General features: G+C 38.8%; 1 protein-coding gene across 1 annotated transcript; it reads right to left on the minus strand.

Moving 5' to 3' along the window:
- Positions 1-13,753: 13,753 nt before the first annotated feature.
- Positions 13,754-101,853, minus strand: galnt9 (polypeptide N-acetylgalactosaminyltransferase 9). The gene is made up of 11 exons (XM_072388435.1): positions 100,785-101,853; positions 85,173-85,353; positions 72,285-72,451; positions 60,598-60,772; positions 49,282-49,479; positions 43,157-43,274; positions 24,677-24,862; positions 22,999-23,136; positions 20,785-20,880; positions 14,863-15,030; positions 13,754-14,713 (listed from the first exon to the last, which is right to left on the minus strand). Exons 1-11 carry the CDS (start codon positions 101,023-101,025, stop codon positions 14,567-14,569), a joined length of 1,815 nt encoding a protein of 604 aa, XP_072244536.1. The 5' UTR covers positions 101,026-101,853; the 3' UTR covers positions 13,754-14,566.
- Positions 101,854-144,179: the final 42,326 nt, after the last annotated feature.

The following is a 144,179-nucleotide window of genomic DNA, read 5'->3' on the forward strand; positions in this document are numbered from 1 at the left end:
AAGTGTATTTATTATTTTTTAATAATGTTCCAGGAAATTACAAACTCTAAAACAATTTAAAGATGACCTAAAAAACTACTTTATCTTTTAAAATGTTGATAGGTATATACTGGTGTTCATGTGGACTGCAAGACATAAAACTGCTTTAACATCTAATTTTGTTCATAGAGACTTCAAACTGTAACACTGGTTACCACCAAATTAGTAAAACAACTTAAAAAAGCAGCATGACAAATCTACATATAAGAAAGATGCATAATTAAGTCACCAAATTAAAAAAAGTCCATCTAAAGTACAGTAACATAGAGTAATATGCATTCAGGATGAAGATAGGAGCTACGTAGCTAAAGTACGTTTGAAGTTAAATACTAAAATCTGTTTAGTTAATGATAACATACTAAAATGGAAGGCATTACTGAACCACCTTCCTCTTCTTAGACAAAGGTCTGAATGAGAAGTAACTTGCATGTAAACAAGGAATATGTGCAGCTTCGAACTAGTTTCCAAAAACAACACACTGCAGCAACAGTACCCTTTATGGCACTTCAGACGTGTCCTCATTGGCTATCACAGTGCTTACAGTCTGTACATAAGGAAAATTATGTGTGCTCACTTAAAACCCTCCTTAGAAAGAAGAATATTTCAGGTACCAAAAGGAAGAACTACTCAAAGTTCTACATCAAACTCCTGCTCTCCTCCTCTGTACTGACTGGTGCGGTGCAGAGTAGGAGAGCCATCAGAGAGAATATGGAGGTGGTCTGACCTCAAGGTGAATCAGGCAGAGAACATTACTTTGAGCCTCTCAGAGAGATGGGGCTTTACATTGTTGAAAAGATTGTTGAAAAGCAACAAAGAAGTCAGGGAACATGCTTCTTATCATGTTTCCATAACTCTCTGGATGGGTTGAAACCCTGTGGACAGGTACAATAAAGTGTTTGATAACATCGCCTTTATCTGTGAGGGTTGACAGCGATAAGTTGAGGAGATAAGGCCCTAACCAGGAATGTACAGCAAAACAAATTCAAGGTGAGAATACAAGATTTCAAAAATAAAAACAACTTCAGTTTTTTGGTTGAGAAGGTAATACATGATCGGTCAACTCCCTGGGTCAGTGGCATCCACTCTACTGGAATACTTTTTAACTCCTATCAGCTCACCGTACGCTGTTGTGCATGAATGTTTGAATGTCCCATTACTACATCACTGCATGGTAAGACTGATTCCATCCATCCGTGTTATTAGAGGCCTGGAGGGCAGCCAGTGAATAGGCAGTGCAGTATGGCACAGCAGAGCTCTAGTGACAATTCAATTAGCTGCCTCCTTTTTTGCACCACCTCCAGATGACCTGCATCAGTAGGTTTTGCTGATCATCAAACTACATAAAGAGATGACATCCTCTGGTTGTGCAGTGAAGGCAGCGAACAGGCTGATTGGCTAGGATTTCAGGTTAATGGGATGGGGGTGGGGTGGGGTGGGGGGTGTCTGTTATTTCCAGTTCTATGATTGGTTTTGGCAAAAAAATGCCTGAAAATCAGTCATGGTTCCATTTCAGAAAACACAAAGCAAATTCAAATTACAGCTCGCTCCTCTGTTCTTTCAGACAGCGACGAGCATGCCATCAATGAATGTATTCATTTATCTTACAGCTGCACCGCTACACTTCCAACTTGTATTTGTTCTTTTTTAAGGGTTTCTGTTACAAGATTAGCTGGAAGATCCTTTCTTCTGAACACTGTCAGCTAACTCACTGTGTTGTGGATTCAGACTTGCTGACTGACCTTGACTCATTAGTGCACATATAGTGACTTACATTTACTCTGTCACTTACCATATTCATAGGAAAAAATACCAGTCCATGAAATGTTTACAATTCTCTGGTTGTTGAATAAGTAATTCTTACCTTTTAATGGCTCCCATTTTCCCAATAAATCTTTAGTAGCTTTAGGGTAATCCAGGTTGCAACTGATGTTTCCCACCAAACAGAGGGGGATGTAAAACTCAATAAGCAATGGAATTCAATGGGAAAAATGAAAGAAACTAATTTGCATAAAGCAATTGTTTTCAGGACAATAATGATAATTTCACACTTGCTGATCACTCTTGTAGATATTTCTGAATAACAGAAATTATACCATTTTGTAACTGAGCTCACAGTTAAGTCCACACTGCGTTATCTTTTTTTCAAGACTATTGAAATTATATACTCTCACACTCACTGTGAACTTATAGATTCTAAAAATAACAACCTGTATGCTTTGCCATGAGAGTTTATAACCCAGTTTAACAAAGAAACATATGTACATTGGTCCAAATGTCTAAAAAGTAGTTTTGTCATAAATCATGTTTGAAAATCAAGAGATGGCAATGTATGCAAAGGTTGTTTTTTGAGAAGGTCCATGTCACATTACTGTAACAGCGACCCCTGACTACTTAAACATATAAGCTCCAAACATGTGTATTTATCTAATGATAACCATCCTTTTAACTCCTAAACCTAACCATTCATTAGTGAAAGCGAAGTAGAAAAGTACAAGGAATCCACAGTTGATGTTTTTTACAGCTCGATTTGGCCAGTTGATTGGACCACTGTCCTTGTTCCTGTATATATGGAAGGAAATGAGTTATTGACTAAAACATATCCAAAATATGCTGTGGACTGTTTAAGAAAACATTCAAGATATTCTTCATACTTCAGGTTGTCTTAAAGTTAATTGTATGATGTTTTTTGTCAGACAGATATAAAATTACAGATGACAGTTATAAAATTCAGAACAGAGTGTCTGGATTCTAATCGCACTTTCTGGTGTGTTCAGCAGGCTAATTCTAATGTAATGATATACACATGCACTTAAACGTTTTCACTAAAAGATGGAAACAAGATGGAACTTTGGAGGATGTGCACCACTTTTCACCCAATGACAACTTGGATACCCTCCAGCTCTCTCGCAGCCCTGAATTAGATTAAGTGGGTATAGAAATGGATTGATGTTAACATGCATTTTAAAAGTCTGTTTTTTGTCTGGCTAACACAATGATTTCTTTTTTCTCGTGTCATGTTAATGATCTTTGCATGTTGTCATACTGCAAGGTATTACAGGTAAGCAACGTCTTAACGCAGTGACAGTTGAACCTGATCATATTGAGAGAACAATTAATAGACCATTGACACCTCGAAAAGCATTTTTGGAAAAGAAATAAAGATGATGGAACCATTCATCTGTAACGTCTATTTCAATGAAAATCAACCTTTTTTTTTAACAAGCCCTAATGTGGCTTTAACCAAGACCAGTTATTACAATCTCATAAAGCTCTAAAGTTGACAAACCTTGAATACATACAGATTCAAAACCAATTTATACTGCTTAACAAATGTTTGACAAACAGTAAATATTTTCAGACTTTACTATGTATTTCATGTCATTGTATATACATCAAGAGCAAGGTTTTTGTGAACAAATTATGGGCTATGTAATGGCAACTGCGGACTAAATTATCAAGTTGAATAGGGAACAAGATGTGAGATGATAGCTGATGAAGCTAGCCCATTAATGTAAAACAGTGAACACTATGATACTATGACACTATGATAGTTTTCCTGTGAGAACCATTACTGGACAATCCAAATCAGAATTGTTTATACATCCATAAAAAAGTTCTTCTACTCACAGTGAAAATTTAAACTGGCCCAAGAGCCAAGCCAGTCTCTGTTTCTATCAAAGGTTAATTAGTCTGAATAATTAGAGTATTTGGGGAGAAACTCCACTAAGACTGAAAACATCTAAAATGCGCCGATGGCCAGCTGATCGTTCACATAATTCCATCAGTTACATTTTAGTCAGGTTAAAGTTTTCCACCTTCTTTTCACTAATTTGAAAAAAATCTTTAACATAATTCAATTATAAAGATATTTAAATTTGCTCTTTCCCTTTTCAGTCACAGTCATCGATAAAGTGTCACTACCTAAAAATCAAAGCTTATTAAACAAACACCACAACCTTTTAACATACAATTTACTTGGCTCTAATGAGCCTAAAGTCTGAATGCCTTTTCAGCTGGATGCCTAATATTCTAAAGTCTGCACAGTATCCTTATTTCTGTTTTTTAAAACTTACGGCAAACTTTGACAGATTTCTTTCTAATTCAATTATCACATTTGCTGCAGGGTTAGACTGAGCAGACCATATTTGAACCGAATGTCAGATCATCCATCATCATTCTCAGCCCTACAGATCTGTGAAAGTTCTGCATTCTAAAAAGTAAAGTCCAAAGTCACTTGAGGGGTAGAAGTCACATGAGTTGCAATGGCAGCATAAAAGATCCAAACTAGCTACTAGTTTAGTGATGCTGTAATTGGCAAAGAGCCCCATAAGGTAGCAGGAATCCATCGCTCAGAAGGTTTCAGATATCCTCAGAGGTTATGTCTGCCTGTACAATGTCCTTTGTGGTTCTATTTTGGATGTCAGACTCATATATGTAGAGACTCATATATGTAGCTGCCTGCATGTATACTGCAGTTGCAAGGACATGTTGACATTCACTTCTCTTTGCTAGAGGGAATTAAGTCAAACTGCGCAGCATCCAGTGGAAGGGTTGTTAAGCCTTTGGTCTCTTTTGTTCTTTTGTGTTTACATTATTTGCTAAAACCACAGAAACGGCACTCTGTTTCGCACTATGTGTCACTGAAAGGATTTTTAGGCCCAAAACATAAAAACAACAATCCCAATAATCCCTCCTGGCAAAATCGGACTGCATTTTTTGATCATTACTCTTATTGTGCTTCCCCTATCACCACAGTTAGAAAAAAAAGAACACCAGAACACTGAATTTATCACCCAGTATGCTACTTCAAACTGTCCTGAACTTATTTTAATCCCAAACAGTATTTCAGCATGTATCACTTTGCAGCATGCAGAACTCATAACCTTGAAAAGCTTTTGTCCTTGCCAGAAACCAGAGCAGGAAACCCATATTGAGAGTTTTTTGCTCAAATGAAGTTCAGAGAGAACCTTGTTGTGGCAAATAACCTCAAATGCTGTTATGGGTAATACATGCCCCCTCAAGTCATTGCGCCGTTCTGGAAAATAGTGCCATTAAAGTCATCATTGTCTACAGCGTGGAAAGAACATGCCGATGTGGAAGCAGCAAAAAAGACTGACTGACCTTGATGGAGTTTATTAGCATAAAGCAGCCCTGTGGGCCCCACATACCGGGTGGTGGCGATAGTGCATGTGTGTGTAAATGTGGTCAGCTGTGCAAGCTGTTCCCATAACCTTGCATTGCACAAACCCAAATAATAGAGGAGGATTATATAAGAGTCGTGTTCACTCCACATTTAATGTGCTGCTTTGAGAAAAAGAGAAATGAATTCTGTAAAACAAGATTTCTGTTATCTTGTGGCAACATTTTTTGTACTTTTTTCAACACTTAAAGTTGCTGTCAATCACTTGCCTTTGTCAAGGGATTTTAGACCTATCAAAGTTGGAAATTGTTATTGTGATCATTTTACGTTATGGTCATTGTACTTTGTGTTGTGGTTATTTTACTTTTGTCCTCCACTTGTCCAGTTTCTTTGAAAATACAAAGACATACTGCACACCACTCTGAGAAATGCCAAAATTTCAGCTAATGTTTCTTTGTGAATCCTTTTGTGGGTTTCATTGCGTTATCTTTGACATTTTTCATAGATGCAATGTAAGAAATGGGAACCATGGGTGTGTCTTTGAACCAGGCTGCTATTAACAAAGTTCCAAAAGATACAATTTAAAATTCTTTGCTAAGTTGTCTGTTATGTGTAGAAACAACACTGGTTCATCCCTTGAGTTAGTTGTCTTTTTTATGCTTAAATAATTCACTAGTCAGTGTTAAGCCAAACAAAGAAAAAAACACATTCTGAAAATGGTACATGGTATGAGGACTGGACTGAAAAAGCAGCCAAAGTCCAAGGAAAATTTTGAAAGACCTCCAAACAGCCCGTGAACTATTACTCTAAATCATTTTAAAAGGTTACACAAAAGCCTGACTCCTTGAAAGAAAATTATAATGAAATGCGAGGTGGCTTAAGACTTTTGCATGATACTGTACTCTGTTCATAAAGTGGCAAAGTAAAAAGGCAACAACATTGACTTTGGGATTTAAAACTGCAATCATTGGTAGATTTTGTCCGGACATTTTGAATGGAAAATGACAAGGAAGGCAAGTGAAAAATATCCAGTTTCTGTACACCCATTTTCTAAAGCATTTTCTCCTCTGTGTAGATGAGTTGCAGGTGCACATAAAAGGGAAAAAGAAAAAATAAGGCTTTGCCAGGAATGAATATGTTTACAGCCACTTTGAGTGAGTGCATTTTGTCCTCATCTTTTTTTAGTCAGGTCTAACCCTTAAACGTCAGTTCTGGCTCTGAAAAGCCAAGATCGTGACAACCAAATGACAAACTGCAGGCCTTAGAAATGTTTTTCTCAAAGCAGTGAGTGATTTTTGGTGGCTACATCCAATCTTTCATACACAGTCTATATGCAATAGTTTCTATAAGCAATCCCATTTGTTTGGTTATTTCGTCAGTTGTTTTGTCAGATTTTTCTACAGTTTTGGGTAAGCAATGCTGCAAAATGAAATTCACAATGCTTTTTAGAAACTAATCAGCATTTTAAAAAATTTTCAGAAACAGGGCTTACACTCTCTGTATATACATTATGTTAAATGCTGACAGTTTAAAGGAACAGTAGGCATTATTTGGAAAGTTTGTCTCTCTTTGCATCTCTCCTCCTGCTCAGGCTGAAAATGTACAAAACTGTGAGCATTTTTGTGTTGACTTGAGAATTAGGGAAGGCTGCAGATCGATAAAGTATGTTTCGTTTGCCAAGTTGCTTCTGTTTTTTTTTAGCCTGAGCTTGTGGTGGTATATCCACAGGTAAAGCTTTCTTACCAGGTACTTCTTCAGGGGAAGACACGGTTTATTAATATTGATGGAATTTCTGCTGGTGTTTAAAAGGTCATACATTGCTTGGCACACTCTGTTGCCACTTAATGCAACTTATTCTCTTTTTTTTAACCTGTTAATGGTTGGAACAATACTATAATGGTTGTTCCTCCCCTAATTTCTTTTAATAACTATCCCTTTAACTTCTATCATATTAACTGTAGTAGTCACACTACACAGATTGAACATGTTTTTCAATGATTTTTGTTTTTTAGATCAAGGCCTAAAGGCATCTGTTGATGTTTATATGGGAGAGGAGTGATTTTTGCACCCTGGAGCAGTTTCTTTCTCAGCTGAATTTGTTTGAGCAGTAGGGACCACTGCAGTCCAAACCATTGGACCAGAGACCCTGCTGAAAAGCTGCTTCCTCTCCACGCTTACAAACCAGCCTGGTGCTTTGAAACAGGGTTTGACCTAACAGAGAAAATCACCCATGAAATCACCCACGACACTATACAGTTCAATCAGACAAGGCAGGTTATTACTTGGGGATACAAAAGTGTTCTTTCCAAAAACAGTCCATTATTTGGTGAAATGCTCGCATATGTAAAGAAAAGAAAAAAAAATCAAACATGCCAGAAGGTGATTCCACAACATGCATACACACATTTAGCCCTTCATGTACACATAACACCTCAATGCTGAATATACCATTCTAACTGGAAGGTAGAGCAACACTGGGTCTAATTGTGTCTTGGAGATACTTTGCTGCTAATCTCTGGAGATCTCATTATAAGATCCACAAGCTGTTCAAGCACGTACCCTCTCTCCTTTCTCTCTCACTCCAACAGCTTGTACAGCATAAATGTCTGAGGTCTACATCGCCTCTTTCCACTATTGACAGAATAAAGCAATTATTGTTGATTAGGAAACTGCACCTACTACCCAAAAGCAAGACTCCTGAAGACAAAGACATAAACTTCTCTGCAAGAAGTTTGATCTTGCTTTTGGCCGTCAATAATATCCCAGAAGTCAAACATGAAAGTGGTGGGTTTAGAAAAAGTTTTGTTCAGTGAACTGCTGATAGCGCTGTGGAAGTGACGGAAGCACAACTTCTTTCCTGTTACTCTTTGGATGACTTTTTTTTAGCCTCTTTGGCCCTTGCTACTGTGTTCTCTATGGTACACATGAAAGTTGCTTTTTAAAAGGATGGTTCTCTCATCCTGATTCCACAAGAAAATGGTTGGAATCTATATACATACTGGTTGTAAGCCTTTTCCAAATCCATAAAATATAGATCGGATACTCCAACTCTCATCAGCCCCTCAGTAACTCTGCAAGGGTAAAGATCTGCTCCACTGTTCCAAGACCTGGGCGAAAACCACACTGCTCCTCCTGAATCCCCCTCCGTAGAATCACCACCTTAATGTGGAAGATTGGTTTGAGTACACCCATGATCCAAAGAGCTGTGTTGACAGGGGCATTAGCCCTTGATAGGGTCTCCCATGGCAAATTGGTCTCAGGGGTGTCACGGTTTTGGGCGGTGGAGGCGAAGGAGCAGGACCCAGATGCAGACACGGACAGGAGCCAGAGGTAAAGTCAAAGGTTTATTGTAGAAAATAAAAATCACAGCAATGCTGGAAAAAACTTGAAAATGCCCTAGAGAACTAACAAAACTAAACTATACAAAACTCGGAAGGAAAACCATGGTCAGTGAAGACAGCGAGGATCTGACAAAGACAGAAGAAACCTGGAGACTAAATACTGTGGAGAGGATGATTGGTGATATACAACACCTGAGGTGAATTAGCATGGGCGATGGGAGTAGAACTGGTGACTGACAGGGAACTGAGGGAAACAGGAAATGACAAGAGAAAAGTCATAAACAGACTAGAAACAAGAAAACCAGGATACAAAACTAAACCAGAACCTGGTGGCCAAGCCTTTCCCCTGAGAAATTTCCAGTAAATCCACCAAAACTAAATTAAGTTACCAAAGTTGCCTGACTGTTTGTGACATTGTTATCACACACAATTCACATAGTACATGCATAGTGAATGAATCAGCTGGCTGCTTTTCTGTTGGTGACACCACTTAAGCTCCTGTGCTCTGCGACACAGTCCACGCACAGTCTACTTGTATAGCGCTTTTCTAGTCTAACTGACCCCTCAAAGCGCTTCACTACATGCCGCATTCACCGCATTCACCCCACTCACACACATTCATACAGGACGTCTTAAGATACTTAACTACGTGCTTTTTCTAATCATTCATACACACATTCATACCCCAGTGATACACTGGGAGGCAACGTGGGGTTCAGTGTCTTGCCCAAGGACATGTAGCCCGGGGAAGCCAGAGTTGAACCACCGACCTTCCGATTGATGGGCGACAGCCGCCACCTACTATATATATATATATATAATACAAATGAAATAGAACAAGATATAGTAGTATAGAAATAAGGTAAATTGAATTAAAACAGTTCTGAAATCTAAATGTTGTCAGGTATGGTGAAGAGTTTTTTTTTTAAAGCTAGTCTGAATGGTTGATAGTTTAAGGTTTGTCAAGAAAAACTACATTGTAACTACTCTTGTCACTTATACATATTAACTCTTGACTATTCAGCTCTAGTTCAGAGGGACTTGCCTTGCCTTGCAAATCTTCTGACAAAAGTAAAATAAAACCTTTTTTAATGTTCACTGCAAAAGTAAAAAAGCTAACGCTGGTGTTAATTACTGATTGTAGCCAAAGGTTCCCCTTCTGCTAAAGTCACAAGCTTAAGCTGAAGCTTATAGCTATGTCAAAATATTTCAAAACAGCTTAAGCTATTTTTATGGCTTGAGTTGAGACTGGTATTCATATCCAACACTTGATTTAATATGACAGTTATAGCAATGCTCAAAACAACTGTTCAGTGACTACATCAGCTGCTATACATCAACACACAGCTCTCCACCTTGAAGGAACCAAATAGCCTAAAAGGTAATTGGATTCTGTGTGTGCAAGACATATACTGATAATAACTGAAAAAGAGAAAAGCACCTTTTCTGTGTGGTTTCCTTCCTGTCCCTATAGTAATGATAACGGGCAGCCCAGTTTCTCTGCAACAAAGTCACATAAATGAATGAAATTAAATCCACAGAAACAAATGACACGATTTTGGCTGCTTTTTTAATGTCACTGAACAAGAAAATAACCCCGTAGAGCAATACACTGTTGCAGCAATCTGTCAAATAGCCAGATTTTAACTGTTGTATAGCATTTATGAGGTGAAAAAGTCAGAAGTCAAAGGGATGGGGATGATACTAATCATCTGTCTGCCAAGTAGGAGAGTCAAGATCAAGTTGTGTCCTGACCACTGAAGCCTTTCCTTGTGCTTTCACTGATTTTTTCATTGTTGATTTTACATGTTGACATTGTTAATGTTAGGTACTTAAAAAGAGATGGTTATGGTGAGGAAAATGTTTTGGCTTGCAATAAAACTGACCTTCTAATGATGTTTGGTATCAAAATATCTTTTTCCTGGATTACTGGCTGCCGAATCCCACCCACTGTGCTACACAAACACACAAAAAAACACAAGAGACAATTTAAAACACACACACACACACACACACACACACACACACACACACGCACACACACACACACACACACACCCACACCCACACACACACACACACACACACCACACATTCTTCTGAAATGAATTATTTTGAAAGTCAAGCTGGATTTCTTCTTCATGAGCATAAATCTATATTTTTCATACATGTTACTATTTCACATTTATCTATCAGACTGGGCTGTGATAGGTGAAAATATTGCTGTTATTTCTTGTTATAGTTCTTGCTCTATGACTCCCCACTCGTGTTGTCATCTGCAGTTGTCAGGCAGCTATCAGATATTCTGTGAGATACAGTAAATGAGATACAGTAGCGTCTGTTTCATCATCTTACTCCTCTGAGAGAGAAAAGGAAGTATTTGTATTTTGCAAAAAAAAACAACAGAATTTTGTTGAAATTATAGGTTGAAAAATTCTTTTAAAATCTTTTCAGCATCAAAAGTTATTTTTCAGTAGAATAATTAGCGTCCAAAGCTGCTCTCACACATGTAGAGTTAGTTGAAGTGTTCATTTCTATTCTAATTTTGTATCTATTTAAATACTTCGTAATCAAATAGGTATTACATTGAGAAGGAGTTTAATATGACAAGTCCTTCCTGTTATGTAAGCCCAGAATAGAGCGAAGATTGGCTGCCTCTGATGAGGACTAATAAAGGAGCTGAATTACTGTAAAGAAAAATTATCATCTCATCTTAAGAAGGTCTCATAAACTGCATGACATTAAATTATGCTGGAATGACCCACTGGCAGTTACCATAAAGTTGGCTGTTATCCAGACAGCAGGGAAATATGAGTTTTTTTTCTTTTTTTCTTAATTATCCTTCGAGATTGATTTAAGAGGACAAAGGCGAAAAGGTCATACTGATGCTAATAAAAAGTTTTTGAAAGAACTTAATGATTACCTGCAAAGAAAACATCTGCAATGCAGGCCCATGATATCTAAGACAAATCTAACAGATGATTACACAGGAGTGTTCATCTGCTACTCAACCTTTGCACCTTTGCACTCTGTCCAGATTCTTAGCTTTCCAAACAGTAGCACACTAGCAGTAACTGCAGGCAGTTTCAACGCAGATGGATTAACTTCTCCTGGCTCTCTCATAGTTATGCATATATATATGTAAACATTGTTAATTAATGGGGATTCAGGGAAGTATCGGGTGGTTCCGCAATAGAAATATTGCGTTTTGGAGCACTTTTTTTCAGGTTGCCTACTGCTGATCCAGGGAAGCAGTATCTGCCGAGAGGAAACTCACCAGCTCCTCACCCCCAGTTTACAGCTGTCTGAATACTGGAGTCACCTATCCCTCTTGGCAGCAGCCCAGGCATAAAAAAAGGATTGTCAGCATCATAATGAAAAAGAATGAGAGTCTGGGCTCAGGAAACAGATCTGGTGTCCTTGTTCATCCAACCCCATCCAACTCCCAACAACACAGCCCCCCTCCAGCCCAATGACACACACACACATGCACCCCAGCCATACCATCCCATCCTCCACCAGCTAATCACTCACTGTCTCTTTCTGTCATCCACTCGGAGGGGAAAATGAAACCCCTAATCTAGCCTAACACTCTCCCTTTCACCTGCTGCGACAAACCCACTACTGCCTCAGTGTCCTGTTCTGTTATGTATACACACAAAGGAAGTGCAAGTGCAATTATGCTACTGTACCTGTGACAAGACAATTGTTTTTTGCACAACAGCGTTAATCTTTCCTAACTTTCTTTTGTGGCCCTAATTAGAAATTATAATCCACCCAAACTTTAATCTTTAAGAATGAAAACTTGTCACTCATGTTGACTTCTTCATGCAAAACAGAGGCTTGTATTACAAGAATGACTGTTATCGTGCAAGGTTATTCTTCATCAGTATGGATCCATATTTTCCATATTTAGTAAAGGTTATCGTGCAGAACACTTAATCTGCAAAAATAGTTTTCTGATATTTAAAAGATTCTATTTGTAAACCACAATCCTAGCGCCTATATAAAGCGTATTATCATTTTTGCATGAAGACATTTGTTTCTTTGGCCATGTACAGTCATGCATACAAAGCAGTTGAAAAACCCAGCCCCATACAATACCGTATCTCTCAATTTCTGCTGTCTTTACCGCAGTTCACAGCATGTTGTAAATGGACTCAGCAGGTGAGCCTGTGGGACACAGAGCTGTAACCTTCTGAATCCACTCATTCTGACAGGTATTGTAACATTATTGTCCAGGTGTTAAGTCCAGAGAAACCCATTTTGTTGGAATAATTTCCCGGTTCATGCTTTTTCCTTACAAAAGGGCTGTGAGACATTGCCCTGTCAGTGTGTTTGTAAACCTTGTCGGAGACCAGAATAAGATATTACTTTGAGAGGGCAGGAGCAGTCTTTGTTTAGAGGACACATAGATGATGCATTGCTCATATGAAATGATTAGAGCTGAAGAAGCATGACGCGATGGCAAGAGCAGGCAATCTCTCAGGGTAAACCAGCTGGAAACCAAATTAAAAAGGGCCTTTGGAACAGGCAGGTTGAAAAGCATGGCTAACCCCAGTAAAAGGGAATTTTCACTTTCCATTGCAGCCTAAAATGTATATCCATGCTGAAGGATAGTGGAGAACAAGACTGGACACACACGGAATCCAAGTCCAACAAATGTGTTTGATTCGTAGCACTTTATGGCTTTTGTCTTGCGGTCCATAATAACAAGTCTATTTAAAAGCAGAGAGGTTTTGTCAGTAGAACTGTGAAAAGAATATTTCAAACACAGTAGATGGCAGACCTTTTCTCCACAGCATACACTGATACTTTCATTGAAATAGATTCAAAGCAGGTTTAAAAGGAGCATGCTTTGATATTTAGAGGTAAACACAAATAGATTCTTTAAAAGCATGTAAAGACTAAGTCAATCACAATTTTGCTTTTACTTGGAGTAAAAAAAAAGGAAAAAAGCTTTGCGAGCACAATCATTGCTAAACTTTCTTTCTGCAAACCCGTTTTCCAGTTGGTGGGTTGGAACAATTACAGTTCACAGGGCCAGAAACCTGATGGAGGCTGGAGTTTTTTGTAAGAACAGGCACATCAAAAGACAAGTAACTGTTCTAGCGTTATTAGCAGCTGGCTGAACAATTGTGTGTTTTTATGTAACAGCAAAGGAGCGAATGCTGACAACAGATTTGCAGATCTGATTAAGAAAAGAAAGAGAAAGACAGACAGGCACCTCATAAAAATTATTTTAATATCCTAAACGTTATCAGAGGACAGATATCAATTTTCCACTTTTTCAATATATTACTATAGTCAGACTGTTTTGTACATTGTTTATAATTTATTTTCAAATATCTTTATACATGCTTGGGGCTGACATTCCCTGGTCAGATGAAGCAGAAAATTAAGGAAAAAAAAGGCACATGATTGCTCTTGTCCACATTGAGCAATACAGTCCAAAGAAAATAATAAACGTGGTGATTTGAGTGAGTGTGTGTGAAATGCCTCAAATCCAGAGGATGGGGAGCCCCTTTAAAGCCTATTACACATTTTACCAGGGCAGCACATAATGCCCCAAGTTATTTCCTCACATCGCCGTCAGAAAGAATAACTTTGATGTGGCCATTGACAACAATTATCTCTCCTTATTTGCTTAAATCCAAGAAAAGTCAATAGACACATATGTACCCATACGCCACTTTATCTCAAGTGATCTGAGACTTTTTTTTATAGTGGAAACACTGCATTCAGGTGAAGTGTTCTGTACATGTAGTTGAAAGTCAGAAATGTAGGGCATGTCAAACAGTGCAGCTCGCCTTAAGGTCCAGTGTAAACGCGTTGCTCAGTGGAACAAATTAATTGATCATATTTTTCTTTAAGACTGAGTGTTGGCAAAGCTCTAAGGCTTGAGGGGAGCTCAGTGTGCTTTGCAGTCTCTATTGTGAGTTACCACACACAAACGCACCACCAATTCTTGCTCCTCTCTGAACTGCCCACAGTCTGAAAGCCAATTACAACTTGAAATGCTACCAAAACTTCCTTTGAGGTTTCCTCAGTGCCTGAGATGCTTAATCCAGTTTCGTATCATCCACTTCTGACCGGAGCATCTCTGGACCACCAGGCGAAGGCCAAAGTTGGCATCTTTAGACATTTCTACCTCCAAGCAACGGCCTGTGTCTCTGTTGATGATCGGCCCATTCTGCAACAAAAATCCATAAAAATAAGACCAAATGCAAACAGGAATGCTGAGGAAAAATATATTCTGATGTCAGCTTTGGCATTCACTCTGTAACATTTTGCCATTGTTTAAAGATGATCAGTGAGATAGCACCAGAACTTTATTCTCACCTGTGTAAAGTCCCAAAGCCTTTGCGAAATCCTTGTCACAACATCACATTTTTTCAGACTGGGAGTACGTCCTCTGCCATCATCAATGAGGCATTTTGTGTCAGGCAGGAAGGTGGTTGACCCCAAGGGTCCAAGCTGGAGAAGGCCTTCAGTTGAATAGCGGGCGAGCTGCAACACAAAGTTAAAAAGTGTGTTACACTGCTGGGCTCAGGCAATGTTGTAGGAAACATAGCTTCAAGGCATAAACACTGCAACATTTGAAGAACATCAGTGGGAACCAAATGTGGGAAATGTGCTTTAGTGGGCAAACAAGGTTCTGAAACATGAGCTCAGAGAGCATGTGTCTACTGCTCCTCAATTCAATATTTATTTGACATACATCAAACCTGATGTTGTTGTCTATCCAACACCATAACCCCTCAAAACTCCTCCTTGCATCCACACACAACCCTAACTCACATCCTCCACCAGTTCATCACTATGTCTCAGGGTAAATCTGAACAATTTCAAGCTTATGTATATTGTAATTACTCTCTTTTGATTTAATAAATGCCTCAAAACAGATTGGACTGTAATTGTTATCCCTAGTGCTAGAACAAGGGAACATGGAGGACCCATTATAATGAAGGGAACATCATGCCAAGAAAGTTCATCCATCATTCCATTTGAGCTTCAGGTGATGCAATCCCAGGCCATCTCACTTACTGGACTTCTCTTTACAGTGTATATATATGAAATATATTTCTTAGTTAACCTTACAAATAATAGAGAATTTAAAAAGTTTATAAAAAGACAAAAACAAAAAAATAGTGTTCAGTTGTTTGAAGGATTTCTATAAAAGTGCCAGAAAATATAATTTAGATCCAGTTTTTAAAATTGAAATTAGAAACAATTTCTAGGTAAAATTTCTAGGTAATTTTGTTCTAGTTCTCAAGGTTTACTCAAGCTAATGGGCTGCTCACAAGGGTGCAGAACAAATTAAATATCTTGTGTAAGGATAGATATTTACATAAACAGATTACGAACTCATTTTGATGCGCAACTCACAAGGCGACAATCTAAAGGTCATAATGGGCAGTTTCACTAGGAATTCTTGATGTCTTGTGTCTCTTGAGGTTGAAATGCTCCAAGTAGATTTTACCAAGGTGTTAACTATTGTTGGCCAAATGCACACCCTACTAATCCACACTAATACCCATTTACAGCTCAGTATGGCAAGTATTTTATATGCCAATAGATTTAAAATGAGAACATAACAAATAATTAGCACAAGGAAATGATTGTGCCAAGTCAATTAACATTAGACGGTCCATTACCTTAAAGCTGTTATAAAAGTTTTGCCATCACTTTTTGGAGGTCAAACCAATCACAAGTTTCAAATGCAACTCTTGTTTTCATGGCAACATTGTGAATATAAGATGGAGGGTTTGTACACTGGATTTGGTAGTGACTTTTCTTCTACCTCCCACCTGAACTTATGCAATGTATTCCAGAGAATGTCTTATAAGGAGCTTGGCATTGCCTCAGCGTTGAACTGAGCACATTTGATCAGAGCAGAGCAGCATGAGAATTCGAGTGAAATTCCTTCAGATGCTTACAAGTATAGAGATTTATGAGCTCCCTTACAGTCTCAGGGACATTTTGTTATGGCCAAACTAAATGCATGAAGCAATCACACAGCAAAAGAGACAATGAGTCCAGTGTTCAGCTAAAGCATTTTTCAAAAAAAGGCAACACTGAAATACTGGAAAAGGTTCAAAAAGATAGGCAAAATGATCCAAAGCTTTAAATGTAAGCAGAAACATTTTAAATTAATATGAAAACCAGTGAAGAAATGCGAGCTCAGGGTGGTGTGTTCATGCCTCCTAGCCCCAGTAATGAGTCTAACAGCAGCATTTAGGACAAATGGGTGATGGTGGAGGGAGCTCTGACTGGCATCTGAATAGGGTGCATTAGCATACTTTTTGCTAGTCTGCTGCTGAAAGACAAAACCAATTTTTTTTAATTCTCTTAAACTTAAAAAAAATAACTAAACATGTTTAACTGCAGCTTCAAAAATTGAAGCTGGAATCTAATATTACTCCTTACAGACAGGTATTTTCTAACAGACTAGTAACAGAGCTGTTAGATTTAGGAGGACCAAACAAAAATACCTCCAAGTTACTGTCTTGAATTTAAGGAAATTTTGGGCCATTCAGGGTTCTTACAGAGAGACAAGTGTGAGATTTCCAAGACTACTTGGATCTGTGAGGGCTAAAGGTAAAACTAGATTTATTCCAAAAACTGACAAAAGCACAGGTGAAAAGAGTGGAGCTGATGACCAGGCAGGAGGGAACTGAGGAAGAAGGTGAGGAAATGGCAAGACTGAGACTAGACAAAACACAAAATACAGATTGTGACGCACTAAGTGTCATCAGCATAAAAATGGTAATTTACATTATGATCTTGAATAAGATGGCCAAAAGTCAACATACACAGAGAGAACAGAAGGGAGCCCAGGACTGACCCTTGGGGAACAAATACAACTCAGCAGAGCCATTGAGAAAGTACGATTATTTACAGTAATGGAAAACGTTCTGTTGGAGAGATATATGGGTAAAGTAAGAGACCAAATCAGGTCTCTATATAATGTTAGAGACGTAAGAGAAATGATATTTAAGGTTGCACTTATTTCTAAAAGGACAAAAATTTGTGGTCAGCAATAGGCCATCTATGACTCTGGTAATGGCTGTACAAGGGGTGTTATGAACACTGAAAAATCAATATTGTGTTAATAGTGATCTCAGCTGATAGAGTCAAAACATAATTAATGTGAATTGTTTTCTGTGCACGTTTTAAGGTTCTTTACTTTCCATTTTGATATAATTAATTTTTTCTGCTGAAAGGTGATTCTCTGTGGTTACTTTAATTAAACTGCATACAAATGACGCTGGAGTCTTGCAAAATCAAAATACCCAAAACACCTCTGCCTGTATATATTATGACTCAACATTTAGCTGTTCTGTAGGATAATAAGACCTAAACTCAAACCATGACTACAAGAAATCCCAGAGAAAAATTCACAATTTGCTTGAACAGACAATTGCTAAGTGTGCATAATGTTCAATAATTTTTCAAGCTTCATGCAGGCTCTTCCACAGGCTTTCATCACAACGTACTACTGGACAAAGGTGAGCTGTGATCTTGATCTCTAAAGGGTGAGCTGGCAGATGTTCTCATTGCTCAGGAGAAGGAAGATTTATTCTCCACATTTTTTTCATAAATAAATGGAACAAAAGCAAAAAGGAATACAAAATCACACTGTTCCACAAATTGAATTTGGCCCACTCTCAGTAATGTCGGTCATCACTGTAATCTAATGATACAAAGACAAAGAAAGTTCATCTCCATTTGTTTATATCCTCCGGGGATGCAGATAAAAAGGGCACACAGAACTGTCTAAAAAGGAGGTGCTGGCATCCTTATAATACTCCATCAAATAACAGATAATGAACATGTCACTCACAAGCGAATACAGTAGTTAGGAAAGTTGGGAACATAAAAGAAAAACGATGCATGAATTGCATTTGCATGACTGTTTCCAGTACTGGCTTTGATTTCACAAAAAAACAAGTACAAATCACAACAATGGCCTCCCTCCCACAGTGCCATTTGCTCAGGTATCTGTTGAAGAGGAGGTTGTGCTTAGCAAATACATTCATTTTTCAGCAGCATCCCACTGTATACTCATAATTACATGCTCTATCATCTCGGTGGATTTCAGTTTTTAGCCTGTCCTTCACATCCTCACCATATTTAAAATGATCATGATTCATTTTGGGATTTAGTATAACAGTAAGTGTCATGGAGCCTTTCATTCTGCTCTTTCTTAATGATAAAGAAAAGAGAAGCAAATCACTAAGACTCCTTCTGCTAAACATACTGACTAACTTCGGCACTACATTTTCAATAGTAAGAAAAGAAGATTATTAAATAAACATTTTTGCTGCACCTTTTTTGATCATGTGAGCCCAACACTATATATCCAACTGCATTCTGCAATCTGTCATTTTATACTTTAATTTTAAATGCACATGTACTGTCAGCAGTGCAGATGTTTAAAATAAAACATATCTGACATATCATCAATGTGCGTTTCAACCTCATTTCATACCCTACAATTTTGCTTGCATGCATTTGTTTGCTTCTCCTCCCCTGCATATGTCAAGCAGGACAAACACTAGACCTATTTGCCTAAGCGATATTAGTAATAATACTCCTGCACACAGATTGTCAGCGTGACAAATTTTGGCTCTCAAGACGTTCTGAATCTCATTCATCATGCTGTACCATTAGGGAGGTTTCTGTTTGGCTCTAAATTCATTAATTCTGCCGTGTGACAATGACCCAAAATATTCAGCAGCGATTTCAAGAACCATGCTCAGCAAAAAGATGAAAGAAATGCTCTGTAACAGATGGGCTTACAGGGGTCTGATTTCAATACTATGGTCTCTGTTTGGGACAATGTGAAGAGACAGGAGAAGCACATACAGGCTCAATACACAGATGAACTGTGGCAAGTTCTCCAGGAACTCTGAAAAAATCTAATTACCAAGTTCTGTGTTGGGATTAATAAATAATTATTCAAAGTAGAATCAATTTTCACTGACGATCACGAGGTGCGTGCTCCAACAAATGCCTATTTGAAAAGTATCCTATTCTCTCACGAAACATAATGTCTGGACTGACAGCGTGGGAACTTAGCCATCTTCAAAGATGTGTGTTGAGTGTTGTTGATGTTCGGACTCAAACGCTACAAAAAATGTTTTTGAGAGGTACTCCTATAAACCCTACAGATTTGTCTGGGCTTCTAGTTTTCAAACCCTAACTTTTGCAAATAAGCCAGTTTGACATTAGTTTAAGAACCTGGCCTTTCCTCACTCATGCAGAACAGGCAATAAATGCAAAAGGCACTGATCCATCTTCTATACCGACAGTCCGTTAATCGGGTAGCGGGTGGGAGACAAACGAGACAAACAACCATGCACGCTCACACTCACTCCTAAGGACAATTTGGAGTCACTAATTAACCTGACATGCATGTTTTTGGATGGTGGGAGGAAGCCGGAGTACCCGGAGAGAACCTACGCATACACGGGGAGAACAGGCAAACTCCACACAGAAAGGCCCCAGGCAGGGATTGAACCTGGAACCCTCTTGCTGTGAGGTGACGGTGCTAACCACCACACCACCGTGCAGCCTCCATCAGCATCAAAAGGGAAATTTTCAGAAAAATGTCTTAAAACAAATCTTTTCAAGAATTTTCTGTGTTTGTTGACAAAAGGTTAAAACATCATTTAGCATCAATACTGTGCTTTTAGAGGCTCCTCTCCTATCCCCTGGCAAACTTAAGCACACACAATTTGGTGACCATTATGACTTCTACACAGTTCAGCGCAACGTCAACTTAAAAAATAAATTGTCATGGAAGTGTTTGTATTCCTTTAAAACTAATGAGCAAACTCATCTTAAGTTTTGTTATATTTCCCTCCAGCATTCTTGTTAAAATTAGATCCACCTCCTTCATCAGTTAATAGCTCCAACAGATCTGTGTGGTAGTCTTTAGCTCTGCAAAAACAAAAATCCTCTTTCCACCATTCTTTCTGTGAATTTTGATTAAACTTGTATGAAGAATAAAGAGGAGAGTTGTACTTTATCATCTTGAGGGGAGTCCTGCAGTGTTATAATTCAAATAATAATTCTTAAATCTGATACTAAGTATTCAAATTTGTTAATTGATTTTGTATTAAAAGAATACAACTTTTATAAGGGACATTTTGTCAGATGCACTAACTGGTTAACTAAATCCATTATGGATTTAATTGCTGCTTAATGAACAGCAGTCAATGTGGACACACTAAGAGCTGATAAGTTTGGTCTGACCTGGGAGGACATGCCGTGACAGGGATAGAGAATGGCTTTGTCGTCATCTTCCGAGCCCTGGTCCAGGCAGTAACCACTGGCCTTGCTGTTTCTCACCTGAAAGAAAGGCATGAGGGTGCTGTGATTTCAAAGGTGCTGTACATCCAATTAAGGCTCAATTGACTGAATATGTGAAGGACTCGCTTCGCTTAAACATTATGATTCACTCTCACCACTCTGAACAGCTTTATCTCCAGAAGCAGGTCTTAGGCAAAAAGACTTCATTAAAACCACTTGAGCCATCTACCTCAGCACAGCAGGTGGAGTTAGCAGCTAGCGTGTGCAGAAATGTTCAGAATTTGTAAGGGTAAACATTTCCATCAGGAGAACTTACATCAGAGGCAAATGGAATTTGGGACAGAAACTAAAATCAATTAATATTGTTTTGTAGTTGCTGGATGTAGAAATGTGGAAGGCTTTGAATGCATTGTTAGCCTGTTTCTAATTCCCAGCAAGTGGCCTTTCCCCTTTTATTGAGGGCTTTATTTGAGGCTATTTTATAAGCAGAGAAAGCAGACGTTTCAACAAGGTTATAGAGGATGGCAGAATAGTACACATTCATGAGGAAAATGGTATTTGTGATCAAGGGCGCATTTTAATTTGACCATTGGGGAGTTATTGTCAAACTACTTTATGTTGACATTCCAAGGAAGAACTATTCTTTAATGTTGCTTTGGATGAAAGAAGAAGCCCAAAAGCTGACCTGAAAAAATTCATATTGAAAATACATTTTTATACAATAAGAATGTTTCATGTGCATTTGTTCATGACAACGGTCAAATGTAATTAAGCCAGACTAAATTTAGTTTGCATTATTTTTTAAAGTTTTAGTTTACCACAAACATGTAAACCATCAGAGATATTAGTCTGTTGTACATATGAATAAGTTGGTGGTGGCAAATCAATGACTTGTTCCTAATAACAGATTTCTCTTGCCCCTTGATTTTGGTAATATCTATTTTCCTCAGTGCAAGTTGCATTATGTCCTGTTGATCCATTATGGTTTGTTCACCTAACAGAGGTTTTTTTTCATTATCTAAAAGTGACCTTGGCCTTGATAGGATATCCTCATGCAGTGACCAGTCACTGTTCTGTTTCTACCTCTCCTCTAGGCCAGAGGATAGTGTGCATAGAACATGAGCTTCAGTTCTGTGTGATTTGAATGCATATGGCTTCATTTCCAGGTTGTGACATATCTATCATGTGCTGTTGTCAGGGATGGTTCCACTTGGCCGGTCTGGTCAGCATGGCTGAGCGAAGCGCTGATGCTCAGTGACAGATGAGTCTCACTTCTGCTGCAGTAGCTGTGTGGCAACACAAGGCAACCGCTTCCCAGCTTGTCAACCAATCTCAAATAGTACTACTTAAGTGGATGCCACTCTGAGGAATCCATTAGCTGCATACGAGAGCCAAAACATTCAGCAGGGTAAATCTAAATGTGTAAATTTACACATCTTTACACATCTTTTATGAATTCAATTCTGAGGTCAATTCTGATGTTGCTGACATGCAAGGCTTTCTAAATTTCCTGTTTTTTTTCCATTATTTAAATTGATATGAGGAAAAAATGGTGCATTTCAGCAAGTCTCCAAATAGTGTATGACTCAGGAGTGTGCTCAGCTGAAGAACTGCCTTGAGCCTGTTTTTCCTCCCCCACTGTGCAGAGTGTACAGCCAAGCCCAAAGCAATCAAGTTGGAATGGAAAACAAATAAGTGTTTATATGAATCTCATTAAAAGGAAATTACATCTAATACTGTGTGGTGATGTTGCAATGCTGTAACAAAGTTATACATTTACCCCAGACCAGCTACAGTGAAGTCATTTTCTCTTCATTCATGTGTAAGGGTGTTTGATAGAGAGGGTCACAGTGATAGTCTCTGGCACTTTATCTGCACAAATCATGCATGATTAGATCTCTCCTTTCTTTAAAAGAAATGCTATTCAAACTAAAGATGATAACTTTTTCAGAGAGATGTGACTTGTAGGCAAAATGTTCAAATAATTCACCCCTTCAAAAAAATGTTCTCTATTTTTACATTCATGATTTGGGAATCGAATTACCTGCCTCAGCATTTGCATACTCTTTAAACACAGCTCAACTCTGCTGTAGCAAAAGAATGATGGTGTCTAAATTAATGTGCAGTGTATTTCCTTTCATAAAGTACTTCTCTCACCTCGCCATATGTGATGGTGTTGTTGTAGATCCGCATTTCTGGGTAGACGTGTTCAAGGTACCAGCGAAAACTCCGACACTGCAGCCTTTTCCTTAAGGCCAAGCGCTCCGAGACATCCCCAAAATCAACCCCCGGATTCTGTCAACAAATGATACAAAACAAAGATGAGAGAAAAAAAAAACAGAGAAATGACAGCAGGCACTTCACTTTCTGGAGTGCAAGCTTCTGGAGAAATAGAAGATGCAAGAGTGTTCAGGTGCTGAGAGGACGCAATTAGCATTTAGTTAAGAGATGGATAGATGCACCTGTCATGTGGGACCTTCATTGTTCCTTCATTAGACATGATCTGTGCTGAGCAAATTCTAATCAGCTGCTTAATTATGAGCCCTCACAGCCATGCCTGCATTATGGAGGACGTTTCCCAGATTGATTGGGGGAATGCCTAATAGCTGTGGTGCCTAAAGCCTTACTCTGATGCTCACACACACATATACGCACACAATATTTGTATGTGCATATACAGTGCACTAATGTACACAAATAAACTAATTATGTATAGTCACAGCTAATAGCCACTATATGCATATCAAAAGAATCTGTATAAAAAAGTTTGTGTAGATGTGTCTGTGTCTGTAGACCTTTGGATTCATTACCAGACACTGTTTCCAGGCAAAATCTTTTCCATCATCAGCTGTTTAACTTGAATCCCAAATGTTTCAAAAACTAATTCAAACCAGAATTCTCCACTTCTCTTGGTCCGATCACAAAGTAACACTAACAAATGCATTCAATTTTAGCGTGAGGTTGTTTGGCATTTGGACTTGGGGCTGCCCACTGTGAAGAATCACAAAACCTCCCCCATCCAAAGTAATTTTGTTCTCAGCAGGCACCTTAGACAATAGCAAGAATCTGTGAGTGTGTATGGGTGGGTTTAGAGGGGATTAAGTCTTTACTGTACACAAAATAACTCTGCACCACTGGACAGTTGGGGTAATAACATGTCATTGTGTTTGTAATAACACTCAAGGAATGGTCACTTTCTCACCTTCCACCACCTCATCATGGCACCCCTCCTCCATGCTGCACACATGCAGCATTTAGCCGGCTGGCACAGAGTTCTCTGATAACGGTCTTTTAGGCATTATTTACGATGGCATGCAGGTATCAGCAGCATATCAGAACTGTGTGTGGCTACCACATTGGTTATTATTTTGTTGGCAACATCAGTGTGTTGTTTCTTACAGCATCAAGAGGCCTTCGCTGATGTCCTTCATTGACAGTCATCTCATTCTGAGTGACTAAGGAGGAAATTAGCATTCAATATTAAGCTATTTAATGATAAAAGCAGCTGTTTACTATTTTGCAACTCATCTCAAAAGACCCTTGAAAGCAATTAAGCTAAAGTGATGTGCATGAAAATTTTGATTAAACACAAGGCACGTCTCCTTCGCGTGGTGTACCGCTCTCTGATTGGACTGAGATTCAAATGCTTCCTCGCTCTGCCTATTGCCAGTGTGAAGGTCAAGTGGGATGAAATCTGAATTTCGAGTTTCTATTGACTACTGTCTCTGGAGACATGGGCTGCAAGTCTGAATGAGAAAGTGAGATGTGAGGAAAGGGGGCAAAAGGAGCTCAAGGGATTGAGAGAGGGAGTGATCTAAGACAGAGAAATTCTTACATTCATGGGAATATTCCAGGCCATGTAGACGTGAGATTTGTATTCATCCATCCACACCTCGGCTGCCCGCAGGGCATTGCGCTTAGCATAATAATCTATGTCATTGTTGTAGGGTTTCTTGGTACGCTCAATATGGGCCACTCTGGCACATGGCAAGACTTCCATGCTTCCTCCACACTGCCACACCTAGAGAGCAGAAAGAAGGAAAGTTAGTTTAAATCAAAGGGCTTTGCGCTGGAGTTCAATGGCCTTTTTGAATACAGATAAACCTATGGGGAATACAAGTGGAGTCAAATCATACAAGAAATATAAGAATTAATAGATAATTCTGGTTTCATTAAAAAAAAACTACGATGTAGGGGAACCACAGGTTTGTGGGTTACTCTTTTGAAGCCTCAATCTCCTTGTTAAGCTAAAGAAAGGCCCGCCCGAAATCACACCTTTCTATCTATTTCCTGTTTGATGATACTTTTCTCTGATTTATTTTCTTTCAAAATGTCATATCTCACGTTTCTTGCAATTTACCTAGTCAGTAAACTACTTCAGAAATCTATTTGATAAATTTGAAAAAATTAGCAAAAATAGCTGCCGGTAAGCCAATCGGTCAATGATCAGCCATATCTGTGAAATTGTTTGACTTCATTGTGTAAATCTTTTCAACAAATAAAAGGAGTGACAAAACCATTTACTAAAAGTAAATACATTCATTTTTTGACTTTGTTAATACAGTGACGCAATCTCGCACAAAATTGTAGCAAGTGGACAAATTTGATATTTTAGATTTTATATTCATATGTTCTCACAACTAAGAGCAAATCTTAACACTGCAGGAAAAAGGTCAAACAAGCATATTCAGTATATATATGTGTGTATATATATATATATATATATATATATACACAAGGCACGTCTATATATATGTATATATATATATATATATAAGATGGAGAGAAAAGAGCTACAGCAAATACACATGAACGCCAAACTGATCCAATCTGCACAAAGTGCAGTGGTTACAAATGGTAAGCAGGAAGCCCTGATACCTTGAGTGCTGTGCCTGTAGCACAGGGACTTATGTATGAAAACCAAGCACTAAATAAATGTCATCTTTAACAACATCAGTCACAGCAGTAAGTAGTGACTGACTGCAGAGATTTTGCGAACCCAACTACACAAAATAGTCAGGCAGTTGCATTGGAATGAAAAGGGAATTTCTCAAAACATTGTAAAAAAAAAAAAAAAAAGGAAGAAAAAATAAAGAAAAAAAACATCCATCAGCAAAAATAATGACTGCCTTTGTAAAAACAATCTGGATATCTGCAAATGTATGCCATGCTGTGGGAAGGTGGCCCAGCAGTCACATTCTGACATGAAACCAGGATGCCACAGCATATGGTAATGTCCCTCCTACCGTACAAACTGCCGCCGCCACCACCACCCACCGTCTCCTAATGATGATCACCACAATGTGTGACAGATGTTCTCATCCATTAGCTTTTTCCTCACCCCAAAATGATACCTACTTAATGGCGTTTGAGGAGAGTACTGCTGGAGAACCATTTTTTCAATTAAATGCAGAAAAAAAAGAAAATAAATATGCCTGTGTTACAATTGCTGTGTTGATTTAAGGACCTGGAAGTAAAAACAGCCTCTGGTATAAGGCATGCCCACAATAGTCATGTTTGGAGCTTTCTTTCCTTCAAAAGGCTAAAACAGAACTACAGGACTTTGCTCTGTTCACTGCCCCACATTACAACCTTAAAAAAACTCAATCAGCAGATGTTGGCACTGTGAGAATGCCACTGTCTCCAATTTATCACTGAAACACTAACCAGGCACTTTTAGGTTTTATGAGGTCAAAAATTGTAAGGGTAAATGGACTGTATTTAGAGCGTTTCTTGTCTCGCTGATCACTTAAAACATCACTTAGAACAAGCAGTACATTTTAGCCAACTTCAACATGGGGAGTAGGAAGCATGGGATCAAATCACTGACCTTATGATTGTAAGAGGACCACCCTTTCATGCTGAGCTATGGATGTATCAGGTGACCAAGGCTAGGCAATTGTCATATAATCAGGGTTCAAAAAATGAATAGTTCATTAGTATATAATGACTGTGCTACTCACTGTGCAAATCTAAGGTTAATTACAATATTAATCTTAAATAATAAGACTGGCTGTTAAATCTGTGCTGTACTTTTGTATTTGACAAATATTCTTATCAAATTTCTAATAAAAAATGCTGTTAAAAGAGCTTTTTTCCATTTTGGAAAAGAAAAGTAATTCAAAACTAGTCTAAATCTTTTGGGGATTATTGGAAGTAGTGAATTATTACAATTTTTGGTAGTTCTCTACACATATTTGGTGAGTATTTCTGGCTAAAAGGCAGGATGTGGAACTGACTACGCCATGATCTGAATTTAACTTAGAACCCAAATGCAAGACTGTAAAGAGAGGTGAAAACTGGCAGATGGTCTTTTAATAAGAAAAACTGAAAGCGCTGCTGGAGCACTGAACTGAACAAAGAGGAATGACTTATTGACAGACTGACCAAAAAAAGCGGCAGACCACTGACAAAACATGACAAAAACAATGGCCTAGCACAGAACAAAGGAAAACCTGGAGGATATATACTCTGGAGGTGAGAACAAATGAGGATCAGGTGTGGCAATCAGACACTGAAAATCTGGTGTGAAACAAGAGTGGAAGTAAACTCAACAGAATGCTCAAGGGGGAAGCTCAACAAAATGAAACAGGAAGTAAGGAACCTGATATACAAGAAGATGTATAAGAAGACTGACAGAAATGAACTAGAGTACAGAACATAACATAGGAACTAATAAACCAAAATACAAAAACATACAGACTCAGAATAAACTGCTATAAAGTTCCCACTTTCATTTTAACAAGGGAACATGTAAAACAGGGAAACTAGGACTAATTAATATGTTTTCTTAAAGCTACAACAGCTGGGCTATATGGCACAGAAGAACAAGATACATCAGGTGTAGTACCTTTTTGTAATTTCAGTTATAGTGTTGAAGTAATGAGAATCCTTGAGTGAGGAAGGTGTCTTTTCAATTCACAAACAATATGTCCAGTGATTGATCATCAAATATTGTTTCATTATCTGTATTTCCAAGTCTGTGCATAATTATCTTCCATATTTGAGTATGTTATGAACAGGTTGAGATCAAAGGACGTCAGAAACATAATTCGACTTTAATACGGTTTTACTGTCAACACTGTTCAGATAAGACACACAAAAAAGACAAAAAAATAAAAAATCAATTCGCCAAAGTAAATTTCATCAATTTATGAGCAGATGAGATTTTTGAAACTGTGGGCCTTGAGCCATCAGTGTGCAGCATAAATGAGCCACACTCTCTAACAAGTCCCACTTAATTTACATGTTTCTGTAAAGCTCAAGGGGCGTATGAAAGCTTGTCTAATTGTGCGTTAATAAACGCGTCCGACTGTTACTCTGTCCCTGAAAGCCCCTGTTGCTTCATTTGTATCAGTGGTGAAGCAGTCTGCTGGCTCCAACCTTAGCTCAAAAAACTCTTGACTGGCTAACCTCTCATCTTCACTGCTGATCAACCGCAATGACCTTAGCCTTAAAAAAAAATCCTCTGTGATTTAGAGTCGGCTTTACCTGCCTTGCCGTTGCCCCATGACAAGTAGTTTTTAACCCACCAGCCTTCATGATTGGTGTCTTTGTGTGGGTGTATGTGCAACACACATTTATTGGCTTTTAGTCCCTACAGATCCCACTCATCACCTCGAGAAACTCTTTATATATGCTGATTTTCTCCGGTTCCTTTATCCATGTTTCCTGTGTAAAATCAATAGATTGTGTGTGTGAGAGAAAATGTGAAGATATCTATGTGTGTTAACACAATGTGTGCTTACGCATGTGTGTGTGTGGAGCACTTATAGATAACTGTATATGCGTAATTGTGGTTAGCAGTTGGCACTAACAGCGAATTGCAGATCAATATTTCCTCAACCATTTCCAGAAGGGCAGAAACCTGTCAGCTAACTGGGCTTGTGAAACCGACAGCAGTTTCTCTGCTTCACAATAAACTTTGTGGAGTGTTACTGGATACAGTATCATACTTTTAGAAGTACACAATAAGGCTTTACAGAGTAGCAGTTATGGATTCCGTAAACTACATCTAATCTCCTGAAGCATAGTTTTATCTTGTGTACAGCTCTGTGTCATAACACTAAGGGGTTATTAGGGGCATGAGTTGGCTATTTTTAAAAAAAGTAAAAAATTAAACAGCCCCCTGTTAGTACTTATCAATCTAATGGTGTTTTTTAGACCATATGTCCTTTTTTTGCTTCTTTTTATTGAAATAACTGAGGAAGATGTATATTTTGATTTAGTTGTTTTGGATTTGACTTCTGTTCTGAACATAATTGAAAGGACTTCTCTGTTCACTTGAACATGTAACAGAGCTAATGGACTGTGTCAATGCAACAGATATCTGGTTACGATGTGACATTCATTCTTCACATTTAAAGACCGTCTAGTGATGTGGAAGGCTAATCATCCATTGCTGACTATAGAACCAGGGGAGAGATTAGGGGAGGCAAAGGTACATTTGTTACTTAATTTAACAGGAAATAACCTGGTAAAGACATCTGCAGGGAGTCACCTCTGCTCTCGAGGATCATCAGTGCTGATTAAACCTTTCCTCACACATGACAGAATAACTGGTCAGATGATGTGGAGGAAAAGCAGGTGGTACTCAACAGACTGGCTAGAACTGTTTGTTACATTTCAAAACCGCTTTCCTAATGAAAAAACATAACCCAGTCCCTTCAAATCTTTTGTTTTTCACAGGACAGGTGATGTCTGGCATTTTGTATGAACAGACAATGGATCTTACAGAGGACCTAGATCTTCAAGAGGTGGATGAAATGTTACAGTTAAGAGACTGTGCTTATAAATGTTCTAAAATGATGAAAATTCAACAAAATCTAAATATCAAATAAAATAGCTTTTATCTAACGCCTCATATATCATCCCACTCACTGGTCCTCAGGACTGTATTTGTGTCCATTTGGAGGTGACCTTTCATGAAATTGCAGCCTGCATCATTAAGTGGAAGCACTTAACATAGAGATCTTTGATGTAGGGCTAATGTAATAGCTAATCTAATTTAATTGTCTCTGTACATGCAGTTAGTTAATTGCACCTGGACCATTTGCCTAATAAGCAGCACGAGGCTACAGAAAACATCAGCATAAAAGCTATTACCAGCAGTAAACAGGCTTCAATCGGCACCATTACACAGCCGATAAACGGGGAAAATATAGCATGTACAGGCTCATGATGAGGGCGCAGACTGGTGCTGGATTCAACTACTTACATTAACTACATTTTTGTGACAAAATATTCTCATGCAGGTAGAAATCGCAACTGTTTGAAAATAGTACAGAAGGGGTATGATCAGTTTGCTTTGGTTGGAATTCCTCAAGGACTTGATAAACTTTTCAGTAGTGACACATGCAAACTAGTCAAAGCTGTTCAAACCACCTGCTGCCTGAGGCTTCAAACTACCAGGCTCAATTGGTTCTCAGCAGGTGTTTGGCAGACAAACATGTCATGCATATTCTGCAAGGCTGGGCCGCTGGGCATGCTGTAACACAGCATGATATATGAACACTCGATATGCCTGCTGTTACTGCCACTGTCATCTGCTGCTAAAACTAACTACAGTTAAAGGTAAAAATGTAAAGGTATTAATTCACAAATATGTAAGTGCAAGAGCAAGGTTCAAAAACACTTGATCAAGGCTGCTCATTTTCAGTGCCAGCAGTGCAAACCTTTTCGGTAACTGCAGGGAAGACATTACCCATTTGAATCTTAATGGTCAAAAAGGAAAGTAGAAAAGGGCCGAAGGAACCAGTGAGCACATAAGAACATGGAATACGATGATGAAAGGTTGCACGGAGCTCATGCAGACTTCATGCGATGCCTCATCTAACAAGACAGCTGACACGTTTGACAGGCAGGGAGAAAAGCTATCGTCCAGTGATGAACAGAGACTTCGCAGATAGCCCAGATGAGTGTCGCAGCAGCAGTCACGGGTCAGTCGGAGTTCATCTCTACTTGCCTCGGCCATTTACTGCCCATGACTGATGCCGCTCAGCTACAAACAGATACTGGCAGGTGTCAAGAAATGTGCGAATGTAATGAGATTTTGAACATAACTGAGATTATCTATTAGCTACTAACTGTCCCACTGGGTGTATTGATGTTTTTACAAAGAGGACACAGCTTTGTGCCACTTTCAGCAACACAAACATAGACATCTGTGTCTCTAGTTTAGGTTTCCTCTTCTTGGGTGACATTTTTAGGCTTAAAAACCTCTTCATATTATAGTGCTTTTGATATTCTAGATGAACATACATTTTTATTGAGAAATGTATTGAAAGTTCAGGTTTGTTGTGTTCCTCAATGTAATATTACCATATATCTCTTTACAAGGGTACAGCTCTTACCAAACGGTTGTGTGCTATAGCGACTCACATTTACTGGCATTTAAATTATGTGGCATATAACCTACTGATATTAGAAAAACAAAAAAGAAAATGTAAGAGTTAAGATTTTTTTTCTGTGTTCACTTGTCCCATCAGCTGGACAGTCTACCTGCTACTTGCTATTACTTCACAAAACAAACTGAAAATGCTTCAGTTTCTCTAGTGAAAGTTAATTACTGCTGTGTAATAATTATTGTACAGACACTAGGACTTCATTCAATATAAATGATCATTTTAATTTCAAAACAGCCTTAATTATTCAATATTTTGCTCAGCTAGATGGAATAATGGCAACTTAGAGCAACTCCATAAAATCTGTTTTCCATGTATTTAAGAAAAAAAATCACCATAACTACTTAAAACTCAACAGCTATACATTTTCATTTTGTAAATATTCAATACTAGATTTGGTTTGCAGACAAATAACATTTCAAATACTGGACACACTGTCATATTGAAGTGTAACTAATGCATTCGGAAAGGACTGTGCACTTGCATTAATCAAGAAGCTCCACATGAGTACACAGTCAAAATAAGTACCCTATTCAGCTTCTAAAAACCAAAAATATTTGCGTACCATCCCAGTTTTCTCCTAATCACAAGGTTGCTTATTCAATCCCTGGCTCCTCTTGCCAGCATACCATGTAATTATCATTTATTAACTTTGACTGCTAAGTGGATTACAATGTAGACCTGTGTGCAGAACTTTACTGAAGTTAAAATGGAAATTTTTCCAATTAACCTGGGAAGAACATCAGCCGCACATTTACTGTATCCTCTTGATATAAATTGTGTGCCCTCAGTTGCATCTGGGGAATTCTACACACCCCATTTTTAATTGAAAGCTCCCCTCTCTGCATTTTCTAAAGTCAAGAGATGACATTTTGCAGGATGATATTGCAAGGTTTCAAAGACATGTCATAAAATGCTGATTGGGGTGTAAGCTAACCAGAGTGTGCATTTATATCTTCTCATTAAGAAATTATTTTGCTCTTTCTAGCTCGGGACCTCTACCTTAGCTTAGCTGTTCCTGGGACTGCTGGAGATCTCTGATGTTTTTGGATCACAGCCCTCAGTGACACTGAGTTGCCTTCACTTCCTACATCTTCATAATTTCCTGTTTCAGCCCAAAGTATTTTTCAAGCATCTCATATGATGTTGCAGTCACTTGTGATTGCTACATATATCACTGCTGCTTTGTCCAGATTGAGAGACACCACAATGTTCAGTTAGCCACTAGTTAATCTGGATCTGGAAGTCTCACAGGACCTTATATGTCAGATGTTGAGTTATCAGGACATACTGATGAGAAGTGAAGAACTGGCCCAAGGCATTCATGGACACCCTGTGTTCAGTTAACATATTAAACTTATCAGTCAGCACAGAACCACTACTCTTACATTACATAACTCTTGCATTATCAACAGTTCTTCTCAGGTAATTATGTTTGGTAGCTATGTGTTTCTATCTTATTACATAGCATCTCAGTATTAAATTCTATGTCTACTTCAGGTAATATACTGACACCGATAAATACTTTACACAACCCACACTTAAAAAAAAAAAAAATCATACTTTTCAATGTTTTGCTTATCAGACTAAGACTCTTTGTTCCTATCTTCACCTGCTCATAAACTGCTGACGATTTGCGTTAGAGTAATCTTTTTGGACAGAAACGCCAACATGCTCATATAATCCTTTCTTGTCCTCTAAAATCTGGTGTCAAGATGAGTGATGCTTCAAAGTGTTGGGAACTGAGGGCTCCCTCCTCTGTTGGCTGGAAAAGAGCCTGAGTCCCTAAGGTCCATCACTTCATTTCATTCTTCTTACTTCTTTTGACATACCTCTTTCATACATTTTTCCTTCCTTTTCAGTACATACATCTATAGTATAGAGTGTGTTGATGGAGAGAGTGATGGATGTAGAGGCCCTTTTAACTGTGTGAGTCAAAAGCTAATTCCACCCAGTCGCTGCCCTCCGTCTTTGATATTCCTGCCAATATGCTGGTGCAACCTAATCATTGCAAGCTAGTACTCTTCAAATACTTTGGCCTTGTCAGATCATTTTAAGTTTTCAGCCAGAGTCCTGGACATCCAACAGATGCAACTGCGTGGACAGATTAACTAATGCTCTGAGAATGACTGGGCTGGTCTATTTGTGAAGTGTTAGTATATTACACGATACAGTCTACAAAGAGAGTATGTCTCTCTAAGTGTCAGTTGTCTCGAATGGTGGAAGTATGTGAAATGCATGTCATGTGAAGTGCTTTTAACATGAATTCTTCAAATTTAAGAGGGAGTATCTGCAGTCACTCTTGAAAGAGGTTTTTGATCAAGTTTATGATTCTCATCAATAACAGTTAAAATGACAAGCCTTGTCTAATTATCTTCTCCTCTGGCCCTGATCACCAAAATGGCACCAAACTCTCTGGGGTACACTTATGCTCTGGAAGTTCCAGACGGTGCAGTATGTTACATGCCTTAATCAAATAGCAAAGAACGCTTCTCAAATCCAATATGTTGTGATGTAAATCATGCATATTGCCTGGATCAGCAGAACGTGACGAGACAACAAGCTAATATATGTTGTCATTTTTGCATACATAGCACACACTGATGCATAAATGCAAATCATTAGCATGTTTGTAATGTGATGTAACGGATTTGATGCAAACCCTGAGATAAATTTCACCACGCCGCAAAGCATATGCAGTGCAGTTTCAATTTGCCATATGTTGGCAGTAATGCCTTCGGCAGCTGCAGTAATTCTTCAAACAATACTGAGTCTTTTACAGTTGCATCTATTCTCGTTTGTCTTTGTCTGCAACACAGATTCACATTGAAACTACATTAATGAACAATGGAGTAAGTAAACCTGAGTCCATTAAGCTTGAACACATTGATTCAGCCGCTAAATAATGCAGGCATTGAAAGAGACAAACCCTGGATCAATATTCAATGCTATTGTTACTGTTCTGTTGACTGTATTGATGTAGAACAGAAGGATGTTCACATGTTATAGCTCTTCAAGTCCTGTAATTGGGATGCTACAGTCTGTGCAAAAAGAGAAGTGTTGACAACAACTTCCAACATTCCCAAACGAAATCAAGATCAAGACTGCCAAATGTAAACTAGCATCCACTCACAACTCCTAAATTTACCTTCTTTATTTTGAGAAGAAAGTAGCTGCACCATATGGAAGCACCAGATCGGTTGGTATATTGGGTCTTGCCCAACTTTCCTCATTGTGGCATTTATCCAGTAATTCTTCACATTTATCATCTTCCATTTGCTAAAGTGTAACATTAGCCTCCCTCAGAGGTTTTAAATAGGTTCTCAGCTTTGGAATGACTCAGTTTGTTGAAAAAGGCTCCCATATGGTGAGTGCCCACTGTCATTTGCAGTTTGATAGACATGAACACGCTGTTGATTTTGAAAGTGCCAGAATGGCTGCTGTCCACAGATGGCTGCCACTCATAACGATGCTCATGTCCTTTTCAAGGTGACTGCTTTCGCTGCAGAGGGCTGCAGCTTGGAGGTGGAGTCTAATTCAAGCACAACTGAGATTCATCCTGTCCGTGGTATGGAACACACGTTCAAGCTACTATCTGTGTGATCTAAATATCCCAGCATGTTGAAAATATTGACCAACGGTCTGATAAAAAAAAAATTTTTCAAAAAATAATTTTACAAAATAACTCTATTGATATATGTTATGGGCTGCACGGTGGTGTGGTGGTTAGCACCGTCACCTCACAGCAAGAGGGTTCCAGGTTTAATCCCTGCCTGGGGCCTTTCTGTGTGGAGTCTGCATGTTCTCTCCATGTATGCGTGGGTTCTCTCCGGGTACTCCGGCTTCCTCCCACCATCCAAAAACATGCATGTCAGGTTAATTGGTGACTCCAAATTGTCCGTAGGAGTGAGTGTGAGCGTGCATGGTTTGTCTCGTTTGTCTCTATGTGGCCCTGTGATGGACTGGCGACCTGTCCAGGGTGCACCCCGCCTTTCGCCCGATGACTGCTGGGATAGGCTCCAGCCCACCCGCTACCTGATTAACGGACTGTCGGTATAGAAAATGGATGGATGGATATATGTTATGAATTGAGATAGAGTTGCTGTTTTCAAAAGAGCTGGGCTTTCTTAGAGCATAACTGTCTTTGACTTGCTTACCAGCACGTGACCTTTTTTCAACAATACCTCCTTCCAGAGAAAGTTCATGAGTAGATTATTTTAGAATAGTAAAGAAATGAATATAGAGAGATAAACATTTTAATTTCTAGTAGAGAGCTCTCTGCATTTATACCAATGGACCAGACCAAAATAAAAAACTTGGCGTTAAATCAAAGTTGTATCGTAAAATCAGATACGTAGTGGTTAATATCATAATACGCGTTTCATCATCCTACATTTAACAAACTAACACATCTGGAGAGTTTCAGCTCCTTTTAAAACCATTTGTATCTACAAATCCAGATGGCTTGTGAGGCAGTCAGCTGTGTTAAAATGTCCATGTTCTGTTTTTATATCAGAGTTACAGCTGTTCAGAATAAAACAAAAGTGACATGTGACTCAATCTACCAACTGTTTTGAAGCTGCACCTGTCATCATGTCCCTTGAAATAATGATTACCAGCTCATCTTGACTGTATTCATTAATTATCATCCTACTTTGTCTACGCAAACTGGCTATTAAAAAACAAGGATTGTGATATGAGAGGAAGAGGCAACTTTATTAAGAAAAGTTTATTTGGAACAACCTGTGGCATGTATAGCATAAGTTGTAATACAAGTAGTTACGACTGGTGAATAGAAGGGAGTCATTTCAACATCTTTTCTTTTGGAATACCAAAATCAAAAGCTGGCACTAACAGAAGAAACACAGGACCTGAATGAGTATATAACAGTGCATTATTTAGATTAGATATAGTTTTGAACAGTGTGGAAAAGGTCTAAATCACAAAGCAGAGATTAGCACTTTCTCTGCTGTCACTCAAAAGCCACAGTGTTCTAAATGTTTTGCAACTTTCCGAATGGAGCAGACCACGCATTGTTTAAATTTTGTAAAATGTCTACTGGGACTAAAAATACAAATGCAAAGCAAAGCCCCAAAAGCAAAAGCATGCACTGGAATAGGAACAATGTTTCTTTAGCTGCTTAATTTCCTGGCATCACTTCATTTGACAAGCCAGGGTACCAGTGAAAGGACAATATGCTGGGATTTTATTTCAGGATGGAGAAGGTAAGCTCAGCCTGTTAGGATGAGAAAAGCAATTGTTCGATGACTGAACATATAGGCTACAAATGTTTCGTGGAGTGAATATTGCCACTTTCATTTTATGCAGCAAATATTGATTTTCAATGTGGCATAAGGGCGTTACTCCATTTTCTTGTGAGTATATTTCTTTAGTGATTGCTTATTAGTGGTACAATGCATTTCAATCTTAATTTTACATAACAGAAATTTTAAAGTCTTAGCAATTTTTGGTTTTAAAAAGAGGGTTCCTGGTTCAAATCCCAGCTGGGGCTTTTCTGTGTGGAGTTTGCATGTTCTCCCCTTGGGTTCTCTCCAGATACACCGGTTTCCCCCCACCATCCAAAAAACATGACCCAAGGAATGTGTGCATGGTTGTGTATCTGTTTGTGGCCTTGTGAGAGACTGGAGACCTGTCCAGAATGTACCCTGCCCAGTGGCAGCTGGGATAGGCTCCATCCTCCCATTTGACCCTGAATTAGACCAAGCAGGTATAGAAAGTGGATGGATGGATGTGCCAGTAAGCAGGAACAGATTTTATTATGGTGCTCATGCTTTCTGTAATAGATTGAAAGAATATTTTTTCTTTTACCTCCAAGCCTAATCCTAAAGGACTTTAAACTAGCATAAATAGGGCGAGCGATTTGGGGGCTGTTCAGAGGTTAAATTAATTTGACACTTCAGGAACAGATGTAGCAGCCCAGCATAACTGTAAAGATCTACAGCATTGAAGCAGCACAGAAATCTGACTGAAGAGCATATGCAATCTCATTTGCCCGCCTTGCTCTTTTTCTACATCTATTGCCTCACAGTGATTATTATTTGACTCTGCACAATTTTAAATATCAGCAGATCTTCCTTTTAGCATTTTGTGAGATTTTCTATTATTTTTATCAAATCTTTTTGCCTTTAGAACATGAGCATAAGAGAAAAGGATTTTTTTCTTTAAAGTTAGATTAGTTTATGCTGTTATATATCTTATATAATGTTGGCTGTCATCTCACAGTTAGCCTTTGTATTAAAATAGAGAACTATGGATTTGATCCTCCCAAAACACACAGCGCTGATAGGTCTTAATAAAGGGGGTTAAGTTAGTAATGATTTAATCTATCAATAAAAGCATATGCCCATGTCTGATGGAGTTTTAATCAACTAGGGGCCTTGATAAATATGAGGCACTGTGAACTTTATTCCACTTGCTGCACGTATCAAACAGAAATACAAAATAATTAAGGTTACATCGACTTCATTGGAATTTTGAAATTAAAAATGTTTCATATTGTAAGATGAAGTATCAATTCATTTATACTGTCTAATCTTGTCCTTTTTTTGGAACGCTAATTTTGCACTGTTAGTATATTTGAATGTTTTCTCAATAAAGATGACTTTTATCTAAAGATAGATGTCCACATCACGCAGATCTCTGAGTGTCTTGTTTAGGTAAGCTTTTGAAGTGGCCATGGCTGTATATATGCACACAGTGGTGGTGATGTATTTCCTGTAAAATGAAAGCCAACCAAGTCACTTCTGAAGCTCTACACCTTTTGTGATTGTGTTTTTTCAAGTTTGCGAGTATGTCTACAAAAAAGAAGTTTAGATTTAAACAAACAGAGCACCACACACAGTGGAATATTGCTTGTTTCAACCTTTTTTGTAAGTACTTTAATGATCTGTAGCATTCAGCCTTCATAGTTTCCTTCCTTGTCATCAAATTGTTTTTTAAAATCGAGATTTGAATATGATGTAAGGAATATCACATATGGGACTCTAAATGTGGATGTAGCTTCAAACAAAATCTGAAGTCTTTTTCCCTTTTTGTCACCAGCTTATGACATGATTCTTCATAATGAGACTAAAAAGGCTCTTGGGTACCCTTGGAAGTGATTGAACTGGTCTGGAATGAGGAAAAGAGAGTGGATAACGGCTATTGTATGGCCAGCCGTCAATCTTCACAGTGGAATTTTTCCACAGTCTAGCACAAAATGAGCGACAAGTGCTTATAGTGCTTATCACTGCTTTATGCAGAAACAAGAGAGCTTTCTGGTTATTTATAAGACTCACTGAAAAAGAATGTAACTCTGGTTTGATGAAAGGACCTTTCATTGGCATTGGCATGTCTTTTCTCTGAGTTATGAAAAACCTGCAGTTTCTTTGTTACCTCCAGTTCCCCTTGAATATCCAACCTGGATGCATTTTGTCTCGTGGAATCAGTAGCATATTAACTTGACAAGTTATTCACAGCTATTAATTATTCTGAGCTCAGTTTTATACTGTAGATATTGTGTATTATTTGTTATGCATCAATATTCCTCAGCTTGATTTGTCAGCTACATCATAACTCTTTTACTCTCCTTTTTTAAGAGTCCTATCAATCCATTTTCTGTACCTGCTTCGTCCTTTTAAAGGTTATAGGGGGACTGGAGCTTGTCCCAACTGTCACAGAGCAAGAGGATGAATTGTCAATCCATCACAGGGCTCAGAATCAAATAACTCAGAAAACAAGCAAGACAAACAACCACACAAGCTGACAATCACACCTAGAGTTAATACAAAATCACAGATTCATCTAACATGCACGCTCTGAACAGCGGGAGGAAGCCAGAGAAACCAGAGAAAATGGATGGAAAGACACAAGGAGAACATGTAAAACATGTTCTAAAACTGTTTTTTCTTGTATTCTCTTTCTGTCATTGCCAATTTTGTTTTTGCATTAATTAATAAGAAATGGAGAAATACATTTGTATGATCATTTCTGCACTTAGTGAGGAATAGAGAAAATCTTATATTCAACTAGTTTTTAATTTGCTACTTTGGATTTATTCCAATAACAAACCGACAAATCATCCAAGGACCCAATAGTGTGGCAGGTTTTACTTTTGATATCAATGTAAATGAACTAACAACCATAGAATGGAACATTCCCCCCCTCGTGTATATTACAAAGAATTTAAGAAAAAGCCAACCTACATTAAAGATCATAAATATATATAAGTATTTAAGTGTAAACTGCCATCACACTGTAATAGCTCTGTCTGGGATGATGTAAGGCCCAAGTGAAGTGGAAGTATGTCCTACTCCTGCTTAGCTGCTGTTTCTGCTAGACTTTAATTAGCTTCATTCTCCTCACTACAGGGAGATTATGACCAGATGCCTGAAGGCCCGGCCCAGGTGGTTATGGAGACAGGGCTTCAAAGGGAAAAGAAAAATACTTCATTACCTCTGAAAAGAGTTCCAGGAGAGTTGATTAAATGTTATCAAGAGAGACCCCGTAAGATCACACTTGGAATGATTCATCAGACTTTTGTAAAAGTGAGAGAGACTTTGTAAAACAGCTTGGATGGTTTCGTGATGGCTATATTAGCTTCTGTGTGAACTGATCCAAACTCAGATTAGTTCTTTTGGTGGGGAAATGATAACCATTGTAATTTGGTTAAACAGCAAGAATGTTTGAGTGAAATGTGTGCAAGCCATAAAAAGTTGTGTCAGAATTGCATTAAATTAGGATGTGAGAGAAAAGCCAAGACTTTAATTAGAGGTATTTCATACAGCGGTTATTTAAAATGGAATGACAGTGTTCGGAGTTGTGCTGCACTTTAACATAAATACTTTAATATTGTCCAATACATTTTTCTTGCTATCCATAAGACATCCTAATTAGTAGATTTGTATCTGCTAACACATCTACTTCTATTCAATACCAGCCCATGCTGTTATTACGCTCAGAACTTTTGTCAGCAACAAACAGCTTGAAAAATTGCTCTATTTAGAGATCTATTTCAATTGTATATCATAAATAGGAACATACAAAGGTGAGGTGAGAACTTCCAAACACAAAGATAATCATGCAGTGTTGGACTGACGTACTACCTGTCTAAATTTTGCCTTTAGGCCAATGTTGCTGTAGTTTAGTTCATTTCATGTTGCATGCATCACTCTTTCACCTTACTTTTTATGACATTCCTAAAATGCTTTCGAAGGTCTGTGAATTTGTGTAATGTAGACCTGAAATGAAACTGAGGTGTTATCCAATATCACAACCTTGATTAAAATAAAACAATATGATTGCCCAAAAAGCATTGATGGTTTGCAAACACAATAATTCTCTTTGGCCAATGTGCTCACTTTTAAATCTAAAAAAGCCTGAAACCGTATTCTACATGTATGTAGACACGTTTCACAATTTGCTTTAGTGGTTCTAGCAACTGCAGGTGTGACCCAGTGGCACATTTGATGTAGTAATATATTTGCAGACAGATGTATCACAGTATTACAGAGAAACTTTGAAATGAAAGGCAATGCTATAGTCTCCTGAGATGCTCTATCAGCAAAGAGTCCACAAGGCAGGAGGGGTGGGAGACACATTACAAGATAAACTCATATTGACACTTCTGGCAGAATTCATCATTTCTGTCCCAAGACATTTTCTCTGTTTGCAAATCGACCCTCGCAGTAAGAAGCATTTGTAGACAAGCCGTTTACAACACTATACAAAGGTAACCAGTTTCTTTGTTGCTTGTAAAGGCTGGTAATGAAGATTCTTCTACATGTTAAGCAACATCAGTTGGTCATCACATGTCCTTTCTTTAATGATAACAAAGCTTGAAATCTATCCAGATGTCACAGTGTGGGTGTACATGTATCTATCCCTTACTTCATGATGCAGGGAGCGTCTTTTGGCAGTCGCTACATATTTAGTCCCATTTCTATTCATCTAAGATCTGCTTTATGAACTACTTAATGCTGGTCCAAAAGAAAAATTCAGTCAGATCTTTGATCAATTATTCCATCCACTAGCTTTATTCTATTCTTTTCCTCACTGAAATAACATTACATGAAGTGCTAGGCACTGCATAATCAGCTGCTGCACATCTGGGCCTCCTTGCTTACACAAGAGGCCAGTTCTTTGCATCCTGGAAGCCTTTTTACGCAGATCGAGCCAGCAGGGTCCACAACTCACAAATAAACATGCAATAACCTTTCATGTGAACCTTGCCTTTCGTTTACTCGCTTCAGTCAAATTATACTGGGCAGACTCGGGTATTGTGAGTTGCCCTGGCTAATTGTTAAACATGTTCATGTCAATCAAACCTATCCCAAATGGCAACTCTTCAGCTCACTACAATGAGCTGCCTGAGTAGTCTTGGAGGAGTAATTGCAGTCCACTCGCCAGAAGCCTGACTCCATTCCATTAGCGCTTGTATATTGTGAATGGTTGAAGCTGGTTGTTGATGGTATTGTATTCAGGCTTGTGCATGTGCTGAATGGCTCCCTTTTTTAAATGTAGCATGTATTTAATTTCCGGACAGACATGCCAAACAGGAGTAGGGATAATTGCATTGTGTTTGCAGAGAGAGTGGGATATTGTCTTCAATTCATGACTCAAAACACTGCAAATAAATAATCTTTTGAAAGAAAAGATATTCAATCAGGAGCTTGTATGTGTGAGAGCCAAAATCAGCTCACTGTTACACTATTTCACACAGTTCAATAGACTTGTCCCAGGTTTATTTAGCTGCTGTAGCTGAATTGATCTCGGCTACAAACCTCATCCAACACAGCAGCATGGTTTGTTAGGTCCCTATAAGCAACTTCAATGAATGACAAAACACTGTGTAACCTTAGGGGAGGCCACTGGTTGTTGAGACGTAATAGAGTTTGCTGAGTTATCACTCTATGGTAACAGAGGATGATTGTCTCATTACTGTACCTGGCAGTAAAAAAAAAAAACACGCTATTTATATAGGTAGGAAAGCTACTCAATGTGGAATAATAGGAGGCTTTGAAATGGTCATCAACAACCATAAATGTCTCTGGCTTCAATAAAGCACTGCAGCAATTTGTAAACCAAGATCCATTCTCCAGCCTCCGCTCAAGTGCTTTCTGCAAAGGGAGCCAAAGTGTTGTTGAAGATATTTCAAGATTTCAAAATGAACGTGGGGACGACGTTAAATGAAGAGTGGGATCTTTCAAGCATTTCTCATTCCAATAAGCTCAAGGAGTGCGTTTAGATTCAGAATGGTTCCACACGGCTGGAGAGAAACATTTTCTGAATTTAAACGCTAACCAATTCTTCAGCAAGCCCTTCGGTCGCATGAAGCGTTAAATTCAACTCAAAGCAGCAGTAAAAGAAATTTACATTTTCCGTATACAGGCTTAAGAGCCTTCGGGTTGGCTGAAGATTTGCATTGGGGGAGGTTTTTTTTCTCTACTTCAATCTAAGAAAACTGCAAAGTTTAATCATGGCTTCTGTTGACGCCCCTGGGTTTTGTATCTTAAGCTTATCCCACCAGCTGGGGAACATAAAAAAACTCCATCATGAGCCGTGCAAAAGTCTGAAAATAGATTTTGCCAATCAGTCTAAACAAGACTGTTCATCTAAGCATTACCCTCCAAAAGTCTGAATTTGTAATTATTGCATTTTCAGTGGCCTGGCATACAAGCTCTCAAACAAAAATCATGCAGCATTGAATGAAAGTCGCGTTAAAATTAAATTTCTCTACCATGCAGTTCTCTGAATGATTTCTTTTTTTTAATCTCTGAACACAGTGACAATACACGGTGTATCATTGTCTACAGAAGAAAAGAGTAGACGTTCTCAAATTCTTTATCAAAATCTCATTCTATTCAATATGTATTTTAGCAGCTGAGAATTTACTGACTATATTGTGGCCTTACCCGCATGCCCAGCTCGATGTTCTCTCCTCCATAGACCTCCATGCCAGGATCCAGTAGACCAATCTCACCAAAATATTCCCGATCTACCACAAAGGAGCACCCAATCATTGCTGGAGTTCTGGATAAGCAGAGAAACAGATTTTTTTTTTCAATTTAGCCAAAAAATAGATACATATAAGCCAACACATGTATATATGTATGCACCACGGAGACTCTGTTTCCATATATTTAGTATAGAGTTTAGTTTTACTTTAGTATACATTAAGAAAAACAGACAGTGACTGCAGGAAAAAATTCAAGTAAAGTCTTTTTCTTATGCATAGTTAACACAGAAAAACAAGTTAATTCAGAGAAAAGTTTATTTTAAAGCGCAAAGAAGATAACTATTTACATTTAGCCTTCTGTATCTCTTAAACTGGGAGGGAAAAATGATTCATGCTAATTTGCAAGAAATGTCCGCTTTGCTCGTGTATACATAAGTGCTCTTTGATTTGGGTTAACTTCCCACAAGTAAAAACAGGTTTTAGGTTTTGAGCTGGACAGTTCAAGCAAGGCCACGACTCTTCTTCAGGCTGAGATTTGGGACGTTTACTCATGATGACGTGTGCGCCCACACTGAAAAAAAAAGGCTGTTATTTGTCACATGCACATCACAAAGGTCAAGTGTCCTTCGTTTAGCTGCTGTCTAACAAATGTGTTCCTTCACAGCAGTAAAGAGGAAAAGATGGTGCATTGGTGGTAAAAGAGGATTTCCTTACAGTTGAATCACTAAAAAAACTATGTGCTTGAACAACGAACAAGCTCTTTTTCTGTTTGGTCTCGGCCAGGTAGTGTACTGTGTGTTTATTCGCTTCTTTTCTTCTGGAAAATGACTGTTAACTAATGAAGGAATTAAGGATTTGTGTAACTTTCAAGCAACAAGGCCAAAATAATGAGCTGAAGCTGAGCTTTTCTTCTGTTCATTGCTGTCATCTAGTCAGGTCTTAAGTGCTTAGGATGCAACCCTTATACTTGGTCCAGAGCAGGATTATTTTTGTGCATCAAGCAATGAGCAGCTTAATTCATCTTTCTAGCCTAAAGCCTGTAGTACATTCACCATACATGTTATTACACACACAAAAACCTCCCATACACAAAAGGCAAATGCCCTGCAGCTTCTTTTTGAGAAACACAGCAGCAGTTCGTACTTTTAAGTGCTCTGGAGCTACGTTGTGATTTATTGACTTTGTATTAAAACTCTGAGGCATACAGTGTACGAGGAAAAGAGAAAGGTGATTTTAGGTTTAAACCTCATAAAACACCATGCGGACCATTACTTTTGAGTGGTATTTTGAAAAGTCTCGATCAGTAGATAAATGAAGCTGACGCAGGGCTGCAAACCTCCCTGAACCATTACGTGGGAAAGCTTTTTCAGGCATTTTTCTCAGAAGCTGTAGATGGCTTTAAAGCTTGACATTAGTTTTACATGTTAAATGTGCTGTGTTAAGGACCTCAAATTTATACACTTTAAAGAAATTATGATGCAAAGGCATAAGAAAAACTTTGAACACTCTTCTCTTTGCTTCATTGTGATTACTTACTTATAGATGTAGTTACAGACAGCTTACTTCAAAATTGAGAAGGCGCTATAATTATTCATGCTTGGTGAAATATACTTTTACTTCCTGACATACTGTAGCTACACATAGTCTTGTTTAAATCATAAGTGGGTGACAGGAAGGCTTTCAAGTGCCATTATGTGCACTGGCTGTGTAGATAAAACAGAGCGGCAGAGCACATATTCTGCCTTGTTCGTTTCATCTCTTCTCTTCTCTTGACAAGTGACTTACCTTGGCTTTCTGTACAACACAAAGTTTGTGCAAATCTTTTTGTGAGTTTGCTTGGGAAAAAGCTTCCTGGTGTTGTAAGTACTGTTTCTGTGTTCTAGCACAGACTCAGGTCGGAGGCATGTGACAATGAGACTAAAACCTCAAAACCTCTGTGTGTTGCCACACTTCCACCGCAGGAACATTTTTCAGAAACCAGTGTCTATTAGGGGGTTCTTTCCTCAGCCCTTTCCCTTTTATTTCTGCCCCAAAATGAGCCCTGGTAGGGGGTAGAACTTTTGAGTCTTCCTTAAATCTTTGCAGTGGAGTTGTGGAGTTGATTATTTCTGATTGGTCTAATAATTCCAGCATTCTGTTTCCATTTTACTTCCTTTGTGTCTCAGTCATCTCTGTTTTAACATCCACAATTAGTTATAAAATCTGTTCACGTTAGGTTTTACTGCAGGAATAGTTGTAACTGTAAAACCAACATTCAAACTCAGAGATTTATTTTGGGAGCTACAGAGTGAGCAAGGAGCAATAAAACATTAATTTCTCCTTGATTGACAGTGGTTTTGCTCCAAGGCAGAAATAAAACACCTAAAGCTCTGTAGAAATGTGTTACACTAACAGAATTCAAGTGGAGCTGACGAGCACGTTCTTGTGTTTCTACCTTGGAGTGAAAGACAGCTGAGAAGACACAGCATGGTTTGCAACCTGTGGTGGTTGAGTAGCTCCAGATTTAGAGGTTGCTCTGATTGTGACAAGAAAACCATGAAATCAGACTAATAGGATATTAATCTCTTTCACAGCAGTTATTTTCTAAGACATAAATAAAAACATCCAAAACTGTACAGAAATTTGTAAATCTTCATAAAAGTGTGTAACATGGAGAGATTTAATCCGCAGAGAGGCAGTGGACAACAGAGGCAGCCATGCTTGTGACAGCAAATGGTGATTTTGCTTTGTTATTGTTCTTTTCCTCACGGCCCAACACCCAAATCCCCACAACCGTGTGCAACATGGACAGATTTTGAACTAAGGCAGCCGAAGCACTCCTCCTGGTTTTGCTGCTTAGTCTGGCAGTACCGACATTACGATTGTTCGGATTGGAACTGAGCGGACTTAATTGCTTAATCTATCCTGAACCTTAGAGCTCAGTGGGAATGCAACAGACCCAGGGGTGAAGTAATCTTTTAGCTCCTGGAAAAAAGCCCTGGGCCATTAAGTTTTGGGGGCTGTTGGTCAAAATGCACTTCATGCCAGTTTTGTGTGTGATTTATTTTTGCCACAACATGTGTGGTATGTATGCATGAAAGAAATGTCCTAACAATGATTAGGGTCTGTTCTAGATGCTTATATAACGGCATATTTAAGTGGGGGGAGGGTGTAATTTATGGCAAACTTTAGAGCTAGTCTAATTTGTCTGGTGTGCATCAAACAATATTAAAGTAATTCCCCAACTAAAGCCAATTAACTAAGGCCAATTACGTGATTAATTAGAGCCAGCTGTTCCTGCTAAAATGCTGAAAATAAAGCTTAATATCATACATCTAAATTTACTTTAAAAATCACCTCGCGTCTTTTCCTTTTTCTGCAGAGGTGTTATGATACCTGCATAAAGGCAATACAGAGATCTCACTTTTAAGATTAATCAAAAGCAAAAATAACTAAATATCATATGACAGATTAATGGTGAAATTTCTCTCTGGTTTTCTCATATAATGTTACAAGGTTCAGTTATTTTCAGAGTGCAGATGGTCATCCCGCAGGGCTCATCTGCCTCTTTCACCCCTTGTCTTCTGTATCCTTTGCAGTATGAACATTTAATACATACAAAATAAGCAAGATAAATACTTGAAGATGCTCACTCGTCTCGCAAATAAAGAAACTGCTCTTGTTACGAAAAGCACAAGGTGATATCATAATACATTAATACATTTGTAGTTAAGTATCCATTTATTGTGTATCTCTTAATTATTCATGTTTTCAAGACTGATTTTAACCAAATTCTTTAGTCATCTTTAGGTTAGTAATGTTCCAGATACACAACTTTCTACTTTTAAAATGCTCTTCATTTGATTAGGCCGAAGAGTTCACATTTCTCCATACCAGCTGGTGGCCATTTCCACTTTATCTCTCTATTCTGTCCTGTCAATAATGATACTAGTTGCCTCAGAAACCTATATTTGCTACATTTCCAAAATAACTGGAATCCTCTCTACGTTAAGAATGCGACAGTTTTCTGCAGTCGTGTACCCTTTCACTATCTTTGTTTTTGAATCTATCCAAACAGCTGCAAAAGGCTTTGAGACACAGCTCTGAGGGTGTCAGTGCCTCAGCTGTTGATGGTGACAAGCCTTGAGGAAACAAGCTGGGCAATGATTTCCAATAGAAATCCACACAACCGACACACTTCAGCCGGCCCCTCAGGCGATCTGCACATTGGCAGCATAATGTCAATGGGAAAAAAGGAACAGACTATGCAATATCTGTCACTCTTCTTTTGTTGTTCTCCTGTCACAGGTGTAGCAGCTGTTACTCTGTAATAAATTATTTTCAAAGACCTTTCAGAAGACATCCTATATTTATGGCCACAGTAAAAACTGTCACCATATTCTTTGTATGTGACACCTTGTATCAAATGAAAGTATTACTGCAAAGTGATGAAACTGGTTAGGAATTCAATTTCTGTTGCCCATGGTCAAAATGCAAAAGTATGCAAGACTGTTGAAGTGTTTAAAATGATAGAGGCCCTTCAGGAAGTAGTTGCTGATCAGTTTTAAAGCATGACCCAAAATACATTTCATGCTTGCTCTTGACTTTTGGTGTAGCAGGCCTTTGAAGCTCACATTAACCATCAAACGCCCTCAAATCTTAAAGCAAATCATTTAAATCCTTACTGACCAGATTTTTGGCTTGGCTGAATTTATATACTTTAAATACTTCAATTCTTACCTTATTGATTCTTTACATAATTTTTTAGATCACTTTTGACTTTGGACCGCAATTGTCTGTAGTTGTTACAATCAGTTCTGAAAATGTAAGTCTGTGTTTTTTAAGCTTGAGTTTAAAAACTAGATTAAGAGGATTGAACAGTAAAGTTCAATTCCACATCTGTTTTTTTCAGCTGAATTGATAAAATGCATTAAATCAAATTCACTTAATCTAGTTTATTATTTGCCTCATACATAGAAAACAACTTCTGCTAATTTCCCAGTTAAAAATTTGATCTGTGTTAAATAAGTATTAAAACCTACATCAGACAGGATCGAGCCCAATTGAATCTAAACAAAAAAATTTGTTCTCTTGAAATGTTAATCATCCCTGAATCATATCATACCATGTACAACAATTGTAATGTGGACTCATGCAACACAACAGAAAAGTCGTGTTGAATACCTGAAATGCATTAGTGCATTAGTGGTCCTCGAGGGCCGCTGTCCTGTAGGTTTTAGATGTTTCTCTGCTTCAACACAACTGATTCAGATTAAGTAGATCTATTCAAAAGATTGCTAAATTCTGCATAAGCCTGCTAATGATGCCCTGATTTGAATCAGGTGTGTCGAAGCAGGGAAATATCTAAAACCTGCAGGACAGTGACCCTCGATGACTGGAGTTTGACAGCCCTGCCTTAGACCTTTCAGGAGGAGAACCTCAAGTAGACAGAAGCTACTGATTATTTTGGACAGTAGGCAGTAGGCCACATGAGGTGCTACTGCAACATACAGCATGAAAAAACGTTAGTTTATCAAATCAAGTAACCAAGAACAACTTGTAAATGAGTATAATATGAGCTCTTTAATTCAAAATGAATCTTTAGAAAGTTACTGTATGTGTCAAAGTGTTACAGGCAAAGCAAAACATTGTCAGCTCATGCTCCCATAATAAGTTGGACTTTTTAGTTAGTGACACAATAGTGTGCCTAGCCTGGAACATAAAGACCATTTAATATCAACCTCAACACTTTTTCATTTCAGTCTTATTTTTTACCAGTTCTCTGTTATTTAGAAACATAATACAAGCTTGTGCCATCATCCAATCAGAGGGGGTGTAATGAAATAACCTGCTCATATTCAACACACAATTATACTAATCACACCACATCGCCATGGCCTTGTGATTCTGCATTGAAATGAAGATATTCATCATGTTAATTAGACAGTTTACCACAGGCAGGTTTTATTTGTGTGCGCACCACATTATAGAGCACCTGAGTTTGATGGCTCCATACATGAATAAGTCATATCCAAAAGCCATCCATATTTCATCAAACATCCTAATCTATAATGGATGCTGGTCACCAGCTGATACACTCACCTGATAGGGGCTGTCTCATCCCCCTTGTCCAGCCACTCCTGTGGAGGGATGATGTACATACACCACAAACCCCAGTTGTATCCGTGGGCAGCGTTGGCATACTGCTGCACCTCAAAGTTGTTGTATTTGATGTTGTCTATGGCAGGTAGGATAATGCGGGTGTGGTCCTCCTTCATTCTGGTCAGAATAGGTTCAGCCCTTTAGAAAAGAAAAAAAAACAGAGTAGAGAGCTGACTTTCTGAATTACATATGCAGGTGCTTCATTACACATGTCCAGAAGATGATTAAAGAGAGTGAGAGTCAAGAAGTACGCTACTAGGCAAATAATAAAACCATGGCAATTTTCATTCTGCCCTGTAGCGTTTTGGACTATGAATATTGCAACAATATTGGTCAAGACAGGCTCAATGATTAATGTAGCTGTTAATTTAAAGTGAAAGCTGTGAATGTGTATTTACAGGAAATCAACTAAAATATTTCCTAAACATACTGAACAGAAAGTTATTTAGTCAAGGACCAGAAAGTAATGTCAGGAGCAGCTACGGATAACTGGAACTTTCACTACCTCTGAATTTGGATGTGTTTTCAGCGGCAGTGCAGTCTGTCAAATCAGCATTTATTCAACATTCAAAACAATTTCCAGGATTCACTTTCCTTGACTGTTCATGATGCAAAGGTTTTTGCAAAATGAATTTTCCGAGGAACAACAAATTAAAATACATTTTATATCCCCTGCTCGTGAAAACAAAATGTCAAAAAGTGACACTTTTCCCCTGAGGAGACTTGATAAGAAATTTAATCTGATGAGGCAAAACACACCCGGTGAAAAAGACAGACTTACAGTGCTCCTGGGAAGACTGTTCATCGTAAAACTAAGTGCGAGAAGTTGTAACTTTAGTGGTGTGAGAAGTTTTGCTTGTCAGACTGGCTTACACCAAAAAGAAAACGCCTACTCACACAAAATTCTGGAGTTTAAGAGTAAGTTTAAGAATGGCTCTTATTTGGCCAAAGGTACAACTATTTAAAACCAAGGGGTTTTATGGCAAGATAAAATGCCAAATCTTGGACTACAGGAAGTCACTTATTAATGTGTAAGGCAATTGGATCCTCGAGAGATGTGCAAGATGATAAGACAATCCAGTTTTTTCAGGCTTGATGTTAAATGTTTGTGACCAATCAGCTTTCTATATTGAGAAGTATTACTTTGTTGAAGAGTAAAGGAAAAAAGAAGGCATTTCTCTGTGGAAAAGATATTTTTGTTCTCCCAAATGACTAGAGCAAGTTCATTTTAAAAACTCGCTCCACTGAGTTGATCTGATTGAAGCTAAAATGGTAACAGACAAACGGATCATCCAGCATTCTTCCAGGCATTCCTATTTCTATTTGTTGAAAGGGCCTTCCCTGCTCCTGCTCTTTCCAGCTATAACTTCTCCGGCGGGTTGTCAGATTAAATAACTGACTAAAATGCATTCAAACCTACAAGTTGTGTTTTTTCCTATTAAAACAAGAATTTTAAGCAAATAAATCAGTTTCTATCAGTGTTCTCTCCTCATTTTAACCGAAACCCACTGCCTCTCAGCTCCATTAAACACAAGGGCAGGATTGTGTTAGGCTATATTCTCTTCCTTGCCTGAGGAGAGTAAATTATTTCCTGAAAAGCCAATGTTTACAATTATCAAGGGGTGTATAGATTTACCCTCATCTCTAACGACAGACACCTTCACAAACCAAAGCTCTGAACCACTCAGTAGATTTGACACCCTTAAAGATAATCACCAACCTATCTTTTAACTTAAAAAGTTTCCCTTGTGCTGCTTCAAATGATTGCTTATATTAACTGCCTGCATCTTGTTTTTTCACCAATCCCAGAATGACACAAATGCTCCTGGCACCAACGACATTTGCAAAATCTTCAAACATGCAAATCCTCACATGATATATTTCTACATCTATAAAAAAAATTAAAAAAATAGGCTGCAATCATAGCATAATAAATGCATCTCTCAAGAAAACTCCTACAGCCCAACTTTTTTTTTTTAATCTCCCCACCCACTGACTAATTTCTCTGTCTTTGCCCTGATTCTTGTCCTACTCCCACTGTCCCCCATCTACTTCGCTTCAAAAAGCGAAAAGCATTTATCTCCCAAAAGCAAAATGACTTCTTATCATATGAAGGTAGAGGACAGAGACTACAAAGGAAATCTAAATTTAACTGTATGGGGGGGACATCAGTTAAAAATGAGGTGCTACTTAGAGTAAGCCATGATTTAATAACTTAAGAGAGATTAGTAAAAGTAGTGCAGACACTATTCTGAGAGGCTGACCAATGAGGCTCTCTATATTTACTCTAAGGTCATTAACTGCTATAAAGATGAGTTATTTCTATAATTTGGTCATAATAAGGCAAACAAACATTACAGACGAGTAGGTTTTCATGTGTCTTTTGTGCTTGCTTGGAAACTGACATACTCAGGCTTTGGGATGTGCAGCTGAACACAGGTGACCTTCATGAAACTCTATGCCTCTTTTCTTTAGGTGTTGGGTCATTTTTGTTGGTGTTTAAATGTAGTTTGCTCTGTGCAAGGAAGTGTTTCACTTCCTCCTGGAAGTAGTTCAGTGCTTTTGATGCGTCACATTCTTATAATTCCCACCACTGAGACACTGTGTGGACAGGGGTTCCATCTAAGATAAGTTTTCATCTGTTAAAGAATCAAAGACTTGTTTTCCAGTAACTGAATAGTAACTTGTGAACTAAAAAGTTCTGACAGCTTTCTGGCTGTAAATAAAAACTAGTGCTTAGTGCCCATATATAGAGAGAATGAGCTGCCTGAGGGGAGAACTAGATGCATTACATCCTGTGTGGGAAAGATAACCACAGCAGAAATGGATCTGAAGACACAGCAGTAAAAATGTATCACATGGGGCACATATCAGTGAAGGTTTCAGCCAATCATGGCAGAGTTGTCTTGTCACTGAGCAGGATCCCGGCTGGTGCAGTCAGAGGAGAGCAGCTTCAGCATGTTTTAATGTTATGTAGCATGGCTATATTCTGCAGTGCAGGCATAAGTCAGACAAGATTTCTAACAAGCACAAATTGCTTAAAGACCATCATGTATCAAGTTAAGTCAGTGCTGTACCAAAGCAACTGCAGTTACGCATAAGTACTAGTGTGGGATGGTAGATGGGGAACCAAACTAATGAGGGAGGAGTCTTGAGACATCAAAATTTGAAAAATGCTTTGTTTTGCGTCTATTATGTTATTTACTTTAATTTGGTTGGGGTAATAATTAGATAGAGGGGAACAGCTTTGTTTTCTCTGGAAGGAATAACTGTACCTCCCTAAATATGTGCATCCAAATATATATGTTTCTTATTGTTTCCATTGCTTGATCCATTCACATGGTCCCACTCAGATTACACTATATACACAAGAAATAGTTCACTAAGTTTCTCATATCAAATATTTACTGATACTAAATGCTGTTGGGAAGTTTTAAATTCATAAAACCATTACAGAATGTATGAATGACATGCTGTCAGCAGTTTCATGGATGACCTCAGTTGATTAGGTTGGACAAAAATACCATTCGAGCTATATATATATATATATACATGAAATGTGCTATGTAAATAAAATTTACTTGACTTGATATATATTATTCCCTTTATTTATCTTGGTAACTTGAGTGGCCAATTTGCCAAAGTGGCAGCAAGGCTAACAGGCATTGGACTCTTTAGTGTTTAACAGCATGCACTATAACATTATGCTTCCCCAGAAAGCCTGTGTAATAACAGATTTTGGTTTTTGAGGTTGACCTGCTTTACGATGACACTTATTTTATAGTAATGTCGGTGTTTTGGAAACTAAAACCAAATAAATCTAGTCTGTGAGAATAAAAACTAAACATGGTGAACAAAACAAACTAGATCTCTGCACATTTAGTTAAATCTTGATGCTGTAATAATATCAACTGGATAATCTAAACCAAAGCAATGAAAAACACCTGACAGTTTGACTAACAGCCATCTGTTAAATAGCCATTTAACTCAATTTGTTTTCTAACTGAAGACAGTATGAGTACACCTTGCTGACCAAAGGCCATCATGCAGTATGTAGAACGCAACAAAGGGTTTCATGTAGCTTTAAAAACTGAATAGCAAAGGGAGCAGTGTCCCTGACTGGGTTAGTGTGACATGCTAAGGTGTTGCTGCTTCGTGAACTTTCCCTAAACTCCCTAACCTTGAGCAGATCACCCTGTCATCACACCTGTTCTATTCATCTCCCAGTGTCTGGGAACACTCATAAACCCCATCACAACTAGCAGTCTCTGTGTCCTGTGTCATCTCTCTTCCTGCTTGTGCAATTTCATCTCCATGATAATGAACAGACCATATTCTCTCTCTCTCTCTCTCTCTCTCTCTCTCTCTCTCTCTCTCTCTATATATATATATATATATATATATATATATATATATATATGTACATACAAAATTTGATATTAAACAGAGAGGTTTGTTGCGATGACTAATATTTTCTACAATCTTCATTTGCAGCTACCTGATTTGACACAACCTCAGAAGATTCCTCAGTATCGGTTCTCCCTGTGTGCAGAGATGACTCTGAAGCTCTGTCATTTCAGAATTAATTTTTTAATCAAAATTTTCCAGATGAATTAATCAATAAGTTGGGAATCATCATATAATTTGATCTATCTGCACTCAGAATTATGCCTCAAGAGCAGCAGTGCCTTCAGTGCCTAAAATAAGATCGTCTTTAGTTCTGCACTGGACTTAATGCTGCAAAACAAATGAACTACCGATACAGGAAGAATGGAATTTTGGTGCAAAGAATTTGATGTGAGAGAAAGTACAAGAATAGCAAAGCAAATTGAGTTATACTGATGTATACTGTATGGGAGAACTTTAACAGAGCACTGTATGGAGAGTTCGATGAGCTGTGCTTTGATCGAAGACTATTCATGTAAAGCATTAACAAATATCTGCTAATATATATATGCAGTAAGTTCATCTCACATATATCAAAACATATTAATAAAAGGAGAGTTTGTTTTATCCAATACTATTGCGTTATTCATGAAGTCTCGAACGCACGGTGTAGATAAATAATTTGGTTACATTCCATCTTTGGACTAAGTTACGAGCAGTATTTTTTTTTAAAACACACCAGGCAATTTACACTCACTGGCAGGCATATACTGCAAAAATATATGCAGCATCAGGTGTTGGCAGGAGAGAAGGATGGAGGCTGTGGAGGGAGAATATTTGTTCAGCTCTGTTTGCCAATTACAACAGTTTAATCCCTGCTGTCGCCAGTCAATGTTTTGCAAAACTACCAGTTAGAAAATGTTCACTTCAAAGGCAGGTGCTGGTGATGGAAATCATCAGCTGTCAGTGTTGCTTTTCATAAAATCAATTAATTAAGCATAACTCAAGTATCTCAATTCTGTATGTGTGTAGTCTCACGAAGCAGAACTCCAGCTCACTGAGTGAGTGCTTTGAGTTAGCTACTCACATGCTAATGCTTCAGCTAATTAGATCACTGAAGCATAAGCCAGGAATCTTGAATGTATGGTTATCAAGTCATGATTTCTGACATGCCTTAAAAATGTTGACAGCAAAAATTTTGTAATTTTCCAACTCCGTAATTCAACACAAATTCCTGTAAGTCTTTTCGAATATTTTCAGCAGTTACTTTCCCTCAAATTAAGTGTTTTGAAAGCTTTGGATTTATTTCGCACAAACTTTAACTCTACATCAATGTACAAAAAAAATATTTACATGAGACTAAAAAGAGAAATGTATTATTGTTTTAGTCCCACTAAAATAGTGGGACTTTTAAGATGTGAAATGTGAAAATTTAAGTTTGAAACTAACACATCAAATCAGATTACTTCTGCACAAATACATCTAACTTGCCTGAAATGGGCCCAGGCACTTCTTTGAATATTTTTGTCTATTAAAACCATGTGTCAACTCAGTCTCAGTTTTAATCTCAGCGTCATCTGACAAACTTTTCAAGTAACTTAATGGCAATGTCTGTTCAGTAAATTCAGCCATACTTCTGTGTATAGTGATCAGAGAAAGTAAGAAGCAACAGAATGTCTTTACTCATACAGTCCACAGCGTCAGACACGCTTCAGTCAATAACTCGATTCCTAACGACTGACTGAAATGTTATCTGACATTAGATAGCTGTATGTGTTGAAAAAGCACATTCATAAATCGTTTACTTGTCAAACTGAGAGGAAAAACGTGTTCCTCTAGCTTTCTTTCTTCCTTTTTAAAACCTTATTTTTTCCAGTCTTTTGTTGCCCAGTCCCAAATTTTGTGGCACATATTGCTGCCATGAGATTTAAGATAAACTGTCATTTTGGATGAAATGAAAAAAATTAATATTTTTTACATTTAGCTTGTTTTCCACATTGTACTGTGTAAAAAACATTGATTTATGAGATTGGAAAATCACTGTAGTCTGTTTACATTTATATCTTGCACAGCTTCCCAACTTTTTTGGAATTGGGGTTATAATATTTTTAATATGTATTATATGCATGATATTGTTTGAAATGTATGTAAAACAACTGGTTCGTTAATACAGAGGCAACACCTTAGCTGACACTGACTAGTTTAGACAGTTTATATTGAAATTAAATCTTACCGTGATCATTTGCATTTGTTGGACATGCACGGTGAGGCGTCTGGTCCTGAAAGTGCCTTTAACCATTTTTAAGTACATTAAATGATTACAAGTATGCCCACCCACTGTCCTTTTGCCTGGAAGTTTCACAGAGCAGCTCAGACATGCACATAGCACATATCAATGGTTGCCAGTCTTTTGTCTCCAATAGATGATTCAGAATTTCAAGAAGGTAAAGGTAGTCTTAGAGAATTTCCATTCATTAAGGCCTCTGATCTTACTTGATATACATGGTACGCAGCAGTGGCATAAACTGGAACGGTATCTAATGGCATAATGTGAGATTCCCCTCTACTTTTAAACTAATTTGCTCAGGGTGTGGTTGATATAATATAAATGTAAAAGGAGCATAAATCCATGTATATTCTATGATTTTGGAGGTCTGCCTGGTTGGTGCTCTGAAGCTTTCAGTGTGACCACAGCCTTCCTAAATTACATCTATTATGTCACTGCCAGATGCTGTGAGAGATGAAAAAACAACAAATACATTTATGATAATACTACTGTGCCTTGTGATAATAAGGAGACAGAGTTAGGGATAGAATTCTATGATATTAACAAAGATGCAATATATATCATTAATATGACAAATATTACATATTCAGTAATGACAGGAGGACTGTTTAATCAGTTTCTCAGTTTTATGAATACCAGTGGGTTTTATTCTCAGATATCCACTGCAGGTCACATAGCAATAGAGCATTCAACATTCATGAAAGAGCTGAAGCAAGTCTTTCATTAAAAACTCCCTGCAAACACAATCTTATCTTCATCATGCACTCAGCATGGAGCAACTGTTACTCTGATAATCATTAATTGCTAACAACCCACGACTGAGACCAAAAAATTCTGTTAATTTCCCAGTACCTCCTCTCTGCAACTGTGTGTTTGGGTTTAGCATGCAGCCAGCCCAAATTACAACACACCCCTATTCCCAGCTATCAGTCCTGTTTATTTACAGCATGCAGAAATAAATGGGTGTTGTTGGGATCACAATGGACAACCACTTCCCACTGCATTTGGGTGGTTAAAGTCTTAGCGGGGATGGACTGAACATATAGTTGACGAAATACCACATTACTGATAAGCAGCAATTTAATTTCTTCAAATTAAACTAAAGAAAAGGCATGGAAATCAGACTCTATCACTCATCTTGCCTCTTACATTCTCATAAACCAACGTGGTGTGAGAGGAATGGAATACTGCTTTCAAGTGCACTGTACAGCATGATACAATTATGTTTGCTTTAACAATAATGTGAACTAGCAAAGCATTTCAGTTGCAAATGTATAGCCCCTCAGGGGGAAGACCATGCCAATGAATCACAGTGCTGCAGCAGAGAGCTGGCAGTGCTGGCTCCAGCTCAGTATGCACAGGCGGTGTGTGCAAGGTCATTGAGGGAGATTCACCACAGCATCTACAGCAACCATCCATCTCACTTATCACTGTATACGCCATGGTGAATAATCATATCATGATGAATTGGTATTCTTTCCATTCTAACAAATAGAAAGTGTGGATAACACAAGTAAATTTATCGGAATACTGGGGAGCAGAATGTTTGAAGGCAGGAATTAGATAATAAATGTGCACGCACACACACATATGCACACATAGATACCTAAGAAGCTTGAACAAGCTTTGAGATGTCTATCATCTTCTCCATCACTATATACCTCTACTCAGCAACTACTTGAAGAAAAATCACAGCAGTACTACTCTACTTTTTATTGACTACTGTAAATCCCACCTCACACCAAAGAGGATCTGAAGGGAAAAAAAAAAAAACTATGGATGAACGTTGTCAAAAGCAGATAAGAATGATATGTGAGCGTGTGAGGCATAGAGTGTGTGTGTTGGACAGCAGGTGAGCTAAAGCCCCAGCCTGTACAGTAAAGGAAGGAGGAGAGGGGCTGGCACCGTTACTGAGAAGCCAGGAACCTGTGCGGAGGTGAGAGGAGTTATACAGGGGCAGGAAAGGCGCTTCTATTTTTGGATAAGAACAGATGGGGAAACAGATGAGGGAACCACAAGGGTATCAATTATCATCTGTAATGCACCTAGAGGCAATGATGCAGCTTTTTGCCTGAGTGCTGCTTGTTGGCTGGGTGACCTGCCTTTAGCTGCCTCTGGGCCTGTAGTTCAAATTCAAACCATGCACAGCCAGCTGAGAGACCGTACTGAAAGTTCATCAAAACATCTCTCTGCAAAGGTCATGAGATCACTGTTTGGTTGCTGACTAATCTCTAGTTGTATATTAAAGTTTGTTATTTTTTTTTCAAGGTCAAGCTCACTCTGTCCTTTAGTGCTTTAATTTCATCTGTGCATCTTATTAACTATCAGCTTGCCTGATTGTATTAACATAGTATTTGTATTGAAGCTTGCATAAAAAATAAACCTACAAATAGGTTTGTGTAATTTTGAGCATGCGTTTTTTTAATGCATTGCATGTAATTTTCTCTTTTCTTATGTGCAAGCAGAGGCAGAGAAATAAAAGGTTTCATTGCACATTTTAACATTTTCATATAGATGAAAAATCCTGAAGCTTTTTAAAACTAAGCCTGAGGTTGGCTAAGAAACTGAAGCAAAATGTGTTTTTTTGGAATGATTGTGAAAAAAGGTCAGAGCCAAGAACAAAGTTTGCAAGGTGTGATAGCACTATCAAAAGTTTCACATAAGCCATAACATAAGCCACAAGATGGAGCGGCTGTAGCTTAGGAGGAAGAGCAGTCATCTGCCAAATGGAATGTTCGATCCCTGGACCACATGTCGAAGTGTACTTGGGCAAGACACTGAACCTCATATTGCCTACAGATGCGTACATCGGTGTGTGAATATGTGTGATAGAGAAAAATGCACTATGTAGCCTGTAACACTGTATAGACTAAGACACGCTGTATGTGTGTGTGTGAATGGTAAATGTGTCTTGTAGTGTAAAAGCACTTTGGGTGGTCAGCTTGGAAAAGCTGGAAAAGCACTATTTAAGTACAGTCCATTTACTGTTTTACTTATAGTTGTTCATTTTCACTTGTATACAATCTTCTAAAATATTTCAGAAAAAGCAAAGGGTTGGACAAGGCAGGTAAGCCAATGTCATCTACTGACAGGTGGAGAAGTGGACATAACCAAAAACCTTTCTAAAAATTTTTGGTGCCAAAGAGCTCAAATTGTAAATTTGTTGTAAAAAACACACACAAACACAGTTTTAAGTGCAGTTTGATAACTGCTGGGGTGAGACTTCAGGAACTGAGTAAACCAGTAGCCATAATAAGAGGGTGCCACAGGGCTTAATAACATTTTTCAGACATGTATTTGACATAATCAAATCATACATAAATAATGATTGTTATATGAATCCACCAAAAAAGAAAAAAAGGAGTTTAAATAGAATAAAATTGTCTCAGTACGTTACTGGTTATGTAGAGTAAGTATGTGTCAGAAATGCATCACAGTATAATCCATTGGTGGTCATATCAAATCTGAAGGCTCCCACATGATTGTGAACAATGAAAAGAAAAGGGCCTTAATAATTCATCCAGCCCATTGTAATCTAAATAGGAGGAGAGAAAGAAAAATGTGAATAACTCTCTTAGCCATTTCATAAGCCCACTTGAGACTGTCAGCTCATCACATTCAGTCTCCGGCCATAACAAAACCTTTACAGTATCAGACCAAGAGGTACGGTGAAATAGTAACACATGAGTTAGGAGTTATTGTAAACTCCAAGAAAACCAGGTGAAAATTCTTACGAACATATAAGAGTTTTTAAAAAACCCTACATACATGTCCTGTCTTCAGTCTGGATTATTTGGTGAAACGTTTGAGCCAAGGTCTTACTTACACAAAGGCTGTTTTGGATTTTTGGTCAATATCCTATCACACTAAAGAAGAGGTTCTGTTGATTGTAGAGAGAAGAAGTGGCAATTTTTTTTTAATTTCTCACATTTATCTAGCCAGAAAGGCTTTATTGCATCCAGAAACACTGTTGCCAATTTACAACCCAACCGTCTCTCTTTGCTGTCCTCCTCCATCCCAGCACTTCTTACTTCATCCCCCTGTATCCAACTATTGCCTCTCAGGCATCTTCCTAGGGAACAAAGGCTACACTTCTTCTTCAAATACTGACAGCATGACTGGTTCTAATTAGGTGCCAATTACATCTATTTGAGCGACTTGTTTGCAGTTAAGCTTAAGCAGGACTGTGACCCCCAGAAGCAATTTCAAATTGAAAAAATGAGCCCAAAGCCAACAGATAAAATAAAGTTGTGTTATTTCAATTGGGATGCATTTTTATGTTAATCAAAGCCAGGTGTTTATAATCTAAAACGGACATGCAAGAAAAAAATGCTTACTAGCAATAAATCCTTCCCAATAATATGGGTCATTCTGCTGAAAAGTGCTGTCTCTGTTAAAACTTGGCATACCTGTACGGTAGATGAAAATGCTTAGATCAGACAAAACTTCATAGCTAAAGAATAACAGTATAACATGACCTCTCCCTGTAGTTAAAACATAAAGAAGCAGAGCTCAAAAGCAAAGGTGAGAAAGGACTGAGAAAGAGCTCACAGTTTCTCCTGTTAAACATGACCCTTTCTTACCAGCCCGTGTTGAACTCGACGTGAGCATCAAAGAATCCGACAACAGGAGCCGTGGCTGCGTTCCAGCCGTGTATTCTAGCTCGGATCAAGCCTTCCCGCCTGCTGTTCCTCACAATCTTTACCAGGCCCGGGTAGCGTTTGTTCACATACTGGTCCAAGTTGAATTTCAGCTCCACTGGAAAAAAGCATATAACAAAATTCTTCCTGTTAATGACTGTGGGAAAAATAACAAGATAGCCGCAGGAAATGTTGTGGTTTCAGCATAACTAATACATTTTCTAAAAATTCTAAGACTATGACAAAAAACTGTTTATATTTTGACAAATAAGTGCACACAGCCAGTGGATGACATGCTATCTGAAGTTTATTATATTATAAGTTATCAATCATTTGTTTAATTAAGTTTGGTTACTCAGCCCAGTTTTAAAGAGGCCCATAATCTTCACAAACACACACATACACACCTTATTTATTGTAAACTTTACACTGATCAGAAATGGACACACCCTGCATCCCTGTAAGAGTATGAAGTGTGAACAGTTAAATGTTGTGACCCTGCTAAGTCAACATCAGAGAAGTCAAGAATTTAATTTAGCTCCTATACGCCTCACCACGAATCTGTTCTATAAACTAACGTAGTTGCAATCCAAGCTTGTTGCAGCAAACAGCTTGTGCTAACACTGTCAATTCTGTTATAAAAAGGTCAGATTCCCTTGGTTGGAATCCTTCCATTGAACAGTTCGCAAAACAAAAGCAAGTGGATTTGATCTACTAAGCAGAGACTCAACCTGGAGCGACTGTTCAGTTGCAATAAATATAAGTCTGTGCCTCAAATTTCCATTAGAACAGTGCTTATTGAGTAACTTTTTGATGGGGAAACATTGCATGGTCACATGATGGTGTCAGTATAGTAAAACCGTTGTTAACTAAGGATGGGCTTTCTGAGCATTCTTATGTGACCAATCACTCAGAACACATGTGACTGCTATATATTGATGTTAACTTTATGTAAAAAAAACAGTCAGTTCCAATCAGAAAAGAAAAAATTAGGAGCGAGCCTTCATTCATCAATCTTTAATAAAATATTGCTCTGAGAGGGTGATTCAATTCAAGGTGTAGATTTTGGGTAGTTTGGATGTGAAGTTAACACATAAAAAGCTATTGTATCTATTGTATCAGTGTAAATGAGACTATGCTAATGGTTATCATATGGATATGGATGTCACTCTCAGAAGGCCTTATGGAGTGAATAATACAGCAGAAGCAAGCTCACTGCAGCAAATATGCTCTGAAAAGCCTCAGTTATATCTCTAAACAACACCAGTGGTTAGCGAGTGTCTCTGCACGCTGTATCTGTGGATGGATGTTTATTATGCCACTTGCATCTGATGAGGAATATTGCCAGCAGCAAACAGAAAGAGATTTAAATGAAGCTCTAAGTCAGTATATAAATAAGTGATGGTTGATTTGATACTATAAATACTCTTCTTTACTATAGAATCACCAAATTAAAGATGTATTCAATCATCAAAATAACATGTAATGATGGTTTTGGTGACCAATGTGGAATTATATAATAACAGTTAAAAAGTATATCATATGTATGTATATTTATTTACACATATGATATGAATATATATTTAGCAATCTAGGAAAAGGATATCTGATGCAGGGTCATTTTTAATGCAAGTCATGATTTTTCCTAATATTGATCTTGTCTTGTTTTTAAAATCCGACTTTAACTAAGTAGGACAGTTCGTCATGTGTAAGAATAAAACAGCAATTGAATGACCAGCAAAACCCCATCTGAATGAAAAAACAACATCTTAAAGTAAAGTTATGTGAAGGTGCTGGTAGTCAAGACAGAACTCAAACTTGCCAATGCTACTTGCCAGTCAAGTGTGTAGAGCCTCTTTCCCACCCCTGCAACTCCCAAATGTGGACTTTTTCATGACTACTTCACTGTGTTACTCTGTAGAGTTAAAGTTGGGTTCAGTAGCACAAAAATAAGCACCAAAATAAGGTTTCTGCACACAAATCACAGATTTCGTATCTATTTCAGTTCAATTCACGTTTTGCCATGAGGCTTGGTCAATTTTTGACTCAGAGGTAATGAATAACTTTATTTACACAATCTGTTTGAACTGTGTGAATCTGAGTAAAATGAGTGACCATTCAGTCTTGTTCACGTCGTCTCAACCTTTGTGTGTAGCAAATGAAATGAAGAAATGTTGCATTTCAGGAGAAAATGATGGTACAAAAGCTGTAGGTGAGCCTCAACAGGAAAACACTCATTGACTCATCAGCAATAATTGACTATGATGCTTGCCACACATTTTCATAACATCATACCAACAAAAGCTGTGAGCAGAAAATTGAGAATAGATTCACTAGATGATTACAGTGCTAAATCAAGCTAAAAGTGTGCATTTACAGTGGCAGAATAAAAGATTTCCTTATATCCACCCTTAACTACAAGTCCATTTAAAAAAAAAAAGGGTAAACAGCCTTTTGTCAAGGATTTATATTTACAGACTTGTATCTAGGTCCATTACATACAGAAGAGAGCCTTTTCAGTTGATCTAGACTCTGAAATTGACACTTCTTTAGCAATAATTTTAAAAAGTATACTAATATCTGAAAATGATATTCAACACCCACAGCTGTCAAGAAGTGAGATGTTTACAGCCAAAGTGATGTCAGGACTGGCCTGTATGAATGATGTTTTTGGAAACACAACAGTCATTTGCTGGTTGAATCACCATCACTTTATTTTTGCTCTGCAAATGAATCCAAAACCTTCCTTATTGGGACTGAAGAGAGCCTGTGCTGGAGGTCCTAAAGAACGAACACTGTACGGTCCCTGTCTCATGCATTTCTCTGCTAACATATTTATTTCAGATGAATTATAACATCCCTGTTCCTCCGCTCTCGCAGATGAAGCTGGCAGTCTTCACTGGAAACTCAGTTTGTCGGGTATATAGCAAGATGTGCAAATTGCAGTCTGTGTTTCATTGGAGGATTGATAGTTGTTTGAGCTTCTTCTCTGGGTTACTGCTGAGCGTTCCACTTTCTGAAGGAGAGATTAATAAGGACGCTTGTGGGACACTGGCTCTGAACAGCATCCACACCTCGCTGCTGACTTTGGTTCACAACATAAATCAGCCAGTGAAGGTATAAAAAAAAAAAAAAATGGCAGTCTAATCCCCCGTCTGTGTGATTGAGGAGACGCAGTGAGTGGAAGCATTGTCAGGAGTCTTTTTCTATCTGAAGGTCTTAATATATCATAGTGCCTGCAGCAGGGAGAGAGGGTGAATTTAGCAGCATTGACCCCTGAATCAAACAAGTGTTTGCATTTAACTCTAAATGGAACTTTTTTCTATCTGACGATTTTTTCTCTTCAGGTGGCACTCTCATGTTTAACCTGAACAACTGGGCAGCAGGATGACTACGTGCTAAGTACAAAGTACGTGGTGTCACACTTCCCTGTATTCTAAAGAATTAAAAAGGAAGGGCTGCCAACAGCAAAACGCTATTTGCACAGTTATGCCTCAGTGTGAGATAGCTAAACTTAATTGCTATGTCTGTCATATTTAACATTTCTCTTGCAAAAAATATAAAATTTTTAAAAAAACATTAACATTGTGATTACAGTGTTCCGGCACTTTTAAATGAAAGCGTTAGCTTGTTCCACGTCTGCCTAATGTTAGAGCAATCGATCCTCACAGTTTATTTGGAATCCAAACCTTTTCCACACACGGGGGGGTACAAACTCAAAGAAAGGCAAAAAGAAAATTAACAAGCCTTTTCGTTTTCATCTCCTTTTTGTACTTGAAGAATCAGGCAATTCTGGTTATAAATGAGCACATTGTGGACATTTAATGAGGAACGTCACACACAACGATGGATTATTAGTTCATCTCATGTGGATCATCCCACTGTTAGAAGCTGCATTATGCCACCCTAAAAATAGCAAGCACCTCTGTGTGTAGCTCTGTTTGTGCTCTTTGCAGATTCTGCATCTATACATTGAGACTCTTTAATCATCAACCTACCCTACAGCAACAATACCATAAAAGCCATTAGAGTGTAATAATTACTGGGATTCACTGGGAACGAGAAAAGTTATGATGCTCCCTCTGATCATAGCAAATACAATGTTGGACTTATTCCACAAGAGGAGAATTATGGAGCAGGGAATTTTCGTTACAGGACTGACTGTGTAACAAAGAGGAAAAATAGAATGAATTCACATGAATCTTTACTAGACTGTACAAGGAGTGTCTCGCCTGAGAACACAAAGAACTATGGATTCTGATAAGTATCGAATAGATGGCAGGAAGTGAATGAACAATTTAAAGCCTTAGAATTCATGTTTGTGCAGCTGTGGAGGCTACCGACTCACTGCCAGTGTCTTGTTTTTCCAAATTAACCCGCAGGACTTTTCCAGGCCAAAGAATTACCCTTAGCACAGCTGGTAGTTATGTATTTTGTCTACTGCAAAATGATCTCCTCAAAGGAAAAACACTTACTTTTGCTATAAAGCAGAAGCAACACTTTTCAGTGGGTGGACTTGTCTCAGACACTGATCTCGAAACAAGTTAAATATTGATTGGTTTCATCGATCATGGTCAAAGTAGTAAAGTTACCATACCTGAAAATTGGCTCACCATGTAATGTGATTCAATTCAATATTAGGAGAAGCGAGACTGATACATCTCATCCTGGTGTAGCCTCTCAGGAGTAACACTGAAGCACTGTGTTACAGCAGAATTATTCTCTCTAAGCAGGAAACATTTAGTCAGAGGATTCTTCTGTATTTGCTGGAAATAGTAGAATTATATGATGGTTTATGTTTTAGTCTTCACTGGCCTAAACCAGCTCTTAATGTCATTACCTCTGATTTTCAACTTTACTCCATCAACATTATAGTCACATCCCTGAATGACATTATTTCTTGTTTCTGCTCTTTATGGCAGTGATAATGCTGAGAAATATATACAAGTTCTAGAGTTGTCATCCTGACAACATGTTTGTCAGGGAAGCTCTTGCTTATTTCAGCAGTATGTTATTGCATAAGTTCATTGATATTAATGATGACACTGAATTTGAAATCTGCACATTAGATTCCTTTTCAACTACAAAGAGAAGAGATGTTTTAGTGACTTCCCTGTTTGTAAATGTTACTCCAGTTACTCTAGTTTATTTATCTCTGTGTTTAATTTGAATATTAAAATAATTTTTTCATTTAACTTTTGTAACTCATTATATCTATAGATATACTTATTTCTCTTATATTAGTTGTTTGCCATTTCATCCTATATTTTCCATCTACACCACATTTATTTTCACGTTTCCTTTATATATTTCTCATATGTCTCATTTTCTTAAAAACTTTTATGTATATAAAGCATTTCTGCTTCATAATGCAAATGCAACCTATCGGTTGATCATCAAAGTGTAGAGTTTGCATTTCACTTAAATTTGAAAGTGGCAAAAACGGTACTTCCTGTTCCGAAATCCCAATAGAAATAGTTTGTCACAGATTGTGATAGTTTGTGTTCTCTCGGTCACTGACTGATCTGCTTAAGGTATGTTCTCAGAATGAAAGTAAAGCTACATTACACAGCTGACTGCTTCTTGGCCATTGTTTTGACAGCAGGTTAAGCTAACTGCAAGCACCATCAACCTTGCTCCCTTCTGGGCTGTGGGGCAGTATTTATGGCAAGAAATTCCCACATGTATAAAACTGCACAAAACCTGTTCCGGTGCATCGTTCCATTATAAATCTTTATAAACCCTGTTTCCTACTTACAGAGAGTATCCTTTATAAATCCTTTATGAAGCACAAGACAGCAATCCTGTCTTTGTTCTTCCAAAAAGAAAATGAATACCAAACTGTAACCAGAATAGAAAGTTCACAGAATGTGACATCAAAGTTATGATCACAAAAGTAAAAAGCCAGAAAAAAAATGCATTATTTAGTTGTTTATCCTCTACATCAGTAACAAACAGAAAAGGATGGAGAGGCAGAGTGTCAACCTGGCAGATAATGCATCCTGCTTGAAGAAATCCACACATGCAGAAATTATAAAAAGAAAAGTGGTCTGACAAGTACATATAAAGAAGAGGTCACATCAGCGGTGTGGCTGACGGCAAATGAACAAAGAATGGCTGCTACGCTACATATAAAAATCTAATTTCCATACAGTAAGCACGATAAATACAATAGTACAATGTACATGTGTTTATTGATACACCAATTGGAGACCTAAAGAGCAAGAGGCAAGAAGCAACTATCAGAGTATGCTCAGCTTCTTCACACCATCTAACTATGGCACCAGCAGGGTCCCGCTGCTTCTCGCTGTGTTTTTTTCAAATTGTGTATCACATCCAAATGATGCATTTGTCGTGGGGTTTCCTTCTCAGATGGATCTGTGCACTTCACCTTCTGTGCACCTTGGAAAATTGTGCAGCCCCAGCATGCCATCATATGGTCCGTTTGCATAAACAGAGATCTCTCCAGTTTATGGCATGTCAGCTGTGTGAAGTAATGTTAAGCAGGTTTTTAGTGCATGAATGGCAGAATACACCCATGACGGGTTGTCAATCCATCACGGGGAAGTTTGTGAAACATGTTGTAATAAAATGTTACAACATAAGTAAATGATAATCACAAAAGATGACCCCAGGTGGGTTTTAAACTTAATCTACATTCTGCTTACATAAATTATGATTAGTCATAGCACAGTATCTGGAGGTGTGAGGTTATTTGTATTAGAAAGCACTTCTGTAAAGAAGTGTATCAAGAAGTGTATCATCACTGGTAACTGAAAGATTCAGAGTTTGTGGGATGGTTTGTCCATTTTTCAACTGCTCAAGACTTTGTGGCTCAGTATGTACAGTGTAACACCACTTTCATTCTTTTACACAATGAATTTTGCATAAAAATACGAGGCCCCTGATCTTTGTGGCTGTGTTGTGAAACAGAGCTCCCATGACAACACCTTGAAAGACAGGCCTGTCATTTGTTCCATAGAGTAGAAATGCACTCAGGGATGCGAAAACAGAGAACACAAAAGCATAGACAGTTGGGGAAATGAATAGGCACTGAGAAGGTAGAGTGGAAATAATACAAAGTTACATATACATCTATTGATTGCATATGATATAATAAAGAAATACATTGTAAAATGGAATACAATAGATAAAATAGTTCAGCAATATGAAGGAAATATAAACAAATGAATTGAAATATTAATACAGAAATATATATATATATGTAAAATAAATAATGAATCAAATTAAATGGCAAAGTAAATAAATAAGGGTATTGACACGTAGTTAAATGAATACTTTTGTTTTGTTTTTCAATGCACTTATTTTATTTTATTCACTATTTTATTGGTTGCCTTGGTCAGATGTAAATGCAACAACACACAATGGCAAAACTTTGTCCCTTCCTTGGCTTGGTTTAGGCAAAAAAATTATTTGATAAGACATTGAAAACCTGTCCTTCAATCAGTCTACTGGAAGCCAAAGGTAATCAATGGGCCGGCATGTGTGACTCAGGGTTCGCTACGCTGTGTGTTGTGCTCATGGGAGAAAGTGGGATGGGAGGATGTTACAGACTTGATTGAAGTTTCTGGTGGCATCTATTTCAAAATGTCCTAAATCAAGGCACACTGGATCAAAATGCATTTGTTAAGGCTTCAAGTGTGGGAAATTGGATAAGCCATTCATGACTCAAGCTGCCGATAGAAGGAGAACAGGAAAAGTCTAACCACAACCAGTGGGCGAAAAGGTTTAGAAATCAAAACTACTTGGTTAGGGTTTAAAAAAGCCCAATATATCCTTCGTAATATGCTACTGTAGCCTTAATGGACACATTTTTTAGACTTTGAATGCAATATTTGTTCAAAGAATATTCTGTGCATAGTCTTTGAACATAATTATAAGTTGTTCTGCCTGGATGAACAAACGCCCATGGGATCATTTCTGGGAGGACAGCCTTGTAAATTATGGTGTGTCTGCTGCCAGTGTTTCATGGTGAAATTCTTTATAATGCTAATGTTATTACAAGAGGAGCTGATGCAATAGAGTGGTAAATATGTTCCTGTCCAAACCTTCTTTTAGAGTGCTGCTGGCAATCACTTCTTATTGAACATGTAATCTTTAAAATACAACATTTCATGTGATTCTTTCAATTTATATGTAGGGATAAATTATTTAGATTAGCCTATTTGTGTTGTTTTATTTAACATTTTGCAGAGAGATCTGTTTAGGTGTGAACATATTGTATACACAGATTTTGCTGTGCGAATACTGAGTGTCTTCATTTACTTAAATACTCCTCTCTTCATTAATTAGTCCTAACAAATGAAGAATTAGTCACACTTTCATAAAAGTTAGCTGAAAAGGAAATAAATGAAAATCATTGAACGATGGTATTTTCTTTATCCTATTTTGTTTAACTGTATGTTAGACTAATTTCCTGTTCTGGATTAATGAGTAATAATATATTCAGAGGCTTAATCAGATTTATTGTATGCAATGTTTGAGTTATTCATCATCTCTTGATAATAATACAACTGGTGCTCAGTTTATATACTGTTTTCATTATATGAATCATTAAGTTATCAATTTGGTGGTAGTATTTGCTGAAATTGAATCATGTAGGGTTCATTAAGCCTTTCATTGCTTTAATATTATGTACAACAATAACCTGGAGTCACCCTGGTTGACACATAAAGGCAAAGCTCATTAGTTGGAGTGCAAGTTTTAGTCAGGCTTTCTGCAACTGTTGTTGTGAATAAACCTCTTGGCCACCAACAAATGCCATTGGCTGTCCCAGAAAAGGAAATGTGTCACAGTGACAAGGCAAACATGCTTCCTGTGAGTAAACCACCTTGCCGTGCGTCTCACTGAGCCCTGTTTAAATGAGGGAAGACATACAGATCCATCACGGAAAGGTCAAGGGGCTCAGCCCACATTTAATGGTCTTATATCAAGGCAGAGCAGCCTCCAAGAATCAGTTCACACATCTGTACATGTTGAGTCTGGGCAGACAAATGTGATAATGACCTGTAAGTTACCTTTTCTCAAAAATGCATGATATAAATGAGCAGGGAAAACAACTTTCAGTTATTTACTGCTACGTTAGTGAACTGGACACAAATGTTCTCATTTTTATTGCATGCTAAAGGAGCAGTTTGTTGGATTTTGGGACACTGATCGTTAAATTGTAGATTAATACCCACTGCCTCAAAACTCCCATACTATACAAGTTATAGAAGCTTCGGTGATCACCAAAAACAGGAGCAAATTGAAAGGATATGCATTGTTTGAAGATGTAACTGGTTGGTTCATGTAAGTCTGAAATCCATGTGAAAGTATAGGTGACATTGTTCATATCACATAGAATTTGTGTCATCTGATCTCGCTAAACTGTACACACTGGAAATTTAAATCTAAATTTGACACTTGAAAGTAGCATGATCTATTTTCCTTTGCTGTGACAGTGAACTAAAATAATGAAAATGAGGCCAGAAAACAAAAAGATCTGAGAGACTGAATTTTTGCTCATAATGAAAGCTTTAAATGCATATTACACAAAGACATATTTTCCTTTGCTGACAAAAATATGAATCATTACTGCTTTAAAGTGTCCCTGAGCAATAAAACCAATAAAGAGCACAGCTTCTTCTTGCTCACAAATACTTTCACTGAACATTTTCTTCTTTCCCCGAGGCATGGGCAAAACCTTCTGAGATAGGAAGAAGTAAAGTGGTTTTATTAATCAGAAGTTATAATATTTCAGTACTCACAATTCCAATTTAACCAAGAGCCATATAACATAAATCTATGTCTAGTTGTCAAAAACTCAGTGAGTTGCTCTGAATTGAATTTGCATGTATACCTCTATAAACATATGGAACAAGAGCGTACATGTATTGGGCAGCCCAGTCTCACCAGAAAAGGTGAAATAGGAGTGTTTGTCCACATGTCCAGTATGTAATCCAGGCTTAAAAACAAGGGGTAAAGGCATTGTTGTAGGTTGTTGACTTGTGTAGGGTAGCATTCATTAGAGGATGGCAACCACAACCAATGAACACCAAACTGTGCTGTCTGTGATAAGGTGTACTTTTCTAAAGCTGTATTTTTTTCCCTTGGTCTAAACCTAACCATGTACATTGATTCCAACATTGATACCAACCCTGACAATGTACTTGTAGATTCCTAACTCTAACCGTTAGACAGATGGAAGCAAGGTAAAAAAGTTTGTAACCGCAAAGCTGTTGTATTATGAGAGATGGCTGCAATTTAAGAACATACCAATGTGGAAACTATTTATTGTAATAGAATTACAACATTTTATCAAATTGACTGGTTGAGTAGAGAAATATTTGTGGTGTATTCTTTGTTTTTTGCTAACTTTTGCAAAGATGCTACTTACTGGAGCCAACCCACCACTGACACACCGTTGGGTAGATTCACATGCAAGCAAACTGCTACTGTAAAGTCCCTCATTGATTTTAGAACGGCTGTTGTAAGGCCTCACATTTGGCATTTAGCCATTGCCATCTTTTTTTAAACTAGACATAAAAACCAGAAGAGGATCTAAATTGTCCTTCAGTGTCACAGTACTTTTGCAACAATAACAGTTCATGGAAAGGAGGAGAGTTGTATTATTAAAAAAAAACGAATTGAATGCTGCACATACTACAGCCCTCAGATTGAAAATAGAGTTTTTCTTTAAAAAAATCCATTTCATCCATTTCAGAAAAAGAGTTATATGTGAGGGGTAGATTGATATAATGAGGAGAGGAGGTCGGTTTCCATTTCGGTCTGCTCACTGGCTTTTAACAGCTCTCTCTTTAATGGAAGGCAGTTAGAGCCCCAGTGGGGAGCAGAGATGAGCCAGTGGTGACTCCTGCGCTGCCTTCTTTCAGTATGTTATTTATGCACCCTTTTCCTCTGCCAGCCTGAGGGAGGTAGGTTTGCTACTCTGTGCCAAGTGAAGAGGGGCCAAATGTGGTCTGTTATCTACTTCACTGTCCCTCTCTCTCCAAACAGGAAATCTTTTGGGATGTGGAAGTAAGCATTGTCAGCAGCATAGAAGAACTGAAGGATTTGCCTACATCACTATGGAGACAGTCATATGCGGCGGTTTAAATAAGGATGAGACAAATCCCATCACCTTGCTTCCTCTTTTTAAATCTATTTCAAACTCCAGTGATCAAATGTCTGCCCTCAGGGGTTCTCCATCCCTTCAACTGTCACTCACAAAACCAAACACATGTAAAACTATCGCACACATACATAAATACTAAAACATGCCCAATCATCATACTAAATAATTTGTGGATGATCCCTTAGTTTGCATTCTATCAGAGAAGACAAAAGCAGAGCTCATTCAGTTTATTCGACAATGTGAAACAGCAGGTTTTATGATCTAGAATCTGATGGAAGACAAGAGATAACTGAATAAGAAAAAGGTCAGAAAGACCTTCACTGTGTCTGGCAAAGTCTCAGGTTCTACTGTCATTTAGTGTCAAGCAGAGTGTATCAAAGACCAGACGTTAAAGGCTGCTGATGGCACCTGAAAGCAATTTCTGAAAAGGATGTGGAAGTGGGGAGTCTTTTTAATATTTCCACCCCATTAATGAAGCCATTAAATGTCTTACCACTGTCGCTGTTGTCGTCCACAAGGATGATCTCCTTGAGCAGGTGTGCTGGTGTGTGGTTGACTACGCTGTGGACAGAGCGCAGGATCACCGACAGCGCCTCATTCACAAAGATGAAGACCACTGAGATCTGAGAAAGGTTCTCTGGATAAGTCAGCTGCTTACACCTGATGAGATAAATTTAAGAATATTAGTCAGTGCCAAAGTGATTCAAAATGTGTCATTTTTCTTTGTAGTATTTCATTTGAGCAGTCACAGTGGGAAAAGAGCACGTGAAATTAAAAATATAATGTAGCCAGGTGTGTAGAGTGTAAGTTCCCATTAACGTCCCAGTAAACCATGACAGTGAATCAGCAACAGATAAACTAAAGGAACAGTCTTTAATATACCTGAGCATTTCCATGCTCAACATTTCAACATTTTGTTACGTCAGTTAACATCACTGTGGTGAAAAAAATCTGTTTGACACTTACTGCTTTCATGACCATATAGTAAAGATAGGACTACAACCAAGAGACAGTTAGGAGCTGGGTATAGAGTTGCATCCTCCATTGATACTATTTGTCCTTCTGGAGCCACCTTACAAATGTTACTTTTCATCTACTACAAGCCATATACAGCATGCAAACATTTTGACCAGGCTGAGATCATCAACCATGGCCCTGTTTAGGTGTAGTAGTGAGGACATGCAAAGCAGGGCATTGGAAATGACACACCTGCAGTAAACAAGGCGAAGTGTGCACATAAACAGATGAGATGTCCCCGTTGAGAAACAAGCCCTGATGTTTCCTTCTGCTGGTTGCATCTCATCACAGTGTGTAAAATGTTTATTAACACATGCTATTCCCATGGTGCAAACAGCCTTATAATTAAAAAGCATAAGCATAAATCCTAAACCACTGTTTCTCTGTGTACCAGCTAACAAGATAAAAATAGCACACTTTGTACAATTTTATTTGAAGGCCCATTTGATGCTAAGGCTGCAGTTCCCAAGTTGGATTGTGCTGCATTATATAGAGACAACGGCTTCAGTATAGCTTCCATAATAAAGACATGTTTCTGTGGAGCCAAGCAGAGTCTATTTTTGCTTGGGTTTGACATGTGCTGGAGCTACCTTGAAAATTCTTGCTATTCCAAAAAGATGGAGTGTAGGCGTTTTCGTGAAATGGTCTTATTTGCAAAGGCAGTGCTGTGACAGTGGCTTGTCATTTGTTATGCTCTGAGTATGTTAGCATTTAGGCTAAGAGCTAACATGCCCCCAATGCTTCAGGTATAACCTAAATATTTTTGCCACCATAGTTTACTGTGTTAGCACGCAAACATTTATTGGCATCACATACAATCAAGTCTGACAGGGATGTCAGTCATTTTGAGGGTATCAAGGTCACAAACCAAACAAATGGATGCATTTTATTTAACCGGATGACGCAATATGAAAGTCTGAAAATTTGATATAGAGCTGGCAAAAAGATGGCAGGCAGTGTCCTGGTATGGAAAAGAAACAAGCTTCAATAAACACAGTCACAAAGAAAGATAATCCCAGAATCATTACATGGAAATTAATTAACAGGTTTCTCTAAATTCCATGTAAAGATAAGGCAAGCTATGATCACAACGAAGAAAAATACACAAAACCAGACAGAATAGCACTATAAAGAGCACGCAAATAAGAATGTTTTAGTTAATGTGACTCGTGTCTGATATATGTGTTTGTCTCTTTATGGATATATATCTTTTCCTTAGGGCTGAGTGGACAAAAAAATTTGATCAATTCTAATTCTTTGCAATATGGTATGAAATCAGTAATATACAGTATCTGATATGTGGCAATGCAACAGGAGTGAGATCACTTGTATTGGATTTCAAGTAGCTTTTTCCTTGCATGCACATACCGAGCGTGGTAGTCATAAACCTGCAGAACTACTTCAATACTGCCCGTAATAGCTTCTAAAACAGCAGTCTATCTTTTCTTGTCCTTCTGAATATTTTTCGATGTAGCTGGATAAAGGTTTGCTATCCTGTAGAACTGAATGTCATCCACCAATTTGCTACCGTAGCATCCATTTTAGAATTGGTTGTGTGTCTCCATCTAATCTCCAGAGTGGTCTCACAAATATGCAGTTTACTGTAGTTGCTGCATGCAAAAAAGGCAGTATCATTTGCAAGTTGCTTTCACAATAAATCATTTGAAAGACAACTGTAGTTGTGATTTTAAGCCATCAAATCTGATGTGTATTGAATTGGAATAGCACAATGTGGCTGGTAATGTGAACGTATAGCTTAAATGTGTTCAACATCCTCCTTTACATACTGTAATATTCAGCCTAATTTCTTCCTTCATAAACTGAGAGCTCTCTCCCTATTCATCTTCGTCTCTTCTGCCTCCACATTTTGCTCTCATACATGGGTTCCATGGCAACCTTTTTTGTATGTCTATGATTGGAATTAAGTTGTCACTTAAACTGACCCAATTAATACAATAACTGTACACTGCTACACTCAAATATATATAGCACATCAACTTGGCTCACATATTCAATCAAAAAACACTGCCACTCTTCTCAGCTGAAAGTATTTGTTTTCATGTCTGCCAAACTTCCCTGTCAGTTACAGAAAAATACAACATTTTCTCAGAGACATACTGACGCTTCGAAGACAAAAAACCCAGAAAAAAAACCCTGACACATTGACTGGACCCAAGCCTTCAGCTGATACCAATAACAACTGTGAACACACAGCTGCCATCATGCTAATTAGGCTATGAACATTTCAGCTGAAAAATGTTTTCAATCTCATCTCTCTTTGTTTCTCCATATTTTCTAATTCACTTCTCAATAGGTTGAGTTATCATGTAGGAATAATGAGGTGACTATTTTTATCGTGGCTGAATTGTTTACAAGAGAATGAAACACTTAGACTGTTCTGTTGAGAATTGATATAAAGTTTTGTGTAAACAAATCTGACATCCATTAAGTTAAATCCTGTTCAGCCCTTGGCATCTGTTATTACATGAAAACAGGAAGTACAAAATCTAGCATTGCTATTCCTCTTCGTACAAATATAACACATTAGGTGCTCTTCCTATCTTGCTGTGAGCCATCTGAACTCTACCGGTGCTTGGCACCCAGACACCCCTGAGAACTGGGATGTCAGTAGCATCCATGGGGTCAGGCCGCAGGGGGACGCCAACAGCAGATGGATCTCAGTATGGTGCTAAAGTTACATCCTCCTTCCCTCATCAAGTGGAGCCTTCCTGGTGCTGTGCATTCACTGGTTTGTGTGGGTAAATGTGAATGTGTGTGTGGCAGGCTGGCGTAAGGCATTTCCCACCTTCTACAATGAGCGTTAGTTAAGTAGGAACCAGCAGTTATGTAGGATCACACAACAGATGGCATCACAATTGCTTGTGAAATTATATGGTAAATGTTTTTCATATCAGAATAAAGATGGGAAGGAATATTTGTAGATTAATTTTCTTCACTTTGATTCTTATACTGTGCAAATCTGCTTATATACTGACCAGGGCACACTTGGCCAGTGTGAAGTGTTGATTAAAGGCCTGAACTTTAACTGCAATTTGTGTGCTGCCCCTGGACTCTGTTCAAACGAACTGTAACTGAAAAGTAAATTTAAAAGTGGAAGTTTAGTTTCAGACAGACGTTTTGCTAGCTCACACGTGAATTAAATGGAGGTAATAAGGAACCACTTACAAAGCCTCAAGCGGAACCAGCATTAAAGAGTGACTTTTTTTTCAATAGTGGTTCTGATTTTAAACCTAATTACTTTTCAAGCCTTTATTGTGGATCACTTGCTATAATCACAATATTATCTTATCAAGTAATAAACATGTCAGAGAATAAGCGCCCATTAAAATGAAAGAGCTGCTCATTCTACAACATAACTATGTTTGGTCGGGTGCATAAACCTGACATCCACTTAGATGTCTGTAGGGAGAACATGTTGAAAACCAATGATAATGATAAACAAAATAAAAATTGTGGAAGTATAGAATATATAGTATAGTAGTATAGTATAGTATAGTATAGTATAGTATAGTATAGTATAGTATAGTATAGTATAGTATAGTATAGTATAGTATAGTATATTAGCATTCATTTTGCATTGAGTTTCTGTCCATCTTTCCTATCTTTTTATGGATGAAGCATGATTGCTTAAAGGAGAGATACATTAGTCAATATAAGAAAAGATAGAGAGCAGGGAAGGGGATTGACTTAAGTGCTGAAGACCCTCAGACCATCTCTGTCCCTAGTGTCCTCCAATCAGCCACCCAGAGCAGCTGGATCAAATTTGCTGCAAGTAAAGTGATTGACCCCAAAAAGAGAGGATGAAAGTCAGGATACGAGTTAAGCTAAGTTAGCCATCCTAAAGTAAAAAAAAAATTTTCTTTTATAATTCACAGCCCACCTGGAAATGTGTGCATGAAGATAAAGAGTTATATTCTGCCTTCTATGAGCTAAAACTGAACCAGAAATGCTCAATGCAACACACCTCATGAATCAAACAGTTTGTTTGCTAACTGGTGACTCCTGACAATGATCATGTTAAGAACTGACACTGAGAAGATGAAAAAGTAAATAGGTTATCTGACACAGACATTGCAGTGCATGCAGGCCAGGAAGTATTTGTGGTCATTTTCCTCTAACAGTGTCAGTGGAATCCCTATCCTGAAAATCATGTCCAAAGAGAAGTTTCACAAGTAAACACTAGTTATTTACATATGGAAACAGCTTGTGTTTGAATTTAGACTCATAATGAAGATATGAAGCTGATGATAGTGTAAGAGCTGTCACATTTTGAGTGCATGTCTGTTTGCTGTAGCAATTTTACCATCAGAAATTAGATGACAAATAAAAACATATTTGGTGGCATATATGCATTTCGAGAATATACTGAAAACTCTATGATGTGCAGGTTCTTCAAGTCTTTAAGAATACCAAGCATGATGCTGCATTTTTAAAACTGGGCTGATCATTTAATCAGTTTGCCTCAATAGCTCAATATCATGGAAAGATGAGACATACTTCCTGAATCATCTTACATCCCGTGTCATCCCACATTTAAGCAGCTGCAGTTTCACATTTGACTGAGTGTCAGTCCAGCCTCTCCTCTGTGCCTCGGGGTTTGGGAGTTTAATGAGACAGTGCTGATTAAAGATGAAATGAATTCAGCTCACTACCCCATATATGCATCTCAAATCTCCCATCTCAAAAATATTCATATGCACTGGCCAGAGTTTGCATATATGTGTGCACATTTTATTTGGAAGTGGAAGAGACAAATACGTCATTCAAGCTAAAGTTTGTGCATAAGGAACTGTTAAAAATGTCACGCCCAGTTTAATCAAACCCTATCGCTGTGTTTGATAATGTGAATCAAGAATTACCTCTAGCTGGAATGGTAAACTGAGGGCTCTTATGTATGATTATGAGTTACACGATGATTATGAGTTAAAATCCACACGATATATATTCAGAATTAATGATTATTACTCAAACATGACTAGAACTATCAAACAGAACTATCTAATCTTGGGCCCCTCCTTTTTGATCTGAAAATATTTCAGTATTTTGCTGTACTGAAGGCCTTTACAGTGAGGTGATTTATTGAGAATTACTCAACCACACTTATATGATTCCTTACAAGATGCTGTAGCCAAATATTGACTTCTCTTCATGTGTGGTAATGATAATCTGTAAGCCTCCGCTCACTGGCAAGTGTTTGCAGCTCTGAAGAGGAAAAGCTTAATTTCATGCTTTGTTATCAATCACTTCTATTACCACAGCCCACATGCATTTGACAGCAGAGCTAATAAAAGGAAAACTAAACCACAGTGAGGGCTTTTGATGGAAGACACCGCGTCCATTTACCTATACTTTAAGTTCTGCTCTCCTGCTCTGTTCGTTGGAATAAAATGCATGTGTTTTGATTGATATCCCTCTACGCTGTATCGTTTCAGTCTTTCCCCGTTCGTTTATGTTTTCCCTCAGCAACTCTGTGTTCCCTCTCAGAGCTTTCTCTATTGCCTCTCTCAATCAAACTTGCCAGGTCTATAAATACAATGACAAATCTGGCAGCGAGTTTCAGAGGGGATTTTTTGCACCACAGCTCCTCTTTGCAAAGACAGAGTCATGACATGGCAACTGTGTAAAAACAAAGTAATATATATTTCATTGCTGTTCAGTTATACAACTGAAGGGGAGGTTGTGTTTGATGAATATTACCAGAGTGATGTCTTTAAAATGTCACCGCGAGCAGAAAGCCTGAATTGCTACAAGTTGAGAAGTGGTGCGAGAGTGGATTTCAGTGTTGAGATCATAAAGTGATATTGTAGTTCCATTGCCCTAGTTATGGGATCCAATTTAGAGCATCACTCAACCTTAAATTTGTACCTGTCTACAGTAGCGGGGAAGCCTTGTAAAGCCATAACAGGATGAGCGATCGACTCATCTGTTAGTAATGGGACTGAGCTCACTGGCCAGCTCTCATAATTTGATCCGGAACAAGCTTTGACAGAAACAGAGTGCTAGATTAAGATGTATTCCTATCACACCTCCCCCTTTCTCCTCCTCCCGCAGCCTGCAGCCCCGGCAACACTGTCTGACTCTTCCCCCCGCTGGCCGCTCTTATTTGCTGTAAAATTTCACATTAACCTCCCATAACCTGTGCAGTGCAGGCACCACCAAAGCAACTTTCCAATCTGTGAGCACTTCTCCCTGAAAGATAACCGTTTCCTTGTCACCTCCCCCTCCCCCAACACCCTCTCCCGCTCCAAGAGATAAACTCTGAAACTGGAAAGAGCAACAATATGCAGCAGGAGTTTCTGCACCGCTGAGACCTTATGATCCCATTCTGCAGTATCAGGCTCTTAGGAGATGAGGTAAGCTTGTTTCCTCAACCTCTTTTTCTGGTTATCACCTTCCCACAGGCAGACAAACACAGACGAGGGGTCTTCAGGGGAGCAGAGCATGCGTTGTTCTTCAATACAGTTTTGGATTTAACTGCTATTTTGACAAAACAGAAACAAAATCTTCAGAAAAGTGGCAATGGAGATAGAGGTGAGATTAAAAGTAATTGAATAGGAATCCTCTTGAAGAAGGAGAACCAAAAGGTGAAAAGCAGGTTTTATGTTTCGAATTGCATTTTTCTATTTCTGAGTGACACAAGTTACATTTTAAATCTTCTTGTTTGGTTTGTGGGCATTCGTAATCCCACCAGCCTTCCCGCCTTTATTGTTTTTCCCCTTCTCATCCAAATGAGCCAATATCGTCCTGTATAAGCCTTGAAAGAACATCCAATGCCAGGCCCAGAATCACAACAATATGGATCCTACTCAGGGACCTTTTGTATCCAAGTTAAGAATGTCACTTACAGAAGTGAAGGGCAGATTAAAGAAATACAGCCTAGCAGGTGGTGAATGAGGATGAAAGACTTTTGTGCAAGACTCAATTGCAGCAGTTATTATCATGAATTGGTTTTGCTGCAAGGCAGGTTGAAAAAGGGAGGGGCTTGACAATGTGTGGATTTTTCCGCCATGGCAATGGACTTTGCCTCTCTGTACTCATCATGAACCTCTCTGCTCTCCTGTTCAACTGTTCAATTAGAATCCCATTAGACACGAGGTGTCTGGCTCACTTATATATATATATATATATATATATATATATATACCTACATTCTTTGAGTCAAATTAGCTTTTCATTCTAATTTCTGCTTCATTTGTGAGCAGGTTTCATATGCAAAAATGTTATTAAACAATAAGATTCCAAGTCCATTCACCATAGACATCAAGTTCTACTGTTAAAAATCAGCAGAAACCTGGAATAACTAAAATACATTAATATAACAGATGTCAGCAATGTGTCAACACAGCAGCACTGCATGCACTTTGGTAGAAACTGTTCTGATGTGACTTTAGATTCTAAAAAAAAAAAAAATTGCTTTCTGAGGCAAAGCTGTAACCACTGTGGAATGAAGATGAGATAGTGATAGATAGTGTTAGACTTATTAGACCAGAAAATGCCAGAGCCTGAAGGTGATATTAAACTATTGGGTGCTGCTGAGGATGATATTGGAAAGCCCCAGAGAGACCTCGAAGAAGCTGATAAGAGTGAGAGAAAGCTTTTCTTGCAACTACTAAGTTGTATGCGTGATTAAAAAAACAATGATAAAGACAAAAAACATTATACCTTTAAGGATTGTCATGATGTTGTGAATGCAGTGTTAATTCTGAATGAAGCAATGGTGATTTGTGAAAAGCTCAACAAACTCTGAAGCAGGAGATCAAGGCAAGATAAACTACTGTGGTATATTATATTATATTTACTGGTATATAATAATGGTAAATGGTAATTCTGTTCCTTCACTAATACTTGATACTTAATCTGTTGACATAAGAGATTCTCCGATGAGACCCAGTGGCTGATGCACTTTGAATTGACTGAAACAGTATCCTGAAGCAGTCATAGTAACTACTGTGTGGTGGGAGCACAGGAGGTGAAGTAGTCATTGAGCCACATAGTCCATGTAGGGAGGATGTGGAGGTGGATGGATCCGTCAACAAAGCAGTGAACTTTGACACAGGAGAAGGGGGTTTTTGGTCCGGACTTTTTCCGCAGTTGCTCTTCACACTTTCATCTAGAGATGCGCTCTAATGGGTTGAAATGCGAGGGAGAGGTTATGCTGGGAGCATCTGTCTACAGTGTACAGGAGGCAGTACCAGATGCAGAAACTAGGCTGTGGAGATCACTGTTTTTCTTACAACACATTAAGATTGAAGCTCCCTGTTGTGTTGCCATCAATACTGCATGTATGTGTATGTATTAAGAATAGTCAGGAGCAAGGAGAAAGCTGCACAGATGTCAGCAGAAAGGAGAATGATGGAGAAACTCTTATCAGCACGCACACCAACTGGCACACAGGCAGTAAATACTCCGGAATATTTGCTGCCATGTTCGTACATTGTCTCACCAGTTGATGTTCCAGAGATTTTACTAGGAGGTTCAGGGAAAATTTCCCCAAGATGTCCAAAGAGAATGACATGGATATTTGCCTTCTCACATGCCAGACATCTTTAGAATATTTCAGGATACCAGTGCATGTGTGAAAATGGCTAATATTTTATCAAACCTTCACAATTACATACGTTTGCTTCTGTATTAGTTATCAATACTATTTTAAGTAAATATTGTATACAGGTCGGAAGAAGGGCCTAAATGCAGAACATATCTACTCATTGAGAACAGTCTGGTGAAACTCGGCGTCCTTCGGAAGCTATTCAGATAACTCGTGATCAACGTATATCCATATAACGGAGTGAACAGGGCAGGAACGATGCAGCCTTTAAATAAGGCATTATCTGTCATCATTTTACCGGATGAAGTGGTCCCAGTAGAGTGCCTGTGTAGAAATACCTCCGTTAGCTCTCCTATAGCCGCAAGTAGCCACATAACAGCACCTATGAGCTGACAGAGCTATAGTACACGTTCGTTCATTTATTCTTCTAATATAAAGACAGATAATGCCTTATTTAGAGGCTGCATCGTCCCTGCCCTGTTCACTCCGTTATATGGATATACACTGAACGCGAGTTATCTGAATAGCTTCTCATGGACACCGGCTTTTGCCAAACTGTTCTCGGTGAGTAGATAAACGTATTTCATGCCAGAAATAAGGTCTAGGTTTAAAAATACTGGATTTCCCCTTCAACAGAACTTATTAAAAACTAACAAACAAATTAATTGTTCAAAGTCCAAGAAAACAGCAATCCAAGCAGAGAAACCAAAGTCACACGGGGGAAGCAACCAGAGTTAAAACAGATAAACTGGCAATGAGCTAATATCAAGACACAGCTGATAGAAGTTAATGTTGATAAATGTTTATTATCATTTTATTATTTTTGCTTGTTTTTATTGTTTTATGTGTGTGTATGTATTTGTAAATGTGTAAAAAGAAAAGAGGATACAGCTGAAACAGTGGCTGATAGGGTGACGAGAACCAGGTGTAAACAATCAAGATTCAGTTCATTAACAATTGTGGGAGTGGGGATTTGTCCAAACAAACACAAGTACTTTGACAGTAGTTTCACTACTGTGACATGTTTTAGGTTTCTGAGAACATAAAGGGGCAACATATTTTCTTTGAGATCGGGCTAATTTATTCTGAAACACTGAACATGAACTACAACAGTATAGGTTACTATGATACTCTAGCCAGTTTAAAAATAATAAGCCACCTTCATGACACCAAAACCTCTGACTTTAGGCTCAACATATGTGGCTAACCCATTAATCTCACCTCATAGCACACATTTAAGGACAGACCCACCAGAAAAGGTCAGGCTATAAATCATCCAAAAGGTCCACGGGATGTAGTGCCACAACATGATAGAAAAAATATTATTTTTATTTTTGAGAGTTTTGTTTTGATGTTTATTTTGTTAAAAAAAATCTGCTTTGGTGACACAAAGAAAAAAAAACACAAACAAGTTTCCTATGTGCTGATTGAATTTCTAATAACCAAACAAAATGTGCTGCATGTCAGTTTATTTGTCCCAAAAAAAAAATCATCATTTACATTAGAAAATTAAAGAATGATGGATTAAAGGTTAGACAGATGGAAGATGTATTCCACTGTATAAAAGTCAGTGGAGATAAGCCAAAGGATCTGGTCACAACAGCACAAAATCCAGACACAAATACACAAGCTGGCATTATTTAGAATTAGAAAACACCTGAGCAATGCTAACTCTTTAGTTTTATTTACTTCCTTTTCTGTTTAAGAAATGGGAATTTCCTGAAACCCCTTTCATTACTGAAACACTCTTGGCTGACTTTATTAATTAGCAAATCTCTCCTTCCCCCCATTCCAATCTTGTCTAATTTTCTGGGTGTGACAAAGAGCTCAGAACAAAGCAGCATGGATGAAATGAATTGTTATCCCCTCTAAAGCCTGCAGAAACCTCTCTTGGCTGTCAGATTTCCTTTCAGTGCCTCTGCCTGTTGCCATTGTTCTTTGACACGGTGTAATATAAACGCCACTGGCAGCCCTGATTATCCCCAAACCCCTGTAGCCCTCACTGCTGTAGTTCACATTTTAAATGTAACATTTCTTAGAAAAAGGACTATTACTGCTGCTCACTGGATGTAAGCTGGGACTCTTTTATTCAAGAAAAAAAAAAGAAGAAACACATTCCTTTCATTGCAACATTAAAAACAGCTCAACTATCACCTCCCTCTTTTCAAAATCCTTTCATGTTGGGATTGGGCATGTCTAAAGTAATTTGCTTTTGTGCTATTCCACATGGACAAGTCCCTAAAATACCCTGCGGCCAAACTGCCTGAACTACAGTGACAGAAGAGAGGAGGAGGGATTAAGTAGAGACAGACAATAAGTCAGATGTGAAAGATGAAAAGTATTGAACTAGAAGACATGCGGAAATTCTCAAAGGAATTTTACAGTTTCTAAGATCCCCTGTCTTGTAATAGATGGAAGCGGATGAAAGTATCAGCAAATGTCACTGTTAAAAAGGTCATCAAGAGGAACAACTGTACCTCGAAAACATAATTTAATTTCTAAATCTGATATTATTATCATCATTATTATCACTATACTGTGAATTATTTGGTGTATATCTGTGTCACAAATAATGCATTTTTTGGTGACATCTCTTTCAGGTTTCTTTATTAAACACTTTTTTTCAATTGAATCTGGTAAGCTAGAAAAATGTGATTCCTAACAGTTGCAGGTGAAAGTGCAAAAAAGTGCTGGATCAAACAGGAGATAACCTTTACTTCCTGTTTTACAATCATGTAAGTAACTCCACCATTACACTCTCCAGCTTCTTAGTTTCCCTGTTTTATTTTGTTAAAAGTGATAAACACATGTTTGTAACAGTTTCTTGGAATATCGTGAGACCAACAAATTCTCATGTCGAAGACCTTAAATCCTAACTTTTTGTCCCTGGCATCCCTGGGATTCAGACAAAGTGTCTTTTGATGATGGAAAGTCATGGAACTTTAAAAGCATGAGACTTGCTTTCATAAACATAAAACCCATGTGAAACCACTCTGGAACAGGTGCTTTTCCCCACTTGTTTGTTTAATTCATTGGTCATTTCTTTAGGCACTTATGGTGTGTGTTTGGGATTGGGAAAAGTATCATAAAAAGATGCAGAAATGCAAGACTTCATTTGTTTACCTTGTCAAGTTTACATTTTGTATTGAGTTGAGGGTTCTGACAAAGCAGCAGAATGTGATACTGAGTGCTCCACGGATGATTATATTGTAGTCCTGTGGTTATCATTTACATGTCTATGTAAATTGAGAAGTTAGTAGAATCGATAGATTTTGTTTTATGATAGCTTCATGGACTGCTAGGAGACTGTATTGAATGATATGGTGATATTAGCTTGTACAGTCTAAGGTGACTAAAAGGGCTGCCAACACCCTCTTTTAGAGTCCAATTCACACCACACCTCCATTTTCTCACATAGTAAAAAGCTACTTCACTACTGATCATTTTTATGTGTTAATAGAGGAGACTGACACAAATACAGACAGGACAGAGCAGTGCAACATCAGAAGTGAGAAATATCAAGTGTAAAAGAATGCTGGTTCATACATCTACTAGCTGGTGTGAGAATAATGGGATCTGTATGATCTGAACCTACATAGTTAACTTGTCAAAGCTTTGAACTTTGTGTGACTTCACAAAATAAAAAACAACTACTGGGACTATACTAGCAAACCTTCCAGTTAGTACCCCTTTAGGTTTTTACACAAGCCCGCAAGAAAGATGAAAAGACATGTGTAGAACACCAGTTTGAAGAACAATTTACATAACAGGAAAAAAAGCAAGATTCTCACATACTTTTTAGGCCTGTAGTCAGGGATGCTCCTGTCAAGGGAAATGCGGTCACTGAGCTGAGCATTGTAGCCGTACTCCTCATACTTTCCCTCTGCATCATGACTCTCCTCTCCCAGAGTGGCAGGAGCTCCCCCCTGGCCAAGGCCCCCAGGTCCCTCCACCAGTCCCATGGGCTTTGCTAAACCTGTCAAAAAGATGACACACCAGAAAGACAGTTATACAGATGTAGATGGCCAAGGGCTCAAGCAGACTACCAGAAAACAGGGGAGAGACAGGTAAGATGAGAGGCCATGCAGAAGGACAGCTTACTGACACTCTCTAGTATTGTGACGAGCTGGTGTATGGCAGCACCAAGACCCATTAGAGCTCATCCATAGGGCATCATTACACTGCCTGTCAATAAAAAAGCTGCAAAACACCCACAGGGCCACAGACGCCACAAACATGAGCAGAGGCTGAGGGACACATAGGGACAACACTACAATAGCGACCAGAGAGAATTTATAGTGCATAGCTGTAAGTTACATACTGTCTCTGGTTATGAAATTAGTCATTTCAGTTTAGGCTCAGTTCTTTAGTTTAACGTTTTACATTCACCATAGGCTGTGATCACATTACCAACCACATTTTTCAATTCTGACTCCATTCCGATTCATTACAAATCAGATTTGATGGCTGATAATCATAACTAAAGGTGTCTTGCACATTTATCTATATGGGAAAAGATTTAGGCTGCATGGTGGTGTGGTGGTTAGCACCATTGCCTCACAGCAAGAGGTTCAATCCCCACCTGGGGCCTTTCTGTATGTAGTTTGCATGTTCTCCCCATGTATGTGTGGGTTCTCTCCGAGTACTCTGGCTTCCTCCCACCGTCCCAAAACATGCATGTTAGGTTAATTGGTGACTCTAAAATTGTCCTCAGGAGTAAGTGTGAGCGTGCACGGTTGTTGGTCTCTGTGTGGCCCTGTGATGGATTGGCAACCTGTCCAGGGTGTACCCCACCTCCTGCCTGGTGACCGCTGGGATAGGCTCCAGCCTGACCGCTGGATTAAGTGGGTATAGAAAATGGATGGAGGGAGGGAAAAGATTTAGAGGAAGAAAAGCTAGATGGACAGCTTTAATTGTTTCAGCACTTATTGCTTGTAGTGAAGCAAAAAGTACAAGCAAAAAGCCACAAGGATTCCAATATGAGTGTCCACACTCAAGTTTTATATTCAGGTATCTGATACTGTATACGACTGGCGACCTGTCCAGGGTGTACCCCGCCTTTCGCCCGATGACTGCTGGGATAGGCTCCAGCCCACCCGCTACCCGACCGACGGATTGACGGTATAGAAAATGGATGGATGATACTGTATACATCGATCTAGTCCCAATTATGACTGGGCAAGAGGCAGGGAGTTTATATTTGTGCCCTATGGAATGGTGCATTCTTCAACTTGAACATGATGACAAATTCTACTTCTTATACCATAACATATTGTAATGAGGTAGATTCTCCAGGATGATCATGTTGACACCACCAAGGATCCTTTGGAGATCTACTGTTTTGCCTCTCAATATTCTGTCTCCTGGTTGTCACTCAGTTGTTAACATTTGTTAACACTGCTGTCTTGTTGGGACACTAATTGCCCAGAACTCAATCCATATGCAGCATCCTATGGTGTTCGGCATTCATCAGTGTGTAAAGCAGTTTAGAAAATGAGCCTTTAAGTATTAGCTTCTCTGACAATGTTCATCTCTGAGACATTTTACTGGTTGCAGCAGTAATACAACTTCAAAACCAGCTGCCGGGTTTTGGAAGATCCTGCATTTACAAATTCAGACCTGAAGCCTTCCTCAAAACACACACTTCTGAAATCTGAGTTTTTGTTTTTAATACCTAAAAATGTCTGGTGACGCTTTTTTTTTTATTTCTCAGCCTCTGCAGAAACTAATCTAGTGACTTGAAAATGTTGATGCAATGTGCATGTTTTTCTAGGCCTGAAAGGTAAAATGACACATAGGGTCATGATGGGTTAAGCAGGACTTCAGTGAAATCAGTGTTTTAAGTCATCTAATCTTCCAAAACATTTGCACTTTACTTCCTCAAAATACGTGAAGACTAAAAGAAAAACCTCTTAAAGTAGATTTTGTTTTAAGGTTGCACAGATGCCAGTCCAATTAAATACTGTCTAATGTAGGAAATAAGATCTAAAAGATATAAAGAAAACAAGCAAAAGCTTAATAGATAAACTAAGTCTGTATTTCCCTCTTGAAATTAATTTTTTAACTCATTTGAAACTTGTTGCTGTTGTTCTGTTTAATTCAGAAAGGTTCAATGTGGATTAATGGTTTTATGAGTGTGCCTCCAATTGGTTCAAATCACTGATAAATAGCAATAGTGTGGATGTAAACAATAATAGCAGTTTTTGAGAAAATTACTTTGCAAATGGTTTGTTTGGATTTTAGGACAAATTGACGTTCAAAAGTTTTAAAGCTCTGAGGTAGAAAAAACATTCTTGGGAGGAACATGTTCTTAATCTGAATGCTACTAAATAATATCTTGCAAATATGCCCACCGTCACTGTCCTGCAGTTAACTTTAGGCCTTTCCCACAAAAAACAGCCTCAATCTCAGCTGCTAAGACCTTCACAAAATGTAAGGTCAAACAACATTGTACTGAAGACACTATGAATTTAGGAGTATTCAGATATGCAAACTAACTTACACTATAGTGAGATTTAATGAAAAAGAAAACATTTCACCTTTAGAAAAACAGGACAAGAAAACTGGTAAACCAAGGACAAGGACTGTAGGCTCCAGGGTGAAAGAGGTTAAACTCAATTGATTTTGTTTGTTTGGTACTATATTCAATATGTACTGTACTGGAGAATGATTGGGACCCCTTGGACGCAGGTCTTCCTTTTCCAAATAGACTGTCTTGAGGAAAAGACGACAGTTTTCTGTAGAAGTATCTATCTTCCACCCATTACTAGACCAATAAGAGTTGTGCAGAAAATGCCTTTTTGGAACTAAATGAACTCTAAACTGAACTTCCCTGAGGTAATACTGTACTGACTCATTTAAAGGAAATGTGAATTTTGGCCAGTAAAAAAAAACAATAAAAAAGAACACCATGTAGAGTGATTATCTCATTTCCACACATGATGTGAATATCTGCAATTTCTCAATATTGCCAAATAATCTCTAAAGCTGATTCATTGAAAATTAAATCATATATTGAAGAAAACCTTTAACTTCTATGTAGCGTACAAAAAGAAAAAAATCCTTGAAAAATATATATATATCTGGGGTTTGTTTAGTGCCTAAACTTCTAACATTTTGTCACCAGAGCATGATGTAATTTGTACCACTAGCCTTCACCACAGCTCGCGATTTAAAATGCCACGAAACTGCAAGATAATGTCAGATCATTGTTATGTGAGCCAAGCTTCCCGTGTGGCCTCCACAGAATAATCAAACTTCGTCTGTTCTCCACATCAACAGATGGACTCACAGACAGTAAGTAAACAGAGCATACCAATGAAGAGCTCAGCACTGAGCTTCACCCCTCTAGGAACTGTTGAGTAATCACCATATTTGGGTGGCCTCAAATCCTCGGGTGCTACTGAAGATTTGTAATTGGAGCTGAATGGTTGCAAACTGGCTTCTCCCAAAAGGAGGGATTTAGCGTGCTCTGCACCAGCCAATGCAGTGGCATTTTGTCAAGTAAGGGTGGAGTTCACATCATGCACTAGCCATCTGGCATAGCTGCCCATGTGGCACAATACAACAGATACTCTGAGAGTCGAGTTCGGAGGGCTTTGCTGTCTCTGCGTGTGTCTTGGAAGCTGGACAATGCCTGCCAGCTGTGTTCTCCGGTGGCTGAGTAATTCTACCCCCTCTCTCTCACTGCTTCTGATTGACTAAAACTCCAGGATGGGATGAGACCTCCATCACAAGTTTTAAGATTCAGTATAGATTTGCATAATATTAGATTACAACTGTGATGTGAAATCTGCACAGCCTCTAAACTGATGTTGTTTACAGGCTATCACTGTAAACGTTTGGTTTATTTAAAAAAAATTCTGCATGTTTCTTTTCTGATGTGGCTGCTGATAAAACCCTGTTGTGATGATGCTTGATAGGTCAGTTGAGGTTGTGAAAGTGCTCTGCTTGGCTTTGATTCCTCCTTTTTTCTTTTATTCTGGGTAAAGAAATTGAAAAAAAAAATAAAGAGGAAATTCATCAATAGAAACACCAAAATACCTCTCTTACACAGCAACATTTCTTACAAAACAAGTACATTGCTTACAAAGACAGAGTTTGGCTGCAGGTAGTGCATCCCACCAGCAACAGCTACACTGAGGATTAAGAGCTCTATTCCCATTGTAACCGCGGACGTTAAAAATGCATGTACCCATGATCCTTTCAGGCACTTTGTAGCATCAAGCAAGTCGGCTGTTATGTTATGGTTGAAAACAGGGGACAATAACTCAAGACCTGTGCTGAGGCTGTTACATTGTGGCAGGACAAAGTGAAGAAGAGACGCAGTGTGTGCTGATAGAAATTTGAATAAAACTTCAGATTACCATATATTTCCTATGGTGCACGTCTGCTTTCACTGCTTCCGATTTAAGTCACACCCCACACAGCACTGTGGCTCCTCATCATTTCAATGTGAAGCAATTACTACCAAGCATCTGTTTTGTCCACTGAGGCTTCATTCCTATCCAAACAGTTAACTGAATGTAACATCAAGCAACAATATGAATCTCATTGTGTCAAAGTATGCATCTGTGCTTTTTTCTGACAATCCATTTCTGACAATACAGACAACCCTTAGAATGTGTCTGATTTCTTTGTATAACAAAAACAATTCGAAAAAAAAATAGAGAAGACCCAATTTTGAGTGGAATATTTAACAGCAAGAGTGGATTCATATGTGTCCAGAGTGATTCAGCAGAGATCTGAACATTGATGTTGAGGGGAGGTGGGGGATTCAGTAATCTCTTGAAGAGGAAGAAAATAACTTGTTGGTTTAAAACCTTCAAGAGCCAAAACAAATCTAAGAAATATTGAAATCCGAGAGAAGAGCTGCATTAAGTCGAGCACTGCCACTCATAACAGCTGCAGGCACATCAAGAGGATGGCAAGTGTGATTAGGAAACTACAGCACTGGAAACCTAAATTATATCTAAAAAATTACATTGTTTCTTTTCCAAAGATTTCCAAAAATGCAAGAGCCTGCAATGTAGAGCAAATTTAGAGCGCAGAGCAGAGGTTAATTTTCTACACCTTTGGGATGTTTGTGAACAATCTGTATTCACTATGATATGAAAGCCAAATTTTGCATGGAGTTCAAACTGTAGACAGGAAGCAAGTAAAAAATATATTCAATTAAAGACCTAACTGACCATTGTCTTTACTAAAATCTAACTCATTTACTGGATAGCAATTGTCTTCGTCGCTGTTTACATCAGGCTGACAAGAGTATAAATGCATTGGTGCAATATGTGTCAGTTCATTTAACAAATATTCTCTGTCTAGTTGCTCTTTCATGCCACTTTAACTCTACGTATGAATTACAACATATTGCTTAATTTGCTTTACACACTGTGAATAAAGCAATTTCACACTCATATTCACACAGAATCCTAAATTGTTCATTTTAGGACAATCCCTAGTGTAGCATGTGGGATTTGGTCTATTATCACGTCAAGATTTAATATGGGATTGATGTACAGCTTATTTGTCCACATTCCACAAATAGAAAGTCATGTTGTCATTGCTCCCAGTTGTTCTTGTTCATTTCACTTCATCACTTTTTTCTGAAGGTCTTAATTGCTGTTTGCTCATTAGAAGAAAAATTTTGTCAAGCAACATTGTTTGCTGGTTAGCTATAGGCACTGAAAGGTTAGGAATTACAAGTGTCTGAGTAAGGCTAGGAGAACACAATGGTTTGGTTCAAATCTATTCTTTCATAACAATATTGCAATTCTACTTTATACCATTTTGTTGGTTACTTAGGCGACGTGTCAGCACCAAAATTAATGCAGAACCAGTAGGCATCAGTATGCTTTGACTACACATGAATGAAAAGAATGTGCACTTAAAAAGCTGATAGACTGGTATGAAAACAAGATTGGGTGAGATATTGAATTTAAATTTGCTAACATCTATAGTATGGGTTGCAAACCTGTACTGATAAGCAATAGTATAATTTTGTCAAGACACGTTTTAAAAAAAGGAAAAAAAAGGATAAGCAATCAAAGTGTGACACTTAAATGAAACAGTATCCACATAATTAGTTATCCTGTCTTGCAAACAAGCACATCCCCCTCTGTTGTTAGATGTCACCAATACCTTTTGGTAATGTAATCACTGCATGACTCTATGCCAACAGCATAAATAAGAAGAATGCTCACTCCATATGAAATTGACATTATTGTCTGTGGCTGCCTGCTGATTGTCAGGTGAGCCACCGAATTCATTATCATGATTCTTCAAGGCTGAGCAGAATTGATTTTCATCTCTTTTTTTTTGAAGCTGTGTTGTCAACCAGCATCTCATCTGCATATTCTTATTAGAATATATTTCATTTCATCAGGCTTTAGCACTCTGAGATATGGTGTTCCTGCAGACACCACCATCACACACACTACACAACAAACACGCACACCTTGATATGTATCATTAAGATACAGTCCAAGCTTCAAGCGAGTGTCAGCATGGAGACAGTGAGTGTGACATTTCTTCTTTCTCATCAAGCCTTTGCCCCAGCAGGCTTAGCATATAAACAGCGTTAGTTTCTTTGCCATAATTGGGCATTATAGATAAGAAGCATATCTGGTGCTGCAGCTGGGCCTTTGAGGCTACCATCCCATCAGCACCTACGCACAAGGAGAGGGATGGGAGTTACACGCATGGCTGATGACAGGAAGCTCAGTGTGACCATGAGCTGTGGGACAACAGGCACGATCAAAAAAAGCATACATCTTGCACTGGTCAGAAGAGTAAACTAAATAGTAGCACACTCATTTACTAACAGCAATATCTGGTTTTTGAAAAACTTATTTTTAGAGGATTTTTTTGCTTCGAGTGAGAAAATGCAAAAGTTAAATGCAGTCAGTGAAAAGAGGGTCAGGTTGTTGAATGTAAGTCTAACCCAATTAAAGTTTAGCTGCAGTTTCAAATGAAAATTATTAAATTTTTTTCTATCTATATGGATGTATTCAGGGATCTGCAAAAAAAAGCCCCACTGCCAAATTTTCCTTTTGGAAACAACAACATTGACAAGAAACATTTGTCTCTTAGTTCAAAGTCATTAAGGAGACAACTGTCAAACTATTGACATTCAATTTCAAACGAAGACTTTTCAGGTTTTTCTCTCTGTTTAAAGCCCCAATCCATGATGTTTCATATGTCATGGCTATAATTTTTGTCTTCATGTTTTAGGTTATGTGTTTAGTGATTAGTTTTTGCCATGTTTTCTCTCAGTCCCTCTTGGTCATCAGCTTCACTCACTTCACCTGTGCTTTCCCCCTCAGCTGCACTTCACCACTAATCGCCTCCTTTCAGTATTTAGTTTCCAGGTTTCCCTTGCACTTTGCCAGATCCTCACCGTCATTCATGTTTGTCAGGTTGGTCTTGTTAGTGGTTCATGTTCATAGTCTTTGTCATAGTTCAAGTCAAGTCAAGTTAAGTAAGCAGCAGAAAAGAGAAAGCAAACTGACTAATGCTGCAGACTGCAATTTTCTTTTATGAAACCAGGCATAATATTCAATTAAAAAAGTTCTGTTCATATTAGCTTTGTTTTTCTCCCCTCTTAGTAAACACTTGTCAATCCATTTACCTATCATTATTCATAAAAAAACAGTATATGAAATAGTTCAAACTAGTTCTACCTTCATCATCTACAACAGATCATGCTAAATAATGGTTTTGTAATAATGATTGTAACTTAGCAGCCGATAGGATCAAACACGTAGTTTTACTTTGACAAATTGCAGATTTTTTGTTACATGCACATTGGTGGGTTTGCTCTAAAATATCCATAGATAACTGCTCTGAAGACCTTTTCCAGCACTTCCTAACCAATTAGTTTTGTTGTGGAAACTGGAGCAGCAAGTTAAAGCAAAAGCGAAGAAGCAATAGTCTGACATTTGCATTGAACCTGAGTCTGTAAAACAAAATTCATGCCAGTTTATCTATTTAATCCAAGGCAGTGTTTGCCCTTAGTTTAAAAAATTGCTGGCATGGGACACTTTTTGCATCTCCAGTGACAGTAGTTAGTTGACTGTTAATAGAGTGGAAGCAAGTCATTAACACAAAACAGTGATCGTGAAGCCTTTATTTATGTTTATGCATTTAGCAGACACTTTTATCCAAAATTACAAATTAAGATATAACAAGCTATATAAAAAAGCTAACAATAAACTACATAGAAGGAAACCACTAGTCAGACTCTGTCAGAGATGACAGAGTAGAGATAGCGTGCAGGCATAGAGGAAAGTACAGAAAGATAAAGTGCAGAGAAAGAGGGGGTAGGGAAGTACAAGGTAAGTTAGGATAGGAGATGCTCTCTGAAAAGCTGGGTTTTCAAGAGTTTCTTGAAGATAGACCTGTTCTGGTAGTGCTGGATAGGTCATTCCATCATCGTGGAACAACATATGAAAAGAGTCAGGATTGTCTTAGGCGTGGTGTAGGCACTGCTAGACGACAATCCTGGGACGAACGGAGGGACCGAGTTGTGACATAAGCCTTTGCAAGAGGATTCAAATAAATGGGAGCAGTTCCATTAAGCACTTTGTAGGCTAACAACAGTGACTTGAATTTGATGCGGGCAGCTAAGGGTAGCCAGAGGAGTTCAATGAACAGAGGGGTGATGTGTGTTCTTTTAGGCTGATCGAAGACCAGACGCCCCGCTGCGTTCTGGACCATCTGCAGAGGTTTCACAGAGGTTTTCCAGTTAGGAAAGCATTGCAGTAGTCAAGGTGGGAGATGACCATAGCCTGCAACAGAAGCTGGATGGCATGTTGGGTTAGGTATGGTCTGATCTTTTCTATGTTTAGCAATGCAAAGCGGCATGAACGAGCAACAGAGGTAACGTGATCTTTAAAGGTTAGTTGGTCGTCAATCATGACACACAAGTTTCTAGCTACCTTTGATTTAGCAAGAGATGGGGAATCAGTTTGGATGCAGATGCTGTGGTGTATGGTTGGTTTGGCTGGGAAAATAAGCAGTTCAGTTTTAGGGAGGTTAAGTTGGAGATGATAGACTTTCATCCATATGTCATTGATATGTCAGTCTGAGATTTGTGCTGAGACCATGTGGTTGTCAGGTGGGAATGGCAGATAGAGCTGGGTATCATCAGCATAGCATTGGTATGAGAAGCCATGTGATCGGATGATCTGGCCCAGTGAGGTGGTGTTTATGGCAAATAAAGAGGTCCCAGTACTGAACCTTGGGGAACCCCTGTGGCGAGGCGCTGCAGAAGTGTGACCAAGCCAGGATACTTTGAATGACCGACCAGTGAGGTATGATTCAAACCAGGAGTGTGCTCTTCCTGTGATGCCCATGCTCATAAAATCATAGAAACCTACCTTTTAATAAACGATCAATGCACATTGATCTAACTATGTCTACCCTAACTCTAGTTTGAAAAATGTGGCAAAGGTGTGATGACATGTCTCAACACCTTTGAGGCATAATAGTTTTCAGGAGTTTATTCTAGTCAAAATGACTCAACCACTGAATTTAAAGAAAAGGAAAAACCAAACACTTGCTGTATTTTATACCACCTACAACAAAAAGCAAAACAACACAGTATGCAGTATGTATTACTGCAGGAAGAAACTGTAAAATCAACGACGAGCATGCATATCAGAAATGTCTGAATAATCCACTTATGCTCTAAAAACGTGTGCAACTTCAATATGAACTACAAATGAAGTTTGGCAGTTTCACGGCCTCTTTGTTGCTCCAAATGATAAACACTACACCAAAGATATGTTGTAGTTTAATACTTTACAGGGAACATGGGGTTAGCAAAGATTGAATTAGTTTACATATGTTGAGTTTAAACTTCCATATGAAATCTTTAACAATGTTAACAATATGCATCTCCATCACTTTCTAAATAATGGCATCTTATCTTATCTGTGCACAGTGTTCATTTAGGGCCCTCAGCCTCTCAAGGCTTCAGCAGGTAAGTATCAGTGAAGAGGTATTTACAGATTCTAATACGGTACTTTAGGGTCAAAACAGTGCTCCATAAGCTTGTTAACAACCCTAAACCCCCCTCATCTCATTATTCCAAGGCTGATGGCATCAACAGTGGAGCAGAGCTGCTGATAACCCTCACGTTGCTCATTTCTGTGCAGAATGGGGCTTCTGAAAAAGCTTGACCATTGTTTACTCATTGGTAGTTCAGTGATCGTCCATCAGACAACTATAAAAGAAGGATTTTCTGACTTATTTATGTCCTTCAAATCTAATTGGACCCTGCCACAGCTCCCGTGGCATGCCGTTTGTAAGCAATAAACAACAGAGGGAATGGGCAATTACTTCATATTGCTCCTGGACATGGTAATAGTTATTGGCGCATTGAGTCCTCCTCTCACAGTAGTTATTCCCTATAGCCATAGAATACGATTTGTGGTCTGTGCATGATGTAGGAAAGGATGGTCACCTGCAGTATGAGGATATGATGAAGTATGCTATTAACCTGCTTGAGACAAATCGCGGAGAAATTGTGACAACAAGCAAATGTTTCCATGCACAACTGCCTCTGTTCAAGATAAATTGCACAGATGTGGTTGACTGCCTTTCTTAAAAAAAAATAAAAAATTCCTGACTGTCAATGGCACCGATGCACCTGCTGTTCTCACTGAGGCTTCCCCACCAAATTTTTACTTTCTATTTTCTACTGGGGGGGGGGGGACAAGAAAGGAGGAGGAACTGCATCAATATAACAAACCACAATGTCCTCAAACAAAGTTCATTTTAACAGCTACTCATCATTCTTTTATCAGTGAATTCTCTGAACTGCTATCAGTTATTCACACAACCTACAACAGGATTTTAATAACTGGTGATTTTATTCTACACGTTAACAACACCTCGGACCCAGTATCCAGAGAATTTTTAGACCTCTTGAACTGCTTGGATTTTAAACAGCATGTCGCACAGCTGACCCACAGCAGAGGACACACCCTGGACCTGGACATAACCTATGGCCTGTCCGTGGATGTGTCCTCTGTTGTGGACCTGGCTGTGTCTGACCACTCCTGTGTGTTTTTTAACATCATCAGTTTTAATCAGTGGGAGGCCCCAGTGAGAACGGTGAGAAAACAATACCTAACTTCTGAAATGGCTGCATATTTTATCCAGATTTTACAGAGCACTCCTGCAGAGATTTTACCAGCACCTTGTGATTTTGTTGTTGACAATTTAAACAGCAACCTTAAGTCAACGTTGGACTCAGTGGCTCCTCTTTTAATCAAAACAATCAAGAAAAAAACCTATACCGCCATGGAGAAATGAGGAAATGAAGAAACTTAAAAGAAACTGCTGGAGTGCTGAAAAGAGATGGAGAAAATCAAAACTAACAGTTCACTATCAAATTTTACACCAACAACTCAAAACCTAAAATAATGCAATCAAACAGGCAAGAATCTCCCATTTAAACTAACCTCTGACCATAAAAACAATCCTTAATTCCTCTTCTCCACCATTGATCTTTTAACAAACAGTAATTTTAGTAGAGCCCACAAAACAACATCAACATCATCTCTGTGAGGACTTCGTAGACCACTTCGGAAGTAAAATTGATGGCATCAGATCCAGTCTTTTATCTCAACATTTTTTAGCCGTCACCACACCTGGCTCATTCCCTTTACCTGAGGAAACACTGGAGAGTTTTGCCCTGGTTGATGTGAGGACACTTGATCAAGTCTACTCCCAGGTAAACCCTACAACTTGCCTTTTAGACCCAATTCCCACACTGTTTTTTAAATATATATTATCATGGTTTTAAAATCGTTCCAATGGCTCCCTGTGCACTTCAGGATCAATTTTAAGGTTTTTTTACTTGTTTTTAGAAGTCTTAACGGTCTTGAGCCTTCTTATCTATCGGACTTACTTTTATCATATCAACTGAGGTCTTCCGGCACTGGCCTTTTAACCATACCACGTGTTCGATTGAAAACACACGGGGAGGCGGCTTTTGTGATTGGCCCCGATTGTGGAACAGCCTGTTGAAGAACCTCAGGGCTGCAGAGACTGTTGATGTTTTTAAAAAGAGGCTCAAGACTGACCTTTTTAATCAGGCTTTTATTTGATTTTATTGATTTCCTTTATTCATTTTAATCAAACTTTTTATCATATTTCTGTTCTATACCATTTTGATTATATGTTTTAACTACATGTTTTAGTTAGATATTTTAACTACACAAGCTGAAAAGCATTAAATCTATTTTGTTCATTTTACACCTTTTTATCTTATTTTACTGCTTTAGTTTTTCAGTTTTTAGCTCCAGTGTTTCCTCAAGCGGGCCTTCCACACTGGGAGCTGCTTTTGGTCCACTGACGGGGGTGCTGTCCTGTGTAGTGATCTGGCCCGGGCGGCTGGAGGACTCTGCACATAGGTGTGAGGCCTCTTGTCTGCCAGGATTGAGGTCGTCTCTGTAGCGGCACTCCCTGTAGTCGTGGGCCGGGAGCCCTCTCAGTGTGGTCGCCCCCAAGGGTGGCTTTTTCCTTGCCTTAGGTCTCGGTGCCCGGCCATATCTCTGTCTATAGGTGTGGGTCTGAGCTTGTGTGTTTGTGTGTGCATGTATGCGTGCGTATGTCTGGGTGTGTGTGTCTATATGTCTCTGTGTCTCTCTTTGTGTTGCTTTTTAAATATGAAAGGTGCCATATAAATAAAATCTGATTTGATTGATTTGATCAATGTGTGGAAAAAGACTGTTTGCAAACTGTACATTTGAATTTATCAGAGTCACACTGAATACTGATTTGTTGAAAGAACAAATTTAGGGACTTATGTGAAGCTCTTTTTGCAATTCAGCATAATGGCCTGAAACTGAATGAAATCATTCAGTATAAATCGAATTCATCAAACATGTATCACATCTTTCTGAACAGCTTTCAGGGACTCACTCCAGGATCCAAAGTACTTTTATTTTTTTTGTATCTTCATTTGATAACTGGAAGGCAGGAAACTGTGCCAGCTTTGCACTTAGTTTGTGGCCTGTTCCTCTCTTCACTCTGAAACTGACTGTTACATTCTGCACTTGTGGGAGACCATGCCTCAGCTACTTGGATTCAACCATGCTGCAGAGGGAGAGTCAGTTCTGAGAATAATTAATGAAGCTGACTCTGTGGACTGTGTAAGTCTAGCCTTAGAGGAAGTGAATACCTTCCAGCCAACACTCAGGGGGAAAAGTCAGATACATTGTATATAAGGAATGTACTATTACTCACAAACACTCTCAGATGGGTTAAGCTCACTGCATGATCTCACATACATATTTTCTTTTTAGTCCATGAGAGCTGTGCAGACATGGTGTGTTTTTTTCCCACAACAGTAATACTGTAATGTGGTTTACTGATATACTTGCACTGTCTTCATATGAAGCTAGTGACTAAGAGGATGCATTGTACGCTTTGAAAGGCAGTGGCTGTTGGATAGATGCCAGATGCCAAACATAACTCAAAGTGACAGAGTGACCCTCAAATAGCTGCTGAGGCTCCAGCATAATAACAAGATCATGCAGAAACAGTCCGCAGTCGCAACGTTTTGGAGGCAACTAAGCCATAAAAAGTCCTACCAAGAAACAGAGTCAAATGCACTGTCAAGTCCTTTACTATGGAACTTTCAAAATTAAGTTAGTGTGAGATTATTCATCTTTATTAATTAAATGTTTTTGCTTGCTTTTCTGAATGATTCTTGAATTTAACAGCTTACTGGGGCCTGAATTATGAAATGGATATTACAAGATCCATGACCTCTATTGGTGACAAACATGAAATATAACACAAGCAGACAGTGTCTCCTCCTGCACAGCCCAACTTTGCTAACTGACGAGCATGCTCTGTAACACCTTACAAACTGGCAACAAATCCCCTATGATGTCTTTGCATTATTTTGCTTGAAAACAAGATGTTTAAGCTTTTGAAAAGGAAACATTTGATGGATCAATGTGAATAAGTGTCTGAATGCCTGTAAAGAACAGGTTCTGACCAATTTTAACTGTAATGTACTTACGAAATGCCGTCAACTCCTGCTAATGCCTTCCAACATGCTATAGAATCTCTGCGTGATTTTATGTGCAAGCGATAAAACGTTTGTATGGCAGTCACAAGTTTGTGAACGTTCTTTCTGGCATCAGTATTCTGTGAAAGATGGCAGTGGAAAAACACACTTTTAATTCAAGAAATGTTTTTCTTTCATCCCAACAGTGATCTGAACAAAAGTCGGAAGGGGGAAACGTTATTTGCTGTCCACTCTTTTTGCCACGAGTGAAATAAATTCTTTATGCCTTGGCAATCGTTTTTTTTTGGCTTGGAGTCACCTCCACAAGAATGTATGCTGCTGAGAGCTGTAACCAACATTAGTAGATACAAAATATGGCAGAAAATTGTCTATTGATTGATTTTCCTAACATAGATGTTAGTAAGTAGTATAGAATATCTGGATCTAGAAAATTATTCCTAAACCATTCATTAATTAATTGAGAAAATAATTGTCTGACTAAATGTCAATTCTAATTAAACTTTCAGTCACAGATGTCGTTCATTTAATGAATTTACCTTAAGCCTGTTGCTTTAACATTAACTTTGAGCCTTTCTACGTTTTCATTATGAGGCGTCTGAAGCCTCTGGCATCTGTGAATAAAAACCAAACTGTCTTTATCATTAGCCGTCACTGTGAGGATGTGCGTAAGGCAAAGTCAGATATTTGCTGACTTTAAAGAATGGCTCTGCTGAGAGGAACAGATCACAAAATGTTCACAGGCCTTCAAGTCTGTCTTACTGTTGCAGAGCCATTAGACTTTTCCTCAAAACTCAGCCTGCTTGTTAAATCTCGTGTTTCACAAGCTGCTGCAGACATGCAGACTTTTACTAAAGAAGAATATAATGTGTAGAGAAGCACAGATACAAATATTTGCAGTGCAGGTTCATGTGAAGTTTACAACAAGTCATTTATGGGATGGGGGATGTCAGAATCTGAAAGGCTGTTAAAGAATATAGCCCAGTAAAATCTGACTAAAGAGACAACGTAAGCACACAGAAGGTAATGCACTATAAAGCATCACCCTGGTTCATTAGCCTCTTAACAAGAAAGTTCAAGGAAGCAGACCCTCATTCACCAACACGTTTGACATGTTTCTTGTGTGAAAGGCTGACTTTTTCTTTAGTGCCCTACCAAGCTGCAAACTGAAAGAAAAGGATGCATGAGTCATGGTCCAGGTCTGAGAACAAACTCACCTGAGTGCATCACGCATTTCACACTGCAGACTGTCTATATGCTATTTATAACATGATTTATTTACAGTGGTCATCTTCTTAAATGTCAAGGGCAATTTAGCCACTTTTCAGACCACGAAGAAACGACGAGCCATATCCTACCGTTTAACTGATTGTAGACTACATCCTCCAGCCTCTCTAGTCGCTGAAGAATAGACTGCCTGTCCACCAAGTTGGAAACTTTTCCATTCCTGGCTCGCAGCCTCTGGTCAGAAATACGTCCTATCTGAATGAGCTCCTCGGATCGGTCCTGGATCCTGCAGTACACCGAGAACAGAATAATCCCCACAAACACCAAGATGTTGACGGTCAGCAAAGTTTTAATTTTGCGTGCCACAGCCATGAAAGAGACTATTGTCTGGCTGACTCAGTCAAGCCCAGCAGCTGTCCACGTGTGGTTGCCTTGCTGTCTGTTGTATGATGGGTGATTATTATTATTTTTTGTTTGTTTGTTGTTCGATGCAGAGACGGTAGACCCGTGGAGCGGACTGGTCTGTTCAGCACCACGGACAGCTCAGGAGACAGCGCTCACTTCGTAGCAGGGCATCGTGGAAGTTAGAGCTGGGAAAGGTTGCTGCCGTCCACAATGCTCCGCTCCAGCTGGTAAAGGATGCATTTACGGGCTTCATTAGCCGAGAAACAGCTTTACTTGCTCCCTCGTTGCTTCAGCTACATATTACAAGCGAGAAAATGACGCTTGAAAAGGCATCATCATCCTCCCGAACAGCTTCCGACAGTTACTAAACATCTCTTCCCTTAAACGTGGTTAGTCGCCAGTTCTTTAATCCCAGTATGTCTCGTCCATTTTACAGGAGATGCGCTGCTATAACCGCTTGTTGTGAAGCATCTTCCTACTATCACTGCTTTTCTGTCCCATCTCCTTTGACAGAGACGCTGTGGCTACTTGATCCGTCCCGCTCTGCAAATATGAACCCGAGGAGCGTCCACAAATATGAGCTCGCTTAAAAAAAGAGGCGGTGTTTCACTATCCCCCCCCCCCCCCCTCCCTCTTTTCTTGCCCCCTTTCTCTCTCCCTTCGTCTCTCCTCCCGTCAGTCCATCGCTGCTTTCCTTGTCGCAATGTAAGATGAGTCGGGGGCAGATTTGTCCCTAAAATGCAGTCAAACGATGCTGTCGCTCTGCTGGTGGGAGAGTTGCGACCTGGCTCTGGCATTCCGTTTCTCCTCTCTCGGTCAGAGAGAAAGAGCCGCCGCTGCGTCCTGACGTTTGGAGGCACTATCATGAATATTCAGCGGCTTTGTTGGGCTGGCTGGATTAATAAACAGCACAAGTATGACAGCAGCAAATACTTCGACTCGGCAGGGTAGCGCTGTCAGTTAGTAAACTGTGAAAATGTGAGAGTTGTGGTAAGAGATTATCTTATCCGTAATACGTATAGGTTAACATTTTCTGCCCTTGCGTACATGCATGGTCAGCTTTAAAAGTACAATGATCATCTGACAAATCACATGCTTGACTAGATCTGAAACTCCCTATCATAATAGAGCAAACATGCTGCACACAGTGCATGGCCTATTTTCATAAAACATCGCCAGGGAGACAGCTTTTATTTAAGGATTTAAAAGAGATACACTCACCTTTTATCATTAGAAAATTCACAGATTATGTAGCCTACATTACTATCAGCCTCAAACGCAGTATATTTAGGACATCTGATTTGCACCATCAGCTTTTTTTAATTACTTTCCATTGCAGCCTACCTCCTGTCATGGCCAGGCACTAATCTCCAATTCCAAAATAATTATTGCTTTGTTGGAACATATACAAAAGAGCTTCAGTATTTCCATGTACTTGACTGGGTGAAGTTAAATGTATTACTAGCTGCCCAAAGCACTTTGAGCCCACTTCACAGCCACCAGAGGACTGGAGGTGTACCTTTGTCAGTTTGCTTGCTGCTTTACTTTAATCAAATGGTTACCGGAACCTTAAAACCTTTGTAGCAGACTTATTTATAAGAAGACATCTGCAATGAATGGTGCCTTTGCAGTGCTTTGATGGTACGTATCCTCAAGATTATAAGAGTTCTTGTTTCCTGAGAGCAGAATCAAGAGCTTTTATTGTTCTTCTTCACAGAGATTTGTTTTGAAGAGTACTCAGAGGTCTGATGGTTCATATTGTCTGTGCTACAAAGCCCCTGCAGAGTGCATTTGTCAACAATTCAAAAAACAAAAATGCTTATTCTGTGACCTAACTTTTCTCTGTATGACAAGCAGTTTTCCTTAAATCATTCCTCTTTGTTCTTTTAAAGAAAGAACACTTTAAAGAAAGAACACTTTTGATTCCAGCTCTCCATGTCCCATATTTCCCAGCTCTGTGTAACAAGCATATTGAAAATGAATTTGCTTTGTGTATATGTAGTGTCTAATTAGAATTCCTGCGGAACATGAGTCTCTTTACAAAAGTTGCTGATTTGATTCAAGGTCTGCAAAAACAGACTGTGGGGAAATTACAGTTACAGCCACCTCAGCCCCAGAGCAGACCTCAGTGCAGCTGCTTATGCAGCAGCTACAGTGTCACATCCTCCATGGACTTCTGTTCTGCTTTTTGCATTCAGCACCCTGTATGTCTCTGTGACTGCAAACAGTGGCACTCAAGTGTTTTAACCATATTAACCTGGGTCACTGCCAGCTGCTCCTTAGTCATCCCACTCAGTGTTGCCTCTTGAACATACTCAGTGGGAGAACAGAGGCCAGGCAGAAATGTGTGTATGTAGCACTGCTGTAAGGCAGCCAGGTACATTTACATATTCATCTAATCTGTGTTCGCAGAAAACATGAAGTATCTGCTTCCACATTAACTACCAGGTACAGAGAGTGAAATATTCTGCATGAATCAATCAAATAATCGGTCACTGGCCGTTGGTGCTTTGATAATACAAACCCAATTTCCATAAAAGTGAGGACATTTTCTATAATGCAATAAAATATTTAAATTAGTGTCTTAATCTTTTTCAACATTTATTTAAGAGACGTAGGTTTACTGACCAACTTCATTGTATTTAGAAAATTTAAACTATTCTAGAATTTGATTCCATCAACACACTAAAAAAAAAAAGCTGGGAAAGGGCATGTTTACTACTGATTTATATCAGCCTTCCTTTTAATTACACTTTCCATTGCTTGGCAACTGAGGATACTTATTGTTGCAGCTTCGCAAGGACAGTTTGTATCCATTCTTGCTGAACTACAAGATTTCAGCTGCTCAACAGTCTGTGGTTGTTGTTGTCTGACTCTCCTCCTCATAACGCATCATGCATCTTTTAGTGAGACACAGATCTGGACTACAGGCAGGCCAGTTGAGCAAACACACACACACACACACACACACACACACACACACACACACACACACACACACACACACACACACACACACACACACACACACTCACACACAGAGAAATAACCTCCTATCATCCATGGACACCCATTACATCACAGATCTAGGCTTTTCAACTTAAAAAAAAAATCTTTCTACAAAATCGGACCTTGTCTTCTTTTTAACCAAAGCAGCTGAAACCTGGAATTATCTGACCACAGAGCATGTGTTCACGGTCCCTCTGTCCATCAGAGAGGAATTCGTGTCCACATGTAATACTTTTTCTGGATGTTGCGGCAGACCGAGTTACATAGTAAATGGATTGCAATTATATTGTCCTTTTCTAGTGCAGTCCTGTGTTAAAGACTATTTACACTTCAGTGATTCTTTCAAGCTAAAGCTGCCTTTTTCTGTTTGGTTCAAAAGAGATGAACGCGACAGAGCTGAGTGAATGTATTCAGATAAGGTGTTATAGAGTAACCACATCTAGAAGTCAACAGATCACACACTTCCACAGCATTACAAGTTATCAAAATAACTTGTCTTTTTTTGGCCGTTGGTAGCAACCCTGCTGTGTTCAATATCTCATCCACGTTTCAGCAAAATACATGCCCTACCAACAGAAAAAAGAATGTACAATGACATCGAATGTAGTGTCTTTATAGAACTAAATGACAGAAAAAACTTGTTTCTGTAATACTAAAGTACACTGTATGCAGAATTATCAGACAAACTGCTTTTATTAAGATAAATGTTAAACAAATATAATGCTGTCAGTCAATCCAAACGCTTATTGAACAGTACACCTCAATGTTTGCATAAGGAAAAGTGAGTTTCGTATCTCTCTAAGATATATATCAGTGTGGACTGTTATAAAGCAAATATAGGGGGCATGATTTGCTAGGCAACCACATTACAGAGATAATTTTGAAATGTCTTTATATTTATTTTAACACGCAATGGAGGGTGATCTTAAAAATAGAACATGAGCACAAGTATGAACACAGCATAATTTAATAAAGCCATGTGACTCTAAAGTGACATGCTACTACCTAAGAAAACACATTTCCCCTCCACCGACTTGATAACCAGGGAGGCAAAGCTGACCCCCGGGCAGTGGGTATGACCACCACCACTTCTCTGAAAAAGTCAGAGATTTGTTGATTCAGAGGAGAGCAGAAGTTCGATTAGTGTTTTCCAGGCAACATCAGGCTGTCCAAACAGATATTTCTCTAAATCTAACCAATAAGTTTGTTTGCCTAAACCTAACCAATCAATGACTGAAGATCAAAGAAATGTAACAAAAAACACCAAACCACTTTGTATAAGTCAACGGAACAACGTTTCTCTTGATCTAAGGTTTTGCAGTATTACTATCCCAGCTGAGAAAGGTAATCTATGTGTCCCCCATTGTCATCATTTATGAGGGATTCAGTTTCATGATTCAGTGTCCTAAAAGCTGATCAAAGAGGTGTGCTGTCTTCCCTAACTGTACATTTCAGTTTGAGAAGGAGGATTTTAATAAGATTAAATCCAGGTGATTGATTATTTGTAATCTTTGATTCAGGTGTTGGCTAGCTAAACAATGGAGTGCTTGGATACATTTGATGGTGCAATTTCTTGCCGACTTCGTGTAACACTAGTTAGTCTTTAAATTGAAAAGGTTTGACTGGTTGGTCCCTGTACCTCTTATTTACTCTTCAGACTTGAAGTGGTTTCAACTGCCTTATAATTTTACACTGTATGGAAGTGGTCAGTTAGGTCCCACCCTCTCTCATCCATAATTCAATATTCAACAGTATGTGGTTCAGAATGTTGTCTGTCCTTATAAATGTGCATACAATATAGTTTTTTTAATGTTATGGAGGCAAAGTTTTAAAAATTGTGTACTGAGCACAAATCAGAGTAAATAATTAAGCCCAAACAGTAAACTCGACCTTGCATTAATAAAACTTAATCTTCTTCTTCGATCTGTGTGGGAAAAAAGCTCTTCTCATTTGTATTCATGGTGATTACTATGTAAGATTTTAGCATAATCACAAAGGATCTAATATACTGCAAGCTACAACAAGGTCAATGTGACCACTGTGAAAAGAGAGAAACAAACAAGTGACAAATCTGATTAAGTGAGAGCGCTAGGTTGTGATGTAGCACAGCAAATAATGTGTGTTTATCTTGATCGGCTGATATGCAAGCTTGCTGCCTTGCTTTCAGTATAAAGCAACTGCACAAAGACACTCGTTGGTCACTAATGTAGTGCTGCCTGCTTGCCTGCCAGAGCTAAGTTCATACATTATCACTTTGACCCTGAGGCTAACAGCTAAGCCCCAGTTCTGTCTGCCTTAACTTAGCTCAGCCACATACCACCTCTGGGCACTTCTCCCCACTGCGCTGCTGTGGGAGATGTTGATTTGGCTAATGCCTTAACTAAATTAGAATGATAACCCTGCGGATATGAATTAGTGCTGTTCAGCTTTGGGCTAAGCTTGCACATGTTTACAGATTTTTGCATAACAGAGATGAGGCAACACTTGGAGCTGGCAGCTGAATGTTTATCAGAGCAGAGGCCTCATTAATACACAACGCGCTCTTAACCTTGGTGGACATCTGTGGCTTTTATCTGCCATTCCCCACTCAGGGGCATCCCAATCACATATGTGAAGTGCTCTTTACTCAAGTGGGAAAAAGGCAAATCTTGACCCTTTGAATGACATGGAAAAATCAGCAGGCATGGAGTCTACACACTTGTTGTCAAGTAATCAATGACAGGAATATCAGAATAAAACTAACAAAAACACTCAGCTGGAGTCGGAGAACAGGAACTATCAAAATGTCAAAATGAATGATAGGATTTGTGAAAAAGTACATAACTCTGGTTTCTCAGTGTGTTTGTATTAGGCGCTCTTGTTATGCCCCAAAATGTTTCTTGATTTATGGCAGAAGCAATTATATCTTGCCAGTGTACCGATGCTTGATGGGCGAATCGGTGCAGGTAATTAGAAAGAATAATGAAACAGGGCGTCAAGGGAATGAATCCCTGCATCACAAAAAAAAAACTAATCAAAGGTAAATGGACTATCCATATTACCCAGTCATTATGCTGGAAAAATTATTGTTTTAAATCCCCGTGTGTAGCAGCTATGGACTATTTCTCAAGTAAAAAATCCATTACTCTGCTGACACCACCAACTTGTTTGCTGACTGATTGATATTCCATGGTTTGTAAACATTCCTCCAGTGTATGTATTTCATTTCTGCATGAGACAATGGGGTGTCTGTCATACTGAGAAAAACTGTTATTGATGGATTATCTGAAGAATACAGGAATGCTGTCGAAATGCTCCCAAAAGCTGTCAACGCTAAAGCCTTTAAGAGGAAAGAACAACAACCAAAGCAAATCATAGGAGAGTAGAAACAAAAAGGCACATCAAGTATAGACTAATACAAACAGAATTAATCCTATTTCAAACCTCTAACTGCAAAATATAAAGAACACAAACAAGACAACAGAATCAGACAAAACACAGCAAAAACCAAGACAAGGAAATATAACCCAAAGTCACTAATTAAAACAGAAAAACCACAAACCCTAATAATAATGTGATGGACTGTAGAATGTTGTGTTGATGTGAGTCACTGAGGTCACAGTAGTTATAGTGAGATTAGATTCAACCAGTACACACACAAAAGAAAACACCACAGTCATCACTAAAATTACCAGGAACCTGACACAGGATTCTAATCAGTTTGCCCACTCACATTTGACTCTTTACAGGTCTTGAACAACAAGTTTCAGTGCACACAAACACCACTAGACATTGCACTTAAAAAAATTATAAAAGTATAATTTTGCTTCTCCCATATGGTCCCACTATGGTAAATTTGGTCTGGAGGCCCCAAGTCTAAAGAAGCATGGAGGTATACCACAATATAACAATGTACTGCTAACAACTATATATGCCCTTTTTAAAGCCATTGGGCTGTCTTTATAAATGCTCTAATTTAACATCACATATCACAGAATTTGCTGGTGTATCAATAGAGTAAGTTAGTGTTTGTTATAGATCCATGATTAATCCAACATGAGACATAAATATAACTTGGTTTGACACAGAACATTAAAAGAAAATACATTTGTTAGGCAGACAAACAATGACAAGAATCTGATATCTTTCAGTATTGCGTCTGCATTTTGTTGCTACCAATAGCAGCACCTTTATTATTACTTAGTCAGAGATAAGGGCTGAACTGGACTGAGACTGGGCATATGTTAGCCTTATTGTGACGCAGATAGTAATGGTCATAAATCAATCAAGAGCAGATAAGAACAGGATTTGAAATATAGATAAAAATGATAATTGAAAAAATGTACTGCACAGAGTTCTATTTGGTTGTAAATATAGTGAGGGAAGTGATGACTAACACAAAGCATGTGTGTGTAGTTTTCACACTAACTCAAACTTGGTGTGGAACAAGGGAGAAAGCAAACCAAAACAGGAAGCAAAGGTCAAGATCAGCAATCATGACGATATTGTGACTTTGGAAAACAATAACATATGAATCTATATCCAACATAACGCACAAAAGTTGAGCATCATATTTAAACAAACAGCTGTGTGCTCTAAGTACGTGATGTATTATTCTTTGCTCACTTTAAATCAACACCTGTACAATGGTGTTTGCAATTGCACCTCTAACAAGATGGAACACAACCACCTCCGACAAATTCTAGGTTGTTAATAAAACAGTTCCAGCTACAAGGATGTGCCATCCGTTTTCTACGTGCAGTTTTCATGCTAATTTAAGATAATACAAATTGCATTTCTTCTGAGCCTTTATTTACAAAACAAAGAGTAAACTGGGATGAGTTCAGGGCATCATTTGGACTCTGAGAGGTGGTAGTCTCAAAGCGGCTGAGTCAAGTCAATTTCTTGTCCATTTGTGAGCAAAAGAAGCAGCAGCCAACACCTCAGCCAATGTTCTGATCACAGGCTCATAACAGCAATCACAGATCCAACAGCTAATCAGTCACTACAAATATTCACACACAAAAAAAGGCACGCATCAATGCAGGTGCAAAAATGTGCCTGCGTGAATGGTGTAAAAGATATTAACATGTGGGGAGACTCAGTCTGGCTTTAGATTTTTTCATCTAAAGCCAATCTGTGCATGTGTCTTATGTACACAGAAACACAATCCTGGGTGAAACAGAATGTTGAAATGTCTGTTTGCCCCATAAACTCACTAGCATACAACTTGGTATACACAAAGTTTATGCAGAAGAAAAAGAAATTCCTCAAAACATAGAGCAGAAGCTAACCAATGCCCACACTGTTTTTACACACATTCAAATCCCTGCTGGCAGTATTTCCTACACAAAAACATAGCCATTGTTGGCAGCTGTGATCAAACCGTGCAGATGGCCAGACAAGATTTTTCTTTTCGGAGCAGAATAACACACTGGCCCTGTTAAGCTGAGGTGACCGCTCGAAAACCAACCGTCCCAGGTCCAAGCTCTAACAATCTGCTGTGGATACTGTGCTTATATCTGACATCTCTGTCAGAGACTGTGAGGCTGTGTGGCAAGCATGGGGTGGACATAAGCATTCTGCCATTTGCCAGGATATGAGAAAGCTAAAAAGTGGAGGGCCAAGAGCAACATCAAAGCTGACTGTCTGGTCCCTTCTGTTCAAGCTCCCTTTTTGCATGATTGTAATTAAAGATAGAGATGCATACAAGCGGGATGTCTCCCAGAGAAAATAATTATGCGGCTCTGCCATTGAAGAGGGCATGTGGGTGGTGTAATAAGGAGGGGAGGAGGGGAGTAAAATATTAGGCTGTGTAGTGGCTGAGGTGAGTGAGGAAGAGCCGCAGGGGATTGCAGCGACTGAGGTCAAAGCAGTTGCAGAGTTCTATGGGTCATCGCAAAGAAACACACAATCTCTGATGGCTGATTAGAAGGTGGAACGACAGAAACAGAGAAACAGGTTGGGGGTAGGATTGGTGGGGGTGGGGGTGGGGGTGGGGGGGGTCGGGGACAGAGGGTTTTTTCGACCACTCTCCACCAAGGACCCCTCCATCAGCACATCATGCAGCTGTAGATCAGGGTTCTGTGTATTTGTTTTTTCTCAGAAGCATTAATGTGAGGAAACCTGTCCCCATGACACAGCACCAGATCAATAATGTGCATATCATGAAATCACAACACACACCAGAGCTGACTGCATGTGCTTATGGCTTTGAAAGTCACTGATGTTTTTTTAGCATAACAAAATTGTGGTCTATGACAGTAACCATAATGAAAATGCAGCCAGATAGTGATCTATGATGGTACACTGTGATCCATCAAGCAGCCATCAACCAGCCAGGATCACAACAGATTATAGCTCATGCATTTCACATTGCATTCTGGACTTAAAAAGTAGTTTGGTTTTGCTCCAGTTTAAAGTAAATTCAATTAAATTTTGTTTATGCAGAACCAAATACTAGTACATCTCATCTCACGGCAATACAGTACCTAAATATAAATATAGATAAATCATTATTATTATTATGTTATTATATCATTATAGAGAGAAACAAAGCTGGTCTGTTGCAAGTGCACTCCAATAGAATAATATATTCTAGTTTTTCTGTGTTGATATTTTACTCCAGAGTAAGCCTTTTACGTCATTATCCTGTGCAGTGATTTAACGACATTAAGCGCTGCATCTTAAAACCTCCATAATCAAACAGCAAAAAATTAAATGCTGTCTATGTGCCTCCAACTCAAGTCCAATGTTTCTGTGCAGCAGGTACTGTGTTATTTTCTCCAGCAGGAGCTTCCAGGTCATTGAATAATGTACCATGGCAATCATTAGGCTCTGTTCTGATACCCTGCATTTGCATTTCAAATTATATCTCAAAGGTACTGCTTGACAGTTTGAGAAATATACACATTCATCATCGTGCAGAGAATTATATGAGATGTTTGACACCATTCCATAACTCAGAAAACATGCATAGTGAAACCTGCTTATAAAAATACATGACATTTTGTTTGTTACCAGTGATTGTTCGGTCAGACAAGCAGTTAAGATAGCAACATTTTGCATAATCAAATTTATTTCAGTGCTACTTTCACTGGTATAAGTTTGAAGTTTGTGCAGTGTCTTTGTGGACCAAAATGGCAAATGTTATGGAAGCTTTTGGCATTTTTGTAATTAGATTTTTTTTTTTTTAAACTGTTTACTGAAAAGAAAAACAGTAACGGGACAGGGCCACCTCCCGTACAGCACAAATACTGCTTTCTGAATAAACTGTGGATGCAAACTTCCATAATGTCAGATAGCTTAGTTATGGAGACAATAAATGTCTCTTGAATAAACAACTTTAGTTAATTAAATCATGTTCAAAACCTACGGATGAAAAGGCAGAAGAAAGGAAAGGGTACAACATTAACATGTTAACAGACTGTTGCCAGCCACAGTGCCTCATATATCCATTAGTCTATACTATGTAAAGAGAAAGGGGTAAAATATTGCATATTATTCAGATTTTGAAAACAAATGGTCTGACTGTTCTCCTTGTTCCTTGCTTTAAGCTAAGTTGAACTCTCCAGCTCAGTCTGTGGCCATAAGCATGTTAGACATATTGATCTGCTTATTTAACTCTCAGCAAGAAAGAAAAATTAATGGCATTTCCAAAATGTGAAACTGCTTTAATGCCTCCCTGTCTGTTAAGCAGAGAACATAAAATGATAAACTGATAATAAACTTATAGAGGTTTAACACCTTTGTTGATTTGGTGAAAAAAAGTAAGAATATTTATACAAATTAATTAACTGTTCATCAAAACATTTTTGCGAATGTTAATAATGTTGCCATAAAAATACAAAAGTTCTCTTTTTTTCTTAAATATGCAGCATCCTAAAAAGGTTTAAAGAATGACTTTGATAACATGATAAATCAAATTAGCATAATGACTCAATGTCATTCAATCAGAATGTACCGCTGCTGAAACTTCCCCAGTCCTGAATCAACTAACTTGCTTTCCATAGTTATGGAGAGATCTCACAAATTGAGAGCACCACTGGGGCTCCATTCAGTTTTATTGGTTTTTAACAAAATTAAAATTGAAGATTCTCCCTTGTTTCTTTTTTTCTTTTTCCCTCGACCGGTGTGATAAACTGTGTTTGAAGTAGAGATTGCATGCATACACCATTTTTCAGCCATGGCATTTATTTTATGCGAAAGGGTAAGAAAGTCAATTGAAAGTTAATTCCAGTGTGTTTGATTAATGGGCACTAGAGGATGCTCTCTAATCTGTGCACCATTCAACTGTTCCATTTCAAGCCACACGCAGGTAATTATTCCCCACTTTCTCATAGAGTAAATGTTTTTGTTGCACAGTCTCATCCTTTGACAACAGCTGTCTTGTTCTCAAGCATCCACTAAGGAGGTGGGCTAAGTGATATGGTGGAGGTCTTGTGTGTGTTTCTGTGCACAATTACATTGACGCATATTAAAAAGGGAGCTAAATCTATACTGAAAGATCTAGATAGATTTTGGCCGTCGGTGCATGCTTCAGGTGCTGGAACCTTGTTTAATCTACAGTAGATAAGAATATAATTTTAAAACAATGTCTAATAATCAAAGATAATATCAGTTTTCTTTACTCAAACTAATCCACTGAGCAGTATGCATGAAAAACTGAAGACAGGCTGCTTCAGACAAACGGAATATATATTCTATTTATCACTGTTGGATGATGGTACAACTGATGTACATTTTGTTTGATATAAATCCAGTTAGAAAAGTATAATTTATCCCTTACAAGTATAATATATCCCTTCTTAAATCTGTCATTATTCTTTGTTACACTCAAAGAAAAGGTAAAATTATCTCTTTTTTTTCCACTGGTGACTGATGGAAATCCACACTGCACTTAGCTATACTCTTTGTTTTTACAGGTTTTCCAACCTGCAAACATACAATGACTGAAAAAGCTGGGAAACAAATCAGTCTGCGAGAAAGGTTCAGTTAATGTCACAGTGAGCATTTGTGGTGTTGGCTACACGTTGTCATTATCTAAATATTACTATTCAGTCAAGTCACATGAAATAGCACAGTTATATCATGATTTTTGTATGTATTTTACACCATATTATCTCACAAATTAAAACGAATAGACTGGATAGTGTTGTGAAATAATTGCCACCTTTTTGTGTGGGAGACCTGGGTTCAAATTCCCTGCATGAAAGGTACTACCTCCAGTAGGGGTCCTTAGGTAAGACCCCCGTACCATATCTGCCTACGTGTAAGTTGCTTTGGATAAAAGCGTCTGCCAAATGCATAAATAAACATAAAACCTGCATTCGACTCATTTTAATGGCATAAACTGACATAAAAAAAAGCTTGAAATGCAAAGAAATAACACAGATGTGCCATAGGTACCATTCTCTTTATACACAGCATCAAAGCTGCTCAGTGAGATTTTTTTTTTCTCTATGGGATAATAGAGTTCATCTTGCTTGTGATTTGTACGAAGGGATTAACAAATAATACTGGCAAAGAAGGTCAGTTAGAGGCTTTGTCATAGTGTCCACATAATACTTATTTAAATTAGGTTGTGTAAAGACCAACAAATTCCTATTTTTGGAGGCAGGGAGGGTGGCAGCAGAGATGTGTCAGATTATGAGACCCTGGTTCATGTCCTGAGTGGAACTATTATTTATTTCTTGTTATTTTCAGTTCACTCACTTTTAAGGCAAATAACATTTACTTTCACTTTCATTCTGCGTATTGTTTTGGTAGGCAAAACGAATCCATCTGTTATCATCAGTAAAACCTGATTTCAGCCCTTCTGACTTAATGAACCTCTTCACAAAGGTAATGGCTGAGACCCATCATTATGGTAACCAAATGATTAAAAGAGTAGCTTGTTACTTTCATCACTTTCTTTACTTTAGTGATGGTGTTTACCATCTGAGCTAGCGGGCCTTATTCTACACTATAGGCTTGATAAAGACCATGTAAGCTTTACATAGCTAATATTTCATTCTTAACCCCTTCTTTTAGTTAAACAGCAATTTTACTCAGGATCAGCTAACGTTGAGGCAGCTTTCATTCCCAGCATTGCCGACATTTTCCAATCACAGCTATTGGAAGAAACCTAAGTTTTCTTTTTGTTTGTTTTTTTTTTTTTTTTGACTGTGCCATTGTGATTGTTTTCTGCACATCTCAAATGGAACCATTCTTACCAACTCTTACAGAGAAAACAGAACTGCTCTGAAGTCTGAGCAATTTTGACCCAACCAGATTAGATGCCTTTTGTGTCAGCTAAAAAAACAAAATGAAGTAATAACAGGTATATTCTGTAAATGTAACAGATGTTGAAACTGAAGGAATGAAAATGATTCACAGCTGTACTCAGTGTACAAATGTGCATCTTGTGTTGTCTGGCTCAGTTCTCCAACATAGTCTCTGTCTGAATTCTTGCCCTTGATGTCCACCCCCGGCTCACGGCTGCAAAGAACAGAACAGGCCAGTGGTGATTGGTACATGTTCAGATGTGTTCAACACGCACCTGAAAAAGCATTTATGTGGAAAGCTGCATAAAAGAACAAAGAGTTCCATCAACCTGAATTGTATTTAATCAAATTCTGAAATACGGTCCAAAATTGCATTTGCAGATATAATTCAAAATGGAAATCACAGTAAGTGACCCTATTTTAACACAAAGCACGTTAACTACTTGCATGAGTTCGACCTTGAAAAGATCAGGCTCAATTGGTTTTGATTTAAATCGTAAATCAAAACCAATAGAAGTATAAAATACAGAAGAAGTGTGTAACAGAAAAAAAAATCTTCTATGAGGCCTTTGCTAGGTTCTCACATCTTACCGCGCTGGCTCTTTCCATTAAACACATTTTATTGTGAAAAGCGGAGGAGGCCAAACCAGGCTTTAATAGAGTGTTAGCATAAATGATTTATTAAACCTTATTGAATAAGGTTTTCATTTCACCACAGACATTATGGGAGTTCATCTACCATTTGGCAAAAAATCATGTAGTGCCATCAACAGTGTTGCAAGATATTTATGGCTCTCCACTAATTTAATTTCCTTGAGTTGTTACCCTCTAACTTCTGCTGCACAGTGCGGTGATAACACCCGCACTGTAGTTCATCACACCAGGATATAGAAACATCAAAACACATTTATAATAAGCTTACCCTTCCATAATAAAACAATGTGAGCCACTGTGATGCATTCCTAAAACATGAAAAGTGGATTAATTAACTGCGTGCCCTATATTCTATGCACATACAGCTTCTCCCCCAGTTTGCATTACATTGTGCACACGCTGAAAAATTGTAGAAAAATCAAATATAACCCCCTGGCAGGAAGGATAAATGACTGGTACAGCACTGCTACATCTCTGTGGACTGTAGGATGTTTAGAGGGTAATTGTTTGCAGCTACCACTGTCAGCAAACAAAATACTTCAGAAGCAGCAGTAAAAGCAAAAGAAACGCTTCTTAATCTGTGATATTTTTCCATGTAGCAGATGCACCATTTATCTCAGCATGAATTGCTTAGTTAGAATTAGATTATCTCAAAATCTCTCTCTCAAATTAAAGCTTGATTAATTTTGATGTGTTGCACTATGGATAAGAGATGTGTCATGGGGAGATAACCACTATTTGGAAATGATTAGATCTCAGACTGATTATTCGTACATCAACAAAAGAACAATGTACATTATGGAGAAACAGAGGTGTGGATTGATTGGCCACCACGGTTGCCCCCTGCAAACCTCAATCCACCACAAATACAATTTGGTGATTTGTCATTGCTCTTGTGTTAAGGCCTCTCTCTGTGTAAGCAACTGAAGATAGAGCATCAACAAGAAACAAAGCAACAGCAAAGGCTACAAAACAGAAGTATGTCAGAAAAAGCAAAGCCACTCAAGTGATGCAAAAATACTTCAAGCTGCTGTAAAATGACCACAGGAAGATACAAGGCAACCAAGGAAGCATCCACAGAGAAACAAACAACAACAGAGACACAAAGTGACTATATTCTGTCAGATATCAAAAGTTTCAATACCTGTAGTGTCAGTAATAATAAAGATAAATGCTGTGGCTGAAGTTCACAAGGGTTTAGAGCTTTTGCTACTTCCTGCTTAGAATTAAACAGACCTTCAAACTGTCACTGTGTGACTTTTTTGTGGTCCTGCCAAGTTATCTGACTTTGATATAAGCCCCTTGAGCAGAAAAAAATATGCGAGTCCAGTTACATGTTTCATGCTAACAAAACACAGATATTAATTTGTTTAGCAAAGCTACACATGTGGTTTATACCATTAAAGCATTTTGTTCAAAGGATGGTGCACCAGAAACAGTGAGTTTTACCTCCTCCCAGTAGAATCAGTTGTGCTTCACACTGTATTCACTTGGGATGCAGCTGCATCTTCCACATGAGACATCAGTTTCTTTCATAGGGGATTTTGATGTTTGTCATTGTCTTTTCTCTGAGATAACTGTCACAGCACTGTGGCTCTGGGACATTCTAACCATTATTGTATTTGTTGCTAATCCTGTGCACCCACAGTGGGCCGCAAACTGCTGACTGACTGTTAGGCCAAACACCAAAGTGAGTGTCCTACATATTGGTATTAACTGCACATTATTTAAATGGAATGAATTGAAAAAAAATGCCACAGGATCATAAACGGATATTTTTCTTCTCCCAAATAATCTAACCGCGTTTTTATGAAAAACCTTTTGGATTTATAAGCTTACTGTTTTTTAATCAAATTTTGGTCAACGTATTACAAGAACACACTTGAATAAAAATGTATGCAGAAGTAAAAAGAAAACATTCAGAATTTTACAAGATTTTAAGGAATGGTGTAAGGGTCAAAGACTCATAGCATAGTTATAGACTGTACTGTACTATGTACTATGCTGTGAAATAAATTAGTCTAAAAACTGCTGTTTTTTCCCCCAAATAAATATTCTGCTTAGAGACACATTACAAAAAATTAAACATTTTTTAAACACAATTTATGATTCAAAGCTAGTCCTCTAAAAAGAACAAGCAATAATAGGTTATCAGTAATAAATCCAGGGAAGAATTCATGGTGTGCACTAAGCCAGGTCAGTGGAATGCTTTCCATAGTTTTCCAAATGTCTGATTTGTGGACATGATGGTAAAACTGTAAACTTTCTCATATCTGGCAAAAGCTGTTTTGATTTTAAGGTGGCATTTGTTACATACGACAACTGTCAGTTCAATATTAATTGATTTCTGAGAAAAGATGGCTCTTTAGTGACCAAATACTTGGGACTGTCCCCTAAAATGTCCCAATGCGGAGCGGAGCATGCTGAAGTGTTTTTTTAATTTCATCAAGGGTAAAGCAGGACAGTGTATCTGACAATGTCTGTCCTGTCTGCCCCTGATAGACCCCCGCCCCCTGCCAGTCAAATAGGTAGAAATTGAGACAGCAGTTGGATACCCTCTCAAGCTGATTGAGTAAAGCTTATTATCCTGAGCCGTCACAATGAATCCATTTCATCAGCACAACAGCTCTCTATATCAACTGTCGCAACTCATCTCATCCAATTGAATTTCACACGGGCCCTTTCTAAGGCTGACAACCTTGATGTTGCTGCAGTCTCTTTTAAGCTGATTAACTATGAGTTATACCCAATATGGTCAGTGTTGATAAACTGGATGTATAGAGTGAGTAGCACCAGAAAACTATGGGATTTTACCTTTAAGAGAACAATGTTCAGAGATACCACCCATGGCAGGTAATCAGACAGAACAGTGCAGATGCTTTTTTCAACCCCGTGGTGTTTCTTGCTGATAGAAAAGTCCCAAGGGTTTACTAGCTCTTCCTCTGAGGTTGCCTCGGGTTGTAGAATATTTTCACATAAATGCATTCTGTAAGAGAAGCATCTCTGCTGGGATCTTTTTGTTCTGCAGTACGTGAGCTCCGCCCAGCCAGCTAATGAGTGAGCAGGATTCCTAGAAAAGAAAATGGATTACATTTTAATGTTTACTTGTGGTCAACATAATCCAAGCATATGACCATTTGGAGAGTGGGAGTTGACTGTTCCTATCTGCCAGTGAAAGATACTGAAGAGTAGCTTCAGCAAAGTGGAAAACGACCCAGAACAAATCCAAGGAAGTGCCGTAAGTGCAATTACAGCTTGATGATGAAGAATGCACATTTCCTAAAAAGGTCTTGCAGTTCAGGAGCTGATCCTGCTGCTCACTGCCTAACATTTATCAACTAACAAACTAAATGTATATAAAGGAGGATATTAAAAGATTTTATCTGCAAACAACAACAGCTTCCCACTCTGAAGCCACAAGACTGAACAAGTTATGGTGTATGTAGGAGATGAGGACCCATGTGCAGGTAGAGAGAAGACACAAAGGTAACAGAAACGTATCCATTTTTAATCAAATTAAACAAAAATTGTTGTGATAGCACAGACTAGAGAAACTGTGAGAGAAGAATACAGGACATGAAATGATTAAAAAAAAAACATGATTTACTTAACAAAGCCTTACAGGGAATATAAACAGGGAATGAGAATGAAAAGGCAATATTAAAGCTCACAGAAGCTCATGCTCATGTTAAAGAGTTAAGACTTTATTTATTTATTTTTTTTAAAGATCTTTCTTTAATTCAGTTTCTCGTAAACACATAATGAAATCACATAATGAAAATACAGAGGAAGGACCTGGACATACCAGAAAGACCAACACAGTTGTAATAGTAAAGATTATCCAATTCAATTAAATTTCAAATCAGTTTTTATATAGCGCCAAATCACAACAAATGTTATCTCAGGGCACTTCAAAGATACAATCCAATTCAAGCCAATGAGAGTCCAATTCACTGTAATACAGTTGTAATCCCATCAAATTTAAATTCCCAAATTTGACCAATATACATACAGAGCCAATTTTAAAAACTGCCTAACTAAGGAAACCAACAGTTTTTCAATTTTTTTTGAAGATTACAAATATTTTACTTATAGCTTAGCAGCACAAGTCACAATGAAAGTTCCCTGGAGTCTATATATTTTTGTGTTTATCCATCACCATTTGTGCTCAGGTTTGTGCCTCCTCTCATAGAGAAAGGTTAGTGCTGGTATCAAGCCTTTCTGTGACTTACTTTCTCTTCAGAGATGGATAAAACGTAGGCCCCAACCATAACATTAATCAATCAATAGGAAAAGAAATGTATGTAAAGTTTGATTTGACTGAGATAAGGGTGAGTGTGACACTTGACAAATTTCCCTTGAAAGTCTGTGTGTCCTTTAACATTGTAAAATCCACTAGCTAATGGTTAGCGGGGTGAACTTGTACTTCAAAGTTCAATCAGTTCAGTCAAAGTTCAATTTAACACAACATAAAACCTTCTGATTACAGCTTTTCCACAGATCTATTTCACCTTATGATTAAAGCCTTTTCTCTGCATTAAAAGAATATTTGACAGAATTTCAAGAACATACTGCATTCAGCTTTTTAATTCAGATACAATGAAGTATGGCAGATAAACATTCAGGAGACAGCTAATGTGTGATTTGATTTTGAGTGAATATAACTGCTAAATGGATTGAGTGTGTCCTTGGCCACAGGAACCACCAAGTTAAAATGCTGTTTTCAAAGCATCATAAGCAGATAAATATTGATCTGTGGACAAGAGTACCGCCAAAACCAAATGCAGGCTGTGTTGCCCTTGATCGATTCACCGAGTATCAAAGGCTGCAAAGAGATGGTTTTCTTTGTCTAACACTTTGCTTTTTCTCACACTGACATTGTCCTTATGGGAATGTGCTGGGAACATGTGGGTGCTGCCTGCCAAGACATTTGTCAAACTATATCAAAGATCCATTTATACTTGCATGCAAAGGCACCTCAGCTCTCCACAAAACTCATGTGTTGGAGGAGGAAAAGCAACAGTTCTCAAACTTTTTATTTTATACAATGCTAATTAACTAATGCATGTCATTGAAGCATGACTAAGTCCACTTAAATAATTATGGAATCATAAAGCCTTGTTATAGAAGCAAACTAGGTAAACAGGGGTTTTAAAATCTCCTATAACTGCTCCTATAATTCTTTTAAAAGATTTTCCATTTAACAACTTTGAATTAATTTCTGTTGTTCAGAAACAAAGCCATTTTTCTTATGCACCAAACACCAAAGCACATTGCTAGAAGCAGTGTCATTTCTTTCAACGGTCTCCCCATCTCCAGCAGTTAAATGCTGTTATCAAACCAAATAGAGGCTTGAGGCATTAAGAGAGAATGCATAATGAAAAGCAGCCCAGAATTCCTTGATAACTGGGGAACAAATGTCCCTTGCTAATGAGTTTAAGTTGAGTGTTCAGCCATTTTCTTCTCCATCCAAATATTAATTTCATGCAAATGGGTATTTGCCCATACAGTGGCCCCTGTGAGTAAGAGCACAACATGCTTCCAACAATTCCAATTTCCTGTTATCACATAAAAGCAATAGCCAGTCATAACACACTAGTAGCAATGTAAACCCAGCCATACAGTAGATTGTTGTTAACAAGCTAAATTTTTACAAGGTGACTCTATTCTGGTTTATCTGTTACCGTTGCTGATGACATTTTTTTAAATTCAGAATCTTCAACATAAAAGGGTCCCAAACTGTCCAAACCCTGATCACTTCAGGCCCACACACTCCTGGGACCTGTTATGAGATTATAATCTGCAGGTAATTTACAACGCTTAAAGAGATAAACAGCCCTTTAAAAAAAATCTATTCTTTTTTTCCACCTGTATAGATGTGTCTTTTTGGTAAAGCCATGACAGACCTTCGCTCTGGAGGATGAAATCAATAACCCAGCCAAGCCAATGGATTTCCATAAGCCTCAGTGTTGTGTTGGACTTTTGATTGGTTTGTTTTATGGGCTTTATTGGATGAGGAGTTGTAAACTAATAGCTCCAAGCTGCTAAATATTACAGGGGAAAGGTGGTGATAAAGACTTTAAGTGCCAGACTGCAGATTCAGCTGGATGGCAGGTGTCCATTCAGCACACAGAGATGTAAACAGTACCACAAAGAGCTGGGTGAAAGAGACACCATCAGCATTAATCTACAGAGAATTATAGTCAATGAGATGTGCAGATGTGCTCTTAACCATGTTACATAAGGCATTAAAACACCACTACCTTTCCTGAGGCTATTGTTTTCAGATGATACTCAAGAATAAAAACATGGAAAATAGAAAATAAACTAATTTACTCCTATATTTGATAAAATATATGAACAACTTAATTTATTTGACATGACTTAATGTTGGACAAATGATATCAGGATCTTTTTTTATCAGTGCATAATGCATCCATGCATTGCTTTTATAACTTGGCGCAGCTATCTAAAGCAAAACTGTATTAACTTCATCATTAATTGACATTTAAGCTGGAAAAAATGGTTAAAGTATTATTGAAGAGTCATTTGAAAATATTCTGAAATGTCAAAACATTTGAAAAAAAGCTATCTGGCCATCTGACCTAAGTTGAACAGCAATGCATGACATATTGCGTAGTGTTAACATGATTTGTTAGAAACTGTGGCAAAATGCAATCAGTATGTCAAAAATAAGAAACTCCACAATCCAGTAGCATGGGTTAGCATTCTCACATTGTTGAGAAGGAATCTAGAATTGATAATCTCCGAGCTGTCAACTTTTAATTAATTCATTAATACAAGGTCCTTTCATTTGGTGTTGTTCACAAAACTATGATACATTTTTACTCAGCTTATAAAAAAAAACAAGCAAGTTATCACTCAGAAAAATCAAAACCACCAAATGAAAAGACTGTTGGCTCTGAACTGATGTATGATAAGCAACATGTTAACGATTAGCGATGGGGAAAGCGTAATTCTCTCTGGTATCGTTTCTCTCATACAAAGTCTTGCTATATCATCACAAATACTTTATTCAGTCAACAAGATCTAGAAATGAAGTTCCACCTACAACATGAAGAGCTCCATCATTTATTCAATTTTTCACCACCTGCTCTCACTGCCAGTTCACAGCAGGCAGAAGCTGAGTGCAGCTTACTGCTTTTAATGAAATGTCAAGAGCTTCCCCCGGTCTACCTGAACTTAGCGTTTTTAATATTCAATTCAGTGTTAGAGAAGTAACTAAAGCAGTGCTTCACTGATACAGCATGTGCTGATTCCAGTTTTCTAGTTTTACAGATGGAAAAATAAACAATTGCTTGAGAGCTGCCACTTCTTAAACTTTACTAATTAACAAATTATAATGCCTCCTTTGAAATAATAGACTCCAGAAAATGACTGATCAGAGTTCTCAGAATGTCAAATTATGACTTCAACTTTCAGCTTGTCCAAATAAAATGTATTTCATGACATCAGAAGCTGATAAGTTTTTTGCCTGTTACACATGAAAGCTTTCAGTCACCTGAAGACAGATAACAATTTTTCTTGTTAATGACACTAATGTGTCTAAATTATTCCACCTTGTTTTCAAAATTATCTCAATCGCTTTGTTCCTTAAACGTTTCTTCATCCTCTCTTTTTCATTACTGCAGAAAAACTTAATTGACAATAAACATATGTGCAAAGCAATAACATGAGTGATGGGGATGACTAATGTGTCAGACATAAATCATTTGGTCACTGGTTGTCTTTGATTGTCTCATCCTTGCGCATCTTTGTCTCATATGTCATCATTTTATAACCAGGTGCACAGTTTTCTCATAAACACTTAGAAGCTTAAAGAAATCCCTGAGTCGAGTTTCACAAACCTACACTACAACCCTGCTGATGGCAGAGAGCAGATTATCCTCTGAGAAATATTCTGACATGGGACAAATGGACAACCTGAATCCCTCTGGTGAACTTTGTTCAGTGGAGTGAGAATTCATTTCTGCAGCTTACCATCTCAGTGTGTCGATCGATTTTAAATGGCAGCGTTATTGGAAGCCAAGCAGCGGAGAAGCTTAACAGATGCGAATAGTTGGCATGCTTATTGATGACAAACTGAGCTTTGACCACAAGTCAGAGGATTCAGAGGGATATAACTTGTTTTATATGTATTGCAGAAGCACAACCACTGTGTCGTATTTCTCAACTTTGTGATTGATCTTTCGCTCTTCTATCAAATCAATTTTTTTCAGCTAGAAGTGAACTACAAACAAAGGATGAATCAGAATCTTCACTTTGTCAAAAGACAGAAAATTCACTTCTTATAATCCTGTCACTTTGTTTGTGTATAGGGACAGTGCTTGATATGTAGAGCACAAGATTATATGGAGGTAACGATAGCTACACTTAAGAGACATTTTACATTGTGCCATTTTGTTGGATTCGAAGCCCCCCTCATTTCTTTTACCTGTCTTTATGCTTAATGTAAAATTGGTTGAACATCTGACATAAAAATACATTTATACTGATGATAAATACATTTAAGTTAGGTTCGAGTAACTTTATGGTGCTTCATTTCAGTTCTTGAGTAAAAACAACAACATAGACTTACGTAATGAAGGCCCTGAATCCAGTGATTTAATCTGTGCACAATGCCAGTAGTTCACACAGCATCAGCATGACTGCAGATAATTCTATGCTTTTCGTCCACATGATTTTCACTGACTCCAACAGTAACGTTTCTGTAGGGACTGCAACACAAGTGGTTTTGGCTTGCATTGTCCAAACTGTGCATAGTTATCCCCTTGGTCTGACATCTGAATATGCACTAAATTTCCCTTTGTTGACATGGCAACGAGAGACACAAGCAAGATCATGCTGGGCTAGCGCACTGATGGTGCTAACCTTATTAACAGCCCTTTTTAGATGTTTGCACACAAATGTTAAGTTATTATCTGACTATATAGAAGAATAGAGGCACGGGAATGAGCTACAGACTTCAATGTAATCCAACACAAAACCAGCCACCAACCTCAAGTTGACGAGATTCAATCAGACCTCTAGTTGGTAGTAGTCTTTGGCATAGAAGGGGATATAACATGTACGGCCTTTAGGTGGTCATTAAAAGTGGTTTGAACAATGATAAGACCATCATTACCATTTGTACACTATGTATATAAAGTTAGCTGTCACTGTGGATCTTGTGTTGTTCTGCTTGTGTTTTAGGTTTCTATATGACAGAAAAAAAGAACTTTGATTTATTACAATTATTATTATTACATTTTTACCAAACCATTTAAACAGGGAAAGAGCACAATTGTCGCTACACATTGCCTGATTTTATCTACAACTCTTTGCCATGAGGAGCCTGAACTGCGTGATAGACTGACATGGTACAAACCCGTCCACCTCCCTGATCTCCAGACTTAGTTTTTTTTTTCCTGCATTGTTGTTGTAATATTTTAAAGATTAAAATGTAATTATAACCATTTTGAGGAACTGATTATAAGGCATGTACTATAGTAGGATACTATAACAAACTCTACAATAATTTCTTTACATCTATGTATATGTAAACTATGTAAATTTAACTCTGACTTTAACCTGGCCCTTTTCTTCAGGTGGGTGCCATTTCTCATATCTCTTGTGTTCCAGTCACTTGAGAAAATTTGCTGACATGTAAAGATGCAATAAATCACTTGAGTAATCATAGCAAGTGATGAAATGGGGAAATCCAAGCAAATCAAATCGATACCAACTCCAAAACATAATTTTCTTGCTTTTGCTTTTTTTTTTTTTTGTTGGGGGTGGGGGGGCATATCATTCTGGTTTGTGGGATCTATTATGTATGTGACATGAAAAATAGAAACGGTTTACACCCTGTGGCCTCTGTGGGTGTATTATTAATGACGGTCCAAAATTTGGTGTGTGCATGGATGTATATGTGCAGTTTGTGTGAGGCAGAACAACAATGTGAAGGTGGGTGCAGAAGCTCTCTGTCCTCTGCAGGAACAATGGTGCAGGACTTGCCACAAACATTTACAGGATTGGCCCTCTTGGTAGCTCCTTTCAGTCTTTCTATTTCCTTTGCTGTAGTGAATCCATTATAGATTCAAGAGGTGATAGAAGATTTGTCACAGCATCAAGCATGACACCAATTCTGCAAACTACAGACAAAGGCAGTCTGCTCAAACGCCCTGCTTCTGTGGTGAAAAATCTTCTCTTGTTGGTTTCCTAAAAACTCAAACGGAGGTTTTTTATATTTTTGCTACACGATACGGACAGGACAAAACATGAATCTCAAGACTCTTCTTCAGCACCATGTAAAGATGTTTCTCAGTCAGCTGACTTTCAGATTTAACCTTTTATTATCTGAAGAATTAAATAAAGAGAAGTACAGAAACCAAAACTATCTAAGCCTGCATTTATTCATTTTGAAGCAGTTATGTCAAGATCACAAATTGAACTTCTCTTACCTTGAAATAATACTAATTTTCACATGATAATAATTTAATGGGTCTAATTTTATCAAGAAATGTCACTTGAGAAAACAATCTCAAGATCACAACATTTAATAAACTGTTAAGGTTTCTTGAGGATACAATATGAGGTTACATTTTTTAAAATGTTTTAAATTTTTTAAAAATGGCAAATGTAAACGCCTAATTTCATTATTCATTATCACTGTCATAACAGTTGGGGAGGATCTATTAGATCAAGTCTGCATAACTCTGTTTGCCGCTCTAAAATGTCTGCTATATAGCCAAACAGCGATGTCCGCTGTCATAGATAAGAATTTGACCAACTCGCTCCACTTCAGCCAGTAGCTCCTTCAGGTGATCCCATCATTTACCGTGAGCGGGAAAACTGACATTACTAGGTCAAACTAACACAATATTTTAAACTGTTGTCTTAAGAAAACAAGGCTTACTATTGAGATAATTACATAATGAACCAATTATCACAATTAAACAAGCTTTATCTTGAGATCTCAAGCATTGCCTCTCAGCTTCCATAAGAAGTAATTCATTGTTATTTCTAAGCTATTTTTACATTGCATAGCTGGATATTGTCACCAAGGTTGTGTGTGACATGGTGGAGAGGAAGGACAAGGATGCAGATATTTCAAAGAAAACACTTGATTTATTCCAAAATAATCCAAACAAAAAGTGCAGCTGAGCCAGAATAAAAAAAAAAAACTAAACTATGAGAAAAAAAAAAAACCTGACTATGACTGTGAAAATCTGAAAAAGAACCTGATACACATGAGTGATGATGGCATAGATGATGGTGAGGATTTGGCAATGGGCAAAAAAACAACAACCTTGAGAGTAAATACTGAGGAGTGATTATTGAGTGAAGGCAGCTGAGGGGAAAAACACAGGTGATGTGAATGAGGCTGATGGCAGGGCAGGAGAGAGACTGAGGAAAACATGACAAAAACTAAAGACTTATCAGGAACATAAAACATGACAAAACTACAGACATCTCATAATATTCAGAAGATTACAATCCATTTTGGCAGGTTCCAGCTTAGTTCTTGGGTAGCTACACGTGCGATTTTTGTTGTCTTAAAGGTTCACAGGAGACCACATTGTGCGTGTATGACACCATGTTGATGCCTGCAGACTGTACAAAGGTTGATAACTGCTGAATCATAGTGGGCTGCATCCAACAAGAGCAACATCCATTCTAAGTGTCACGTTAGTAAATTCTATGAGCTGAAGGACTGAAAAATGACTTTCATGTTTACTACAGTGTTTATTATGGTTGATCACAGGTGATCACTGTTTTCTGCTCACTTTTAAGCTCACTTAACTCTCTTTTAACCCTGTGAGAAAAAAATGAGCAACATTTTTTTTGATCTCTCAGATATTGTTTTAGGAGGCCTCTGATATAGATTTTTTACATTGTTTTTAGGGAAATGTTGTAAATTTGCAACGTTGGGCATAGTTGGGAGCAGAACTGTCCGGAGGTACCTGCAGGCATTTCTCCCTGAATTAATTCAGCCATGGTCTGAGTTTTTAGAGTTTGTCCTTCTTTTCCATCTCTGACACAGTCAAGTTGTTTATCATACTAAAAGGAACACCTGCATCACCCCACATTCAAGACCATTCGCACCTGTCCCATTCACACCTGTCCCTGAACAATGCAACAGGCATACCCCCAACAATTTCAGAACATTCGAGTGAGTTCAAGGCCAGATGACCAGACCTCTAAACACTTTTTCTATCCAATAGCAGACAAAACTTGAGAAAAAAAAACAAAAAGATTTGCGGGCCTTTTATTAGAATTGTTAAAAGTGATGTTTTAAATTTGCAACCGTGTATATCCTTCATACAGACAAGACTTCTATGGCCACAACGCAACCGATTTATGTCTTTAACTGAATTCTACTAGTTTAGTTTGTGTGACTTCCATCTATACTACTTACGTCTGTTTTGTTTTGTGGTGAACAGTGCATGCTATGTTCCTATTGGTTGGTGAGGAGACATAAGGTGTAGCAGCAGTCATACTGCAGGGTGGTCCTCTGATCATTCTGATTTGATTATTTTTTGTTTTTATTTTTTATTTCTTTGAAAAAAGGTTACAGTATACCTTCAAGTCCCCTTTCTTCTACTTTTAATGCTCCAGCAGTGACTTGTGTGTGTATGTTTGCATGTGCATGTGCATGTGTATGTGAGAGTGTATTTTAACAGAAAAAGTCATGTACATCACACTTTATTCTCTGGAGCCCCTAATAGTTTGTGAATGTGTGTGATGTGTGAGTAGGGGGTGTGACTGGCGAGCTCACAACTTGTGTCACAGAGACTGAGGACTCCAAAATCAAGGCGCAATTCTCAAAGTCCATGTCTGGGACTGATGGGTCACTCTCGGGAAACTGTGTGTGCAGACACATAGAAAATCAATAAAACAGGTCGCGCTTGCACACTCTGATGTTGACACACATGGGTGCACACACTCACACATTCTAACCTGATGATAGGAGCTTGATATAAAAGACAACATGTCTGACAGGTGTAGACAGATGGTGACAAACACAGTGGCCACTTCACAGCAGCCTGGCAGTGTGAGACAGGATGTTCGGCCACCAGGCCACAGCTCCGCAAACCACTGGGAAATCAGGTTGACATTCCAGCCACTGCCTCTGACTGCATAATTCACCTGCTGTTTCCCAAAGTTGCACCATGAAATGAGAGAATGCAGTTAGTTTCAAATGAATAATGAAGTTTATGAATAATAAATGTACTTGGAAAGACAACGAAATGACAGTTGTGTTCAGTTTTTAATAAAGTCACATTAGTTAAACGTGCACACTAGGCAGCACATTGTTCTAGTTGTCATCTCTGTGCATGAGTGGGATTTCTCAAGGTGTTCCACTTTCCACCAACAGCATAACTCCTGTATATTTTATTTCCTCTTAAAGCAGAAATAAAGGGAGGCAACTCTGTAAAACCACAAAGAATATATGCAAAAAAGTTACATGATTGTTGCAATATGCATTGTCTATGTTGGTGAAGAGTTGAAGACATGATGTCAAATATCAGATGTTATTTCATGTGAACTGTTGGAAGGTGTGAGTGTGACTATGTGAGGTTGTCTGTCTTTTCGTATGGTCCCGCATTCGACTGGTGACTTGTGGAGTGTAGACCCAGTCACAGACCTAATGTCAGCTCAAGCCCATACAACAGGAGGGCAGGCATCTGAGAATGCAAATGTCCAAAGCATTCACTCCAGATTTCTCTCCAGGTATATGGGATGTGTAAATGTACCGCTTAATCATGGCACCATTTTTACAGAGCATGGTTCATTTCTGATGGTGAACAGGGATTCTCTGTAGTGGATACAGAGGGTTTAATGAATTCTTGGCCGATTTCTCACCATATCACCCAACATATCACAGTAACATTAGTAAAATATTGCTTCCACATTTCATTAAAAGAAGGTTGAGTCTGCTGCAAACTGTCAGTTATGTTCTATCACTGTATCCATAGCAGAACAGGCATTTTAGGTTCCTGTTAATTGCTGATCCAGTCAGCTGCATCTCAGACTGTATTGTATCAAAGGTAGACAGCCGTCAGTATCCCTAACATGCTATTCTCTGGTGTTGACTGTACACCTTCTTACCTGACTTGGACTATTCTATACAGGTATGAATCTCCTCTACATTTCAGTTCTTGTAGCTGCTGTGTAACATTTGCATAATGTGGACATTCATGTATTTCTATCAGCTCAGTATGGGGTCCACCTGACATTCTCATCTTGTTGGACTATGCTAATATGTTGTTTCATGCATCACAGGGATTCTAAGCCTGGTTTGATATTTACGAGCTTTACAGGGACGTGACCACTGCTAACACTGCTACTGCTCTGTTGCAGGTTGCAGGACCCCTGCTGTTTTGCCCTTTGTGTTTTGCCTTTTGACTTTATTTCTTTTGCAATGCTTTTGCTTTTTCTTTAGTTCAAATTTGCTTCTAGTTTTGGTATGTTCATTGCAACCTGCTCCATAATCCAACTTTGTGGTTCTTAATCAGTGCACAAGACATACTGATTACATAGTTGACCTGTGGTTTATTTTGGGGGCAGACTGCCACAGGTGATGTACTGTTTGGCATGAGTAAGCCCATACAGATGTGTGACAGGGGAGACATAACTGAAATTAAACAACATACTCAAAAAGTATGTCTGCTACAAATTCTGATTGTTTTGTGGTTTAATTTATCTACTTTTCAGGATTAGTCTAAATTTGTGAATATTTTTTAAGTATGTTTTTTGCTAGATCTTGATTTCCAGAGTGTTTATAATTGATCAACAGCTATAAGGTGCTTTTCGATTCTCTTTATTGAGTGTATTTTCTTCTCAGGAGCTGACAGCTTGGTGATGGTTGGGCCTTTCTCCCTCCAGCGTGTTGTGTAGTGTCTTGCATGTCCTGGTTATGGTGACACCACTGTGTACCTGAGAATGTGATGCACATGTGATCTGGTGTTAGTGTTGATATGCCTCCAGCCTTTGTTAACCTGAATCCCTACTGGTAAATCTCAGCCTTGTTTTATTTCAATAGAAATATTTCTATAAATAAGTATTATTGATAAATGTAACTAGGGTTGTATTGACAATAGCAAACCCGAGTGCCTTTCTAGGGTTAGAAAATGCTTTCTTGTTCTTCCTCTTTTTGTTCACATGAGATATTGTTTAATTGACTTATCCACATCTGTATTACAATGCGTATTGGAATAAAAACGTTTTGACACTTCCACAATGCTTCCAAAGAAACGATGACAGTTACATGAAAGAGGAGTTCTCTCACCACTGTTTGTGTTGTTTGGAGACAGCAGAGGGTGAAAATATCTCTATTGTGCTATTATGGATTTTGCAAATATTTCTAGAGCAAATCGCAGCTTTAGTGAAAGTCCAATAAGAGAAATGTGATACATTTTGTTAAATTTTTCTTAGCAGTCAGGCTTTTCCACTGCTTATCTTCCACTCCTTCTATCCTAGCCTGTCAAACCTTCCGCATTAATTTTGACGTTAGTGCTTTGGTCCCGTGGTCTTCCTACTTTCATTTTCTACTACTACTTCATCTAAGTATTGTTCACCAATAAATTCATCTCAACCCCTTTCATTTGATCTCTACTTACTGAAAGTCAGATAAATCAAATCTATTTTGTACATCGGCCAGCCCTGCTTAGAAGATCAAACACCCAAAAACTAAAATCTGTTGGCAGTAAAGAGTAAATTTTTTAGTTATACCAAAGGGAGATTACATTTCTGCAGTATTTTTTTCAAGCATCCATGATAAGCATTTATTAGCAGCAGTTATTGCTGCTGTATTTCTTTCTTTCTGTATTGCAGCTGCACTAAAGAAGCCTCAGACTGATCACACTCTGTTGTTTCAACACAGTGCTGATCTCTATGTTCACCAACTTGTGCAGCATTCCTCCTTTTCCACTCAGGCCCACAGGCTCCAGAGCAGTCCCCAGCACAGAGCCAGCCTTCTTTGAGTCACTAGCTCTGATGCTGCTGCCCAACAGATGGCTGCAAAGCAGATTGCACTCTACAGACTTGTAGAAGATCTACAACATTTTGGTGCAGGTATAAGTATAAAAAATTGCTTTTATAAATTATGCAGTGTGAAAGCCTCATCTGCTTTCTCAGAAGGTCATAAGAATCCTTCATTTAGAAACGCTCTTGCCATGTGGTGAATATTAGTATATATCTTAATACTATCAATAACAATCAATGGTATGAAGCTGCTGGAGAATGTTTTTACCTATAGCGATGTTTGTGTATTATTGGCATTACATCATAGTTTAAAGCTGCAGCAATTGATTTATGGGCTGTTTTTATTCCAGTTATTTAATAAACTTCAGAATATGGTAAACTAAACAGGACTTCTGCACAGTTACAATGATGTCTCCTGTGGCAAAAGTGACAATATGTTGGTGCTCTTCAACCCCTCCCTGTTAATTTTTTCATGTTTCATGTTCCTGTCTAGTCTTTAGTTTAGCCGTGTCTCCACTGTTTTCCTCAGTCTCTCTGCTGCCCTGCCATCAGCCTCATTCAAGTCACCTGTGCTTTTCCCTCAGCTGCCTTCACTCACCAATCACCTCCCGTCAGCATGTAGTCTCCAGGTTTTCTCAGGGTCCATTGCCAGGTCCTCACCATCATCCATGCCACCGTCATGCGTGTGCTGCTTCAGGTTTGTCCTCGTGTCCATGTTAATGTCAGGTTTTTTTTTTTGTTTTGTCAAGTTTTTTTTTTTTTGTCAGGTTTAGTTTAGATTTTTGTATTCTGGCTCAGCTGTGCTTTTTGTTAGTTTTGTCTGTGGAATAAATCCAGTTTTCTTTTGGAAATATCTGCATCAGGGTCCTTCCTTCATCACCACACCAAACACCACTGCTGTTATGACCCCCCCCCCGGTATCGTCTCAGTGCACCTCAGTATCCCTTCCTGCTGATAAAGCTCTGTCAGAAGCAGGTCAGTCGGTCATTCCACACATACCATCATACTACTGAATAAACTCCAGTTAACTGATGTGGTGAGGAAGTTGTTTTTCTTGGCCTATTGGGGGATGACCGCAGAAGCCGCCACTGGATTAGAGGTGGCAGAGGTTTGTGTGCGTGACAAATGAAATCCAATTTCCTTCACTGTTCAGGAGCTGACTATCAGGAACATTTCAGGCTAAAAGAAACCATCTATGTGCTGAGCGAGTGAAGGAAAGCCACATTCTTTGTCCTGATGAAAATGAATTGTTCTCAGGCATTTTCCAACCTATCAGTAGCATAATTCAAGTTTCAAGCCATGCTGACTTGAGGGTTAAAGAATCAATTTGTGTAAGGGTTAAGGTGATATTTGATTTGGAATCTTAAAGGCACACAACAGTGCTTGTTCCATCTTCTCTTCACTCTACCAAGTGACCAAATTCTACCAAACGCATCTGCGTTTCATTATGCTTACGAAAGGGGAAAGGCAAACACTAGAGACAAAGAAAGTGGAAAAAAGAGATCTTCAATAGGCTTCCATAATGCCACAATTGTAAATCTATTCACATCAGAATTCAATCACTGCGAAACTCGTAAGCTCCAAGAAAATGATAGGAAGTAGAGAAAACAATTCTTTTTAAATTTCACTGTCCCCGGATCATTAAAATACTGTGCCTCCTGCTGGTTCAGTCTCGGCTGTGGAGATGACGAAGAGCAGGGAGTTGAAGCCATGCGCCAAATAAAGATTTGTTGATTTGCAGGAAAGTCCTGTGACACCTGATTGTTTATTCAACATTCCTCCATCTTGACCCCAACTAACTATGTCCTTCATGGCCTCATGCATGACTGAGCAGTGCACCATGGGAGGCTGTTATTGTGGCAATCAGATTGTGACATTGTGGGTCATACATCCCCCATTTTCAAGGACAAATACAACCTCTGTTTTTTACTTTCAGCATGGGTGGGGGGTTCAAAACAGGACATGTACACATAATTTTTATTAGTAAACAGGCACCCTCATCAAGTTACTCATCAATGGAATCATGTCTTGCCATATTGCATGCTAAGATGAGATTGGCATCTTGTAAGGAATGTTCACCAGTTAGCTGTGACGGCTTTGTTTCTTGTGCTAGCTGGTTTTTATGTTCCATGTAGCATTCAGCCAACTTGTGTGTTACATTCCCGCCCGCTCCCGCAACGTGTGTGTTACATTCCCACCCGCAACGTGTGTGTTACATTCCCGCCCGCACTCGCAACGTGTGTGTTATATTCCCGCCCGCAATGTGTGTGTTACATTCCCACCCGCAACGTGTGTGTTACATTCCCACCCGCAATGTGTGTGTTACACTCCCGTCCGCACATGCAACTTGTGTTACATTCCCACCCGCAACGTGTGTGTTACATTCCCGCCCGCTCCCGCAACGTGTGTGTTACATTCCCACCCGCAACGTGTGTGTTACATTCCCGCCCGCACTCGCAACGTGTGTGTTACATTCCCACCCACAACGTGTGTGTTACATTCCCGCCCGCTCCCGCAACGTGTGTGTTACATTCCCACCCGCAACGTGTGTGTTACATTCCCACCCGCAACGTGTGTGTTACATTCCCGCCCGCACTCGCAACGTGTGTGTTACATTCCCACCCGCAACGTGTGTGTTACATTCCGGCCCGCTCCCGCAACGTGTGTGTTACACTCCCGCCCGCACTCGCAACGTGTGTGTTATATTCCCGCCCGTACTCGCAACGTGTGTGTTACATTACCGCCCGCACATGCAACTTGTGTTACATTCCCGCTCGCACCCGCAACGTGTGTGTTACATTCCCGCCCGCTCCCGCTATGTGTGTGTTACATTTCCGCCCGCACTCGCAACGTGTGTGTTATATTCCAGCCCGCACATGCAACTTGTGTTACATTCCCGCCCGCTCCCGCAACTTGTGTTTTACATTCCCGCCCGCACCCACAACGTGAGTTACATTTCCACATGCACCCGCAACGTGTGTGTTACACTCCCGCCCGCTCCCGCAACGTGTGTGTTACATTCCCGCCCGCACCCGCAACGTGTGTTACATTCCCGCCCGCACCAGCAACGTGTGTGTTACATTCCCGCCCGCACTCGCAACGTGTGTGTTACATTTCCACATGCACCCGCAACATGTGTGTTACACTCCCGCCCGCTCCCGCAACGTGTGTGTTACATTCCCGCCCGCACCCGCAACGTGTGTTACATTCCCGCCCGCACCAGCAACGTGTGTGTTACATTCCCGCCCGCACTCGCAACGTGTGTGTTACATTTCCACATGCACCCGCAACGTGTGTGTTACACTCCCGCCCGCTCCCGCAACGTGTGTTACATTCCCGCCCGCTCCCGCTATGTGTGTGTTACATTCCAGCCCGCATTCGCAACGTGTGTGTTACATTCCAGCCCGCACATGCAACTTGTGTTACATTCCCGCCCGCACCCGCAACGTGTGTGTTACATTCCCGCCCGCTCCCGCAACGTGTGTTACATTCCCGCCCGCACCCGCAACGTGTTTGTTACATTCCAGCCCGCACAGGCAACTTGTGTTACATTCCCGCCCGCACCCGCAACGTGTGTGTTACATTCCCGCCCGCACCAGCAACGTGTGTGTTACATTCCCGCCCGCTCCCGCAATGTGTGTGTTACATTCCCGCCCACTCTCACAACGTGTGTGTTACATTCTAGCCCGCACCCGCAACGTGTGTGTTACATTCCCGCCCGCACCCGCAACGTGTGTGTTACATTCCCGCCCACACTCGCAACGTGTGTGTTACATTCCCGCCCGCTCCCGCAACGTGTGTTACATTCCCGCCTGCACTCGCAACGTGTGTGTTACATTTCCACATGCACCCGCAACGTGTGTGTTACACTCCCGCCCGCTCCCACAACGTGTGTTACATTCCTGCCCGCTCCCGCTATGTGTGTGTTACATTCCCGCCCGCATTCGCAACGTGTGTGTTACATTCCAGCCCGCACATGCAACTTGTGTTACACTCCCGCCCGCAACCGCAACGTGTGTGTTACATTCCCGCCCGCTCCCGCTATGTGTGTGTTACATTCCCGCCCGCACTCGCAACGTGTGTGTTACATTCCAGCCCGCACATGCAACTTGTGTTACATTCCCGCTCGCACCCGCAACGTGTGTGTTACATTCCCGCCCGCTCCCGCAACTTGTGTGTTACATTCCCGCCCGCTCCCGCAACTTGTGTGTTACATTCCCGCCCGCACTCGCAACGTGTGTGTTATATTCCCGCCCGCTCCCGCAACTTGGGTGTCACATTCCCGCCCGTACTCGCAATGTGTGTGTTACATTCCCGCCCGCACCCACAACCTGTGTGTTACATTCCCGTCCGCTCACGCAACGTGTGTTACATTCCCGCCCGCACCCGCAACGTGTGTGTTACATTCCCGCCCGCTCCCGCTATGTGTGTGTTACATTCCCGCCCGCACTCGCAACGAGTGTGCTACATTCCCGCCCGCTCCCGCAACTTGTGTGTTATATTCCCGCCCGCACTCGCAACGTGTGTGTTACATTCCTGCCCGCACCCACAACCTGTGTGTTACATTCCCGTCCGCTCACGCAACGTGTGTGTTACATTCCCGCCCGCACCCGCAAAGTGTGTGTTACATTCCCGCCCGCTCCCGCTATGTGTGTGTTACATTCCCGCCCGCACCCGCAACGTGTGTGTTACATTCCCGCCCGCTCCCGCTATGTGTGTGTTACATTCCCGCCCGCTCCCGCAACTTGTGTGTTATATTCCCGCCCGCACTCGCAACGTGTGTGTTACATTCCAGCCCGCACATGCAACTTGTGTTACATTCCCGCTCGCACACGCAAAGTGTGTGTTACATTCCCGCCCGCTCCCGCAACTTGTGTGTTATATTCCCGCCCGCACTCGCAACGTGTGTGTTACATTCCCGCCCGCTCCCGCAACTTGGGTGTCACATTCCCGCCCGTACTCGCAACGTGTGTGTTACATTCCCGCCCGCACTCGCAACGTGTGTGTTACATTCCCACCCGCACTCGCAACGTGTGTGTTACATTCCCGCCCGCACCCGCAACGTGTGTGTTACATTCCCGCCCGCGCCAGCAACGTGTGTTTTACATTCCCGCCCGCTCCCGCAAAACTTTGAGAATTTATGCCCGCACATTAATAGAAATGCATTGATTTTGTGTCTTCCCCCGTCCCGCAGGAGAAAACACGTCATTTTATAGGCTATTAATAAAGAGATTCATGGACAATTGAGAAAATTCTCCAAATGTCAGACTTGCCTTGCTTTGTCTTTGTGCTGTAAAGCCCTTCTTTGAGCTTCCTTTCCACATCATTTATTGACATCCTGTCACTAGGATACATCCCGACAGTGTTGCCAGGTGGGAAATGTAGTATTATTGTATCAAAGACATAAAATTGTCTTATTTTGAGCGAAATTATCGTACACCTGTCATAACTAAAATAACAAGTCTATTGATGCGCTATAGTCACTCTAGTGTTGAATAGCATCTAACAGGCACTCATGGCATTGCATGAGTAGTTGCGTTAGGCTAAATGTCCTCCATAAACAATGACGAGTGGGAACTAATGAGCCAAATAATATAGAGGCCTGGAAGCCACCTACTATTAGGAACCTCTGAGGCAAACGCATGGACGTCACTCGTAGCTCACATAGAAAAGCACGATTGGCTTGAAACTTGTCACATGGAAATGGAAATCCGACAGACAGTTGCGACAGGCTGATTACAACCGATTACAACCACACATTCACAGAATGGTCAAATTATCGTATATTTTTCCTTTTTTGGGATTATTGATCATACATCGTACACAGGGCAAAATTATCATACAAATACGATAATTATCATACACGTGACCTGGCAACACTGCATCCCGATCCCGTGGTTTTTTTTTTAGCAGCCCGCGCCCGCCCACAGCAAAGTTCATACCGCCCGCTCCCGCGAGATTTGAGTTGGGTCCCAATGCAGCCCTCTAGTACACAGTACCCTTATTTTTTCATGATTATGGGGCATTAAGTGAACTTGTGTCCAGGTCAGCTTTCAGACAGTGGCTCCGCACATCTTATCAGTTTCTTAGACTGAGTGTAGCTGGAAGAATTTTGCGGCAGGACACTTTGTAGATCTGTTGTGGCTTCCAAAACCTGTAGAGAAGATTAATGTTTCAGATGAGCACAGCTAAATAATTAAAATTATGAAAATAGTTTTCTTCAAACACAATTGCTATAGAAAGCATTTTACAACAGGCAAAAACTGAGAGCAGTAAAATCAAAACAAGTGATAGAAAAGCTAAGGGCAGAGACATGAAAGCAAACTTCCACTGCAAGGTTAAAAAGGATTGTTGCATGGAAGGAAGTTGGCTTAAGGACATCTATACCTGCAGGATTGAGAAAACCAAACAAACCAAACCAAACCAAACAAAACAAAAAATAATTTTGGGTTTATAATGCTGGTTGATGCCTTTTTGATCTTCTTCTCTTTTTTAATTATTGTCACACCCGTGGTCATAAAACAAAGTGAATAACACAATCACAGCCTATAAAAACATTTCCAAAATAAACTAAAACTAAAATAGAAAAATGTCATATGTCAGATGTGATGTCAGTAGGATTTTTGTACAGAATACTTTATGAAATTTTCTAAACTATGCAATGAATGGCCTTCTACTTTCCTGTTGATGAATGTTTTCTTTTTTTTATTATCAACTTAAAAACCACTTGTCAGTGTTGGAAAACTTTTAAGTCTTTAAAAGATAATAAACTGGCCTTGTCTTTTTACCCGTAATGAGCTGCAAAAAGAAAAAGCATTACTGTTTCATTCCCCCAACAAGGCTGGGATTTATTTTCAATTTATTTGGAAAGAAAAGCTTTTTAGGCTAAAGATAATAATGAGGTGATGATCACTGGAAACTTTGTGTCACTTCTTTAAACAATTTTATTCTCAATTGGAAACGAAAAGACTTTTACAATTTCTTACAGCTGTTCTCCTTGCATTGCACTTGTCTGCTGTCAAAATGGTCTCCATGAGTTTAAAAGCTGACTGAATATAATCTTCACTGAGGCACACTCAAACTTTAAATCATTATTTTCAGTTACTTTCGTCAGTGTTATTACTACCAAGGATGCTTATCACAGTGTTGAGAAGTGACAGCTCAGACTAAGATGTTCTTCTACTTAATACAAAATGTGGTGTCTGAGATCATATTATGCTCCTTAATATCACAACAGATCAGTGATATGAAGGACTAGCGAAGTACTGCAGCTCTTAAACATTTTAGAATTACCCAAAGGAGATGCTTCTGAGAACATGGACTTCACCCTGCCAGCACCTTAGTTCAAAGTCCAGTGGAGCTAAAGTGTAAATAGAGCAGGTTATCGTGCAGAGTCATAGAGTTGATATCCTGAACGCATTCATATCATTCATCTGGTGCAAAGAAACACAGTTTCACTTCAGAATGGGAAATAGCTACATTCGTACACAGCACTTTCACCGTCAAAGCTCAGGCATCTTCACCAAACTTTACTTTCTGGCTTCAAATCATTGCATGTCAACATCTGGATTTTAAAATTTTGACAATTGTCATGCATGATCAAAAATGATTTGTGGCCTCAGTCAAGTTTGAGTCCCATAAAAAATAGAATTAAAAAAACCCTATCACTTGGCTGTTCGGGGTCAGGTATAAAAATATACATGTCTAAGTTTAGTTGTGAATAATAAAAGCATGGTTACGCTTAAGAAAGACTTTGTTTAGCTTTAATATTAGTAATCATGTGGTTACAGGATGGCATCATGCCACAAGAATGATGCTTTAAACAAAACAACAAGGAGCAAAATGATTTTTTTCTCACAATTTTCCCTTTATTGTGACACTTTTGGACACTTTGACAAATATTGTGTTTCAAAGTTTTTTGTGAGTCTCACCTAAATGCAAATATCCAGTTGTGAAGAAAATAGTCTTTTTAATATGCAAATTCCAACAAAAATAGCCACCTACAGTGTTGAAGAGATCACCCAATCATGGTTTAATACCCCTCAGTAATGTAACAACCTTTCATTTTTAAATTATATCCTGTTCTCCTCCCTAACCAAACACTAATGAATAAAGAATGTACTCTGTTGGCAGGAAACATTAGACTCGATTAATTAGAGCAGATAAAAGGGCTACAAAACTTCAATCTTATTCTTCTGTTTTCTTTTAGCTTCTCAGTTGTTTTACACCATGTATCCTCTGATTAACAAAAAGGTGAAATGTGGCCTTGATTAGATCATTTTGGGTAAGTTACAGCTTATCAATTAGAACAAGAAGCCCGATCGGATATGTTTGTATTTGACATGTTTGGAATTCAACCTACACTTAAACCAACAGTTTCAGATTTTCACAATACAAAACCAATCAGCGCAGAATATTCCATCTGAGATGAAATCACATTATTGTTGCGTGTGTGTGTGTGTTTTTAGAAGACATTTATGTCTAATTCATTATTATTCATTATTATTATCAACAATGCAGGTATATAATAATATCCCTATTTGGAGATATATATATAATTTGTACTTGCACATATTGCAACCATTTTACCGGATAGCACCTTTCACAGCAGCATATAAGGAGCTTCCATTGTTTGGAAGGAATCCACAACCTTGCCCAAAATCTTGCCAAAAATATCCTAATTTCCATTTGCATCTTTTCCAGGTGGAGTAGGTCCCTTCTGTCAAGTTCCTCATTTTAAGGCTCTCTCAACATGTCCTGTCTTATGGGGGGGGGCACAGAATTTCTGAGACAGCATTAATCCTTGAGGAGACTGAAGGGAGGATTACTTCTGCAAATTCTTCTTGGCAACTTTTTCACTTTCCCATCATGTCGACACTGATGTGCTGCATAACATTATAGCACTTCATCTGCACCACTGTAGATAGAAATTCACTCAGCATTGTTGTGTGAGCTCCCTTACAAATCACTGGAATCAAAACTGAGGAGAATGCTTGGATTTCCATACCTCTGAGAAATGATCAAGAATTTTAAGTATTTTACCCTTAACTGCAAATACATGTCTATCTGTTCCTTTACATTATGGACTGCAGTGCGGTATCCTGTATGGCTGTACATAACAGCTTTGTCTTGATGCTGTGGTGTTCTTTACCACTCCTGGCAGTATATCATCATATTACCAGGCTCCTGGCAGTGCAGTTAAATTGCTGTTAGCCTAATCTTTGTTGTCATTGCTGCTTTGAGATAGTTTTGAACTTTTAATCTAATATTGCTGTACAGATTCATTCCAGCCCTGTTAAGATAAGTGCTTCTCTTCGTATATGACCAAAGCACAGTTTAATTGAATATACAACTCATTTGTTGTATTCTATTGTATTTTTGCATTGTTTCATTTAGCTTTGTAACCATTGAAGGACAGAAAAACGTTACTCTACTTTCTGAAAGCACACTTGCCTTAACTGGTCTGCTTCTGCAGAAGGTGGTGGCGTAGGCTATGTTATACTTGACTGTAATAAATAGAGAAGGCATAGAATAAGGAACAATCAAAACCAGTTACTTTGACCATATGTGAGTAAAAACAAAAAGAGATCTTCATGGATTTCTTTTAGAATCAATTATTCTTGAATGTCTTGTACAGACATGTTTTAAGTCAAGCAGAATAGGCCCAGTACTAACCTGCTGATTAACATGAACTCGCTTTAAGAAGAAAAAAAAAGCACAACTTAAAAGAAATAAAAATACAAATGAAAACCAACGAATGAAACATTCCTGTAAATATGGGTTCCTTTAAGGCTACCTTTTATGTTGTATTTGACATGATAGGCAAGACCGAGACAGCTTGTTCTTTCTCAATCTCTCTTTGGCTATGCTGGAAAAGTGCTGTGAGTACAGCTCAGAGGTTCAGACACGGGTATGTATTGCAGAAATATAACCCGACAGACAGTGTGTTTTGTACAGATTGTCTCTGGTCGGATGTCACCATATTCTAAGCACATCCTCTCTCTGGAGACAGCAGAATAAAAAGAGAATGAGAGAATGCCAGAGATTTGAAAAGGAGAGTGTGATCTAGTGTTTGCCTCCCTCAGATCAAAAGGTCTGATCGTTTTTCCTCCCACACTCAGACAAATGCGAAAACCAAACAAATTCAGAGACCTCACAACCAAAGACAGTCACTCAGACACATCATCTACATGAGTGTGGAGAGACATACAAAAATCAAACTCTGTGTGTGTCATTTTTAATCTATGTGCGCAGCCAAAGCTTTGGACACAGCTATCCATTTATTTTGATTTAGTAGGTGTGTCCAAACTTTTGTACCATTCCAAGTTATTAACCTGATTAATTAGTAAATAACATTCTCAATCAGACACTTGTGGAGAGAGTTTGATCGGTCTATAGATGTTGGCTGAATGAGATCTTTACAGATTAAATTCACTTTATTTAACTTCAATTTTCCCACTTTCGCCTTTGGCAATAAATAACATTGTTATTCCCCACTTTTAAATGTGGAATGTGGAGGGGTTTTATACGTATATAAATCCCTGTGTATGTGTGGGTTCTCTCTGGGCGCTCTGGCTTCCTCCCATGCATGTAAGCATGGGCGGTCCTGGCTTGTTGTGCGCCCTGGGCGAACACCCACCTCTGCGTCCCCCCGCCACGCACATGCACACACACACGCACACACACACACACACACACACACACACACACACACACACACACACACACACACACACACACACACACACACACACACACACAAACTACTGCTTTTTTCAAATAATTACCAGTGCTAAATAATATGATGAACTGCTTCTTTTTTTAAACAATGTTTGATTAATGCTGATGATGGCAAGGCCAGTCAGACGCTCCTGTGACATGGTATACCGCAGGTAAGTTTTAATATGCTTCAGCTTTGGAAAACTTTTGAAAAACCTCAGCGACACTTACTTCAGTTCTGAGACCAATTCTGAGAGCAAGGCAGAGACAGGGGCACTCTTTTTTATCATTTATAATGAAAAATTCTATAGCTTTTAAGCTTTAATGTAAACAGCTAGCTCATAGTGGAGCTAATGAAATAAAGCCAATAGTTTTTGGCCACACACTGTCTTTATCAGAGCTTCATAATGAAATCAATGTATAAAAGTAGTAGCATAACATAGCTAATGTTGCTACTTCTAGCTATTATTAGCAAGAGGCTAATAAATGCACTAATTCACATTAGGCTATTGCTGTCTGTTTCATTGCATGCATAATACTCAGAGACACTGACATGATGGCATAGTGTATACCTTTATCTTATGTCCTTTTCTCTTCTTATTATTTCTTTATTTTCCTGAACTGGGCACCTGACAGCTTTTTTGACCTTTTATTTATTTTTTGACTCACAACTAGTGGTGTGCTCCTGATTTTGTTTCAATTTCTATAATTTCTTTCAAATGTTTGATGCAATACTTCCTGTAGCCTGTTATTAATTTCAGTATGTAAAAGTGTGACAATACCCAGACAATATGCCTTGACAACTAACACTGTGGCAAAAACTATGTACAATTATACAAACACCAGATGTACACAGAATATTTTTCTCTAGCTTCTTTTCATTCCCCCCGTTCCCATCTCCCCAAAACCCATCAGCTCAGTGTAAGCCTCTCTCCAGCATGGAGGCAGAGAGTTCAGTGATGCCAAGCTGAGTCTTTTAATCACCCTGCAGCTCTCTGCCCTGTTCTCACTGCCTGTCCTGCTGTGAATGACAACTGATATGTTGATGGGCCCTGCAGAGACATGTGGTCCACTTCCCGTATGACTGAAGGAGGTAGGATTGGTCAGCTGTTAGCTATCAGTTCTACCTGTGGTGAAGAAAGTCACATGGAAAAGACTGTGGAGTCCATCAGACCCAGAGGATACTGTATCCCTGTGGATAACTACGGAGGAAATAAGCCAAAACAAAATTCACACTGACACAAATGACCATAACATCATTGAATATTTAGTGAGTTTTGAAAGTCTCCTCTGACTCTGCAAAACATATACTGCTACACTCATATTGTAAAGAACAAACAGCAATAAAACAATGATCATGGTTGCCAACTCAATCAGCTCCAGAATCATGAGCTTTTCACATTAGATGCAGCAAACGCTGGCACTGAGTTCATTTTGAGCAACACACCAGCAATAACTGTGTAGGTCTGTCTGAACAGTCTGTCCAGGATTCATCTCTGAGAATTCAGCTGTGTGAGTGGTCTGGTGTGCAACCACTACAGGAAAAGCATGGTTTCTGTCGGCTTTTTGATCTTGGAGCCACAGACAGTGTTTTCCCACAGAAATATTGGACACAGCATGAAAATACAGCCGGTTCGCAGCCAGGCTGCTGGCGGCGCTGCACGTTTTTTTTTCCAGACAGCATGAATTGTGAATGAGAGTAGGACAGAGAGAAAACTTACTGGCATGCCCTCACATACAGATAATGTCTGGAATATTCCATACTTCATGATAAGTTTAGTGGCAAATGCAGCTGTTTTTTGAGTCAAATTTGAAAGCAGAGGAGAGACACAAATCAGTAAAGTCTCCACTCCGTGTCACTTTGCCCCTCTCAGCCAGAATGTGATAAAAAACTAAACTCATTGGTTATGCCTGGTGATGCTTGCAGTGCCTCTCAGAAAAAAAAAAAAAGTTTATTTACAATACCAGACACTTTAAGGGTCAAATTTGTAAAAATCCTTTCTGAAAAATGAGGACTGCAGACCCTTCTCTGTCCAAATCTCCATACGAACACATAATCACTAATCCATCTGACAGCTGTGGTGCTTGAGTATATGAGTTTATGAGGGCTAGAAATGTGTTACTGACACCTTTTAAATGCAGAATGACACTGTATCATACTGTCAGATTATTTTGATCAAGCCAAGTTAAAAGGCATCCAAACAATTGTCACATTTTTTTTCAAACACTTCACAGGCCTTTTTTACCCTCGTCGTTAAAAGAACAGTCCGATATTTTCTGCAGACCAAGCCTCACAGAAGTTATCTCTCTTTGAAAATGGTTCACAGCAGATTGAAGACGTTCTAAACAGTAAGTAGGGTCATATCTAAGCAGATTACATCTATTAAAACCAAATATGGGGTGGGATCAAATAGACCCACCCTTGTGTCTTCTAAATACTATTCATAAGCATCGTGAGATTAAAGTGATGGAAAGCAGAATTCTTAATGACTCGAACTGTAGTTG

The sequence above is a fragment of the Leuresthes tenuis genome, unplaced genomic scaffold (genome assembly GCF_036924035.1).
Source record: "Leuresthes tenuis unplaced genomic scaffold, fLeuTen1.0.hap1 SCAF_6, whole genome shotgun sequence".
NCBI lineage: Eukaryota > Metazoa > Chordata > Actinopteri > Atheriniformes > Atherinopsidae > Leuresthes > Leuresthes tenuis.

Excerpts from the sequence above, each read along its gene's own strand:
- galnt9 (XM_072388435.1), bottom strand. The coding sequence starts at position 101,025 with ATGGCTGTGGCACGCAAAATTAAAACTTTGCTGACCGTCAACATCTTG. Across the intron at positions 23,137-24,676 it reads CCTGGAATATTCCCATGAAT|AATCCGGGGGTTGATTTTGG; the intron begins GTAAGAATTTCT and ends ATTTGTTGACAG. Across the intron at positions 14,714-14,862 it reads GGCTTTGGGACTTTACACAG|AATGGGCCGATCATCAACAG; the intron begins GTGAGAATAAAG and ends TTTTTGTTGCAG.